At 46.5% G+C, this 144,179-nt stretch overlaps 1 protein-coding gene across 1 annotated transcript; it reads right to left on the minus strand.

Annotated features, from left to right (window-relative positions):
* Positions 1-61,460: 61,460 nt before the first annotated feature.
* VGLL1 (vestigial like family member 1) lies at positions 61,461-116,099 on the minus strand. The gene is made up of 4 exons (XM_069612800.1): positions 115,794-116,099; positions 78,669-78,904; positions 71,148-71,558; positions 61,461-62,277 (listed from the first exon to the last, which is right to left on the minus strand). Exons 2-4 carry the CDS (start codon positions 78,880-78,882, stop codon positions 62,204-62,206), a joined length of 699 nt encoding a protein of 232 aa, XP_069468901.1. The 5' UTR covers positions 78,883-78,904; positions 115,794-116,099; the 3' UTR covers positions 61,461-62,203.
* Positions 116,100-144,179: the final 28,080 nt, after the last annotated feature.

Consider the following 144,179-nt stretch of genomic DNA (forward strand, 5'->3'; position numbering starts at 1 on the left):
CTTTTGCGCCCCCGGTAGGTGCACCCACACAGGTGAGATACCGTTTTTGTCGGGACACCTGTGGGAACGCGAGAAGGTATGACATCTATTGTTGGCGACGTGTTTCGATGAGTGGACACAGGGAAATGTCTCTCAATTGGCTAGAAATTAAGACAATTCTCAGACATTTCACTCTGGCCACCCACCGAAACACACCGCCAACAACACATTGCCTACCTTGTCGCGTCCCCACACGTGTCCCACTGAAAACAGTACCTCACATGTGTGGGTGCACCTGCCAGGGCGCAAAAGGAAAAGGGTAAACCACTGGTAACCCCAAGCGTTTCGGCACAGCCCATTTTGTTCATGTGGGCAACCTACAGATTTGGGCCTAGGGTGTCGAAGCCAGCAAGGAAAACAGGGAACCCCATGCATTTCCCAAAAGAGGATACACGTGGGAATCCACAGAGGTCTGACTTGCGCAAAGCGGCCCAGAAGGGGGAAGGTAGGCCATGTGTTGTTGGCGGTGTGTTTCGGTGGGTGGTCAGAGCGAAATGTCTGAGAATTGTCTTCATTTCCAGCCAATGTCAGAGACATTTCCCTGTGTCCACTCACCGAAACACATCGCCAACAACAGATGTCATACCTTCCAATGTTCCCACAGGTGTCCTGACAAAAACGGTGGAGTGGGTGCCATGTCCTGCACTCCTCCCTGGGCTCAGGCGTCCCTTCCTAGGAGCAGATATCTGGTCCCACGGAGAGCTGCATGACATGGCACCCACTCCATTGCGAGTGGGGGGTGTGGAGGGCAACGCCCCATCCCATTAGAAAATTCCCTGTCCCTTTGGGGTGCCCCACAGCCCCCCTAAAATGCGTTACACCATTTTCTCTTTTTTCCGTTGGTAACCCAACTCCCCTTGGCGCAGAGGGGCACATTGGTGTGCCAATCTGGCCCCAGGGTGCCCAAACCTTACTGCCCCACCCACTGGGGGGGCCTATCCCATAGTTTTTGGGGGCCCTCTCCCCCCTCACCCCAAATGGGTGGCGTGGGCACCTCATGCAGGCCTCCCTGGGCCTCCTACAAACGGCTGCGTGAGGTACAGCCCCCCTCCATCTGGGGTGGGAGGGAGCGGGCCCCCAAAAAGGGTGGGACAGGCCCCCCAGTGGGTGGGGCAGTAAGGTTTGGGCACCCCGGGGTCAGATTGGCACACTAATGTGCCCCTATGCACCAAGGCAAGTTTAGTAAACAAAGAAAAGAATTAAAAATGGCAGGCTGACCTTTAGCGGGGGCTGAGGGGCCCCCTACACCGCTGGGGAATTTTCTAATGTGAAGGGGGGTTCACCTCTCTACCCCCACTCCAATTGGAGGGGCGGCGCATCTCATGTAGCCCTCCCCGGGGGCAGATAAGGGGGGCTGTCCTGCACTCCTCCCTCGGCTCAGGTGTCCCTTCTAGGAGCAGATATCTGGTCCCAGGGAGGGCTGCATGACATGGCATCCACTCCATTGCGGGTGGGTGGTGGGGGGGTCAACGCCCCATCCCATTAGAAAATTCCCTGTCCCTTTGGGTTGCCCCACAGCCCCCCTTAAAATGCGTTCCACCATTTTCACTTTTTTCCTTTGGTAGCCCAACTCCCCTTGGCGCAGAGGGGCACATTGGTGTGCCAATCTGGCCCTGGGGTGCCCAAACCTTACAGCCCCACCCACTGGAGGGCCTGCCCCACAATTTTTGGGGGCCCTCTCCCCCCTCACCACAAACGGGTGGTAAGGGCACCTCATGCAGGCCTCCCTGGGCCTCCTACAAGCGGCTGCGTGATGTACACCTCCCCTCCATTTGGGGTGGGGGGAGAGGGCCCCCATAAATGGTGGGACAGGCTCCCCAGTGGGTAGGGCAGTAAGGGTTGGGCACCTCGGGGCCAGATTTGCACACCAATGGGCCCCTCTGCGCCAAGGCAAGTGTAGTAAACAAAGAAAATAATTCAAAATGGCAGGCTGCCCTTTAGCAGGGGCTAAGGGGCCCCCTACACCGCTGGGGAATTTTCTAATGTGAAGGGAGGTGCACCTCTCCACCGTCCCCCCAATTGGCGGGGCAGCGCATGATATGTAGCCCTTCCCGGGGGAAGATAAGGGGGGGCTGTCCTGCACTCCTCCCTGGGCTCAGGCGTCCCTTCCTAGGAGCAGATATCTGGTCCCAGGGAGGGCTGCATGATATGGCACCCACTCCATTGCGGGTGGGGATTGGGGGGGTCAATGCCCCATCCCATTAGAAAATTCCCTGTCCCTTTGGGGTGCCCCACTGCCCCCCTTAAAATGCGTTCCACCATTTTCACTTTTTTACTTTGGTAACCCAACTCCCCTTGGCGCAGAGGGGCACATTGGTGTGCCAATCTGGCCCCTGGGTGCCCAAACCTTACAGCCCCACCCACTGGGGGGCCTGTCCCACAATTTTTGAGGGCCCTCCCCCCTCACCCCAAATGGGTGGCGGGGGCACCTCATGCAGGCCTCCCTGGGCCTCCTACAAACGGCTGCGTGAGTTACACCCCCCTCCATTTGAGGTGGGGGGGAGAGGGCCCCCAAAAATGGTGGGACAGGTCCCCCAGTGGGTGGGGCAGTAAGGTTTGGGCACACCGGGGCCGGATTGGCACACCAATGTCCCCCTATGTGCCAAGGCAAGTTTAGTAAACAAAGGACATAATTCAAAATGGCAGGCAGCCCTTTAGCGGGGGCTAAGGGGCCCCCTACACCGCTGGGAAATTTTCTAATGTGAAGGGGGGTGCACCTCTCCACCCCCACCCCAATAGGAGGGGCAGCGCATCTCATGAGATGTAGCCCTCCCCGGGGTGATAAGAGGGGCTGTCCTGCACTCCTCCCTGGGCTCAGGCGTTCCTTCCTAGGAGCAGATATCTGGTCCCAGGGAGAGCTGCATGACATGGCACCCACTCCATTGCGGGTGGGGGATGTGGGCGGTCAACACCCCATCCCATTAGAAAATTCCCTGTCCCTTTGGGGTGCCCCACAGCCCCCCTAAAATGAGTTCCAGCATTTTCACTTTTTTCCTTTGTTAACCCATCTCCCCTTGGCGCATGTAGTATCGGGGATGGTAAGTAGACATCTGGATTCAGGTAAGGCACAGGAGACCAGTATATATATAAAAGAATACGTTTATTTATAAGTTACAGAGTTACAGGGCTAGTTATATAGAAAGGTGCAGGGAGCTAAACAGATGGCATCCTTTCAGTAAGGTTCTCCCATCCTGTGTCCCCAACTGTAGCTCTTGGAACATTCAGGTCCCATCACATTTCAAATGACATAGCTGTATTCTACCATCAGCAGCACTGTGTGCACCCAGTGCAAATAGATAAGTACAACACTACACATCTCCCTCTCTTCAATTGAACACCAAACAAAGTATCACAAACCAAGCATTAAAAGAGGCTCTCAAAATTACACACTCCTGCAAATCCGTAAAACCTATACAACATTCACAACCAAGAAAGCGTATCCACATTCACGTAACTAACAATCAAAACAATCAAGTACACAAATCACCACCTGCCCGGGACTGCCACTCCTGGGCCTCACAACTGCCACTTGCAAGCACATACGTTCCTTGCCACACTCTCAATCATCACAGCGTATCTCCTCCCACTCCACCTGCCACATGGAGACAAGGGTCTGCCACACCCAGCACAAACGTGTACTCACGCAACCATCAGGAACTATCTAACATTCATATGGACCATATTTTTATCCTTATCAACATTTGCCTCACAACCATAACTGCATAACTACATACACCACCATTCCTCTCCGAAACACCTGTGGTTTGCGCCATCACATATTCACATACACACCCTGCCATAAGAAACAATGAAAAGTGGGAAAATGCAGGAAAGAAAACTCACAAAACAAAGATCACATTAAAACAACGCAGCTGGAAAAGACCAGCGCGAGAAGAGAATACATCGCGACAGAGACTGATCAGATCTGAGTCCAAGTGCAAATGATCTTTGAAAACAAAATTGTTTTGAATGCAGGCAAAAAATGAAAGCATCCAAGGTTTAAAAAACATGATAGGCCAAGGAATCTAAACCGGTAAAATATTCATATGCATGCCATAAGTAATATGCCCAAAAAATGGTATACATACCACGCAACATCTGTGTCACATTTAACCATAGGGCTCACTCATTTAACATGAAAATCACTCAATATTTTCACTCATGTATTACATGACATCAGAACGATGCTGTGCCAAAATATTATACTATAACATGGCATCAGAACGATGCTGTGCCACTTAAATTATACTTATTATAATCCACATCATGGATAAGATATCATTAATGAACATATTTCCCCTTTGGATTGATAACACGTTTGAAATATCAATATGCATTGCAAATATATGTGAAATGCAGCATTTAGAGACCTGAAAATCCTATAATATTGTTAAACACTACACGTAGGAAAAAAAACATTTTTTCTTTGTGTTGTTTGTTGGTTAGGTTGTTGGTGTGATATAATGTTATGCATAAACACACCCACTCATCCTCATATAGTAAGTGCAATCACACCCAGTCACCCTTCAAAATATTGGCATATGCATCAATACAAAGTAACATATATTACCGTGGCACATACCCTAAACATTCAGATTATGGCAACACTGACTGGTTCCTATTAGTTGCAAGCATTAAAAAATTGCATTACTATTAAACATTTAAATAGATTGAAGTGCATAAATTACACATGAAAAATCAGCCAGAAATATTTCTGTACTTAAAAGTAAAATGTCCATGAAATACACATGGAATAAAATACTTGTTATGAAAGAAAAACAAGAAGCAGTAAAAATGTCCATGAATTGCACGACGAAATCTAATGGAAGCATTTCTGGTGTAAATAATACAGAAACTAGACTAATAGCAGTCAATACATTTGACGTAGGCAGTAAACATAAAATGTGATGCTTTCTTTTATTTAACGATGCAGGAAAGATTTGCCAGTACTCCCACAATGTATTAAAGATTTGGCTGCTCACCGCAACATAAAAAGAAACTGTACCTTATTATGTTTATCAAAGTACAGGAACCAACTAAAATCCACTTGCATTCTATCAAATAATGCGGGAATGTTCCTCCAGCGGCCAGTGCCCAGATATATCCTGTCAGCTTGCATCATCAGTAATTTGCACAAACTTCCTCATCCGCCAAGTGACAATAAGACTACGATCATATTGCAGCGCCGGGAATACATCCATTCATATTGTCAAAACGAAAGTACTTTCATGGAGAAAGGACTTCTTCCTGTAGACATCATCACGTCAGGCCACGTAGCTAAGGCCTTTCATCTAATGATTTTCTTTCCTCCACGCAAAGAAGAGAAACTGAGCCACACAACGGAAGAAGAACAAGAAGGCATCCAAACGTTCCACCGCTTCGCCATACCCCCGCATCATTCCAACACGTCATCACTTGGTCGGATCCACGGCCCAGTGCAGATCTCGACAGCCACATCCAGGGTAACATTGGGGCCGCCCTTGCACACTAGAGAGACACGACAGACCCAAGTTCTCGATAGGTGGGCAGCGCGCAGACCAGGAAAACATTAGCCTTTCAATAATTTCTATCAGAGCCGTCGTACAGTGCTGAGCTCCGCAGCTACAGTTTGTTTACGACCATTCATAGGTCGCTGGAATGCATCGCACTTTACTGTGGCCCACTTCTATAATAATTGAACGGCGCGCAGACATACTTCTGCTGACCAATATCTTATATTGTGAACAACACTCCCACGCAGGGCCACATTACCCATATACTGTAAAACTCCAGCAAACACAAACGTATCATGACACAGTACCTCATGTTTGGAGAAATCAGCCTCCTTATCAGGAGTTGTGTGTTTGTTGCCCACAAAGAATTCACAGGATTTATACCCTGCGCAGAATATCATGGAAACCACTCCATGGCAGCTAGCTGGCTCTTGATGCAGGACTTATTGACTGCTGGGCTCATCATGGACCTCTGCCATAAGCATTTTCATCATGTCAGAAGTCGGCAGAATTTCTTCAGTGGGTCCTTTTATCTTGGGATCAACAGGTAAACATATAACAGTCCAACTGGAACCAGCAACACCTGTTGATCCCATCCTCGTCGCCATTTGTAATATCGGGGATGGTAAGGAGACATCTGGATTCAGGTAAGGCACAGGAGACCAGTATATATATAAAAGAATACGTTTATTTATAAGTTACAGAGTTACAGGGCTAGTTATATAGAAAGGGGCAGGGAGCTAAACAGATGACACCCTTTCAGTAAGGTTCTCCCATCCTGTGTCCCCAACTGTAGCTCTTGGAACCTTCAGGTCCCATCACATTCCATATGACATAGCTGTATTCTACCATCAGCAGCACTGTGTGCACCCAGTGCAAATAGATAAGTACAACACTACAGCGCTGAGGGGCACATTGGTGTGCCAATCTGGCCCTGGGGTGCCCAAACCTTACAGCCCCACCCACAGGGGGGCCTGTCCCACAATTTCTGGGGGCGCTCTCCCCCCTCACCACAAATGGGTGGCGGGGGCACCTCATTGTAACACTCACCTGGTATCCATAGGGACGTCACTCAGCCTGTTCTGACCTCTTACGACCTCGAACCCTTCCCTGGAGTCTACTTGACTGGAGACTGGGCCTGAAACACAGGATTGGTAGAGTTTAACTCCCTATTGTCTCTGTGTGCTTGAACCCCTTCTTCCCCGGGGTCCAACCCTTCCCTTTGATCCACAGCTCTCCTTGTTTTCTTGGAAAGTGTGCTCTCCGTCCTGCTTTCAGCGCAGGGGCGTGTTGATTGATGCAGGCTCGTTGCTGCCTAGTTACTTCACTGGCAAGAGTCCGACAGGTAAGTATAATGAGTCTTTTGAACAATTCTCTAACTTCGTTCCTTTCCTTCCTTAGATGATGGCCGGCGTCTGGGGATGGCGACGTGCTGCTGAGATGAGTAGCGCTGAAGGTGAGTGAGAGCGCGATGCGCAATGCAACCCTTTCGTATTTGTATTGAACTGAGTTCTTTTTCTGTGTCTTTTAGGTGCCGCGACGTTTTCAGCGTGGATGCCGGTTATGAAGAAGAAATGCAGTGAGTAAGCGCAGTATGCGGCGCCTCTAGATGTTTCCACGCTAACCTGGAGTGTCTTTTCCCTCTTGCAGATGGATGAGAAGTTCCGGAGACAGAGTTCCCCCAGAGCGGCTGGGATTCAGGTAAGCGTTTGAAGCTCGCACAGTCTTTAAAAATAAGCGAAGATTTGCTGAATGCTTACTAATGCCTTTTTTCTGTTCTTTTCCCTAGGAAGCGGCGTGCCGGGATGGGAATGACATCGCCGAAGATGCCCGCAGAACAGAAGGAGCGATGAATGATGGGCAGAAGTGCCGCAAGGTAAGGCTGTTCCTAATGGTGTTCTTGTTCTTGCAGGAGCTGAGCGCAGAAGAAAGATGCAGGCCTACTGGAGACCGATCCGAACACGGCGAGTGTCACGCTGCACATGCAGAAAACACAAAGCATGTTTCTCAGCCTGGGCGTGGCTTAAATAGTCTCTGGGTATCCCAGGTGTCTCTGGGCTGAACCACACCCAAAAGACTAGACTGCACATGCAGTTCTGGGAACCGAAATATGTGGGGGCATCCATCTTGTCCCCATCAATGCACTACAAGTCCAATCACCAATGTTATCCTATGGGAGCGAGTGAGTTTGGTGCCACAAGCGCCAAGTCTGACTCCAAGTGGGTCTTTGAAGGGATGGAGAGGCCCTTGAGTACCATGTAGGTGATCGTGGCATGGCTCCAGCCTGACATCTTGGAGGGCTGGGGACATGAGGGGCAGGAATCATGACACTCATGCAGGCCTCCCTGGGCCTCCTACAAACGGCTGTGTGAGGTACACCCCCCCTCCATTTGGGGTGGGGGGGAGATGGCCCCCAGAAATGGTGGGACAGGCCGCCCAGTGGGTGGGGCAGTAAGGTTTGGGCACCCCGGGGCCAGATTGGCACACCAATGTGCCCCCCTGTGCCAAGGCAAGTTTAGTAAACAGAAAATAATTCAAAATGGCAGGCTGCCCTTTAGTCGGGGCTAAGGTGCCCCCTACACCGCTGGGGAATTTTCCAATGTGAAGGGGGGTGCACCTCTCCACCCCCACCCAAATTGGAGGGGCAGCGCATCTCATGTAGCCCTCCCAGGGGACAGATAAGGGGGGGCTGTCCTGCACTCCTCCCAGGGCTCAGGTGTCCCTTCCTAGGAGCAGATATCTGGTCCCAGGGAGGGCTGCATGACATGGCACCCATTCCATTGCGGGTGGGAGGTCAATGCCCCATCCCATTATAAAATTCCCCGTCCCTTTGGGGTGCCGCACAGCCCCTCCTAAAATGCATTCCACCATTTTCACTTTTTTCCTTTGGTAACCCAACTCCCCTTGGTGCAGAGGGGCACATTAGTGTGCCAATCTGGCCCGGCGTGCATAAACCTTACGGCCCCACCCATTGGGGGGGCCTGTCCCACAATTTTTGGGGGCCCTCTCCCTCCTCACCCCAAGATGGTTGAGCAATAGGCAGAATACTGGCCCCACTACCTAGACACAGTTCTGTGTGGAGATCCCCCCACATGGGCAACCTGTAGAAGAAAGATACAAGCCCAGTCCATATTTTGTTCACACTAGACTTTGCAATAGTTCTGCAACCCCAAAGTACCTTGGCGTTGAAGCTTTCCTCATCGGGCAAATCGACAACCCTTCTTGAGTGTCCTCCCTTTCAGGCAGGAGTCACGGGTTGTCCAACATCCGACGGAGAACAGGTCGAGCTACGGCGGTGAGGTGGACGCATCGTTCCTAGCGGTGCTCGTTTCGGGAGAAGCGTAAACGTCCTGCCAGGAAGAGGCGTGCGGGGCACCTTGGTGTCGATAGTTCTGGACCACGAAGAGTTGAAGAACTGTGGCCCAGCAAGGGCGTCGAGTCGTCGGCGTCTCTGTGGTCTTTGGGTGGCGGGAAACCCACCAGTGGATGCTCCTCGGCGCGTCGACGGTCAGGCCTTCTCCAGCAGGATACAGCAGCGACGATGCGGACGATAGCGTCCTTGGATCAATGAAGTTCTTAGGCAACGGGAGGATGGTGGCTCCAGTCGGTGACAGCAGTCGTCGACAGTGGTGGACAACAGTCCAGACGCTTCTCTTTGGAGTTCCACAGCAATCTCCTTATCGGGTCGGCAGCCTGTTCAAGGTCTGTCTACCAGGGAGCTTAGCCAAATATCGGCTGTCCACGATGGTCCCTCGTAGCTTGGGAAGAGGGCGCCTTACCAGGTCCTCCCTGGGTCAGTTCTTGAGGCACAGCAGCTTTCAGATTGTGAAGGAGAGCAACAGCAATTCCTCTTGTCCAGCAGGGCTCAAGGTTAAGCTTCAGTTACTCCAGTTACTCGTCGCAGTGGACTTCAGCTTCCAAACATGATTCCTAGCAGTGAGAGGTCCCCCGATATACTGTTGATCTCCCATTCATTCCGCTGGGTCACACTCAAGCATCCAATCACGACTATGGGCATTCATGCAGGCAGGCAGCCAATCAGGCACACGAGGTATTCAGGCCATTCACTTCCCTCCAGACACTCACAACAAGTTATGTGTATTGGGACAAGTACCAAGCCATTCAACACTCCAAGCTGCATTCATACCGGTTTTGGGCAGGGCTGTCTCAACCATTGTGTCAAACACCAGATACTAGACAGCCACAACATAGAATGCATATCACCACACACTCCATTCACCCAGGTCCCACCCACAGGCGTACCCACAACATACGGTCGTTGAGAAGGCTCCAGCCAGTCTGGTCGGCACTTCCCCACACTACCATATATGGAACTTCCACCCAACAGCCAGTCAGGGGGAAGGGCAGGGCTTCCCGGGACTTCGGGAAGATCAAGGTAACAGGTGATGGAAGGAAAGAGGCCATGGGGGCCATTTTGTCTTCATCAGGAATCTACCGATTCCAATGACAGGGCCTGGGCATCCCAAAATGGAGGACGCTCAGGGCACCAGTCATTTCAGCACAGAGCTGCCACCAGCCCGTACCCTGCTCTGTGGGTCACACACAGGTGCCCAAAAACATACACTACGGGCACAGGGTTGTACCCCTACCCATGGGTGCCATAAGGGTATCCCACAGGTCTGTTCACCAAACCAAAAGAGAGAGAGCTGCACTGCCAGGAGTCCCACATGAACTCCTGCGTGGAAAACATGACAGAACACACGATAAAAAGCAGTAAAGGACAAGGACATGGAGGCCCTGTCCCTCTGATGCATTTCCAGCATCACAATACCTCACCCTTGGCACTTAAGGGGTTAAGGCACAAACCAATAACTTACTACAGTGGGTGATTAGACCCGGTAATGAGAGGACACTATTTGCACGAACAAGCATTGGCTGCTGCTGCATTTTCAGTACAGAAGTCAGCAAGCGTCACAATGGGCTGCAGTACCATGCTTTACGTGGAGCATGCTCTTTTTTCCATTCTCAAAAAGCCCAAGAGCACACTGACCACACAGACGGTGTCAGGATACAAGGTGATTATCCTGAATCCAGAGATATGATAGTGAGAGGCAGAATTTTAAATTCAGCGACATTCATAGCAGAACCAGTATAATAGGGAGATTATGTACATGACTGTGCTATGTATATAGTATCTTATGACGACGTCCGTAGGGTATGATAAAATGCACTCAAAGGAGGAGAGGTATTTTTTATTGATGGGACATCAATCATAGACCAGACGATGGTGGAAAGACGTACGGGGACGGCAGCGGTAAAAGTAAAACCAAGTGGAACAGGTGAAGTAGTAACAAGCACAAGATTGCCTTCACATTTGTCATCGCAAGCAGCAGAACTAGTGGCTCTCATCATGGCATTAGAAGCGCATAGTATGCCAGAAGTATAATGCAGCTCACACATTGCACTTAGTGCGAGGAGCAATACCGCACCCTATTGGGCCATTCCAACATCTCCACGTAGATTATGAAGACATGCTCCAAGTCTGCCAAGGATACTACTACATGATCATGGGCGTATGCCCTTTACCCACTGGATTGAAGTTGATTCATGCTCCCACCCCGATGCCCTGACTGCAGTGAAATTCCTCATTAGAAAGGTGTTCCCATGATGGGGGATATGCGAGGTGCTGCATTCAGACAATGGACCTCAATTTGTAAATAAAATCTTTGAGTACCTCACAGCCCTGCTGGGGATTACACACATGTTTTCCTGCGCTTATCACCCACAAGCAAACAGACTTTGTGAATGCCTTAATGGCTTGCTCAAGGAGAAAATAGCTCAAATAAAAGTAACATTGAAGAAGGGATGGCTCCTTTGCCTCCCCTTAGCTTAGTTCACATTGCTCATACAGCCTGGATCTGACCACCATTTACCCCACATGAGGTGGTGACAGGATGACACATGCGACTCCTGCTTGCTCCTCCCACTAGAGCGCTGAAAGATGCCCAAGGTACATCCACTGTCTTAGGTGATGAAACGCATGACTACGTTGCTTCAATGATGGCTAGTGCTTCTTTTATCTCTCAACAGTTTCAATCGTCCCGACGGGGAGGTCGAAAAAGGATGAGGAAGATAATGCCCAAGTAACAGACTCTGAACTGCTCAAGAAACCACTAGTTTATCCTGGTGACCAGGTCTACTTACGAAACTTTGTCTGCTTCTGGTATAAGCCCAGATTTGAGGGCCCCTACTCGGTAGAGCAAGTAATGACAAAGCTGTGAATCTTGCTGGTAAAAAAGCCTGTAACTATATTGGAGACATCAAGCCCTGCACAGGTAAGACCTCCTTGGCCCAACCCGTGGATGATCGAATGCAAGAATAAGAACAAAAAGAGGAAGAAACACTGCAACATAGGCAAACGAGGCCGCAGACTAGAGTGAGGCAAGAGCAAAATTAAAAGTTAGGATAGGTACACTGTCATGTTCTTACACTAGATGTTTGTTGTGAAAGCTTGGACTGATTTATTGCAAATAATTGTACACCTGCACAGATTTGAAGACACATTTTTCCAAACTATGTCACAGCATTTGAACCAATGATACCGCCTAAGGTGTTCTTTTATGCGTTCCTTCCCAGCATTAACACAAGGTGATACACCTGTCATTGCACTGCTTAATAGTGCAAAATTCCATTTTATTTGGGAGTGATTGTTTCTTTCAGCATTGGCTAAGTACTACTGCAGGAGAGTTTGATTAACATAACACAGCAATAATAATGTATATCAAAAACATTTCCAAATGGTTTAATGGACTATATGTACTATTTAAAAGAAGTACAGCAGTACAAAACACAGAAGCTGCTGCAAGGTTTATTGTGCTGATATTTTTTGCCTTCTGCTGTCTCTATCTCTTTATCCTCACAGCACTACAAAAGATGATGTTATCTGATGCATATGCTTTGATACCTGCTACCTGCTAACACAATCCCTATCCCTGTTCTCATAGGAAACCATATTGGTCAAAAGACAAGTGCTACCAGAGAAGTAAAAAGACGCAGGCGAAGCGCAGATACAGATTTTGAACACGTAAAAGTATACCTTGCTGATTCAGCCCATGTATCTAACAATGTGTGGTATCAACACATGACCAAAGTGTAGAGAGAGACAACGAAGGAGAGCTGTTATGTGTGCTCTCTCATCCCCCATTCCATGGGTGCTTCCAGAACATTCATAGCCGCAGAAGCCAGAGCACAATGCCTTATGCACTTAGCTCGCTGCACCACAAGGGGCAAATTTAAAGGAAGATCGGCCACACTGTGATGAATGTTGCAGCTGACATTCCCGTATGAAGACAGCTACATCAAGACTCAAGAAATGATAGACTACTGGAGCACTGACAACAATAGAATACATTCCTGATGGACCAAACAATGGGGAAGCTATAATAGTGACACAAAAGGAGTTACAATGCCCAAAGAGAGGACAAAGAGGGTTGGGGGGATGCCAGGATGCTGGGAGAGACCTCAACTGTTGGTATATGGACAAATAGTAACAGGGGAAGGATGCAGAGAGGGGATGGTAGGGAGCAAAGCGCACACACTCCTGGCCATTCCATTTGATTGGTACAGAAGAAAAATGACAATGGCCTCAAAGAATGGGCAGCAAGTGGAAAACTGCTCACCTGGGTTGAGAATGAAGCAGGCCCTATGCCAATCACACCACTCAAGAGTGCTTCCTTATGTTTCCAGAATGATGGTCCAGTGAAGGCTGGGGAAAACAAAGGATGCACATGAATATCGAAGATACCAGGCATGAAGGTTGGTACTGAAGCTAATGGATCATTATTGGGCCAGTGGATTCAATGCATACATACAACTACTGCTAAACTGGGGAGGGATGTGCTCTCTAGTACAACTGAACACACCAGCATTAGTAGTGCCTCCGAAAGACATACAAATGGACTAATTGCCAAAATGGAAGCACACCAGAGGCAGAAAAGGCCTACAGAGCTGACGAGAATGTAGAGAGGAAACTACATCTCAATAAAGATGGAAGAAGCGTTGGATGCGACACCAGCAGAACACAGACTGTTCAGCAGAACCAAAATGTTCTTTGCATCAATTATCCCAGGAATTCAGGCCAGCTAGAATGCAGAATGGCTCCAGATCACCAGGTGGGAATTGTTGCTGACAATAAAGCCAACCATCAAGAAGTTCAACACTATCAAAGAAGAGTTGAGAGTTTACAGAACAGATATGTTCTGGACTTTCTCACTGTAATGGAAGCAGGCGTTTGCAACATTATCGGGCCTTCCTGTTGTCCAAACGTGCTGTCCCATGATGGAGAGAATGGAACACTTAATGAGGTGTGTGAAGAAGTACTGTTGGGGGGTGCCTGTACTTCCGCTCTCTATATGGTAGAGGAGAGGCTCAGAGGACCCCAGCCAAGGTTCTCAATTGGTAGCAATGGAAGAGCAATCAAGGCTTAGATTCTCGGGAGGTGATGCAGGCTGGTTCTTAAGTACAGTGTAGTCCCCGAACCCCCACAAAGGAATGTCCAAACACTGTATTACTGAAAACACAGTCTTTATATAATTAATATTCAAAGGTATTTACACGATCACAATAACGCACTTTGTACGCGGAAATCGACAATGATAAATGTATACAATTCTAAAGTGGTACCACCAATGTTATCAAATCTCCTTAAAGTGCATCAACTGTACGGTTCAAATGTCACACAGATCAATAACGAGGTAACCAGCAATAGAGATTGGAAGGAACGCAAGATGGTTGAAACAATAGGCAGATGTCTGGCCCCTACCGATAGACACAGTTCTGTGTGGAGATCCCCCCACCTGGGCAACCTGTAAAATAAAGATATATAGCACAAGCCCAGACCATATATTGTTCAATAGTCTTATTTCCTCCTATTAAGGTTTTACCCCCCAATGTCCCTGGTGGAGTTAAGTTCTTCGAAGACGCGTGGGAGGATCCTTCTTGAGTGACTCTATTTAAAGCAGGAGCCACGGATCGTCGAGAGGCGTCGAAGATGGTGAACTTGTTGTCGACGGTGGCGATGAAATGTTCAAGGGTGCCGAGAACCCGATGTCGATCTAGGCGGTGCTCGTCAGCGACGTCCTGCGAGGAGGAGGTGTGCAGGGCACCTCGGCGATAGATTGTTCAGGACCGCAAAGAGTTTCGGAAAAACTGTGGCCCAACGAGGGCGTCGAGTCGTCAAAGTCTTTGAGGTTGTGAGGTGGCGGGAAACCCACCGGCGGACTCTCCTCGGCGCATTGGTCGTCCTCGACTTTCTCCGGCGGGACAAAGCGGTCGACGCTGCGGACAAGGGAGTCCTTGGATTCAAATGTTCTTAGGCAAAGGAGCGGGCTGCTCCGGTTGTCGGCGGCACAGCGTCAAGTGGTCCCCACGGCTGGGCAACCCAACTTCGATGGGCCTCCAGTGGTTACACAAACCTGAGAACCCTGGTTGACGGTAATGGACTTCGACAGTGGCAAAATCCGGGTGCTTTGCTTCGTTCTCCTCAGCGGTCCCGTCTCGGGTCGGCAGCCTTTCAATGGTCTGACTTCCAGGGAGCTTCGGCGAAGGTTAGCGGTGCTCGATGGTCCCTCGGAGCATGGGAAGAGGGCACCTTACCAGGTCCTCTCTCGGATCAGTCTTCGACGGATTCGGCAGCTTTCAGATCGGTCGAAGCAATTGCAACAGCAAGTCTTCTTCTTCCAGCTGGGCGTCGAGGATCAGCAGTTCCAGTTACTCTTAATGTGAAGACACAGCTTCTGAACGCTTCTGAACAATTTCCAGTGGTGAGAGGTCCCCAGATATACTATCTTGTCTCTCATCCACAGTGCTTGGTCACTCTCAGCAGCCAATCATACAGAAGGGCATTCATGCAGTCAGTCAGCCAATCAGGCACACAGTGCATTCAGGCCATCCTCCTCCCTCTCAGACACTCACAACAAGGAATGTGGATTCGGACAAGTACCCAGCCATTCAACACTACACACTGCATTCAGGCCAGTTTCGGGCAGGGCTGTCTCAGTCTTTGTCTCTCATGCCAGAAACCAGACAACCACAACAAGAAGTGCATATTGGTCACACACTCCATTCACCCAGGTCCCACCCACAGGAGGTACCCACAACACACAATCACGGGAAGGCTCCAGCTAGTCTGGCCGGGCCTTGACAACTGGTACTTCCACCCAACAGCCAGTCAGGGGGAAGGGACAGAGTCAGGGCTTCCCAGGACTTTGGGAAAACAAGGTGATAGGTAATAGAAAGCAAGAAGCCACAGGGGCCATCTTGTTTTCCATCAGGAATCATCTGATTCCAATGACAGGGCCGGGGTATCCCAAAATGGAGGATACTCAGCGCACCTGTCAAATTCAGCATGGAGCTGCCACCAGCCCATACCCTGCTCTGCAGGCCACCCACAGGTGCCCAAAAACATACACTAGGGGCACAGGGTTGTACCCCCACCCATGGGTGCCATAAGGGTATCCCACGGGTCCGTTCACCAGACCAAAAGAGAGAGAGCTGCACCGCCAGGAGACCCACATGAACTCCTGCGCGGAAAATACGACAGAACACACGATAAAAGGCAGTAAAGGACAAGGAAACAGAGGCCCTGTCCCTCCGATAGATTTCCAGCATCACAGTCGCCCCCCCCCCAGACTGAGGTGGAGGGTGCCTAATCTCCCACGGGATAGACACCCTCATCCAGACAGTCAACATACCTTCTGGAAAGGCCATCTGCATTATCGTGACTCTTCCCTGGTCTGTGCTCTATGGTGAAGTCTAGCCCTTGCAGGCTATGGACCACCTGAGCAGTTTCGGGTTCTCACCCTTCATCTGCATAAGCCACTTCAGGGGCTTATGATCTGTTTGGACCTTGAAGGTAGACCCCGAAAGGTAGGGCCTAAAACGCCTAAGGCTCCAAACTATACTGAAACACTCCTTCTCAACAGTAGCCCACCTACATTCTCTACTCTTGAGTTGTCTACTGATGAAGATGATAGGATGTTCCCTCCCTTTGTCATCTAACTGGGACAAGACAGCTCCAATTCCGGTGTCGCAGGCATCCGTCTGGACGATAAAGGGTCAGCTGTAGTCAGGCGCACACAACACAGGTGCCCTGCACAGACTTTCTTTCAAGCCATCAAAGGCCCTCTGGCAGTCTTCAGTCCAATTAACCTTCCTAGGCTGTTTGGGTGAAGTACGTCAGGGGTGCAGCTATGGTTCCATAGTCTGCCATGAAATTGCGATAATACCCAATGAGGCCCAAAAAGGTAGTGGGAGTCTCCCAGTCCTGTACATCCTGTACCTTACTGGGGAGAGGTTGGATTTGAACCCCTCCTACCTCATGACCAAGATATGTGACTTTCCCCTGAGCTATCTGGCACTTGGTGGCCTTGATAGTGAGGTTAGCCCTTTTCAAGGCCTGCAACACCTTATCCAGATGTGTCAAATGCTCTTCCCAAGTGGAACTGTAGACGGCAATGTCATCTAAATAAGACACACAAAAGGCTTCCAGCCCACTGAGAGCATGATTGACCAATCTCTGGAAGGTTGCAGGGGCATTCTTCAACCCAAAAGGCATGACCCTAAACTGGTAGAGTCCCTCTGGTGTTGAGAACGCCGTCTTTTCCTTGGCATGGTCCATCAGAGCTATTTGCCAATAGCCTGAGGTGAGGTCAAAGGTGCTCACAAATTTGGCAGCACCTATGGTGCCCACGAGCTCATCAGCCCGGGGCAATGGGTGCGTGTCATTTTTAGTGACGGCATTGACTCCTCGGTAGTCCACACAGAACCTCCAATCCTTGGTACCTGCCTGGGAACTTGTCTTGGGGACAAGGACCACGGGACTGGACCAGGGACTGGTTGAGGGTTCAATAACACCCAGATCCAACATCTTGGTGACCTCAGCCTGGATGTGGTTCTTAACCGTGTCTGACATACGGTAGCTCCTGCTTTTGACAGGCACGCTGTCACCAGTGTCAATGTCGTGCTTACGCCACGGTGTAAGGCCTGGCATCAGCGAAAACAGAGAGGCATACTGCTGGAGCAAAGTCCTGCAGGACCTCTGCTGCTCTGTTGTCAAATCTGGAGAGAGATACACTCCCTCCACTGAGCCATCCTGAGGGTTGCTATACAGCAAATCAGGAAGGGGCTCACTCTCATCCTCTTCTTGCTCTGAAGCTAGCAAGAGACATGAGACTTCTGCTCGCCTGTGGAAAGGCTTGAGCCGATAAACATGGAATACCTGAGGGACTACCTCTGGGATTCCCATGTCAACCAGATAATTGACCTCGCCCATCTTGGAGATTATCCGGAAGGGTCCAGTCCATTTATCTGCCAATGCCCGAGGCTTGGTAGGTTCCATCACGAGGACCTCCTGTCCCGGAGTCCAATCCACTTGCGATGCTTTAAGGTCATGCCAGTATTTGTCCAATTCCTGGCTGGCTTTGAGATTCGCTGTTGCCTGTCCCATCATCTGTGTCATCCTCCGTCTGAGGCCTAACACATAGTCCCCCACTTGCTTGGCGGGACCTGGAGGGGTGGCTTCCAAACCTTCTCTGATCAAGGCAAGGGGCCCCCTCACGGGATGTCCAAATAGTAACTCAAAGGGGCTGAAACCAACACCCTCGTGAGGTACCTCTCTGTAGGCAAACAGCAGGCATGGCAGGAGGAGATCCCATGTCCTCCTTAGGGGCTCTTCCAAAGCACCTATCATGCCCTTGAGAGTTTTATTAAATCTCTCAACCAGACCATTGGTCTGGGGGTGGTAAGAGGTGGAGAACTTATAGGTTACTCCGCACTCTTTCCACATGGTCTTCATGCAACTAGACATGAAGTTGGATCCTCTGTCAGAGACAACCTCCTTAGGGAATCCAATACGAGTGAAAATGCCCAGGAGAGCCCTGGCAACCACCTTGGCAGTTACAGTCCTAAGGGGTATAGCCTCAGGGTACCTGGTGGCATGATCTACCAAAACCAGGATGAACCAATGTCCACCTGAAGTGGGAAGGCCCAGGGGGCCGACAATGTCGATGCCCACACTCTCAAATGGTGTGCCAACCACTGGCAATGGCTGCAGTGGGGCATTGACACTGCCTCCAGTCTTGCCAGACAACTGGCAAGTTGGGCAGGTCCTGCAGTGGCACTCCACTTCTACTCCCATCCGAGGCCAGTAGAAATGGGCAGAGAGCCTCTGTTTAGTCTTCTTGGTACCAAGATGACCAGCCAAGGGCACCTCATGCGCTAACTGCAGTAGGAAGGGCCTGTAAACCTGGGGTACCACCAACCTCTTGAGGGCACCAGGTTCAGGCTTAGTGGGCTCACTAACAAGGAGCTCACCCTCCCAATAAATCCGGAATGTCCTATGCACTTCTCCTTGGGCCTGGGACAGGGCCTGTTTCCTCAGACCCTCGAGAGAGTGGCACTCTCTCTGTCCTTTACAGAAGTCTGCCCGGGAGGGTCCCCCTTCAGCTAACAAGCATTGAAGATCGGGATGATCCTCTGGGTTGAGAACCTCTCCCACAGGAGAGTCTTCTGGCTCTTCTCCCACAGGAGTTGAAACAGGGTTTACCACTGGACCTAGCCCGTCCGGAGCATGGATCCCAATGGGTGCTGTAGGAACAGCAGGAAGAGAAGGAGCTCCCTCCACAGAGATGACCTTCTTGTTCTTCCTTCGTCTTGCCTTAGGCCGTGCCTTTGGCTCGGGTACCTGACTCACAGCCAGACCCAGGGTCACCTGTGACCTAGTGACCGCAGCAGCAGTCATGGGAAGACCATCCGAGATCAATCCCAACTCGACTAGATCATTACCTAACAGAATGTTAGCAGGGACATTGTCATGAACCAGGACAGGAAGCTTTGCGGTCTTGTCTCCAATTACGAGTGTGACTAAGGCTACAGGTGATAATTTGGGAGGCCCACCAACTAACCTGGTGGTTCTCAGAGGAGCACATACATAGTCCTCTGGCTTGAGCAGGGTCCTGTCCACCACTGTCATGCTTGCCCCAATGTCTCTCAAACCAGTAGAAGGCTGGCCGTTCAGGAGGACACTTCTCAAAATTCTACGGGTGTTCTGTGGGATAGTCGCCAGTACTTCCACGTACTGGTCCCAGGCCCCAAGGGACACTAAGGAAATATCTACAGGAGCACCAAAGGTGATCCCTGTAGAGGAGGGCAGGACAGTGGCCTCCACCTCAGACATGGGGTAAGGGTAGGTCAGGCTGACAGCCTGTACTCCAAGTGCCTTAGCTTTACACTTGGAGTCACCCCTCTTGTGATCCAGAGCCCCACAATCCCAACAAGTGCCGGAAGTGCGGGGTACGGTACTGGAACCACTGGGAGCCTGCTTTGCAGCAGGTGGACCACTAATCTTATTCCCACCCACAGATGACTTATCCCCACTAGATTTTTGGGTCTTAGGAGAGGAGGGTTTAGGTTTACCCAACGGTGACTGCTTTTGGGACTCCTCAGCTTTCTGAGAGGCCCCCTTTTCTTTGTCCTTGTCCTTCCCACTGGAGTCCTTAGGCGACACCCGGTGGGAGACCCACTTGTCAGCCAGCCTAGCCAGCTTAAAGGGATCCAAAATGTTCTGGTCAGCAACATACTGATGCAGCTCCAGTGAACAGGCTTCAGAAAAATGCACAAAAAACAACAGGTGGGTCAATTCAACAAAAGTTTTCACCTTGTAACCATCAATCGACCCCATCATGTTCATGTGGGCAGCACTCACCCAGTCAACCCAAGACACATTCTCTCGTTTCTTAAAATCCCTGAAACTTTTAAGGTATTGGGTAGGTGTGTTGCCAAACTTGGCAATCAAAGCAGATTTCATACACTCATACTGACCCCTTTCTTCCATACTCAGCTTCAGAATACAGTCATACCCAGTCTGAGGCACTCTGCTTAACAAACACTTAGCCCAATCTCTTTTGTCAACATCATGAATTGCACAAGCCATTTCAAACGCTCAATCCATTGGAGGATATCAGAACCCTCCACAAACACACCAACCAAATCTTTCATAAACTTAGTTGCTGGGGACCTGACACTCTCACTGGGTTTTGCTGAAGTCTCCACTCTAGCTTTCTCTAGCTGGATTCTCTGACATTCAGTGTCCTTGTCTTTGAGTTCAAGATCCCTATTCTTGAGTTCCACTTGTTGAGCTAACTCCTCCTTCTTAAACTCAGCATATATTTCCAACTTGCAATATTCAAAGGCCAATTTCATCCTTAATAACTCAAGCTCCAAGGAATTGCTGGGGTTCAGAACAGAGGCAGCAAGAATGGTGGCATTCCCAGAAACAGATTCAGTAGAAACCCCAGGGGCAGAGTCCTCACTGGTTGCATTCCCCCCCTCATCAAGAGTTTCAACATCAGTCTGGTAGTCCACCAGGGCAGCTATCAGCTCAGCCCTAGACTTATCCACAAAGTCTAACTCCCTTTCTTCACAAGCACTCTGGAGAGCCTCTAAGCTCATCCTAGTCAATTTACCATTTGCAATAGACTCCATTGCTTCTAATGCAGTTATTTTGTACACAACCAAACATTAATTTAATAAAGTGCAGATATTTTTTAAGTGGCCCGGTTATACACTGATTCTTAAAACCATAAGCATCCCACCGCTGCCACCAGTGTGAAGAAGTACTGGTGGGGGGTGCCTTTACTTCTGCTCTCCATATGGTAGAGGAGAGGCACAGAGGACCCCAGCCAAGATTCTCAATTGGTAGCAATGGACGAGCAATCAAGGCCTAGCTTCTCGGGAGGTGATGCAGGCTGGTTCAGTGTAGTCCCCAAACCCCCACAAAGGAATGTCCACACACTGTATTACTGAAAACACAGTCTTTATATAATTAATATTCAAAGGTATGTACACGATCACAATAACGCACTTTGTACTTGGAAATCAACAATGATAAATATATACAATTCTAAAGTGGTACCACCAATGTTATCAAATCTCATTAAAGTGCATCAACTGTACGGTTCAAATATCACACAGATCAATAACGAGGAAACCAGCAATAGAGATAGGAAGGAACGCAAGATGGTTGAAACAATAGGCAGATGTCTGGCCCCTACCAATAGACACCGTTCTGTGTGGAGATCCCCCCACCTGGGCAACCTGTAAAATAAAGATATATAGCACAAGCCCAGTCCATATATTGTTCAATGGTCTTATTTCCTCCTATTAAGGTTTTACCCCCCCAATGTACCCGGTGGAGTAGAGTTCTTCGAAGACGCGTCGGAGGATCCTTCTTGAGTGACTCCCTTTAAAGCAGGAGTCACGGATCGTCGAGAGGCGTCGAAGATGGTGAACTTGTCGTCGACGGCGGCGATGAAAATTTCAAGGGTGCCGAGACCCCGATGTCGATCCAGGCGGTGCTCGTCAGCGGCGTCCTGCGAGGATGAGGTGTGCGGGGCACCTCGGCGATAGATTGTTCAGGACCGCAAAGAGTTTCGGAAAAACTGTGGCCCAACGATGGCATCGAGTCGTCGAAGTGTTTGAGGTCGTGAGGTGGCGGGAAATCCACCGTCGGATTCTCCTCGGCACGTTGGTCGTCATCGACTTTCTCCGGCGGGACAAAGCAGTCGACGCTGCGGACAAGGGAGTCCTTGGATTCAAATGTTCTTAGGCAAAGGAGCGGGCTGCTCCGGTCGTCGGCGGCACAGCGTCAAGTGGTCCCCAAGGCTGGGCAACACAACTTCGATGGGCCTCCAGCGGTTACACAAACCTGCGAACCCTGGTCGACGGCAATGGACTTAGACAGCAGCGAAGGCCGGGTGCTTTGCTTCGTTCTCCTCAGCGGTCCCGTCTCGGGTCGCCAGCCTTTCGATGGTCTGACTTCCAGGAAGCTTTCGCAAAGGTTAGCGGTGCTCGATGGTCCCTCAGAGCACGGGAAGAGGGCGCCTTACCAGGTCCTCTCTCGGATCAGTCTTCGACGGATTCGGCAGCTTTCAGATCGGTCGAAGCAAATGAAACAGCAAGTCTTCTTCTTCCAGCTGGGCATCGAGGATCAGCAGTTCCAGTTACTCTTAATGTGAAGGCACAGCTTCTGAACGCTTCTGAACAATTTCCAGTGGTGAGAGGTCCCCAGATATACTATCTTGTCTCTCATCCACACTGCTGGGTCACTCTCAGCAGCTAATTATACAGAAGGGCATTCATGCAGTCAGTCAGCCAATCAGGCACACAGTGCATTCAGGCCATCCTCCTCCCTCTCAGACACTCACAACAAGGAATATGGATTGGGACAAGTACCCAGCCATTCAACACTACACACTGCATTCAGGCCAGTTTCGGGCAAGGCTGTCTCAGTCTTTGTCTCTCATGCCAGAAACCAGACAACCACAACATGAAGTGCATATTGGTCACGCACTGCATTCACCCAGGTCCCACCCACAGGAGGTACCCACAACATACAATCATGGGGAAGGCTCCAGCTAGTCTGGCCGGGCCTTCACAACAACACCATATATGGTACTTCCACCCAACAGCCAGTCAGGGGGAAGGGACAGAGTCAGGGCTTCCCAGGACTTTGGGAACACAAGGTAATAGGTAATAGAAAGCAGGAGGCCACAGGGCCATCTTGTTTTGCATCAGGAATCAACTGATTCCAATGGCAGGGCCGGGGTATCCCAAAATGGAGGCTACTCAGCGCACCTGTCAAATTCAGCATGGAGCTGCCACCAGCCCATACCCTGCTCTGCGGGCCACCCACAGGTGCCCAATAACATACACTAGGGGCACAGGGTTGTTCCCCCACCCATGGGTGCCATAAGGGTATACCATGGGTCCGTTCACCAAACCAAAAGAGAGTGAGCTGCACTGCCAGGAGTCCCACATGAACTCCTGCGTGGAAAATACGACAGAACACACGATAAAAAGCAATAAAGGACAAGGATACGGAGGCCCTGTCCCTTTGATGCATTTCCAGCATCACAAGGTGATCTTGCAATTATCAGACCTGCACACTAAGATGGAGGCAGTGACAAACCCGATAGAAGAAGCTGGAGACTGGCTATCATACAATTTTTCCTGGATACCATCATCGATGTCTATTGGACTGAAAGTGCTGATAGCAGATTTACTATTAGTTTTATTCCCATTCTGTGTTATCAGAGTAGCAATAGCACAATGCAAAAAGACCACTGAAAAGACAATAGGGATGGAAATCTTATTGGACGTAGAAACGAAATCGGACAGAGGAACACAGACCCTTGGTGTATTGCAATCACACTTGAAACAGTGTCCTCCGTTCCCGCAGGTACAAGATTCGCCTTTCCCCCAGATCCATGCAACTATTGGGGAAAATGGGTCTGGTGTAAACCTGATGGAGATTGCGGCTATATGACGCTGAGCTTAGACGAACAAGTACGGTGTGCTGGACACGTAGGAGGAGTAGCGAAGGTGTAGATTCCAAAGCCATACTTAACCAGAGTGAATGATTTGGGTAGTGTGGTCGACCTGCCGACCAGAGCGGGGATTGAAGAGAGGGACCGAAACAGCCCTCATTGCACCCATCCCACCCTCAGCCCGTCGACAGAGAAAGAAAAGATGCACATCACTTGTGACCCCCTCCTCTCCTTCATCATTGATGTATCACGGTGTAAGAGATGTTACTCACCCAGACAGCCATTCAGACCATACCCAGATGACATCACAGAAGAGACGAGCCTGCAATCGATAGAGTAAGTCGACTGAGTGCAGTTACAGAGAGAAGATGACAGGCAAGAGTTGCTCAGTGAAACATCCACTGAGCATGGAGACGCCTATTTTGTAGTGAGTACTACTTCCAATTTCTGGTTATTGATGATTCAGGTTTTAATGTTTGTTGTACAGTCAATCACAGAAAGGGGATTGACTCAAATTCTTCAATCAAATCTTATTCAATTTCTTATTTTTTCAGATTGTCTTTATTTATTCTTTATAATAACAGAGGCCCTTGCCGATGCATTTCGGACTGCGCCCTTCCTAAGGAGAGTCTCTTTTTCTACTGTATCCTAGCATGGTACCTAGAATCAGAGGTTTTCTTGAATAAGGAAAGAAGAGCACTTGTTACTATACACAAGTTCCTCGCATTTCCGATTAGAAGTTCTCGTCAGGAAATATAAGTGTTGTTTAACTGAACACTAATATCAGGCCAGTCTAAATACCTGAATAAATACCTGTAGAAGGGTTTGGGAACTATAACAAGCACAGGAAAGCCATGAGTCAGAGAGCAGATGACGTCATGTCCGACATCATGACATAGATATGTTAGACATGAAGCTCATATCTATCCCTGCATGAAGCTACGCAGAGATTTTAGTTTATTGCCGATAGACACAAAGGATATGCTTATGACTCATATAGTTAGAGGACTCACACACGTTTACCTTTTGCTGAGCACAAAACCGCAAGATGCAAAAGAATACATATGAACAGCTTGCTGACATTTAATGCAACTAACAGGGACAGTCTTGTAAATAAAGATGGATGCCACAGGTACACTGGAGTGGATGGGAGAAGCTTTGAGAGTTCGAGATACAGAGAAAGCCGACAGGCTGATCCAGTTGGAGGTGGCAGAACAGGCTTTCAACGCAGTTACCGTGCAGGGATAGCCAAGAACACAGAGAGAAGGAACGTTTCCAGATAAATTTAAGGGACAGGGCACCTGCAAGAAACCCAAGCTAAATATTCTCACAATTACAGGCAAGAGAGATCCATTTTGTGGCCCCTACACATGTGACTTGCACCTGCCAGACAGTGCCTATTCATTTAAGTCAGAGAGAGATGGCTGTTCCCATCGAACTAAAGGCAGAGGGATACAAATGTAACACCGGTTCAAATACAAATGTTCTGTCTCACGGATGTTAGATCGGAGAAGGTAATTTATTGGGAACATGCAGCACCTTCTGGGTCGTTCCCACTACCTTGAGTTGTTGTACTTGGCATGGTATCTATCCAAGGCTCCAAGGCTGAGAAGACCCTTTCTGTCCAATCCCGGTTTACCATTCAAGCTAAGCGTACACTATGTTGCATTGGCCAAGCACCTTTCACTAACCTCTAACTTCGTATTTGATACATTTGGAGGTGGTTTTAGGAGGAACCACCAGATATGGTTTACCCAATGAACATACTCATCCCTTATAGAAAATATATGCAGTTCACCTCACAATCCCTTCCCCTTTTAGGTTTTTGGAATGTAACCACATTTGTGATGTCATGTGCTAACAAAACCGGCTGACAATTGCCTATACATTGAGAGGAAGCGTGGAGAATGGTACATTGTTCATACTGTACTCCCGGTCATTTGAATGCACAATAAAGACAGGAGCACTTATGGCTGGGTCTTCCATTCTTGGTGCAGGCGATATCCAGGGCACAGTTCCTCTTGCATGTAGATCGGGAGACTGTCAATAGTCCCCTGGCCACTATTACAGTGATGTGGCATCTCAGGGGGTACACCAAACACAACTGGTTGTTCCACAAAGTCATAGGCAAGCTGTGTTAGAATTAGCGCACTCCCATCTAACAGAAGCTCACTAAGGAGTAGGGAAGACTCAGAACCAAATAATACACGGGTTCTGTTGGCCAGGCGTCTTTGCAGATGTCAAGAATTTGATAGCAACCTGTGAGATTTGTCAGAAGATTGCCAACACTCCCGTACCACTGCCCCTTTAAAACCTTTTCCCATAATTAAAGTCCCATTTTCCATGATAGCGATGGGTCTAGTGGGACCCCTAGAAACCTCAAAACTAGGGAATCACTTCATCCCAGACATCCTTGACTATGCCACTCGATATTGTGAGAAACCAAACAGCGTCTCACCTACTAGTACACGGGGATCTCTCTCTCAAGTGGCCAGGGGATGGCCATCGCCTTTGGATCCAGACTGGGGGTGGGCCAGTGTGGGAGGATCACCTGGCTGAGGGGCCTTTGGGGAGTGAGGGTAAGGCAGCCGATGGTGAGACACGATATTCCCCCCTTTTTTTACACCTAACCCATCCTATTCTTTAGGATTCTCCGATATCCCAATTCCCCCCCCCTTTCTACATAAACACTGGGCCGAGGAAGAAGGTGACTGAGAGTAAAATGACTAACTCTTATACATTGCACTGGACATGTCCCGCTAATTGGGTCAAGTAAAGTCACGCACTTGACTTTAAGTGCATACACCTGATACCAATTAGCTCTCCTCACACGGATAAAAGGTGGAACATAGAGACACACTCTGAGCAAGGTGGAACAATAGTAAGAGCAGAACTAACGCAAAGGCAAACCTACTGGAGCATAGCAACGGACCAAGGGATGAAAGCAGCGGTTCGAGAACCCCAGGAGTTCCCTACAGGTGGTCCTTGCATCCAAAAGGACGCAAAAGACACGTGGAGAAGGCCAAATCCCAAAGCAGAAGGCTGTATTGTCTTTCAAGGACGCCAGCGATCCCCCTGGGTGAACAGCAGAGTTGGGGAGGTGAGGCAAAGCCTGTGGTACTAACCTTAACTCGTGAATTAAAAAACTGTAAAGACGAGAAAGAAACACACACAGCCGGTGAGTTGACAAGCGACCTGAGAGACAGGTGTGTGCTGCGGAAAGATCATATCTCGAGTGTAGGCAGCACGTGTGTGGTTGAGAGGTGAAAAAAGGCAGACCTGTGAATGAACTTTGAAGTAAATATGGGTGTGAAACCAGCGATACTGGGTAACAGAGTGATCTGGCAAAAGGAAGTAGCCCACTCGAAAGTCTCCATGAAAGGTGAATTGTTTGTAGCGATAAAGTGAATGAATTGTAAAAGCAAAGTCATCAAAATTAACCCAGAGAGAAGGGGAGAGTAAAAAGCTGAATGTTGATCTTTGAGTCAAAATGGTCCTGCGGAGGTCTGTAGAGAAAGCCACGCACATTTGAAAGTATTCGACATCCGAAAACGTTCTGAGCCCGACTGAGGGAGACTCGAAGTGTAATAAGTTTGGGGAAGGGAGCCCCTTGCAAGTATTGTTGAACTTTTCGTTTGAAGAGGTCTGAGCCCAACAGCGGGGGACCGGCATGAACTTTGTGTTGAATGTTGTTTGGTAGACTGGAAAGAGAGACTTTAATGTTTAAGGCCAGGTGGGCCTCGATCCAAGTTTTGAACTGTTTGTGTTAAAAACCCAAGCCAGAGTATGTCGTCCTGTCTACCGGTACCACCTTACTGTGTGCTGTCTAACGTAGGGAGGAGAGCACACAGTAAGCGACATTCAGCGACATTTATTCTTTATATTTGAACACTGATTTTCCTTTACATGCATATCTCCTTTATACTCTTTTTGTACAAGAGATAGGGCAGGCATTGGGTTTTGTTAGCATAGGCCATTTTGATTTGACAGACTCAACGAGGACTGTTTTATTTATTATTTGATGGTCGAGACTACTCCCATCCGAGTTTTTCCAAACCCAGAAACTTTAATAAAGGTTTTACAAATTGTACCTTTTGTGTCAGTGTCATACTTGTGATACCATTCCTCCCCTACACTATCCAGAAGCTTTTTCCCTGTGTATTAATAATCTGTAACACATATTAAAACACCTATTACCTTTCTTCTCCAGAGCAGGGTTTCCAAAATAAATCCTTATGGCTCAGGGCACCACCTTTATGTCCCACCTAATGCAAGAGGTAAGAGAGATACTGAATATATAAACCTTAAAGATATACTGACAGTTTCGTAGAACGCTTCAACCAAACAGTAAAAAAGCATATTGCATAAGTTGGTAGAGACCGACTGAAAGAACTGGTACATGATGATACCCTGAGCCCTCTTTGCGGCCAGGGAACATGCCCAACCACCCAGGCCTCTCTGGGATATTCTCCCTTTGAGCTTCTGTATGGGAGAGGAACCAGAGATGTCTTAGACATGCTGACGGAAACCTGGGAGGAAAGAGAAGAAGCCCTAGTCCCAATTTCTCAAACCACACAAAAATTAAAATCTCATATGATGTCAGTGCGAGAAATTTTAAAGAAACATCTGGGACAAGCCCAAGAACAACAACAGATTATCTATCATAAACGTGCAGTTCCCCCGTAACTTTTCGTTTAAATAGTCGGTCTTGGTTCTATTACCTACTTCGGAAAATAAAAGGACTTCCCGGTCATATGGTCCCTATAAGGCCCTTGAACAAAAAGGCCTGTTAAATGACCTCCTCTCTCAACCAGATAGATGCCAGGAAATGCAGGTCTATCATGTAAACTTATTTAAGGAGTAGAAAATAGACCATAGATAGAATACCACCGTTACTATGGTGGCCCTCCTTAACGATTCCCCTAATGAAAACACCTTTGTCTCATCCGATCCGTCGTCTTCCCAACAGAAAGATGTTAGAGATGTATTGTACCAATTTCCCATGGTATTCTCAGAGCAACTTGGAGAGTTGCAAATTTCTTTCATTTTATCAGAACACCGACAGGAAAAAAACATAATTCTTAAACCATATCAAATCCCTGAGGCCCGAAATAAAGTAATCAAGCAGGAGATAGAGGACATGCTTAAGGCAGATATAATCTAGCCTTTGATAGAGCCCCCGGCCCTCCCCTACAGTCTTAGTTGCCAAACCTGATCAGTCCTGGTGCCCCTGCATCGAATTCGGGAAGCTAAACTCACTCTCGTTATTTGACAATTACTCAGTGCCGAGAACTGATGAACTGATCGAAAACGTTGGGACTCGGCCAAGAATATATCATCCCTTTATTTTACAAAGGGATATTGGCAGGCCCCTTTTAATCCAGCCGACCGAGAAAAAACTGCCTTTTCAACACAATAGGCCCTGCTTCAATTCAAGGTCTTACATTTCGGCCTTCAGGGAGCTCAGCCACCTTTCAGCAGTCGATGGGCAGAATCCTAAAACTTTATTCAGCATTTTGTGGAGCTTACCTGGATGATATTGTTTTATGATAGGTTAAATGAATTTTTAAAGTGCACGTTCACCAGAGGCATCTTGGCGCTAAGAGATAAAACAGAGCAGGCCAAAGCCTAGAACAGAAGTGTTTTCAGGGAAAGTGTGAGTGTAAAGTGGTCCTCCGTAGCCCAGAGAGCGAGTGGAAGTGAGTTCCAGAGTTCTGCCAGCATCCTGGTGAGTCGAAACCGAGGAGCAGAAAGCAGACGGGCGTCTTGCGAATGTAGTGTACGCCCTGGACGGTAAGGTGGAAACTTATCCTATAAGTACTCTGCGTCTCGGCCATAAAAGTCCTGGTTAACTATGCAGAGGGACATAAATATAGCATGTTTTTGGACACTCAGACAGTTCAAGGAGCGAAGTATCGGAGAGATATGAATGCCCTAAGAGGTGCCACTACCGATCCGCACAGAAAGATTTTGAAGAAGCTGCAATTGATGAAAGGGATGCAGAGGAACAAAGAATTACAGTAATCTATTTGGCTCAGGATAAGGGAAGCAACAACTGAGGCTCGCAGGTGGGAAGGGAGGACAGGCACGACCTTACGGAGGACCCGTAGTTGAAAATAGCCCATTTTGCAAACTGAACTGACCTGCGCTTCGGTGGACAGAGAGGCAGATATTTTAAAATCAAGACTATTTACCACACAGGCTGGTATAGGAAAGGGGCTGATCTCAGTGGGCCAACATGATGGAGACCAGAAAGCAGAGGAAGTGGAAGGGCCAGAGCAGGGACGCGAGGAGGGGCCAACCACTAGTACTTTTGTCTTGTCTCCATTCAGCTTGAGGCAGTTTTTGCTCATCCAACAACCCACTGTTGCCAAGCTACCTCTAAGCTGAGACGCCAAGTCCGGCTGGGCCAAATGAAGCCGGATGATGATTTACATTTCGACAACATAGGGGTAGCATCGGAAGCCGTGGGAGTGGATGACCAAGACAAGAGGTTGGATGAAGATGTTGAATAAGGCTGCAGACAAGGCGGAGCCCTGGGCCACCCCACAAGATAAAATATTAGATTGGGAGTAGAATAAAGACAAGGCCAAGGTTTGACCCCTGTCCACCAGAAAAGATGCAAACCAAGATAGAACATGCCCAGAGAGACCAGCTACAGACAGGCGGCTCAGGAGCAAGAAGTGGTCAACTGTATCGAAGGCCACTGAAAGATCTAAAATGATCAGCGCACTCACTCCTCTCTGATCAACCAACCGAATTAGATCATCCATTACTGAGACAAGAACACTCTCTGTGTCATGGCCAGGCTAGAATCCTGACTGAAAAGGATCAAGAATATGAGAGCTTTCCAAGAAGGAACTAATGAGAGGTGAGATCAAAGACTCAAGCATTTCATAAAGAAGGGGAGAAGGGAGATGGGATGAAAGTTGGAATAGCAGAATAGCAGGATCCAGGGAGGGCTTCTTCAGAAGGGGAATAATAAGAGATTGTTTTAGTTCCACTGGAATAGGGTCAGATGTACAGGAAGAATTCACTGCCAGAAACATCCAAGAGGGGATCTCTGGCAGGATCTCCTGAAGAATGCCCAGAGGAATATGATCAAAGGGGGAAGCCGATTTAAGGCACTTAGTAGCACCTACAATGTCATGCGATGAGAACGACGTGAAGGTAGACCATGCTTAAGGGGTGAACACAGATGGAGCATCTGCGCCATAATTGCTCATTCTTAGCCAAGATTGTCCCGAATGTCATGAATCTTTTTTATAAAGAAGTTAGACAGGGAATCGCATAGTGATTGCGTGGGAATCACACCTGCCATAGAAGTTTTGAAGAGAGTGACCGAACAAGAGAAAATAACTCTCTAGTTTGGTTCAGAGCGCTTCCCAACATATTAATGTAAAAAGCACTGTTTCCTGAGCTTTCTATCTAGAGAGTAGGTGGACCGCCATTTATACTCAGCTTCTCATTTTTTTAAGGCAAAGAGATTTCAGCTCTTCAATGAACTATGGTTCGGGAGGCCGATGGCAGGCCTTCCGGAGCTTTAGCAGAGCAAGGGAATCGGATAAAGGGATAAATGTCTGTGTTAAAAAGGAAAAATCCATCGACTGATCATTTGTCTTGAATTGCTGTTATATTATCCTACCTTAGCTATGTTTAAGAACCTCTTTAGCACCTGAAGCCAGTCAAGGGTTCTGAGTGTGAACTAGAAAAGGAACAATGAGATGGTCAAAGCACGTAATCGGAAATGGAGGGAAAGCAGTGGCTAACGCTTTGGCTGAGAAAACAAGAATTGTGGTTCATAGTGAGAGTTGGTCTGAACATGTTCAGCATCTGTATAAGATCACCCGGGCCCTGGGAAAAGCCGTCCTCAGAGCCAATCTATGAAAATATCACCTTGTCCAGTCCGCATTAATATATCTAAGGTTTTTCATTGGAAACGGTGTGATTCAACCCCAAACTGAAAAGGTAAAGGCACTCCTAAAAACACCTACACCCAAGACCAAGAGAGAACTCGGCGCCTTCTTGGATTTGACAGGCTACTACAGAAGATGTATCCCTAATGACACAAGTATCGCCGCCACCTAACAGACAAGTTGAAAAACACACAACTAAAGAAGCTGCTCTGGATTAAGGACGATCACAAAATGTTCTTATCAGCCTGCAAAGTATCATTTGGAGCAAATCCAAGAATATGATGGAATTGAACACCCATCACAGGCCGCCCGGATGATGAAGATCTAATAATATCCCTCATGTTTACCATCCTAAATGAATTTGGCATTGTGAGACACTCCATTAAACTGTTCGAGCTGTTATACCATCGCAAAACGTTGATGGTAGTCACAAATGGGCACATGTCACATACATTCTCATTGTATATAGGTGCACACAAGGGCTGTCCACTGTAGCCACTTTTTTATGACTCAGCTAGGAGGATAACACTAGATGGCGGCTAACTGATCTGGCTCTAATGCAGCCGTTTACCCCCAGGAGATACACTTGATACCGCCCACAAAGTTTCCAAAATGTATTAAGAAGCATCCCATTGTAGGGCCCATACTAAGACACTGATATGATACGATAAGTCATTTATAATGCGCCTGTACACAAGTGTTTCTAGGCGCGACAAGGGAGGGAAGACAGAGTTGGCACAAGACAAACGATCTTACTAGGCCTTGTGTCATTCAGATCGTGCAAGTGCGAGAATGAGAAATGCAAGGGGAAAGGGGGCGGGAAGTGCCAGGGAGAGGGAAGGGGAAAACAGGGCAGCAATGTTCTGAGTAAGTGCAGCCAGGTCAGCTCGGCTCTAGTTAAGTGCAAGGGGGCAAGGGACTGTAGAGGTTACAGTTACAGCCCCTAAGTGTGTGGTAGGGCCGGAGGCAGTGCAGGGGTGAATGATCAGGAATGCGCCTAGTACCCAGGAAGGGTCTGGGGGTAGCCAGTCAACCAGCTGGTACAGCAGACAGGTAGGTCAGGTAGGTCAGCAGGGGACGGAGGAAGAGAGAAAGCAGAGGAGAAGAGGAACGTTTTTAGCTACTTCTGGAACTTCAGGTGGTCCGGCTCCTGTTTGAGAGGGTCAGGGAGGCCATTCCAGAGGGAGGCACCTGCAGAGGAGAGAGATCTACCTCCCCCAACCCCCCCAACCCCACCCCCCACTCTCTGTCTGGAGTAGCGTCACAGGCACCAAATGCTCAAAATGACAGATTATGACGGGAACTGCATCCCGCCCTCGCTCGGCATAAGGGCTTTGTTCTCATTTTGCATGGACGAACGGACGAAATATAGACAAGAAACGGACTGGCGTAATGTTCGGATCATGGACATCAGACCACACCCGTATCATTCTCAGAGGTCAGGGAAATGCTGGGCGTCACATCTAATTAATGGCTACAACACGGGCCACTGGCATCGTCACACCTCTCAGAAGCCACATATCAAGGAACTGTCGACCCGAGAATCTGAGCTGGCCAGGGATGTCACAGATGTTCCCATGATCACGGCCTTCTATGTATTATGTATACCGAATATTCTGTGTAGAAATACTGTGCTCACCGCCAAATGTGCTGTGGACTTGGAGATTTCCCTGGAGACTGAAGACATATACGTATGATACACACTGATTAATGCGATCTCGTACACTCTCAAAAATAGAGAAATTCACTTTAAACTGATACAGCACGTCTCTTACACCACAGTCAGACTCTATGCAATGAAACTAGTGAAAGCACCTGCCTGCTGGAGGGGATGTGGGCAACTGGGCACCGTGGCACACATATTCTGGCCCTGCTCCAGGATTAGACCATTCTGAGAATTGTCTTGTCAAACATCTCCCAAATACAGGGCTCCTCAACGACAAATTCACCTACAGCAACGTTCTTTGGGTTGGAAGTAGATTATTGGCATGAAGATGCTTTAGTGAGAACGCGTATACATATAATGTCGTTCGCGCCCCGTCAAGCCATCCGGATCAAGTGGAAGGCTGAAAAATCCATCGATCGTGATCTATAGCTATGGGCGCCTCCTTTCACAAGAGCATGCACCTATTTTTCCAAGTTCACAATGGAAAACAAAACCAATTTATACTTCCTGATTTCGCCACTAGATGGCAACAGAAACCTGCCGCCAGAATGATTTCAGGCTCAATCAGTAATGCGGCACCAAACCTGAAAAACTGTTTTTGAACACTGCTGGGCTCTGCCCTGACAAGCTCCAGCACATTTAAAGCCTCGCCTTCGCCCCAAAGCACGCACATTTGAATATCTTGGGATTGGTTGATTACTGTCCAACTTGGTCGCTGGAGAGTTGGTCGCAATTATTTTTGTGCATTTTGCCACATATATATGTGGGGGGTGGGTATAGGAATATAATTAATGTAAAGGAGTTAAGAGGGGGTTGTAGGAGTCTCCCGCTCCCCGCCAACCCCCCGCATACTTGTGCCGCAAAATGTACCTGTACAAAAAAATTGCGACCAAATCTTCAACGACCCAAAGGATTTGCAGTAACCAACCCAAAATCTCTGTACTTCACAGTGAAGTTCCCTTTCAGAAATGGTCTGTGGCGCCATTTCTCACGGTGCAAGTGGGTTACTCTACAAAGACCACTGGGGGGAGTTTTCAGGAATACCTGGCTCCAACCAACCTTGAGGTGTCACTTAGATTTTCATCACCCTCCGGTCCAGTGCGGTCTTGTAGCTGATCAGCATCCTGTTGAGTGGGGTCCTCTCACCCAGAGTGTGTGTGTGTGTGTGTGTGTGTGTGTGTGTGTATGTGTGTCTTAATAGGCTTTTCTGGTTATGGGTGCTATTGTGTGCATTGTCTCCAGTGCTCGTGGAACTCTTCTTACTTGTTCATTCCTGCTGTACAGTTCTACTCTTTCCATGCTTCAAACTTGGCTCTCTTGAAAAAATAGTTGCTTCCACATTTTATCACTTTTATGGGAGTAATGCATTTGGAGAGTGTGATGCTGTCTTCGTGTGTAATCTTTCTATAATAATGAAGTCTACCTCCTGGCTGTCAGTGTTTCCTACTGCTTTGCGACTGTCTTGTCCTGCTCTTTGATCCTCCAAAGCAGGTCTTGCCTTGAAGCAGATGCGCATTCTTTGATATTAGCAAGCCAAGCAGCTATGACGATAGACAAGGCACTGCAAACTCTCATGGGGTGAAAGAGGAGACTCACCTGATCGAGTTGGGAGGGAGACAATGTGCAGCAACCATGGTAGAAGTGCACCGAAAAAAGTAGTGGAACTGTGGTCTTGGCAGGGGAGAGGGTTGGTGGAAGCATAGTGCAACATGTCACAATGTGTTGCGGCCGGGGAATTGCAATAGTCAAAGTGACTAGAAACTAAGGCTCCTATTACAACTTTACACTTGCACAAGGACATCAATGGACACATCCTCTGAATAGAATGGTGAATATGGCAGTAAAAAGTAGAGGAATGGTAAACGGAAAAAATAAAAGTAGTGGAACACCGCTCACGACCGTTCCCCCTCACTTCGATCACTGTAAACTGCCGTGCATACACTTGTTAATGCTCTCCAGATGACCATTTACTTGGGGGATGTGCGGGGTTGCTGTGTGGTGTATTATCCTATCGAGTTGTAGGTAGGTTTACATTTGACCTGTGACTACTTGGACACCATTGTCGATGACCATTTCCTTGGGTAAGCCTTCCCCCTGAACAAGTCTTTGAGTATCGAAAAGACAGTGGAAGTGGCGATGTTCGGCAGGAAGTGATGCTCGATCGATCTAGACAGTTGGCCAGCCCTATCTCATATCAGTGTTGTTTTTTTTAACAATTTTTTATTAATTCCAACAAACAACCAAACAGAACAAAACCAAACAGTAAACAATTATTATACATTGCTACAATCATATATAGTCTCATTATGTGTCTACTGTCTACCCGTTACCCCTCTCCCCTACCTCGAGCCTACCCCACATCATCACCTTCTCCCCTTTGTTCTGGGGCCACCCCTTCTTCTACTTCCTCTGAGGAGTCATCTTCTTCCGGGCCAGTCTAAGCCGGCCCTGACAATGTAGCTACTAAGTGCTGCCACGCTGTCACTGTCTCAGTTTCTTCCTCTCCCCCTCTATGAACTGCCCCCCCCCCAGGCCACTGTTTCCACATCAGCACATTTCAGGATGTCGTGCCACCAGACTTCCACCCTGGGTCCACTACTTGCGTTCCAACTCATGGCAATTCTGCGCTTTGCCAGTATATAAGCCAAGTCCTTGAGTTTGCTCACATGTTTCAGCTTACGCGGCCTGGGGCACCCCCCACCATACATGCCCACAAGACTCCACATCCAAATTAATTTCCTTCTCGGTCAATCGGCGTGCCACCTCCCTCCAGAACCTCTGTATTTCCGGGCACGCTCAGAACATGTGTACCAGTCCCGCATTCTCCTCACCACAATTGGGACATGTTTGTGTTCCTGCATTCTTAAACCTTGCTACCATCTGGGGGGTCATGTACGCTCTGTGGGTGATATATAGCTGAATTTGTTGCAACCTCGCATTCCTGGACACTTTTTTGTGGTATCCTTGAGCCCTCACCCACAACCCATCACTCATGGATTCCCCCGCTTTCTCTTCCCAATCTTGTCTTAGTTGGACCACCTCCTTTCTCACTCTTGACATCAGCAGTTTGTAGATCCGGGAGAACTCTTGGCCCCCCTCTGACACATCATAAAATGTCTCCACGGCAATGTCGGGCTGGTTTCCCAGCTCTATTTCCGAAAAGGTGTCTTTTATCATCCGCAACAGTCTAATGTAGGTGATGTACTGTCCCATGTGTAATCCAGTGTCTTCCACCAGTGTGTCAAACTCCACCGCCTTCCCATCCTGCCATACATCTCGCAGTGTTGCTATACCACTCGGTTCTCAGTGCTTCCGGACTATCTTCCTCATTTGCTCATCCACTCTATTCAGTGACGTTAGTGGCGTCTGTGGGGTACACGGGTGCAGGTTTTCCATAGCCTAGCACGCCCGTTGCCATGCCATATTTTCCATCCCAAGTCCAACATTCTTGTCCCTCTGTCACGCTGAGATTTAGGCAACAATATTCATTCTTTCAAGCAGTGCAGCTCTCCTCATAATGGTCAAGGGGAGCTTAGTCCAAAACCTCATGCTGTTTTCAATGCTGGCCACCGCCTTCTCTGTGTTTTGTTTATGTTCGCCCTCTACACTGTGATGTACATCGATCCCCAGATATCTAAAGGTCTTAGTCTCCCATTGTATTTGTAATACTGGGATTTCCTCCGGTGGTAACCCTTTATATCTACGCAGGGGAAATATGCATGATTTCTTGGGGTTCACTGTGATACCAGACAGCACTGCATATCACCCCATTACTTCTAGAATGTATTGTAGGTTCTCTTCGGGGTATCTGAAGTACAGCAGCATGTCATCCGCTTACATTGATATCAAATGTGGCCCTCCCTTTTTTCGGATCCCAACCTCCCTGTATTGTTGCCTCAAGTATATTGCTAGGGGCTCTAATGCTAAAATGAACAGTATCAGGGACCTTGAACACCCCTGTCTGGTGCCCCTGCCTAGTTGCCATCAGTCTGAGATGGTCGCTCCCGTCCGCACTCTAGCTAGTGGTTTACTATACAACAGTTGGACCCATCTCAAGTATATCGGTCCCATCCCGTATTCTTTTAGGGCCGCCATTAGCCAAGTCTATTTAACAGAGTCGAAGGCCTTCACCGCATCTAGCGAAATTATAGCGACCTCCTGGGGTCCTTTTCAGTTTGTTCGACTACGTGGTGGAGCCTTCTGAGATTGTCGGTTATTTTCCTGGCTGGAACATACCCCGTTTGGTCAGGGTGTATGAGTTTTTTGATAACCGGTTTCAACCTATTTGCCAGCACTGCCGTAAGTATTTTGCTATCTTGGTTCAGCATGGATAGCGGCCTATATGATCCGCAGTCCGTGCATGGTTTGTTAGGTTTCAGAAGTGGGATGATAATTGCCTCCCTCAGAGACTCTGGCAGTGCCCCCCTTTCCAGTGCCTCGTTAAGCATTGCTAGTAGCAGGGGGAGCAACATTGTACGTTTTGTAAAATTCACTTGGGAGTCCATCCGCCCCTGGAGCCTTACTAGTGGGTAGAAGCTTAATCACTGCTTCCAGTTCCTCTAATTTGATGGGGTCCTCCAAGTTCTCCCTCTCTTCTACCTCCAGTTTGGGAAGACCAATGTCTTGTAATGTTTCTACCAAATCAATCTCCTCTCCATCATTGACATCTGCATACAATCGCTGGTAGAACTCTAAGAAGCAATTATTCACACCTTCCTGGGTATCTAACAATTGTCCGTCCTCCCCCCTTACAGCTCTGATTACTTGTCTGGGTGACTCGTTCTTATACGACCAGGCCAGCAACCTGCCCGGCTTGCCCCCTCCGCGTGATGTCTTTCAACGTACCTTTTATAATTCAGGTTGCATAATGTCTCCCAATGCTCCCCGCACTCCTGCTGCAGTTGTCGTAAGGTTGCAGCCTCCTCTGGGGAGTGCCCTTCCTTGCGCATCACTATCTCTAGTTTCTCTTCCGCCTCGTGATTCTTTTTATGTAGAACTTCAGGACTCACGCAATATCTAGAGAGTGTAGCCCGCTTTCTGCCTTTGAAGTGTAGTTACTGAAGAATGGAGGAAGTACAATACGCTTTGAGAGTGTCATTTCAGAGACTACCTTAGGAAAGAAATGGGGATGTGTTCTGAGAATGACTCAGTCCGTCTGGAATGTGGTGAAAGGAGGTTCTGTTGAGAGAGCCTGGAGTTTGCTGATTCTTATAGCCGACGTGATGGCTATTAAAAAAGAAACCTTCCAGGTTAGGAACTTTAGGTCACATCGATGGATGGGTTCATAAATTGTCTGCATGAGTGCAGACAAAACTGTATTTAAGCTCCAAGCGGGTACTGGTTCTGGCATTGGCGGGAACGTACATAGTAATCCCTTGAGGAAGACTTTGACCGCTGGATTAGTAACTAATGAAGCTTGACTAGGGTTTGTTGTATATGCTGATATGGCTGACAGGTGTACTTTAATGGAGGACAAGGAGAGTCCTGTTTTTGCTAATGTAACAAATATGGTAACACTTGCTCCACTTATGTTGTAAGCGGATCTAGCTGTGAAGCTTCACATCATCTAGTGAAGCAGTTCCACTTTTTGATGTATGTGGTCTGGGTGAATTGTGCCCTAGATGCTCTAATAATGTCCCAACATTCCGAAGTTAATGTAAGGTTTGCTAACTTTCGCTGTTCAGGAACCATGCTTTGAGTGACAGGCTCGCTGGATCACGGTGGAGAACCTTGTAGTTATGCTGTGTCAATGATCATCGATGCGCTCTGAGGTGAATGGGTGACTCTTGGGGGAGGAGCAGGAGGGTCGGGTACCAAACCTGCCAAGCCCACTCTGGACAATGAGTATAATGTGGCAAGGTTGCTCTTTCATCCCGCGCAGCACTCATGCTATCAACAGGGTTGGTGGGAATGCGTACAGGAACTGCCCCATCCAAATTATTGAGAATCCGTCCCCCAGTGATTGGGCCTCCGGGTATTCTGAGGCGAACAGGGGGCATTTTATGTTGCAGCTGGAGGCAAAACGATCGATCTCCAGGTGTCCCCAATTTTTGGAATATTTGCTGAGTTTCTTCTTTGTCTAACTCCCACTCGTGGGATGTCAAGTAAACCCTGCTTAATTTGTCCGCTAGGACATTGTCTATTCCTGGCAGGTGTTCTGCTTTCAACTGGACCTTGTGTTGCAACACCCATGTCCAGAGTTTCTGTGCTTCACTGGATAGGATCTCTGATCTTGTACCTCCCTGTTTGTTGGTGTAGTGCATGGAGGTTGTATTGTCCGTCTGTATTGTGAATATCTGTCCTGCTAGTATGGCTAAAAAGGCTTTCAGTGCCCTGCGGATTGCTTTGCGCTCCAGGGTGTTGATGTGGAGTTGAGACTCTTGGGATGACCATGTGCCCTTTGTTTGGAGATCTGCTAGGTGTGCTCCCCAGCCGGATAGAGATGTGTCTGTCCTGAGGAGAATTGTAGATGTGGGTGCCTGAAATGGCATCCCTTGTGTTAGATGTTGTGGAGTTCCACACCAGTGAAGTGCTTTGTGAAATGCTGGTGGAAGTTGAACGACATCTTCCCACGATCCGCAGGCTTGAGCCCATTGGTGGTCCAGGGTCTCCTGTATTGGTCTCATCCTTAGTTTGCAGTTGTGTATGAGGTGTATACACGAGGACCTCATGCCCAGGACCGACTTGAAGGAACGTACTGTGGCTGTGGTATTGTTGAGAAACTATAAGATTAGTTTTAGCATTGTTGATATTCTGTCTGCAGAGGGTCGAATTCTGGGGATGCAAGTGTTTAGTTCTGCTCCTAGGAAGAGTGCTGTTTTGGCTGGTACTGGCCAGGACTTGGTCTTGTTGATGGAAAAACCTAGAGTTTTTAGTAAATTTGTTGTCTTTGCGACCGCTATTGTTGCAAGGTTGTATGAGCGTGCCTTTATTAACCAGTATCTAGGTATGGAAAGACCTCCGTTCCTGTGCGACTGAGATTTGTTGCTACTGATGCTAGGCATTTGGTGAAGACCCTTGGTGCTGATTTAAGGCTGAAGGGGAGGACGTGGAATTGAAAATGCACATTTCCCACTGCAAACCTGAGGAATCTTCTGTGTGCTAGGTGGATGGGGATATGGAAGTACACGTCTTCCAAATCCAGGGTTTCTAGAAAGTCGTTCTTATTTAGCCATGGTAGCACATTTTTAAGGGACGTCATTTTGAATTTGATGCACTTGACAAACTTGTTTAGTGCCCTTAAGTCCAATATTGGTCGCCACTGCCCGTTCTTTTTCTTGATTAGGAAAAAAACAAGAGTAGAAACCTATTTCTCTTTGGTTTACTGGTACTGGTTCTATGGCTGCTTTTTGCAACAGCTTGCAAATTAACATTTTTAGATGTTTCATCAAAGAGATTTTGCATGGTAGAGGTGGAAGAGAGGGAGGTCGGTGTAAGAATTCGATCGTGTGTCCCTCGCGTATGACTTGTAACACCCACTTGTCTGATGTAATGTCTTGCCAACAGTGGAAGTGTTGGCTTATCCTTCCTCCCATGGGGCTGAGGTGTGGAAGAGGTGCACATGGCTTGTCAGTTTTGTTTAATCTGGGTTTTCGAGTGGCCCGAACCGCGTCTACCTCTTTGAGAGTTGTATCTGGTGGTGTATTGTTGATATTAATTGTCCAGATACGCACTGTTTTGTGTTCTTTGGCTGTATAACAGGCTGTTGTATCCTTTATAGCTTGCGTATGAGCCACAAAAAGACCGAAAGGGGCAGGTATCTTCATCTTTGTCCTTTAGTGAGTGAATAGCTCTGGCTGTGTCTAATTTAATACCTTATAAATGGTTGTCAACTTTTTTGCCAAATAGATCCTGTCCGTCGAAGGGCATGGCCAAGATTTGTGTCTGTACTTCTGGCATAAAATTGGTTGCCTTCATCCAGGCCTTCCTTCTAAGAACTGTTCCATGGGCCATTTGTCGTAAACCTGATTCAGTGACATCTACAGCTGTGTCGATTATGTGTTCCGAGGTGGCTTCCCCATCAGTTATTATTGATTTTGCCTCCTCCTGAAATTCTGCCGGCAGATGTTTGGCTAGTTCTGACATACGTAGCCAGAGTTCACTGTCAAGTCGAGTTGTGATAGCTAAGGCATTAGCTGCCCTGATAGTTACAGATGCCCATGGTCTCGAGTTTTCGGCCTTCTTTGTCTGGTGGTGCTGTTAGTGGTGGCGAGGGGTTTTTCAACTTCTTTCGCACCAGGTCGGGTTTGGTGTGTCCCCTTAGGCATAGAGGAGCCGTATCAGGAGCCTTATATTTATTTTCTGGTCGTGATACGAAGGCGGGTGTCAATAGAGGGGTAGAGAGAATCCTTACCCTGCATCCCAAATTGTGTCCAACAGTGGGATAGTTGTGACAGTGCTCCTTCGTTTATCTATGCACTCGTAGAGCACCAATTTCTTTTCCTCTGAAATCACTTGTATTCGGAAAAGGTTTGCTGCCTCAGCAATTATAGTATGGAAGGATACTAAGTCATCAGGAGGCGATGTTTCCCCTGGGGTATCTCGCTTTTGTGGTTTTTCTATCACATAGTCATCCCATTCGCTATGCTGTTCTAGGTCCTGTGTGATCTCTCCTTCATCTGGTTCTTCTGTGCCCGTGAATTCCCTGAATGGGTCCTCCTGCCAATCTGAAACCGAGACAGTGGAGGGTACCGTTGTTGGATCCCTTGATGGTGAAGTTCTCCTTGGTATAGGTGAGAACCTTGAAGGTGAGACGCTTGTCGGTGAAGCACTGCGTGATAGTGGTCTGTCCCTGGGCCTGTATCGGGAGATAGTGTACGTTTATGGGGTCTACTGTTAGTGGGAGAGCCCCTAGGCATAGTATGGTGAGGTGACCTGCCTCTTTGTGGAGACCTTGTGCCCACTGAACTTGTGGATGCATCCCTATGTCTGGAAGCAGAGAGCCCTAACAGTTGAGCTTGTTGGTGTCTGTTGAACTCCTTTATGATTTGCTGCATGGATTCCATCAGTGTAGGATCAAAAGGGTCAGTCATGTCCTCAGTGGTAGCATGCCATGGCAGACTACTTTCTTTCGGAGTATGAGTGAGTTGTTCACCCATATATTCAATGTCAGAGTATTCTTCTTGTAGAATAATATCTGGTAACTCCAAAATCTCCTCAATTGGTAATAATTGGATTGTTACAGGCTCTTTGTGTCCTCCTGTAATGGAGGGGATTGTGTCAAACAGGCCCTTAGACTTATTTGTGCTTTCCTCCATGGACGGTGGGTTTACTGTCAATGGGATGCACGTGGATGGCTTTTCTGGTCTAATCTTTTCCGTAGACGCTGGTGTTGGTGGCTTCGTCGATGAGGGTTTGTGGACAAGTGATGCATTGTTTGTTCATCGACGATGGTTTAGTGGAAGAATAATGCGTTGTTGGCTACGTCAACGAGAGTTACGTGGATGAGTGATGTTTTTCCTTTGCCTTCGATGAAGATTCTTTCGTCGTCGACGATTTGGGTGAAGAGTATTTGCTCATCAATGAGGACGTTTTTAATGTTGTTTTGGATGGGTTTAACTTTTGCTACCACTGCTGCTCGTCGGCGGCGGTCCCGTAGATGGCTGTTCCCCCGATGAAGGTTTAGATGCCGTTTCCCCTACCATTTGATGTTGTTTTCCTTCATTATGATGGCTTTTCTGATCCAGAGAGCTTAAGGAAGGCATAAGGGAGCTTTTCCCAACCTTTTTCCTGCTCTTGTGAGGTGAGGAGATTCCTCTTTCCACTGAAGAGGCCCTTCTCTTAGAGGTTTGTCTCTCAGTTACCTTGTGAGATGTTACAGGGGCTGTTTTAACAGATTCTTCATCAGAAGATTGGCACCTGGGCTTCAGATGTAACAGCAGCCTTCTGTGCCTGTCGTGCAGTGTCTTGTTGATGACTGTTTTGCAGATCTCACATTGATGAATATCATGAGGATATGAACAGTAAATGCACTGTTCATGGGGATCCCTCATGTACACAAACTTCTTCCTGCATCTGCTGCAATCCTTAAACAAGGAGGGCTCTTTGATGGTTCCTGTCTCCTCAGCCATGGTGCCATGGTGGTCTTCACTCAACATAAAAAGGTGGAAAAATTGTGTCCTTTCTGAGCCCAGAAAGTCACAGATAGTAGTCTTTGACTAGATGAAATCGGAAAACTGGAATTAAAGTTGTAGCTTGAAAAGCTAAATATGAAAAAATCAATGAAAGCTCGGAGAGCTGAGAGGATTCTCCCTGTCTGCTAGACTGCAATGAAAAATCTGAAGATGGCTGCCTGGGGTGGAGCTTAAGCCCTGCCACCTCATTGGTTAGGGCCATAAAGGACCAAAGTGAGGTGGAGGGACTACACAAGTTAATGTCTTATTAGACATAATGGGCAATCCTTATTGCCCTTTCCTACATAGAATTATTTTTTAAATCCCTGAGGATTCCTGGTCTGATGACAGGGAATATATTTCAATCATGTGAATCTATGAAAGATCCAGTGCTGGGGAAATAGCTGGTTAGATAGCACAGTGAGTTTCCCACTCGTTCTGATAACTATGCGCAGCCTGCAGAAGCAGGATCGAGTCCCGGCAAGGCCAACTCAGCCTTCCATCCTTCCGAGGTCAGTAAATTGAATACCGTGCTGTGGGATAATGACATCAGCTGTTATTTCAGCACTTAGACACCTACGGGTTTGTAGTACTATATAAAAACTAGTCATTGTTAATAACAACAGACTGCATTAGTTCCTCAGTAAATAAAAAGGAAAATGAATTAAGACCTGCAGCAGAAAATGTCTACTTCTTTACTGTGCACTTGTACCGTGGCTCTGCAGACACGTAGCAAAACCACAAATACTGTAGAATGATAGGGCAAAAAAAGCACAAGGTGTAGAGATAAATCGTACCCACAAAGGGAAGCAAATCTTCCCAGAAGCCGCTGCCTGGAAAGTGCAAGGCTTTGTGAACCAAACCTGGAAATATAAACAGCCAACCTTCAGTGGATGCTGTGGGTCATTACTCCTACAGACAGTCACCTTTGTACATACTAGTCAGGCTTGTTGTTGGCGTATCACCCATCGGCCTTAGGCCGGTGGAGCCCCCCTGTCACAGAGGACATGTACGCAGTGTTATGCTCTCGGGCTCCACGTGGGCACTCTTTGGCGAGCACGGAAACAGCTCTTTTATTCACACGCGGCGGAGTTACATCAATATGTCGCGTGTTATCATGTGACTCACACCATTCCGCCTTTTCCATAAGGGTGAAACGGCTTGCTGACGCGTGCGACCATCGTTTAGAACTAAACAGATTGTAACTGGGGATCATACCCCGTTATTACTACATGGACATTAGTCCTACGAATTGGTTACATCTAATTTCGGCCCGGATTTGAAAAAGGCTCAGCAGAGCCGAAACATGTTATCGCATATGGGCTCAACGTTTGATGTTTAACAAAGGAATAAGATATAAATTATATATCTTGATGGCGCCGAGTCCTGTATTCTTTTCGACTATATACTGTTTTTGGTGACGGTTAGGCTTTTGTTACCGTCCACATACAGTTGACCCGCGACATCCTGGATCGTATCTTTGATGGCTACAAAAAAGTTTAACCTAAGATTCAACAGTTGTGCATTACCAATTTAAGGGATTGGAAGGTGTCGCCCTGCAGAGCAACTTTTTCTAAAGCCACAAATTTTGGTGAAACATAATTCAACTGTTTAACATGTGACATTAATGCTCTAACCATGAAGAACATTTGCCAACACAGAACACAAGAGTATTGGCATTAACTGACACCCCTTACTAAGATATAACATGGTCAACAACATAGTCATCAAATCGAGGGGGGATCCTCCTTCCCTCATGGTGGGGATACCTCCGTGGTCTTCCCCCTTCTAGTCGCCCTCCACTTAATAGGTCTGGGCCCACCGGGTCGGGGGAACCCATCGCCCATCGTTAACAGCACTGCCCCAGGTGCCAGCCTCCTCATCTGTGCTCAGAGCCATCCCCACCCTCCTGAAGAAACTTGAGTTCTGAGTCAGTGCTCCGTGCTCATACGCAGCAGTGATCATCGATCCCTTCAACCTAATCACCTCCATTGGGTGTGGCTTATGAGGGAGAGACAGCTTGCCCTCCAGATGTCTGCTTCTCACCAGTGCTTCATTCCCTACTACCAGGTCGTTGGGTTACAGGTTTCTCCTCATGTTTGTTCCTCGATCTTCTTTCTTTGAACACCTTGGCATCATCAGTTTCAACGGGACTTCTCCCTTCCTTTTCTCGGAGGAGGTCTCTTGGGCACATTCTAAATGATGCTTGCACTGGTGCTACTCCCGTAGAGCTATGAGGTGTTGACATGTACTCCCGTAGGAACTGATAGAGAGCTCGCTTGAGGCACAGTCCTTGCCCCAGGGTAATCCTGAACACCTTATTGAGAGTGCGCATGAAGAGCTTGGCTCCTCTGTTGGCCCTTGGCCATATTAGGGATATGTTCTGATGTGAGATGCCACACTCACGTAGAAATTCTGCAAAGCTCGTCCCCAGGAATGGGGCCCCATTTTCTGAGCATATCTCTCTCAGGAATCCATGAGTCGCGAAGACCTTCTCCATCACTGGTAGTATGTGGTCGATCGAAGGTGGAGACCACTAGCTCCACCTCTGGTTACCTGGACCACTGGTCGATAAGCACCAAGAAATGGGATCCTCGTCCTGTAGAACCAAAATCTATGTGTAGTATGTCCCAGGGTTGGCCACTCCTCAGCATAGACTCGATGTACTAGTGTACTAGTGCAGCAGCCTTGCACCACACACACCCTCGCACAAACTCATCTATGTTGTCCTGGGAACCATACTTTGAGCCTCAGCCTGGCCTTGGTCTTGGCGGAGCCATGGTGCCTGTGATGAGGCAAACCTATGACTCTCTGGATCAGTGCCATTGAGACTAATATCCTGTCACCTCTCAGCAGGAGCCCTTCATCCGTGAATGAGAGCTCATGATGCACCCGCCACAATTGCTCGAGTTCCAACCTTGCTCCTTGCATTTTTCTGTTCAGGCTCTCCAGGACATTTTTCCACTTCCTGCTTTGCATTGCTGCTCTGATGAGGCCAAAGCATTCATCCTGATTGGAGGCTACTGACATCTCCTGCACCGATAGCGAGATGGGCATGGACGTCTCTGCCACCAGGCTTATATGTTCATCCGCTTTAGCGGCTTCCTGGTGCCCCTTTTTCTTGTTGGGATGCCTTGATAGGTAGTACGCTGCATTGCTGGCCCCTGGGGGGTACACCAGCTTCACCACGTACTCTAGCAGTGCCAACATACATTTTTCAATACATGGCAGAGGCTTCGACAATGATCCGGATAGAATTGGTAACAATAGCTTGTGGTCAGTTATCACAGTGACCGGCTTTCCCAATATGTACAGTCGAAAATGGCAGCATCCCACCAGGATTGCCAGCGTCTCCCTCTCAATCTGGGAGTATCGCTGTTCGGTGTCGGAGAGGGCTTTGCTCGCATATGCCACCGGTTTCAAATTCCCAGAAGAGTCATGCTGCGTCAGGACTGCTCCCAGGCCAAAGGGGCTAGCGTTAATTATTATTCTGTTCTCTTGACCGGGGTCGGAAAATTTGTATTTGTATTTGTATTTATTGATTTATTAAGCACCTTACGCCAAAGCGCTGTACAATTGAACAACATGATACATAAACAAACAATATAACAGCTGAAGCAAATACATTATGAATCATTCAATAAAAACAGTGAAAAGAGCAATTAACTGAGGGGGTAGGGAAGGGGAGAGGAAGAGGATGGGAGTGGAGTGGTGAAGAATGGTAGGAGGGGGGAAGGGGGGAGGGTGAGAGGGGGAGGTAGGAGAGGGCGGAGGTAGTTAGGGGAAAAATAAGGAGGGGGAATTAGGAGGGGGAGGAGCTTCAGGGAGGGGAATGGAGGAGGAGAGATTTAAGGGAAGTGCGGAATGAGGTAAGGGTGGGGGAAGAGCAGATAGCAAGAGGGAGGGAGTTCCAGTGTAGAGGTGCTAGGAGATGAAAGGAGCGGAAACGGGAGCAGGCACAAGGGGAGAGAGGTACAGTGAGAAGGAAATGGTCAGTGGACCACAGGGGATGGGAGGGAGAGTAGAAGGAGAGAAGGGAGGAGAGATAAGGGGGAGCGAGGCCATGGAGGGATTTGAAGACAAGGCAGAGAAATTAAAATTTAAGCTGGGAGTGAAAAGGAAGCCAGCCAAGGGAAGAGAGAGAGGAAGAGATGGAGTCACGGGTGGTAAGTAGACAGGGGGTACAGACAGCAGAGTGGTAGATAGATTTAAGAGGGGCAAGATGAGAAGTAGGAAGTCCAAAGAGTATGGAGGAGCAGTAGAAGAGGCGGGAGAAGATGAGGGAGGAGATTAAGACTTTAGTAGCGTGGAAAGTGAGAGAAGGGCGAATTTTGCGAATATTGAAGAGGTGGTAGCGACAGGTGCGGGAAGTGAGGGAAATATGTTGGGAGAAGGAGAGAGAGGAGTCAAAGAGAACCCCTAAGTTACGAGCCTGAAGAGAGATAGGAAGATTGGAGGGAGGAAAGTGAATGAATGGGGGAGGAGAAGAAGGGGAAAGAGAGTTAGAGGGAAAGAATATAACTTCGGTTTTGTCAGTGTTGAGAGAGAGGAATCGGAAGGACATCCAGTTCTTAATGGCAGTAAGGCAGGAGGAGAGTTTTTGGTGAAGGTCAGATGAGAAGGAGGAGAAAGAGAGGAAGAGTTGAGTGTCGTCGGCATAGAAGTGGTGGGAGATGCCAAACGAGGAGATTACAGGGGCAATGAGGGAGGTGTAAAGAGAGAAGAGGAAAGGACCAAGTACCGACCCTTGGGGTATGCCGTACTCAAGAGGATAGGTAGGAGAGGACCGGCCACCCCAGGAGACAGTAAAGGTAAAATGCCATGGTACCTTCCTCTGTGAGCACCTTCTTGATGTTCTCAAAGACTTCCTGCTCCAGCGGGCTTCATCTCCACACAGTGTCTTTTCTGGTATGGTTTCTCAGACAATGTGGCTAGATTGGGAATGAAACGCCTGCAGTAAGTAACATCCCGCGGAAACTATGTATTTTTGGCACGTTTCCTGGGGGTTTGGCGTCCTGTATATTTTGAATCTTCCGGGGGTCTTGTGACAGTTCTCATTCATGGAACACGAAACCAAAGAATTGGATTCTGTTGCGCAAGAACTCGAATTTCTCCCGGTGCAGTGTGAGTCCTAGTTGCTTGATCCTCTCCAGCGTGTTTTCCAACCTGGCCATGTGTTCCGCCTCAGACCCTGCGAAGACCAGAATATCATCGCTTACGTTGTTGACTCCTTCCAGGTTCTCTAGTGCTCCCCTGATGACATTCTGGAACACTTTGGCCGTGGACAACACCCCGAAGATGAGCCGTTTGTACTGGTACAGGGCTTTGTGCGTCGTGATGGTGGTCATGTATCCAGATTTGGGATGGAGGGCCACCTAGTGGTACCCAGCCCTCAAATCTAACTTGGAAAACACTTGGGCCCCTTCAAGTTCCCCCACCACATCATCCACCGTGGGGGTCTGATGCCTTTCCCACTTGATCGCCTGGTTTGGGAGCCTCATGTCCACGCATATGCGTACTGATCCTGGCAGCTTGGTTTTCGTGCCACCACTATTGTGGACACCCACGGAGTGGGGCCCACAACCTTTTCAATTATGTCCAGTTTCACTAGCTGGTCCAGTTTTTTGTCCACCTGTTCTCGCAAATGGAAAGGTATCCGTCTATGCTTCAGTGCCACTGGGCAGACATACCCACCAATATGAAGTTTCACTGGCTCGCCTGTCATCTTCCCAATGCCTTTGAAGACCTCCTTGATCCTTACGAGCATCTTGTTGATGTCCTCCACGTACACCCCATATGCAAAACTTACAATGCCCAGCGCTTCCGCTGCTGCGCAGCTGAGAAAGGTGTCCCTGCTGATGTTAGTGACAAAGAACCTGGCCTTTATTGAACGTCCGGCGTTCTGAACTTTGCATACAAAGACCCCTTTTAGAGGTAAGTGAAGATCCTTGCTTTGGCTGCAGCTATTGTCAGTAGGTCTGGTAGCGCCTCGTAGTGCCCTTGCACCATCACATTCACTGAGGCCCCAGTGTCCACGAGTACTGGAGTGTCTGCCCCTTCACGCTGACCGTGCATCTTGGTTGTCTTCTTTTCCTTCCTTGTATGGCACTTATGCTGGAGATGAAGAATATTTCGTCTTCATCCTCTTCTTCAGCCATGTCAAGGACCACTAGACCTCTATATCTATCTATCTATCTATCTATCTATCTATCTATCTATCTATCTATCTATCTATCTATCTATCTATCTGTCTGTCTATCTATCTATCTTATTTTTTTTATAGCGCTGATAACCCAAAGGCCTCAGGGCACTCACACAGACAGAAAACATCAAGGTAACAGAACAAATAACCAAATAAAATGCAGAAAGAAGATGAGCTAAGGAAAGAACATATTAGCCAAGCTCTTTGTCAAAGAGAAAGGTCTTCAGTTGTTTCTTGAAGAGGGTAGTCAAATCCCTTTCCATGAGACCCAAAGGAAGAGTGTTACACAGAGCTGGGGCCCAGAAATGAAACCCTGCAGCATCAATCCTCTTGAGGTCAACTTGTGGTTGACTGAGTCTTATGGTGTTTTTGGAGCATAGGGTACGTCTAAGGGGGATCTTCTTTATTCTCATGGTCAGATAGGATGGTGCCTCATCATAGGGGCATTTAAAGACCATAAGAAGGCCCTTGAACTGAATCCTTTGTTGGACCGGGAGCCAATGCAATCTCGTCCGGGCCTAAGTGATGAGGGCTTGGCATTTAAGCCCACAGACCATGCGTACAGCGCTATTCTTAATTACTTGCAGTTTTCTGATGTTAGTCTGGGAGGTCAGTACCAATAGGCTATTAAAGTATCCAGTTTTGTATTTATGATTACAGCAGCAATCATTGATCGGTTTGCCTCAGATAGGAAAGGACAAATCTGCCATAACAAGTGAACATAATAAGAGCAGGACGTTTTAAGATAACTGACCTGCTTCTTAAATGATAGCTGGGAGTCGAAAAAGAATCCCTGTGTCTTAACAGAATTGGAGACTGAAATAACATGGGCCCTCATTACAACCCCGGCGCTAAACCATGGCGCTATTAGCACCATGGTTGGTGCCGGTGTTGTAACGAGTCCGCCATGGTGGAATGGGGAAATACCGCCCCATTCCACAGGTATTTCCCCATTTCACCATGGCCCTTCCCCATTCGCATTTTCGCCCCATAGGGCTCAATGGGACTGGGGAAGGCGCTAAGTACGGTACCGCAAATTGCGGTACCGTAATTAGCACCGAGGTCCTTTTGCGGCACCCTACTTTAACGGCTGGTAAAACCAGCTGTTAAGGTTGGGTCCCGCAAAGGGACCTCGTAATCAGGTGTTAAGGATTTAACGGCGCCGACACCTTTTACGGCGCCGTTAAACCCTTAACGCCAGGGTCGTGGTCTGCAATGGTAAAACTCTTGTAGCTGGGGTCAAGTTTTTTCAGTTTTTGTTGGGTGCCCAGGATGAGGAGCTCAGTTTTAGCATTGTTCAGAGCCAATTAGTTCAAAGTCATCCATGATTGTATGGCTAAAAAGATTTTGTTGATTTTCTCAGTCATTAGCATAGGAGCCAGATAGCTTCAACACAATCTGGGTATCGTCCTCATAGTTTGCGAATTGCACCCCCAGAGCAGACAGAAGATCACAGAGATTTCTCGAGAAAATGTTGAAGAGCAAAGGCGACTGACAAGATCCCTGAGCGCTATTTTTAACCAAGTTCATGGTTCTTGGGTCAAGAAATGATTTTAACCAAGAGGTGGCAAGAGAGGTGCACTTACCAACTTCAGTCAGTCTGTATGCCAGAAGGCGATGGTTCTGCTCAACCTGCGCTGCGCCTTGTGGCTGTCTCTGTGAGCTCCTTCCCGGTCATCCAGGGTCTCTGGGGACAATGACCGGCGTGGGAGCTTTGCGCATTCTAGTGAAATGACCTGGCATTCCACATTAACTGCACGATCTTCCTTTGGCTGGGCAATCCCCTTGGTGCAGGAGGTCATATCCACACTTTGGGATTGGCGTGTGTGACTCTTGCCCCCTCTCTCTTTAGGTGAACCATGTTTTCCTGGCTGGCGTGTTCCTCCTACTGGTGGCCTACAGCACACACCTCATCCATCTTAAGGGTGCGAAACGCCATGTCCATCTTCAAAGCTCTGACTTCCGCGAATTCATAAGACCACCCCATCTTCAGAATGTGGGCCAGGGTTAGACCCTGCTCTCTCAGCACCCGTCTCCTTAGTTTACCGTACGTGAACCCTTGGATCAGCTGCTGCCAAAGCATGCTGTCCTCATTGTCCCAGGCCATGTCACGGCCAGGTGTCGGAGGTGTTCATGAAAATTGTCCAATGATTTGTCCTCTTTTTGCCTCACCACGCATATTACGAACCGTTCGTAGTCCAGGTTGGCTAGCAGCATGAAATGCTCCTTTAGACGCTCTTTCGCCTCCTGGTATGTGTTGTCAACCAGCACAAGGGTCTTAAATATTCAGTGTACATCCAGACCTGCTGTGTAAATTTGCGTTGACAGCTTGGCAGCATCATGTGTCTCCCCCGTATCCCAGAAATACATTTCTAGTTTTTTGAACCATAGACTCCATCTGGATCCTAGACTGGATGGTGTCTCCAATGTGTCAAATTCTGGCCTGGGGGCCAATGTAATGTGTGTTCTGCCACTGCGTTGTCCTGGTTCTCCTCCATCCCAGTCCTCTAAACCTTGGGCTGGATCACCCACCTCTGAGCGCACAGGCACCTCTGCCCCGTTAGAGGCCGCAACTTCTTTGTCGGCAATGTTGTCGGCGTATCATCCACCGCCTCAGGCCTGTGGAGCACCCCTGTCACAGAGGACACCTACACAGTGTTATGCTCTTGGGTTCCGGGCACGCACTCTTCGGCGAGTGCGGGAACACCCCTTTTAATCACATGCGGTAGAGTTACATCATTCCATCACGTGTTATCACGTGACTCACAACAAATCTGACCGAGCACTGATCTACTATATTTTCTGACAATTAAAAAAATTCATACCTTAATGATACTTTTGCCTTCAAATGCTTACAGAAGAGCACTGCAGGCTTGCGTTGCGATAGCAACACTGACAAATGGAACCTGTTAAACCTACCCAAGGATGTCAACCTACTTGGTCCCATATGTCTTGTGTGGGATGTATTGACCCACTCCGCTATGCTATTCGGCATTACCCTGCTAGTTATGGTGAGAGAAACGGCAACAATGGTGGCAAAACCTTTATGTGTGCCAAAAACCTATAAAAACCTACAGAAACTGTGCGCTTCCGCACACAAAAAGAGGGATGCACAACCTGCACCCATGGTGCATGTGTGGTGGAATTGAGCACATCCGGCAGAAAATGTACCAGTGGGCTCCATGACCAGCAAACAGAGTGCAGAGAGAGAAGCAGCACTTTGCAAGTGAAACCCCAAAATGTGCCTACAAATTATATGCTTTGGTGCAAAAAACTCCAAATTGCATACAATACAACACTTCTCAACATTCAAAATCTTGCCTGGTGCTAAAATGTATGTATCCAATGAAGTATTGTGAACTTACAAAGTACTAATGCGAAGAGCAAAACATTCTTCAGACAAACTGGATTGTCTGTAAACTGACAGCCCATGCCAAAATCTGGGTGCAGTACCCTTGGCTACCTGAATGACAGCTGTCAGATGAGTGACTGATGAAACTTTAAAGTGACCTAAAACTAAAAAGCAATTTTTGCTAAAAGGAATACAGATTTTAGTTGTGTTTTGATCCCACAGATTTTAAGGCTAAGAAAGTAATGTATTTATGTTTGATGCAACAAATTTGGTGTTTGCTGGATTTAGGAAGTTAATTAACCTGGCTGAGCTGCAAGAACTGGAAAAGCAGGTTTTTCCCAGGGGGTAGGCCTTCCTCTCAGCAGAAACTCACGGGGAGATTATAATTGTGGGTTAGAACAGACTCTTGTCTACAGAAAGAGAATGAACAATAGCAAGTTTTTCAGCACAGGAAACGGAGTTGTGAAGGTGGTCGTAAATCGCTCCTGGAAGTCACTTCCCCAAGGAGGGGGATGCACTGGACTCTCAGGAGAGACAAAGGGGTGGATCCAAGTGACTATCTGCTGTTAAGAATGAACAATGAACACTCATAACTGGTGATTCAAAGTGGGGAAAATATAAAAAGGACAAAGTCGTTAATCTAATTTTTGGCTGCACGTGTGAAGAGGTGGTAGAACTGTGTGACATGTTCTGGACAGGAATGGCAATATATGCGGTTTTATGCCAAATGTATTAATGTTAGAATTGTGAAAATGTACACGCACATCCCTATGTTAAACACATGCAGTTGTGGAAATTTGCATACAATTTGGAAATTGTGTTCATAGCGAAAAGGACAAAATTCTGTAGAAAGTTGAGACAAGATCCCACCGCTGAGGGGTTTTGAGAAATAGAGGCTACATAAAATATGGCATCTTTGTGTGTGATTTGTATAAAGGTGACCATTGTAGAAATGTACATTTAGTATAAAATCCGATTTTGAGACCAGTGGCTAAAGGGAGGTCTCTGAGGACTGTAAAGCAAACCATAAAATGTGACATCATTCAGCCTTGATCCAATCACTCAAATTGCAAGGCGGAGATGATGTTTTGGTCCAATCGCAGCTGACAGGGGCTGGCTTAGTTAAGTCGGCCCATACACCCATTTTGTGATTTCATTTTAAAGCATAAATAGAGACAGCTGACAACACATAGGGACTCACAGATCCACTCACTTTCCTGATTCCCGCGAAGCACTCTGATCCAGCATTCTACATCCAGCTTTAATATTCTTCCAGATCCAGATGCCAAAACTCTTGCCAGCAATAGAGAACTATTGATTTCAGCAAGGCCCAAATCCTCCAAATTATTCTCTCCACCCAGTGAAGCGCTGTCTGGTGTGAGAAGGCCTTTTGAACCAGTATCCTGAAATTCTCTGGCTTGCCGCCACTAGGCTTGCCTGAGGAACTCGCTATCCAGCTGATTAAAATACCCACAGACTAGGAGGGCAGATCCTGTGCCAATCCGGCGACTGTCCTAGCTGATCCAGTAGCGTGCCTGTTGTGCTGTCTTTCCTAGACTAGACCCAATCCAATAACCAGAGCTGACGGTCCAATTTAATAACGTATCCTGTGAGTATTAAGGAAGAACTGTGGCCCATAGTATATTTGCATTGTCTTATCCCTATCTCAAACCCATTCTATCTTTCATTCAGAACCAGTACTGTTAGAACTATCTTTGCGCTGACTCTTTTCTCATCTGAAGAAGTAGAGTTTCCTCAGCAGGCGGGTTACGCTGATCACGTGACTGTAAGATTCCTCTGTGGTATTCGCTTTTTCATAGTCATCATCTAGTGTAAGCAAACCCATCTGACATTTTCAAAAGTGCATTTCTGTTTTCCATTTTCGCGCCTATCTCGCAAAAATGCCTCTCACTAAAACCTCTATAACTCCCTCAGTTTTTGTGATAGAAACGAAGTTTCAACTCCTACTTGTCGCAAAACAGTGTGATTCCTTTGTTATATCGAAAATCGTGCAAGGAAACGTTTGCCGCAATTTTAAAAGTTTTAAAGGTTTTACACATGTGAATTAGCTTTAAATTGTTTCTTACTTGGACTTTGAGATTTCAAATGCTTTCTTTGGACTATATCATTGTTTGTGACTGTAAGCAACTATTCAAAGCGGCTCCCATAGGAATCTTCAACAATTTAAGTATATTTTGACCATATTTGGTGTTTTTGCCCAGTCAATTCTAAAGACAATTTGAAAGCCATCTGACAGCTGAAAAGTCAATTCCGTTTTTCTCCTGTGTTTTATGGGGGAAGGTGGTACTGATATTCTGTTTGATTCATGCTATTCCTGAATACCAGCTCTCTACTCCCATCTCTTTACATTGCCTATTGGGGTTGAGGGGTGTTGCCGGGGGAACCTCTAACCATAGTGCTATCTGATCTGAACCAGCACAAAAACATTATTTTCTGTGCTGCATTTGTTTTGCTCATTACTTCATCCTAGTGTATTAAATATATTATTCAGTGTTCTGTCACCCCATTGGTGAGTGTTGTTTACCTATTAAAATATATTGTGATTAAATTCTAAATACATAAATAAATATTTACCTTTGCAAACTAGCCTGATTCCTGGTTCAGTGTGACCGGGGGGTCTCAGGAGAAGGGTGTTGTTATGAGTGGTATATCGTTCAAAATATTGAACTTGTAGATAAAAATAAACAAGGATTTCAGTTGTGCACTACATGCTGGGCTTGACTTGAGTGTATGCCGGATCGTAATCACTTACACTTGTTTGAAAAAGCCCGTAGAAGCTTTTCTTCACGGGTAGTTTAGCTCGGTGGCAACGGGCTCATCTTGTAAGCAAAACAAGCAAATTAACACAGGTTCAAATCCCGGGCCCACGCTTTGAAATCTCTTGGTATTAAGTGCCTTATAAATAACCAATTATAATTCTCTTTATCAATGCAACAAGAAACTAGACAGGACACAGTGCCCCTCTACTCCTCAATCTGTGGCCCAGTACTCTAATGTGCGTGCTTCTCCCTCTGCCTCAGTGTATGATGGGCTCAAATTGATCCTCCAGTGGTTGGTATCCCTCTGTCAGATCATTTAGCAGTGGAGGAGACCAACAAATGCATTTGACCCAGACTCCAACTCAAAACCACTATCCCATTCATCTCTCAAGCTGGCAAACTGAGCACAGATAAGTGCCATTGGATACAGACCAACTATAGAAAGAAGCAATGAATGTCAGGACCCAACACTATTCACATGTATGTACAACCCTTCTGCTCTCCAAGGAAACCTAAAAAAGGCAAATCATATCATTTTTTTTCTAAAAGTATTGTCTTTATTTTTCGCTCCTCCAATTATTTCCCCTGCACACAGTCAAACCTGTGCACGACTTCATTCACAGATGTCATAATTATTTTGCATACAGTAGTAGTTCAGTCCTACAACCATTCTTACCGTTTCGTATGCCAGATAAGTAAAATCACTCAAAAATATATTCAGAATTCTGACACATATGCAGACAAAAGTACAAAAATATATATAATTACAAGTCATGGAAACATGTATAACAGTTAGGAAGATATAATTTTCGTATTTCCAACTTTGATAAAGACGTCTAGATATAAATATAGTTATTCCTTCACATGAGGGGCCTTTTATTGGCGAGTTCCGGTGCCAACCTTTGTGTTGTCACAAGTCTTCTGTGCACCCACACTCCCCAAGAACTGAGAGGTTCGATAACTTCTGTTCACTGGCTAATGGCCCCCACAGAAGGTGGGCATGTACTTGAGGGAAAGGATACATTGCCTGCCGTGTTTTCCCCAGTGTTTCAGAGTATCCCGTGTTTCTCTTGGAGCCCGACAATGAGTGTCCATTTTAGCTCAACTGAGCCACTGTTGACAGGGTCTTTATGGTCCAAGAAACTAATGCACTACCCCAGCGCAACTTCCAGATCATTTAGAGTGCAATGTATGGTGTTCCTATCGATGGTAATGGCACCACTAAATACAAGATTATGACATTGTAATAACACTATAACACACACGGTTGTTAATAAAGGGCATTTAAGAATTTTAAAGTATAGTAGTTCAATGGGTGCATGTCATATGGCCCCTACTATGAACAGATGATTGTCATAACACAATGTTGTACAATATCCCCGCCACATACAAGGAGGTAGAGACCTGGGTTCATGATCCGCCTTCAATCTTTTCTTTGAATTTTTCATTGTGTCTTTAGAGTTTTGAATATACCACAATATTTTGACATTACTAATTGACACAAAGGACCACCAGTGGATTAGGACCCTACTCATTGCTAGTAAACGTTCTTATGAATAGCCCACATTACAAGGGCAATCAATTATCAATGTTGATGTAATGACCAGGGGTGGACTGGGAACTGTTTTTCAGAGTGGCCCCATATTACACAGTGTGAGCAAGCCCAACCCCTTACGCATAAGAAAAATCTGAAAAAATAAGTTGCCACACAGAAGAGGGCAGGATGTAGAGGCCCACTGGAAAATCTCCAGAGTTCCCTGTAGGCCAGTCAGCCCCTGGTAATGACTCCTACTGAGAAGGACGATAAAAATATCTGTGGTTTCCACCTAAGGACAATTCATTTTGTAGATTGCCCAAGAAAGTTAACCAATTACTATTTTTCATTGTTACAGCAATGGTCACATACCACAGAACACATGCATGCACCTCAAAATGGGAATTACCCCTTTGATCACAGGCCTGTTTCATTGCATCCCGTTTCACTGCATTTTACTGCAATTATGTACATGAGGGTGGTTTAAGTAATTTAGAAAGGTGGGGCGTGGAGGTGGAAGCAGGAGGTCTCTTCCATGGTAAAATGTGGTTAAAAAAAGGCCTGAACTTTAAAAACATTAAAATAATTATCACCAAAATGCAATAGGTTAATAAAAGCACACTAAGACGCTCCCTGATGGATGGTGTGAATTGCCTAGAAATTGTATTTTACTTTACAATTAATGGAAGTTTTCCTTTCATAAAACTGCAGAAATGTTACCTTGGTTATTTTATAACGTCACTACCTCTATATTTCAGACATTTATTCCATGTCTGAACATGGCAGAAATATACATAGTTTTAAAAGTGAAAAATGCCTTTTTCATGTCTATTCATTTTCTCGTAAGCAACAGTGGAACAAATATGGCAACGCAAATATAAAACGTATTCTTTTTATCTCCAATAATCATTCAATTACTTTCTGGGTCTGAACCTTTGTAATAGTCCTGCCTTTTAGGTTGTGCCTATGTTATCAATGCAGGTTCAGGTTTGGTGTTGATGTGTTTTGCATTGGAAATGTTGCACATGTCCACATTTGGAATTCAATATTTTCTGAGAACAGATGACCAAACAAACCCTTGGCAGGAACTAAGAACCCAAACGACAGGCTATTCCATGGTTAAAAGAGTGAGAATTTCGGAGTTAATAAGCCTGAACAAGGGCCTTTAATGCAGCGACTGGGTGATTACACCTGATCATTCCAAGCATTTCATTTATATGTTGTGGCTCCTCCTCTGTACCTGTAGCCCTGTCCCTTATGTTGTATATACTTCTCATCTTTTCGTTTAATTTGTGACCTTTTGTTTCCTCTGTGAGGGCTATGAAACAAGTTTTGTAATGACTACTGTTATCCCTGTTAAAAATTCAATGCAACTTTTTGGACCTGAAAAAAGGGGCATTATTGCTATTAGCACCCTGAACCCAAACCTGGGTGCTAAAGGCCTCTAAAATGTTAGAAAAAATTTGGAGTCGGAATTTGAAAACAAAAAACATGGCCTCCATGGAAATTGAATTTAGAGCTGTAAGCAGAGGCCCTCTTTCATTTCCATGGTCTTGGAGGGGGAGTGCTGCAGAAAAGGAAGGGTGAGAATGAAGGGGCCAGAAGGGTGAGGTGTTGGGAAGAGGTAGGACGTACGAGGAGAGAGGGTGCAGCAGACATGAACTTGCGAGACACCAGAGCACCAGAGGAAAGGGTCGTCCCCTTAAACTAGCCCTGCTTGCAGTGTGAGGACCTATGCAGCAGCGTGAGCAGTTCACTGCCTTGGAGGGTCAATAAATGAAGCTTTGATTATGAGAAAAACATTAACCGCCTGATTCATGGAATTATCTGCGCCGAAAACGCAGATTTGTGCGCCTTTCTGCCCAAAAATCCCTGTTTGAAGTATGGGGATTTTCGGGTAGAAAGGCGCGCAAATCTGCGTTTTTCGGCGCAGATAATTCCATGAATCAGTCAATAAGTATTTCTAAAGTCCAAAGTGACGTCTCAACGGTTATCATGGGAGTGGTTATATTCTTTGTCTTTGCGTTCCTCAATAGTAGCCGCCTAATTCAACCCCATTAAAATATTTACTTTCAAGTCGAGGAATAGAATAGTCATGTGTAAAAGACTATACTAGTTTCAGAAAGAAGACCCAGTGGTGTCCGTAGCTTGTGTTCTCTGCAGTCCCTCACAAACTCCTTCAAATCTAAATGTTTAGAGACCTGATTATTTTTACGCAAGCAGGGTCATTTTTGAAAGCCCAGTTACTTTGAAATAGGATCGCAAAAGTGTTCTTGTGGTTGCTAGGAGGTACCGCAGTTTCAGTGCACATTGCGGGTAGAGTACACATAATAACAGTGGCCTTTATGCAGTCTGCACATTTTGCATGCTTTTAGATTTTGTCCTACGCTTAAATACTAGGGCCAGGAAAGTCACTATAACAATATGTTGGGGCCTAAAAGCGCTCGTTTGGGGGTTTTTCTTGGCTATTTTCAAATGTCTTGTGACAAGATGTTTAGCAATTATATAACCAGAATCAGCTGAATAATAATGAGCAAGGAACCTTACATTTCTAATTATAAATAGCAAAATGTAGTCGCCAGACTTATTTCAATGAATGCCATAAATTCAGATCATTTTACATATAGAAGAGCCTGTCGCATGACTAGAAAATGTAATCATACACAAGTTAGTCCATCATTTCCCTGTGCTCAGTCCATGCACTCTAATGCTCTGTCTAAAAGAAGGCTCATGGCACCCCACCCTTCCTGCTTCTGAACCTGTGGGTCCATGGTTCTGGGCACAGTGATGGGGTCTTCAGCATGGTGGGCAGACCTGTAAGAGGATTAATGTTCCCCCATTCTAATCTTATAGCAATAAAAAGACATGACATACCCTTTTCTCACTACAACCCTATTTAAAATAGATTGTTATGGACGCCACACATTCACTCAAACGCCATGGCATTTTAGATTAAACTCAAGCTGTCAGACTAACTAGCTGTGCCCTAGCCTCTCTTATCCACAGAAAAGCAATCTCACTCTGCCAGCAGGGTGGGAAAAGGCCAATTGTTTTGCCCATTCACCTGTTTACAACAGGTGGTCTTCAGGCCCACTCGGGGGAAATGACATGACAGCACCAGGTGGAGCGGGATTATCTATTTATCCTCGCTCACAATGGGATGGGGCTTATTTACCCCATTTCCAGTGATGAAAGGTCCCCTGGGAAGCCCTCCCCCCCACACACACACATGCACCCTGCAGATCTCAGTGACAACCACAGAGTACACACAAAATGATCAACAATCAGAAGTAGACCATCAGATGACTGTGCTAAAACTGGGTGACGTTCGCTTGCTCAACGCCGGCACCATAATACCATGTAGGCATTCTCAGGTAGTGGGGTGAGTTTGCAGGTGGTACATGACCATGTAGAATGCCCACCACTGACTGGTGTTGTTGGGTGTAGGTTCTCATCTGCAATGCCGCTCTTTCCTAATATGTTTCACTAACACCTTGCAGTAGGGAACAGACTATTCCAGTTGCTTGTACTCATTTTATCCAGCTCAGAAGGATGAGTATCCTTGGTGGGATTTAACATGTAACCTGTAGGTCATAAAAATGCCTCTGACACAAGAACGCAGGCAAGCTAGCTATTTTATGGTGCGTTCATTGCTACTTCTCATGGGATGTCGTTAAGGTTGTACTAGAGTACACCATGGTATGGCAAGTAACTTGTTGTTATCAAACCATACCGTCACTCCTTGGAGTATCTTCACCCCGACATTGCACAAGTTGAGTCTATAAGGCAGCCTGTTTGTGTACCTCATTTTAAAATAAAGAGGTAGACATACACCCTGCAAGTCCCTTAAATTCCGCCCCAACTCTCTTCTAGCGGCAAAGAGAATATTGATTTGGGAATTCTGAGCCCCAGAAGATCCACCTGCAGCTAAAACTGGCATCAGCAGCAGTGTACTGCAGGGCTGGAGGAGGGGGCGGGGGGGACACAGAGGGGTTCAGACAGAGTAAGACTGTCCCTCAGCGGTTAAACCTAAAATCATTTTAATTCAGAGGGTGGAGGCACCTCTCACCTGCTTATTATCACTGAAAAGAAACACATAAACAAATCACATAATGAAAACATTCACCTTGAGAAGTCCATGCCCCTGTGCCCAACGCAATCACAGAAAACCTCTGCATTTTTCAAAAAGACCCACACTCCCTGTATTGCTTGTGTTGTCTTTTTGCTATTTTAAATGACATGGGGCAAAGACTCCCACCTGTAAATGGAAATGAAATAAAAAATAGCAGACATGGTACAAAAGGCTCGAAAAACATAGAGTCCATTACAATGAAGTCCAATGGAAACAGGAAACACACTGGCACTGATTGACTTGTACCCTATGGGGTCAGTGATGTACCTAATACACATGATGGGAGCGAGAAACGATTTAGTAGTCTTACTGGTCCCTTATGGAGGTAGAGGCTGCATTACTGCTTGATCAGCACTATCGTGGCTTGTGCGTTCATTCCCCATGTGTGGCCCGTGGAAGCCTGGCTAGATGCACAAATGGTGCATTTGGATTAAGGACAGACATAAAAAGATTAAGAGGATAGGCACTTGTAAAGGATTGGGGAGTATGGCTCAGCTCCACATTGACTCTCAGGGTGCTGCTATGCTACGGGCAAGACCTTCTCCAGCAGGTTCAGCTGCATTCACAGTTACAGGAGATGGCCTGGTGTCCACTCCAGTATCCAGCTCCAACAAAGGGATCCGAGAAAGGAGCTTCAGTAAAAGTACAAGTCCGCTCTTCTGTCCTGTTGATGGTATAAATCCTTCCGTCTTTCCTGGGAATGAATGTCTGGAACAACACAAGAAAGGTGCAACAATTGTCAGACTACAATACATAGAACATTTGTTTGTAAAACATTATGAGTCGAGGCAGAAAATATTGCATACTGTGCATTAAATTCTACACTAACAACACAAGCCTTGCTCGTGGGTGGATGGAGTCTTATGGGTTATTTAATATATTCACAACACAGAGACAAGTATTATCCCACCTCTCTGCTTTTCCCTTCCTAAAGAGTATGTTGTCCTTCCCCTTAGCAGTCAGTGGGTGGAGCTGAGATCCACACTTCTAGGCCCGATCTAGTGATGATCCATGGCACGTTGCTTCTGGTGAGATAGCCTTTGAGGGTTATTCCATTGCTGATGCTTTTGCCCCAGTCAAATCACTTCAACTTGAATGATGACAATCTTAAAAGAGGACTATGATTGGAGAAGGAGTGAATTTGCACAAATTGACTATTTCTGCAAACAAGAGTCCTCTAATGGTGTTTTATGGGGGGAGGGGGCGGGGCCGGGATAGGCACATTCATGTTATATTTGCTGGTTCTTGGAGATGTGTTTTCAATTTCTTGCTGCTATAAGAAATAAAGTAAGGAGAAGGGTGTATACTAGGAAGCCTCTTTGCCATTCCTTTAAATCCTAATGGTTAATGTAGATGTATAAAGTGCACAGTCAACAATAATGGTCTCTTGATGCTGAGCTGACCAGTTACAGGAAGCATTACATTAATATATTACTGTCGAAATTAAATGTTTTTGGCATGCAAGGCAAGACCCCTTGAAATGTATTCTAGATGGAAGGTGCTTGAATGGCGATCTGTCTTTCCCCCCTTGACTCTAGTAGTGGAATGGCATTTCCACTAAAAAAAAGTTGTTAGAGCAGAGGGCCCAGACCATCAAAGAGATTCCCCAAACAGGTTTGCAGAGCCGTCAAACACATGCTCAAATGCTACAGCATCAGTAGTCCCAGATAGGCTTAAGTCGTACATCTCTTTAGGAGTCAAATAGGCTACCAACCAGGTGCACAGGGAGTCATATTAAAGTATCATCATTAGGGTTATATGCAGTGGAAGTATTTATTTTAATAGGGCTTGTTGACCAACAGTTGATGCAACCATTCAATGAGTAATAGCAGTTAATCCTTACAACATTTTGTCATAGGTTTCTGAGAAATCCACAGATTTATTTAACTATTGAGGGCCTGCCAGAGTTTTCAGATAGTTTGGCCAAAGCTCATGAGGAGTCTGGTGGCAGCATTCCGTAAAACCTGGAGGCACTGAAGTGACTGCTGTGAGGTTCCTAAAAGGGCATTGCAGACAGAAATGTACATCGGCTCCAATTATTGCTCTTGCCATAGTGACACAGGAGATTTTAATAAAAAAAGCCTCACTTTTCTGAGCCGTATGTGGTAGTGGCCTGTGGTACTACAAATTGTCTTTTTCTGTGTTTCCATAGAGAAATGAGACTCCAGAGGTACACCGCAGGCCTCTGCCTCATTTTGAGTGTGTGCCGGAAATCCAAATATGGAAATTCAGGACAGAACTCATTGTGTCGAGATGTAATATGCCTGGAGAAGATAAGTTACAACAACTCAGTGTTTCACTGATTGAGATGAGGCCAACTAGCCTCCATCCACAAATTCCCATAAATTAAAAGATTGTGTTTTCTCATAGACCCTCTTCAGATGAGATAACACAATAGTAGACCTCTTCTATGGGGTATGCATAGCTGATGCTTCTGGTCTGAACATGTCAGGCATAAACAAGGGCCAAACACCTGCACATATTTTATCTGCTCCATGTTTCCTACCACTGGGGGCATTTGCCTAATTCGAGAGTGTAACACAGACAGGTAATCCAATTATGTGAAGGTGTCCTCTTAACTAATCCTGACTGGCTACGGAAACTAAGAACTTCAATATGTAGAACTAAAGAAGCAAAAAGAAGAAAATACAAATATAAGAAATTAGCAGATATAATAAAAGGCAGGATGCATCTCCATTGTGTTTAGTGAACTCTGGTTTAAGCTCTTGAAACATCAAATTGCACCACGGACACACAATTCTAATACGCCTCTACAAATGTGAGATTCCCCCATAGAAGCTGTCCAATTTGCTGCAGGTTGGCTGGCATCCGGTACTCAATGGCTTGACTGCATCACCTTTGTGGTAATCCTGCCAGACTGGAACTCACAGTGTGGCCCACTGTAGCTTTAGAAGTGAGAAGAATATGAGGGGGAAGAGAGGGGGGAATAAATTGTTTAACGGTTATACTCAAGAACCTACTTAAGAAGATAACAAAAACTGTTTGTAAGAGGAATGCTCAGAATATTGCACTTGTTTTCTTATGCAAGTATGTAAATAAAGCCCTTGAGATGAAAACACAAAATAAAGTTTGTAAAAAAAAAAAAGAAGTGAGAATATGACATTCAAAGCCATCAACCTCAATTGTACAAGAAGCAATCTTCAACTAAACAAAGAAGTATGATGAATGGGAATCTAGAATATTAAGAAATACTCAATAATGCATTTCTCTGTATCTGGGCTCTTCTCCTTAATTTTAGCGTGATTTCGTCGATTACAAATCGACTTGCTTCTGTGTCTGCCCAGAAGTGAGATTAGGTTCTGAGTATTTGTAGTATTTGTAGTTTCTTTACAAAGCGCCTGAGGAATACATTATTCTATGAGACCCAATGAGTGAAAATAAATAGGTTTTAATTATGTACAGGAAACACACGGGTATTCAGTTTGTTCCTGATTTGATTCTTGGTGTGTCCGTCCTTGTATCCTCAACGGAAAAACACACAGGTGTTGACATTTTTCAATCTTAATCTGTAACTTTGTTTCTTCCTTTTAGTATGTCCTTGTCCCCCCCTTTAATATATACTTTTGTCCTCAAGATTTTATATTTATTTAATTCTTGATGTGACTTTTTGTCCTTCTCTTAATATATCATTATGCCTCTTCTCTTAATATGTGCTTGTGTCCTCGTGACTTTTTGTCCTCCTCTTTATGTCCTTATTTCCCTCCTCTTAATATGTCCTTGTGTCCTCAACACGTGTTTCACACCCCAAATGTGGTTCATCAGGAGGAAATATCCCATTGGATATGTTATCTGATGGTAACCAGAATTATTGGTAAGTCAGCTTTGCAAAAGGTTCTTTGTGCACATTTTCTGTTACGAATTGCAATAGTTTTTCATCTGAAAGAATGGAAAATGAAATGTTGTCATGATAGTTAGTTCTCATTGGGATTTATTTGCAACAAGGTTTCCTTATTGGAAATAGACGTGAACTCTGGTGATTAATTAATAGTCAGAAAATGCCCTTTCCCTAACCTGTCTAAGTAGTTAAATAGAGTGATAAATTGAAATGTTCACAATACGTTGCTAATTCCACATACTTTTATAGATTTCTAGAGAGAAAAATATGAAATATTGTGTGCAGGTATGATCACTTGTCTAGATTGAGAAGTACAGATATGGTAATTCTTGGTGTGACAGATGCTAAAAAAAATTGGTGCCTCTGTTTTATTCACCCAACTGTGTTACCTTCATCATTTAAGGCGCTAGCTTACCTGAGAATGAGTTTTCTCTAGTTATTTCCTGAAGCAGTAGGATACGATGGTCCACGCTTCTTTGGCCGTGCGCAGTGTTTCAAAATGGTGCCCGCTATTTATAAACAGACATGTGATGCCATTGCGTTTGCAATTGATGCGATGACATCATCACACCTGTTTTTGCTTACTTTATAGAAATTGGATTTACCACCACTGGGATTTGTGCGTATGACACCACCATGCTCAAAATACAGCGTGCCGGTCTCACCACATTCCCTGTTTTCTCTAACTGGGTAGAAATGAAAGAAATATATTGAATGAAAAAATATGAATGATTTTTGTAAAACTACAGTTGAAAATTGGTGTTGAAAATAGATTTCGATTTGTGTGCCATGTTATTCATAAACCTGATAAATGTTATAAAAAGATGCTAGTGGGTATGATATAACCAATGGTGTGTAAGAGGCCATAGTTACATATTTTTTGTGATAGATGGACATGATATCCTACATAAAGGACCAACATTCGTTGTCTTGATTTAGGCTGCTATGGCAACTGTCCATTAGTGTAATCCATCTTGATTCTGCTTGAATTTGGTTTCCTCCTCGTAGAGTTTTTTTTTTCTTCAATGGCAGGCCCAAAGATTTCAGATCCTCAATTTTCTGATCCTGGTGTTCTGAATTGTGATGAATGGCTAGTGGATATCTTGTGTCCTTATTTTTGATTGCTCAGAAATGTTGCATGATTCATACTTTAAGTTTCCTGATCGTGCACCCAATGTACCATTTTCGAAAGTGAAATTTTATTCCATACACTGCACATTATATGTTGCAGTTGATGTGCTCATTTGTGTGGAGCCATTTGGTAGTTGAATATATTCTGTCCTTTCCAATATTTGTGGGCATAATTTGCAACTTCCACATTTGTGGTTTTCAACGATGCTGGCAATGTCCCATATTGAGTGTATGGTTTCTGAAGGTTTTGATTTGTTTGGTTTCATGTAACTTGGACTGATTAATGTCTTCATGGTTGCCACTCTTCGATATGTGAGTGCTGTTTTTTGTCTAAATATCAAATATCTTGACAGAGTGGCATTGAGAAGAAGAATATTCCAATGTTTGTTCAATATTTTTCTTATTTTGATATGGTCAGAGCTGTATGTTGTTACTAGTCTGATTTTTCTTTCTTGTATTGGTTTGCTTGAGATATTGGCTTTGTCTACTAGCTGTTCCGCCCTATCTTTCTTCAAAGCCCTGGATTTTGCTGTTTTTAGTGTTTTTAGTGTTGTCATCTTACACCCTCTTTCTTTGAATTTCTGTTCACTCTTATCAATATGTTTATTGAATTTTGTCTCCTCACTACAATACCCTTTGATATGAAGAAATTCTCCATAGGGAATGTTTTGTATTGTGTGAGCTGGATGGTTGCTGGAGTCATGAAGAATGATGTTGCCAGCTGTTGGCTTGATGAAAAGTGTTGTATGTATTTCGTGGTCCCGAACATAGAAGTCTAGATCTAGAAAATTGATTCTCTTGGTGCTTTCATGCATGGTCAGTTTGATGTTATAATCATTGAGATTCAAATATTTGATGCATTCCATCTTCATTTCAGATCATCAGTATGTCGTTATATATCGACCCCAAAACACAATGTTTTCTGTTTCTGTGAATGCCGTGTGAACCCATGCATACGCCAGCTCAAAATAGCCCATGAACAGATTTGCATAAGAAGGTGCAAATTTAGCTCCCATGGCGGTACCTTGTACTTGACGGTACATTTGGTTATCAAAAAAGAAAATGTTTTTCATGAGTGTGAACCTAAGCATTTCAATGATCATTTTATTTTGTTCAAAGAAAGAGACAGATCTTGAGAAAGTATTCTATTGCTGTGATGCCTTTTTCATGTTTGATACAGGTGTATAATGAAGTCACGTCCATGGTTACCAATATGTATGTTTCTTGCAACATGATTGATTTAATTTGTTGAATTACGTGTTTGGTGTCCTTGATATAAGAAGCTATGCTCTGAACCGAGGTATTCAAATATTTGTATATATATATTCAGATATTTTCTCTGTAATTGATCCAATCCCGTTGATGATGCGTTTCAAAGGGGGGAATCTGAGAAACGTTTTATGAATTTTAGGCAAAAAATATTGTTGCCATGGTTGGAAAAGATTCACTGCGGTAGTCATATTCTTCATCACTTAGCAGGCCAAGCCGATGGCACTTTTTGCTCAGTTCTTGCCATGTTTCTTTAATGTTTGTCAAGGACGTACCTGATAAAGGCACCACGTGTAAGTTGTGGCTGCTAACCTTTAATTTGGAACAGCACTGGACCAGGCAGTCCCATTCATTCAATTGAGTGAAGAACCCTATAAACTGCCTTCAGTGCCCTACTAGTGGGGCCTCTACCCAGTTCTCATTTACTGGTGTTTTGCTAACATACACTGAAAAGTAGGTTTTCATACAGCTACCTCACTGCCCCTTCATACACAGCTTAATGAAAAACGTACTGCATTTCTGATTAAGCACAGATTCCCGTTATTGCCTAGATTATGCTTAGCAAAACAGCAAGAATTAACTAAAAAAATAAAATGGCCTCTGTCCAGATTGCATCTTCTAGTTCGCCCAAAGAGCAAGCTATGCCAAAGAAAGCAGAGTCTGGTTTTGGCTAGCCAAAAAGAGAATAGCAACACAGGAGGCTTCTCCCCACCACACAGGTCTCCACAAAAGCAGAGGAGAGCAGGCGAATGGTCATTTTACAAGGATACCACACGGCTGTTCGCATGGAGGTAGAAACACATAGGGCCTGATTCAGGGAAGTGTTTTATAATGGTGCAATCCCATAGGAAAACATTCCATGAATCAGGCCCATAGAGTGTTGCCCCAGTTATGGCAGCAAACACGAGGGAGATTACAGTTGCCGCCATGGATGCATTGCCAAAAGAGTCAAATAAGCTTAATATTGACGGGCACTAACATGACCCCACCAAACCACTGCATATAAAATGTGGAATACCCGGGAAGGTGGATCAAGGAGGGTGGGCGACGTTCAAGAGGGGGGATTTGGGATGACAAGAGAATCTCTCCATACACTTCATGTGCCCTAGTCAGAACTACTACACCACCCACAGGCCTCGGAGTGTTCTCTTTCTGTTCGAGCCATTCTCTCTTCTGAATGCCCTGTACCTGACCTAAGAGCCGCCTGTCTGCATCAACCCCATTAAATCTGTCATCAAGTAATAGCTCCTTCATTCTATTCCCATCCATTTCTTAGAGCAGGACTCTTCAGGGAAAACCACTCACGTTTGTGTTCTTATGTGTTTTAGACTCCCCATTCACCACCTTTACCACATGCTAGTTGCATTAATTTAATTTTGATCCACTGTGTTCTGTTGGAAATATACACACACACAAACAAGTGTACTTCCATCGATGGTTACTAGGTGGCATTGTGGCAAGTAGGACTTCGCTCAAATAGAATATTGCATTTTCCCATTTCAGATGGAAGGCTTTTCTAAAGCCTCTTTAAATCACCCATACTTTAGCTGCTGTTTGTTTAACTTGCCCCAGCGCTCCAGACACAAGGCTGTCTGACTATACTACACTTATGATCCCTGGTAAGGGTGAAACTAGGTATGTAGTTGTCTGCATTTTTGAGAAATGTCTGTCTTGAATTTATTTTGCAATGTATAAGCACTACCCTGTAAAACAAAGGCAATTTCCTAGAAGAAATGGCTTGCATTTGAGAGAATTTGCATATCCACAATGTGTTGTGGATGTATTTCTGAAATGGAGGTGTATTTCCAGCGATGGTTACTAGGAGGAATGTGTGACTTGGCTCAAATGGAATATTGCACTTTCACATTTCAGGTGAAGGTTTTTTTTCAAGCCTTTTAAAACCCGACATAATTTAGCTGTTGTTTGTTAAACATGCCCCAACACTCCAACCACAAAACTGTCTGCATATACTACACTGATGATCCCTAATAAAGGTGAAACCAGGTATGTATGTGTCTGCAGTCTTGAAAAATGGCTGTAAGAAATGTTCTGGATCAAACGGCTTGCACTTGAGCAAATTCGCATGTCCACAATGCCTTGCTGATGTGGCGCTGACCTCACTGGAGGTGTCCTTCCAGTGATGGTTACTAGGTGGCGTTGTGGCATGTGTGACTTACCTCAAATGGAAGCCGTTTATATATATACATGTAGATTGTGAGTAAGAAAAAGTACTTAGGGGTTCCAATGTGATGTTTGCCAACATTTTGAAATACATACAACTTCAAACACTTTGTTACTGTGTGGAAATGCCATAACCTTTCTCTTCAGGTTCAGTAAATATGATTAACAAATGGATTCTAAAAAGATATTCTGGTGGGAGGTAGAGGTCTTGGTTTTCAGTGATCGCCACGTAAAATCTAACTGGATGAAGAGCTTGATCCAAACGTATGTTGGTATAGGCAATTCTGGGACACGCCTATTTGCACCAGCAGGACCGATAATTGTATTGCAAACGTAAAACCCATATTGTGTAAACAGAAGAAGAGTAACCTGTTTTAAGAAATGTGGGGAGGATTTGGGGATTTAATGTAAGAAATTGTTGTTTTGTATGTCTGTCACTGGCCTCTAAATTGTATTCTGTTGCAACTGGCGGGGTGGCTGGCTTTTTTAATCCGTTGGTATAATTTGCTTTGATTAGTTTATGTGAATACAAAAAAAAAACGGTTGCAAACTTGGTCGTTTTTATCATATGTGTTAATCTCTATTCTGTCCTCCACAACATAGTGCTTAGTTGGTAAAAGTGACATGCTTTTTAAAATATATTTTTCTCTGCCAACTACTGTGATCCTAGTTAGAGGAAATTTGTAACTAATGTTTACCCTTCTTAGAAGAGGGACTAAAGGTCCTAGGTTTTCATGATTTCTGCCACAAAGACGGACTCAATCCTGACGCTTGCTGGAATCATGTATTTCCCGCCATGGACCCTTCATAGTATGTGTACTTTGGTGATTCCCAAGGTGCCTTTTCCTCTTTTGGGCCGTGTTGATGGCATTGCATAAATTACTGGAAATAGAGATCCCACAATCGCTTCGTGGGAAGGAAACATCCACAATATGGCTCAATATTTTTTGAGATATATAATTTTGGATGAACTCCCTTTCGACTGATAGGTTAGAAAATATGAACTCATTGTGAACCTAGCTTGAATCCAGGCTTATTTTGGCGCACAAAGCCTGTGCCATGTGTAAGAGAGAAACATTATATATATATTAATACATTATTATCAAACAGATGAATGAAATGTGCATAAACATTGCCTTACCTCCCTGAGGACTGATGCTCTGGATCATGTTTTGGGATCCTGCTGGTCCGCCCGCACATGGGGAGCTTTGCTCATGCTTCATTACAGGCTCTAGCATTGAGGGCGGGCACCTCTCGTGCTGAAGGAGGCTGAGAAGAGACCCATATTTTCCATCAGGAGATGGTCCCTGGGCCATGTGCAGCTCGGCTGGCATGGAATGAGGATGATACCCCTGACCAGCAGGGCTGGTGGCACCCATGGGCGGGTAATGCCACAGGTCTGGGGACTGAGAATGATGGCTTTGCAAAACTGATGCTGGGTAGTGGTCAGCAGGCGAGTTGAGGCCAGGAGACATGTTCATAGCAGGAGCTGCTTGTTGGTGCTTTGTCCATTGTGGTGAATAATTTATATGACCTTGAGAAATATGGTTAGCTGGAGAAAAAGAGAAATATATTATAAACTTGCACGTTTACATTCACATTTTTTGCACCAGGATTAGCAGACGGATTCGGAGGTAAATTACACATCTAGCTAGCCAAGTGTTATGTATACTGTAGATAGGATACAGCTCCCCAGCGCCAAGAAGCAGCAGATCCTCTGATATGCGCTTTTCATCTGATCGTATTTGCTCTTTGTTCGCTCTCTCTAAATCCAGTCTTAGTTATTGAAATAGCCAAATACGCTGCAAAGAGGGTATCCCAGAACAATAATGTTGAAAGAAGAAGCAGAATATTAGCTCCAACCCCTGGCTCTGGAACACGGTCCTTCATTGTTTTTCAATGAGTAGAACTTCACTCTTCATTTTAACCTGATTTTCAATCTAATCACAAACAAAATGTGCGTTATGATTATTATATTACTTTAGTAAGTCAACGTGGTTTTGTTGCCCTTCCCCCACTCCACCTGCGCATATTCATCTAGAGCACTTGTATTCGGCCAGCTTCCTTTTTAAAGACAGCCTATGCTGAACAGGTTCAGGCATTCTTCATACTTTGCTTTTTTGACCTTATTTGAATGTTGTTATATATGCTGTGTTATGTTTAAAGTTGTTATACTGCGCCTGCCACCATTTTACTTGTTTTACAGTGTAGGGCTTGTCTGGAGAGCAGCCAATTGTGTCTCTTCTATGGACAACCAGACCGTGGTTTACCGGGGAAGGGAGATGGAAGAGTAGGAAGAGAACACTATGGGCCTCATTGCAAGTTTGCCGGTCCGGACCTGGCGGGCGTACCGGCACCCGCGAGCAGAGCATGTGGGATGCACCGGCACCATTTTTAATGGTGCCGGTGCATCCGGCCTCCCCATTCCAATTGAACCCTGTGGGGCTCAAATGGGAATGGGGAGTAAATGTTTCCGGCCCCTGGCAATGGGGAAATACAGTGTCCGCCAGGGTTGTAATGGCCCTGTATTTCCCCATTGCCAGGGGCCGGAAAAATTCGCAAGTTTGGCGGCAGCCTACCGGTTTTACTGGCAAGGCTACCGCCAAACTTGTAATGAGGCCCATAGTAACAATTGAGTCTTTTTATTTTTTTTTTAGATTTGCCTTAAAAGAGCTTTGTTTATAATGTGACGACAAAATTTAACATGGGCCCTCAATAAGAGTTGGCCGGTACATGGCAAAAGTTTAATAACGTTTACCAGCACTTTTACCAGACTGGCCAACTACAACTTTTCTGGTATGAGTGACGGATTACCTACTGGTAATTGTGGCAAAATCTCCCCGTAGAGTCCTATGGGACTCCATGGAAATGCGGACTTACCATGAATACCGGCACTTGTAATCTGCCGGTATAACCGGTAGACAAGTGCTGCTAACGGTATAACCGATTGCCGGTATTCCAGCAGTATTACCGCTGAGATACCGGCAAACCCGTAATGAGTCCCATAGTATTAAACTCTGTCTTGCCGATATACTCTGCAGTGGAATTATGACCCCAAGCTCTCATTTTCACGTACCCATCAGGTGAACACCATCACCCCAAGATCCTTCCCAGACTAGAATTCAATCACATGATATGTTTTTTATGTACTAGGTTATCACATGAGTTTGCATTTTGCAAGGGCAATTTTTTGCCATTTTCACACATACAGCTTTTGTGTTTGACTATATGTGTAGTCTTACGCAGTCTTCTCTAATATTCTATGTGTACTCCAAATTGGGCCAATGTATTACTATCAGTTATACTATTAAGCGTAGCATGTGATATGTAGCACTGCATGCTGGACTTCTCAAAGTTTTAAGTGCGGTTATAATAATTGCTGGAATTTCAATTAAATGGTTCACAATTTCTTAATCCCAGAACAATTAAGGGCTGAGTTGGCACTGCCGTTTTCAAGCCTGTTTCTGTAGGTTGCATACAAATCTCTGAAGCAAGTGCTTAACCCAGTGAGCTATTTTACCAGCTACATGGAAAAGGCAAAACATGAATACATTGGGATCATTTGTAAGTATGCTGCTATGGATGATCCACAAAAAAAACATAGGAACTTTACCCGAGTCTGGAGTGGGCCATTTTCCATTTCAACATCGGAATGTTGGGGGTGCCGTCAAATATGATCGAGTGTCCAGGGGCTTACCATAGTACATTACCTCCTGCCTATGGCCAATTCTTGAATAAAACCACAAGCTCAATGTCAATCTAGGTTAGCACTTGTGTAGTTAAAGTATTAGTTTATGTGGAAAAACGGCAGATACTTTATTGGGCAAGTAAGCCATATTCAGTAGTGTGAGGTCTTCTCTAAGAAATTAAGCATATGAGCATAGTTTAGTTTAGTTTAGTTTGTTTATTTATAAAGCGCGTCCGAACCCTCAGGTAGCTGGGCGCATAATCATGTGCACAGCAGAGTTACATATCGTTACACAAACACCTTAATACACCAGTCAGAGCTTCCATTAGTCCAGGCTCTGAGTAGTTACATACAAGAATAAAGTATACAGAGAACAGGGTACAAGATAGTTACAGTGGAGAGTGAGGACTGGGTTACAGGGTGGTCCTGAATCGGATAAAGCCAGGGTGAACATTACTACATGGTGGCGAACGGCGGCTGGCCGAACGTGTAATTGAGAGATTGGATGTTTAGGCTAGTAAGCATGATTTCACCATGGCTCTGAATGGCCAGAATGCGGCTTCCGATCTAATTGCAAGAGGGAGGGTATTCCAGCATTGTGCTGCGAGCACTGGGAAGCTTGAACCTCCTGCTGTTTTTAGGTTATAGTTGGGGATCTTTAGTTGGTGCAGGTAAGGGGTTCTGGTGGGTCTAGTGGAGCAATGTCTAGCGAATTTGTCTGAGAGGTAGCGAGGGGCGGTGCTTGACAGGCACTTTTGGGTGATGACCAGGGTTCTTAGCTTGATTCTGTCGCGGATCGGGACTTTCTTTACTTGTCCCAAGCCTTTGCTGGCTCATGCTTGATAGGCTACCCCGCATCTAGGTGGTTGAGCACCAGTAACCTACTATCCTGTCTAATATTCTACACCTGTCTCCAGTCCCCTGGCGGGCCGCATGCATCCAACACCATGTATGAATGTAGGGGATTTATAAAGCGCAAACCTAGGTGGGAAGCAACAGAGCACAACATCTCAAAAAACCTCTACGACTGACTTTGGTAACATTCCAAAACAATCCATGGGAACCATAGTTTGGTTACTGGAGTCGACTGATTAAATTATGCACAAACTTTCTAGATATGCTTTGTTTTCTTGCTAGATTTTTCCTTTGACATTGTTTCTGAGTCCCCAAATGAAAAGGTCTCAGAGGTAGACACTGAAGTGCAGTGCTCAATATTCTGGATCCTTCACTGGTTGCCACTCTCACAAAAGGTAGAATTTCAGATGACAGCAATCGCCTGAAAGGGCCTTGCAAACAATGGTCCTGCATGTGCTAGTGTGTTGCCTTTCTTACAGAGTACATTGCTATACAGAGATAAAACATATATAAAGTCGTAGCTGGTCATTTCATGACCATCTCTTCTGGACCAAACTCTGCAACCCCGGGGTATGATCATCATTCAGTGAGTATTCTCCACTCATTTCTCCCTCACACTCTCGCCTCTATTTGAATCTCAGGCCGGCAGCATCACCGTGTTGCTTATATTTTGTGCCGCACTTTGCAAAATAAAGCAATCATTATTTATGTATGTGGTGTTTTCTATCGCACTGGCAGGGGTGAACTGGGAACCAAAAGAGACCTTGGAAACAATGTTCAACGTGGCCCCATATTGCACATTTTCAACAAGCCCAACCCTTTTGTTATGAGAACATTTGGAAATAAAATAGGTCACCAAACAAAAGAGGGCCAGAGTGCAAAGGCCTACCAGGAAATCTCCAGATTCCCTGTAGGCCAGCCCACCCTGCGCACCAATTGCAACCAAAGGATGCTTCAGAGTGCCAAGACACAAACAAGGGTAGAGAGAGTAGAGCAGGGGAAGGGAGAAGAAAAGGGTGCTTTGCGAGAAGACACAGTTGGTGCAGTTAGCAGTTACGTTAGAAGGGTGAGATTCCCATACCTGTTCTGAAAGTTACTTTAAGCACATGTGAAAACATATAGTTCTACAGTGGAAAATAATGCATGGTACATTACAACAGACAAGATACAACTGGCCTACAGGAGGTTTTGTGGGCCATAAACTGTGTGGTTAGGGCACTGTTATTCACTCTGTAAGAATTAGCCAAAAACTGGATGCGCCCTTGGTTGATCTGTTTGGAGGCTCTTTGGAAGAGGTACGCTTGGAGGCCTTTCAGACCTTCAAGTGGTCGGGTTCCAGTTCTAAGACAAGTGGGAGGATTCCCCACCCTTTAGGACTCTTGAAGGCTAGACTTGTGTTGTCCATACTGGCTTATATAACAAGGACAATGTGAGACTAGCTAATAACAAGGACCACTCAGAGGTAAAGGACTCTGAATCTTGCTTTACTTCTCTTAGTGTTATACTTCATCATCTAACTAATACCACTAATTGATTAACGTGCAAACCCCCGTATTGATACTATCATTTGTGTTGCTGTGATTAGACCACAATCGGCTTCCTGTTTTGGAGTAACCTGTCAACATTTTGACAGTAGAGAGCACATTCTGTTGCAGGTTGTCCCAGACGATAGAAAGGATAAATGTTGCCACGAACTACTGACTGCTTTGGATTGTTATGATGTATCTATAAACATATCATCATTATCTACTTAACCAGTTTATTATTGTGCACGAAAACTCAGTGGGTACTAGAGCACTTTTCAGAAGAGGACGGTTTTAAATTGCAGTAAGTCTGTTGCATGTGGCATGGTACACAACTCCAAATATATTAAAACATAAATGCATTCTGGGTAAAGGTGAGAAGAGTTGGATGACTTCTCCAATTTAGTTGGAGTTTGATTGATCTAGATGGCAGAGAGTTTGTGTGGTGGGCCCTGGGTCTTCTGCAGGCTGAGCATGAGAAAGTTGCCTTCAATTCAGGATTATATTTTTGATAGACAGGCTTTTAGATGAAGAATTGCGCGAACAAGAGGCACATACAAGGAAAGCAACATACGATTGTTTTTCAAAGATGCTGTTGTTCCTTTTTTAAATGTATGTCAAACTCTGCTAACAATTATAGGGTCTGAAGGGATAAAAAAAAGTACACAATGAAATGCATAGGGACGGTTATAGAATGTTGTGGTACACCAGAGGACATTTTGACGGATTTGGAGGTTGCGTTTCTCATTCAGCCAGCTAAGTGATTTTTCCCAGTAGCCAGTCTTGTCTCTAAGGCTCCATGCAAGTCTTCAGGTTTAGGACTCATTTGGCTTCATTGATCATCAAAAGTTGGAAAAAGGGCATGCAGGTGAGAAGACAAGCCCCACCATCACACTCAATCCCGTGGGTATACTCTATCACCCTAACAGTAGAGGTTTAAATGTTAAAGCCTGGGCAGACGCCTGATTAACAATAGCAAATAGGGGCTAGGCGTCTTTTCATCAGTGGCCTCTATTGCTGTTTTTAACAGGGGAGACAGACGATACCCACCAATTTCACCTTTCTTGCTTCTGCTACCATGTGTTCTATCTGTTTTATGTATGCATGTATGAAGGGATATGGATGTATAGAGTAACCGCCTGTCTAGCAAGCAGCAGATCACAGTACAACAGCGAAGATACATGTTGTATGTTGGGATGCTCCGAAGGGTGCTCAGTGGTTTCTGCTCTTTCGTGGGTTTACCCTGATGCCGATGGGCAGGTTATTCTCTATTATGAGCATGTAGCAGGAGGGGACCACTTTTCTTTTTTTTCACAGCAATTCCTGCTTTAGAGTCTGGTGACGTCTGATTACAGATGGTGTAATGGCCTCCTTGCATCTTAACTTTTTGGACTAGGTAGAGTGGTATCCTGGATGCGCGCTTGGTGTGGGGAGCCAGTGTAGCTCGCTCAGGATCGGGTGATAAGGTCAAGTTTCTCTCTTCCAGCTGGGGGGCATGCAGATGCATGGTTGCCAGATTTTAGAGGGGCCAGGGTGGTCATTGTCATGTCTCTTCAAGGCATTTTTTGCATTAAAGTCGGTGAAAAGAATGAAACATGGTGCAGTACGAAAAGGTTTATGTGTAGCTGCTTGTTTTTTCGGTTCTTGTGTAATTGGACACGACAGTTCATGAGTGCATTGTCAATGAGAACAGAACAGGCCTTATTTCGAAATACACTCTTAATGGAGTAAATCGGCTCGGCAGGAAATGCAGACGAAAAGATGCATGTATCATTTAAAAAAATAGACCCAGGACAAAAGTTTGAACAGTGATATATAATGACTGTTTTTAATGTCTCCGGAACTGCCCATGGGGAAAGGAGCAGGGTTGGTAAGCAGGGGGGGCATAGGAGGTCAGGGCCTTGCAGCAGGGAAGGGGGTGCGAGATGTAATCGCCGCGAAAATTAGCAGAGAAAGAGGGGAGGAGAAAGGAAGACCTTGCAGGGACCGACCTTTTGCAGGTGGCCTTCTGCAACATCGCTCTCATCAGTGCCATTTAGACCTAGGTCTAATTAACTATATAGATAAACAATGCGGGCTTGAGCACTTTTTTGGGAAGAATGGTTTAAGGCAGGTAGCTGTTGTAGAGTGTGGTGATGTGCATGCCAGTTTGCCATGATTGGAGGCAGCATAGGGACATACACATGGTCACACGAGACGAGCGCATGAATTAAACGAGGAACATTTTTGGATTACTAGGATGGCAAAAAGGGGGGGGGTTAAGTGGGCTTTAAGGGGACAGCAGGGATGAACGAGTTAGATTTAGAGAACAAGCCAGCAAAATGAGATGGCAGAAATAATAAGAAAAAAGGACAGCGTGAGAGGGTTTACACAAAGAATACTACTCATTTGTCAAAGATGTTTCACAAAAATACATTCGCACATAGCAACATATAACCCAGTAGCCTAAACACACCATTACTTACTTCAGGCTTGTCAAATATTTGTACCGCCAAAGGTGGTAATGGTGGGAAAATGCATTTGCATGCTTGAATCTAGAAGGGGCTAGGCAAAGTAATTAAAGAAAGCATTCTATAAATGTTTCTGATCTGCTCACCATTCTTCAAGATCACTCCTTCATTTTTGTTTTTTATGCTAAGATCCTGTGGATTTTTCACATTGCGTAAAGCTCTAGAAAAGTGTTCGTCTACCACAGTGTTAATGTCGCCTTGAAAGTACGTGAACACCACACATCGAGAACTCCATTCCGCTTTGATGGGTTGATCTTTGCCTTTGCTTACACCTGAAAGGTTTCTCCTATGCTCTTCCATTGTGTCGGTGCCTCCAAAATTCCTGCCAACAGAAAAATATGATATTATTAGCTATTAATGAATTGTACGAAAAAAGGCTCTTTACAAACATAAACTTAGTTGTCACTCGAGGTCTGTTCAAAAGCCCACATTTATACGGCTTACACGATCGCGCTTTTGCCTTAGCCTGCTACTTATCGTTCACACAACAATTGTACCCTGGATCGCAACACCACACATACATAGACAAAGACACACAGACACACACACACAAACATGTTTGGCTTCCTCCACTCCCCCATAGTGAACCTATGATGGATGGTGGATATGAGCTACAAACCAGGGTGCACTTCCCTGCAGGAAAAAAACTTCCTCTAGTCTCCTATAAAAGTTGAGCAACATAAGATCCTTGACTTTCTTTCACATAACTAAGGTATGCATCAATGTCGCTGACTTAAAATGAAGTGTAAGAAGTACAGGGTAACTAAATGGAAGAATGTGACTGCACTGAAGAAAAATAACCTTTGCCTGGCCCTGTCGATCCTTGATCTCTAAAGCAGGGTGGTGAACATTTTGGCTCGCCAGATATCTTGAACTACAACTTCCATTGGCCGTAGCCAGCAAAGTCAATTTTTAGTGATCATTTGAGTTGTAGTCTAGAACATATGCAGACCATGGGCCTCATTACGAGGTTGGAGGTAGCCATGGTGCTATTAGAACCATGGCTACCCCATACCGCATACCGGGTCCGGGTTCTCGGAATGGGTACTTACCGGGTCATTCCGACCTTGGAGGACCCGTTAAATCCTGATTCTGAAAACTATTCCCCATTCCCATTCGAGCCCCCATAGGGCTCAATGGGAATGGGGAAGGAGCTAATAACGGGCCCACTATTTGCTCCCTAGTCCTTTAGCGGCTCCCGCTAAGGGCGCCTGGTAAAACCCCTTACCACTGACATCGTAATGAGGCCCCATGTCTAGAGGAACAAATGCAAATCTGAAAATTAGAGGCAAGGATTCAAATTCACTTACTCATGGTTGTTATCGACATACACAAAATAATTATATGTTTCTGGAATAGACGTAGCGTTTTGCTCATGAGTAGCCGGATCCATGTTTCCATCGGGATTGTGACATCAATCATGTCCACAGCCACACACAGATGAAAAAAGATCATCGTGATTCCACATTGTCAATCAGACAAACTTTTCACTGGATGAAAGTTCATGGGTTATGAGAAGACAGATTCGCATTTTGGAGATGGGATTGTAGTTGGGAAAAGTCGGCAATATTGCACTCTTTACAATAAGAGTGTGGGGAGCCATGCTTCTTTTAGCTGTGGGAGAGGGCTTTAGTTTTGCGGGCCTTCATAAATTCTGTTAAGAGGACCTTTGGAAGATGGATAGGTCGATTATGAATGATTAACCTGTGCTTCACGGAAGGAGGGGGTCAATCTGACGTGGCCCCCTTCCATGCTGATATGTTTCCCCTCTCTGCAACATGTTTCGCCAGATGAGATATTAACCTCTATTGAAGTGGTGCGACTTTTTTATGCTGAAATAGATTAGACATGCCACCCTACAGCAGGGCAGTAAATGATGTGCAACTATCAAGAGCCTCTGGCGGCACAACATTCTAAATATTATAAATGCTCATTTATTTGCTGTTTGGATCTCTCTGATGCGTTTCATATTGTTTGTCCCCTATTCTGCTTCAAACACACTGAACCTGCTGTGTTAGGATTGGGTCTTTCCAGGTTTTTCAATCAGTCACATGGTGCTATAAATGCCAAAAATCACATGGACAGTGGGACTAAAGGATTGGGTATGGATGGGAGAAAATAGTAAGTTGTCATCCAAGAGGGGGTGGTGGGGGTGGACCCTAAGGAAAACAATGGTACAGAATACTTTAAAAGAATTGACTCGTAATCACATAGAGCCAGCCTCCGATTCTGTTCAGTTAATGCAACTACGGTCAAGGCCTTATTCTTCCCTGCTCCCCATCCTTATACTTCTATCCCTCCAGCCACAATTTGTTCACACCATGACTCTGACCTGTTCCTCTTCAGCTCGTAATTGCATTTATTTGAAGAAAAGGGATGTGAACTTTGAACAGAAATGACTTACAATAAATAACACATTTACAGATAGTGGAGGCATACCCATGAAGGCTGTCTCTACAATAGCACAAATTTTAGAAAAAGTGATGAGCCAGTTTATGAGGGTGTAAAAATGTGGGACATAAATCAGGACGAAACAAAAGAAACAGAAAAGAATATATACATATGAAAACAGGTGACTTACAAAAGTAACATTAACCTAAAGGCAAGGGTTTCAAACTAAACAGGAGTACTATTTAAATATAAAAAATGACATTAAGTGTCACTGGAGGCAGTGGTGGGGTGAGGATGAGAGGATGAGGGAGAGGGCAGCGGTAGCTCCTACTCTAGCAAGCAAGTCGAGTTTAAGCCAAACTTTGAAGAGATCCACAGTTGGCCTGGCTTTGATATGTGCAGTGGCTCCAGTGCAGCATGGCAAGTAGGGAGAAAGAGCGGAAGCGAGAGGAGGCACAGGGAGGGTATGGGACGGTGAGGTTGAGCGCAGAGGAGGATCGGAGGAAAGGAGATGGTGAGTAAACTGAGATACAATCAGACAGGTATTGAGGAGCAAAACCATTGATTGCTTTGTAGACCAGGGGAAGGAACTTGAAAAGAGAGCAGTTGTGTATGTAGAGTCAACCAGCATAATATTAGTATTTATTTATTTTTATTTTATTTATCCGTTTGTATTGCGCTGGAGCCCGCAGGCATCAAGGCACGGAAGGGAAAGAAGAAATAAAAGAAGAGGAGGAAAGCCACGGTCGAATCAGAAGTCCATAGTGGGCGGACCTCTCCTCTTCCCTCCTGGCCTCAACCACTCAATTCCTCCTTCTTAGAGACTTTAACATCCACCTGGATGCTCCCTGTCCTTTCTCTGGACTTTTTCGTGACCTCTGCGATTCTCTCTCACTCTCTATTCTCCCCTCTGGCCCGACTCACTCTGCAGGGCACACCCTGGATGTTCTGATCTCTTCAGACCTTCCCCTTTCAATCCCTTTCACCGGTCCTCTCTCCTGGAGTGATCGCTTTCTCCTTTCCTCCTAGCTCACCCTCTCCACCCCTCAGGCCAAGCCAACTCCAGCACTGCCACCTACCATCTCGGTTATCCGACCCATGAAGCGTGTGTCAGTTGAGGCTTCTGCCGCCACTTTCTCCCCGCCTAGGCCCCCCTTGGCTGACTCACACCCTGACACAGTCCTCTCTATGCTCCACTCTGCTGTATCTGATACTCTTGATGTTCTTACCCCTGTCATGAGGATCCGCTTAAAGCCCAAAGCCAAATGCAAAACTTGGTATGACTCTGATCTCGTCACCCTTAAATGCAAGTGCAGGGTGGCTGAGAGGAAATGGCGGACTTCCGGTACATCCTCTGACAAACTGGCCTGCCGCCTGCTCCAAAGGCAATACCGGCTCTCTGTCCGCACCAAGAAGAGAGCCCACATCTAAGCCTGTGTCTCTGCGGCATCTAACAACTCAGCCGAACTCTTTAAAATCTGCAAGGAGCTGACCAATCCTGCTGCAGTATCTACCTCTCCTCTCCCCTTCCAGGCCCTCTGCACGGCCCTGACTTCTCATTTCATCTCTAAAACTCAGGACATCCTGTCCTCTCTCTCTTCCTCTCCCCCTCTACTCCATGCTCTTCCTCTGGCCCTTCTTCGGCCACCTCTCCTCCCTCCTTCCCTGCCTTTCCCCTGCTCTCCCCAGACAAGGTTTCCAGACAGGTCTGATCTATGAAAGTCTCGTCAAAACAGGTTCACCCCTGTTCCTCTACAACTATCAAGGACCACATCGACACCCTGGCTCCTGCTCTGGCTGACTTCTACAACCACTCCTTCGCCACTGGAGTCTTCCCTTCCCCCCTGAAGCACTCCCCTGTGTATCCTCTTCTTAAGAAACCCTTGACCGACCTTTCCTGGCTGGCCAACTATCGTCCAATCTCCATCACTCCTTTCCTGGGCAAACTCCCAGCTTAATCTTCACACTGAATCTGTTAGTTGTCTCCATGACCATCAGTCTGGCTTCAGAGCTGCCAGAAGCACAGAAACTGCACGGAAACTGCTCTCCTGAACATCTGTGAAGACCTGCTCTCCAACCTTGATTTCAACACCCCCTGTGTCCTCATCTTACTTGATCTCTCTTCTGCCTTTGACATGGTCAATCATGCCATCCTGCTCAACCGTCTCAGTGATAACCTGGGTATCACTGATCAGGCCATGGCTTGGCTGACTTTATTCCTCTCCGATCGAACCTCCCAAGTTCAACTTGGGCCCTTCTTCTCCTCTATCTCTATCTCCACCTGTGGTGTTCCCCAGGGGTCTTACCTCTCTACCTGGCTGTTCAACCAATACGTGGCACTTCTTGCCCACCACATTGCCGCTCTCTGCCCCAACTATCAGTGCTATGCGGATGACACTCAACTCATTTTCAGGCTCCCTTCCGCCACCTCGTCTCCTTCTCTCATATCTGACTATCTGTCTGCTATTCAGGAGTGGTGTGCCACCAATGATCTCTGCCTTAATGCCAGTAAGACCAAGATTCTCCTCATCAGCACACCTGCTCCCTTCTTTCCTGTCACTCTCTGGCCGGCCTCTCTTGGCCCTCTTCCTGCTCCCACCTGTGAGGCTAAAAACCTCGGGGTCATCTTCGACTCCACACTCTCCTTCTCTCCTCACATCTCCGACGTCTCTAAGAAGTCCCACTACCAGCTGCACCTCCTCAGAGGTATTCTTCCTTTCCTCTCCTTCCCCCAGAAGCTCACTGTCTCCAGAGCTCTGGTTCGCTCTAGGCTGGACTACTGCAACAGCCTCTTTCTAAATCTGCCTGCCTCTACTCTACACCCTCTGTAACACATCCAAAACAGGACTGCAAGACTTGTCCTTGGCCTCAAGCCCAGGGATTGTATCTCTCCAGGACTAAAATCTCTGCACTGGCTCCCAGTGGCGGCGAGGATTAAGTTCAAAACCCTCTGCATTGTCAATAAGGCCTTCTGGGGCCTGGGGCCTCATTACCTTCAAATCTCTCTTCCTAAATATCTTCCTTCTCGAGCTCTTCGCTCATCCACCTCCAACTCTCTCAGGGTCAGTCGCTTCTCCAAGCAACGAGTTACTGGTAGATCTCTTTCTTCTGCTGGGGCCTCCCTCTGGAACAGCCTCCCTGCATCTCATAATTTGAGGAGAAACATCTCTGGTTCTGGAAGCACTTCAAGACCTTCCTCTTTGCTTCTGCTTTCTCTACTCTCCTCCCCTGCTGATCTCCTTGTTGAAACTGACACTGCACTGGTTTACCTGGCTACCCTCAGATCTCTGGCCCAGGTCCCGTCTGCCAGGTGCACACCTGCGTGCCCCCCTGGCAACCCTTGCAGTTGGGGACTGTTTCTGTATCCCTACAGACCTCTACCAGCACTTGACACCTGATGTCTGCCCTTACCCTTGCACTTGCCGCCAGCTGGCTTTCACTTCTTATTTATTGTCTGTATTTATTTATCTTTATTATTTATTTTTTTCACAGTTATCTTATGTACTTCACTGCTCCCTCCCCCTCTTTGGCATTTATAACGTGCCTATACACAAGTGTTTCAAGGCGCGACGAGGCAAGGGAGGGGAACAGAGGGAAGATAGACAATGATCCTACTAGGCCAATTGTCAATCAGATCGCGCAAGTGCATGGGAAGGGGAGGGTGGAGAGTGCGGAGGGGCAGGGGAGGAGGACAGTGCAGTACATGGAATAAGAACATAAATAACAACAAGTAAAAGTATGGCCAACAGGTGGCAAGTGCAAGGGCCTCTGACTCGTTTGTGTCTAGGGACCATTATACGCATTTCATTGCTGGATCTAGTGGCTCTTTTAGGGACCAGCACCTTCATGCGATTATCTAAGTATCCTGGGGCTTGCCCATAGCAGCATTTATTTACCATGGTGAGTACCATAAACCGGGTCCTGGCCACCACCAGAAGCCAATGAAGATTTCCCCTGTGTTCAGAGATTAGCTCATGTTGGCACACATTTTTTACTAGGCGCACGCCATCATTCTGCAAGACATGTAGGCGGCCAAGACTGTTCTTATTGGCACCAATGTGTAGGGCATTACAACAGTCAATCCTCGGATAGATCAATGCTCGGGCAAAGGCCGTGCAACTGGAATCTGACATGTAGGGTTTCCCTGGTCTTAGTAGTCTAAGGTGATATTGGGTTTTATTAACCACATTAAGGATGAGAGCTTCTGAGCTAAGGGACACTTCAAGAATAACTCCCAGATTCTTCACCTTGGTAACTATAGGGATGAGATGTTTATCGATAGTAAATCCCATATATTCATTTTCCAATTTCCCTCTGGCCTGGGATGAACATTGCATGCCATCCAGTTCTGTATTACGTTATGAACCAATGCAACTATTTCAGCGTCTTTCTTATAAATTCCACATAACTCAATAATGAGCTGTGTGTCGTCAGCATAGTTAGTAAATCAAACCCCTAACTCCTCCAAGAGAGAACACAGTGGTTGACAAAAAACATTAAACAAAGACGGTGAAAGGCATGTCCCATGTGGGATGCCGCATATCAATACCTCAGGGGGCAAACAAGCGTCACCACAAACAATCCTGGAAGATCTATTATCTAAGAATGATGTGATCCAGGCGGCCACTTCATCGGAGCAGCCTCCTACCGTCTTCATCCTACTCACCAGCTTCATCCACAAGGTCAAAGGCTGCTGACAGATCTAATAGCATCAGTAGCCCCGCCTTGCTTTTACCATGAGCAGGAGCATTTCTGTTTGAAGTCCACCAACGCACTTTCAGTGCCATGGTGAGCTCTAAAACCGTCTCCGGTGCAAAATCTGTGCATTTTCCAAATGTTCCTGTAATTGGACTGTAGCTAATTTATCAATTATTTTTAGAAGGCGCATTAGAAATACGTCTGTAATTCAAGTAGTCCACAGGGTCCAAGCCGGATCTTTTTATCATTGGCATCACTACTATATTTCTGAGGGCAGTCAGAACCTTGCTTTCTCTAAAGGAGGCATTAGTTAGGCGAGTCAGGAATGATATGAAAAGTTCACTGTTTGGGAGAAAGATTTTGGATGGGAGAGTTTCACCAGCACAGGTTGAAGGTCTCATAGATTTCAGCATCTTCCGCAACTCCTCCTCCTGAATACATTTAAAGGAGAATTAAGGTTGCTCTAATTGGTTGGTTTTCTTTGTAGGTAGAAGTGGTGGAGCATCTGGATATGTTGTAGAGAGTGTGGGTAGCAAAGTTGAGGACTTTGTCGAGAGGGAGCAAAGGGGTAGATAGGATGGCATTAGAGAGAAAGTTGGAGACATGTAGGAGTGCAGTCTCAGCAGAGGGTTTACTACAGAAGTCAGATTGAAGTGGGTCTCCAAGGTATTATCTTGAAGGTTCTGAGTGATCCGGTCGAAGACTACCAGTTCAAGAACTTTTAAATAATGTGAAAGTAGAGAAACTGGCTGATAGCTAGCTTGCTGGGACGTTTGGGTCAGCAGAGGGTTTCTTCAATAGAGGTAAGACAAAGGAGACAGCGAAGAGTCCAGCGGAGAGAGAGAGAGGGGTTAAAGAGGTCAGAGAGATAAGTGCAAGTGAATGAGAAAATCTTTGATCATTTGGGGCGCAAAAGGGTCAATAGGAGCGCATGATAGGCCGGCACTACAAAGGATGGGTGCTAATTCAATAGGAGAGGTAGAGGAGAAGTAGTCAAGCATAGAAGAGGTATCGGGGAGAGGTGGTGAACAGGAAGGTTGGAGGGAGAGCGAGGAGGACTGTGAGAGTGTCAAGAATTTTAGAGATTTTAGAGGACAGTAGTGAGCAAAGTCATTAGCAGCAAAGGAGGAGGCAATGGATAGTGTGAGCAAAGATAGGAGGGCAGATCAAAATGTGCGGGGTTGATTGTGAAGGGAGATTTGGTATATGATGTTAAAGGATTTGGCCGAGTCCAGTGGTTTGGGTAGCAATGGAATTTGTGGAGGCTAGGAGTAGGGTAGGTCTGGATAATTTGTGCCAGCGTCACAGGTCATGGCGTATGTTTGTTTTGAGGGTCTGAATTTCAGAGGCGATCCAATGCAGAGGACGGGAAGGTGTGAATATGCAAACAGCACAGTGTTGGTCGGATGGAGCCATAAGTGCATAGTCAAAGCCAGAGAAAGCATGGGCATTGGAATAGACGTAAATAGGGGAAAGAGAAAGGAGAGAGGTTCACAGATCATCTTTCCTCTTAGTCATTGAAGAGAGGAGATGAGGAGTAGAAGATGGAGGGACCAAGATGTTAAAGTGAACAATGGACAGAGAGAGAGCGAGATCAGGGGAGAGGGCAGAGGAGGAGAGTGAATTATTGAAGAAGACAAAATCAAGAGAGTCTCCTCGTAATGTTGGGGTCAGTTTTGATCATGCATCTCTGTATGTTTCGCCTATTGTTCCCATTTGTCAGTTCCAACTACATAATATCTACCAATACAATATACAATAGCACCAAAATCCACTGTTTTCCCACTCCACAAGAAAAGAACATTTGTATTCTTACTCTAATTTTTTTCAAGACTTGATTACTGCTTTTACCTCTTGGTTGGTCTCCCATCTTATTAACTCTCCCCCTTCCAACTTTTTTTAAATCTCCTATCCGCTTACTTATAAAATGCCCTTCTGCTTATATTGCAACCATGCTTATCTCTCTTTTTTAGATCCCTGCCTCTTCAGCCTCCATTTCCACTTTTGCTGCATTTATTTTGAATATGTAAATTTCTAGTCCCTCACTCTGTCTCTTATTTCAAAACCTCTCAACTATCGCCTTTGCTCTGCCTCTCAGTATCATTTTACTGGTCCATATTCCCATTTGTGCTGATTCACCTTACCACTCTTTTGCTCTGGATACTCCTAAATACCCTTCACTGTCTTTTCTGAACCCTCTCTTATGATGTTTTGGCCGTCTCTTAATCCCTCCTTACATTTGTCTTTATGTCTAATAATTAGTTGAAACATATTTATTTTTTGTAATTTTTCATTATAATGTCTGAACCGTAATTTAGAGATCAATAGCAATGAAAATATATGGTAAAATGTGCATATGGTAGGACGATCAAGGAGTGCAAGGCTTTGCCTGGGAGAAGTTCTATTCTTCTCATGGTCATTCTCTATTTGCGTTTGAATGATACTCAACATTCAATAGCGAAACTCAGACATGCATGTACCTATGTATGTACGTATGTATTGATCATACAGTGCTCATCACTCTTCCGAGGTTATTGCAAAGCGCTGAACATAAAGAATGGTCGGGGGAGAATTATTGCTAGATGACCCCCGTGCCAACCAAGTGCTCTTTCTGTTTCTGTATCTTCACAGAGGTAGACCTGCATGACGCTGATCAGCCGGTCTGGCTAATGTATGCCGCCTTGTGGGTTCCACACAGGATAACTGTGCAGTTGCTGACCAGCTGGAGATCTTGGTTGTCCTCTTTCCCTTAGGGAGTAGTTATGATTTTCAGCGCAGCATCTATCACTAAGGATTGCATGAATAATGTTTCCAGTTTTCCACTGTTTTTACTGTTATCAATGCCATGTGTTGCTTTCAATGTCGTGGGGTCTGGCTCTGAATGTGGGTAACGTGCTTTGCACTATATGTTCTTGTCTGTATCACTCTTGCAGTTGGTTTTGATCATCATTTGATGTAGTGTTACATGTCATGTTGCTGAGGAAAAGTTTGGAGACTGTGTAGGTTTTCCTAATCTCATTCATTGTAATTTCTTTCTCGGTTGCAGTGTTTGCACACACTTGATTGTTTCCTGCCAGGTGTGTACATATTTACTTCTGTGGCAGTTCCGCTTTGCACAAAGACGCTTTTTGCACCATTGCGTGTGTGTGATATTTGTTATGGTGAACGTCACGCTGCACAGGGGGCATAACCTCACATTTTACCACTCAGGTGTCAAATGTGTCAATTCTGCTCCTGTAGATGACATATACAACTCGCTGGGATTGTGTATTTGTTGTATTACAGCGCACATTATGGAGCATTTATCTGCAAAATATTCATCCGCAATAATAGACTAGTCCTCTTAAATTGCTGTCAAGAGTCAACACTGTCTCTGTAGGCGCCTCTACCCTTGTTATTGGTCAAATCTGATCATGCAATTGAATTCCTGGGCTGCTGTAGTACTGAATAGTCCCCGTGAGTCATTACTGTTATCATTTCTTTGGTTCCTAAAGGGACATACAAAAAAATATAAATATCTACAAACGTATGAGCCTTTGCGTTTAGAAGGAAAATAAAATCTCCCATTCCCTAAAAATCAATTTGTCACAAATCATCGATTTGCATGGCAATAATCACCACTTTCGAATTTCTATAAATAATGTATGGTTAACCTTAGTCAATGAGGCCTTGCACCAAAACCGTCGTATGTTTCGTCTGTACGGTGTAAAGAGCAGTTGGTTGCAAAACGCTCCTGTAAGACGTCCTTCCAAATTATTTCAATACAGCTTTAAGAAAAGCACAACACATTCGGGTGTTTGGGGGAGAAACAAGTTCGCAAAGGCAGCATCATTTCAAACTAAAGTTGCATGCTTGCCAAAGGGCACTTCTTCCAGGTGCATAAGCGCCTCTTAGACAGATTTTTATTTTAACACTACACATTAGATGTAGTTATGACACTTCCCCAACGCTTACAGGGGCTCTTCTTTGCAGGATTAAGATAAATGTGTACGTAATAACAACGACAAAATCTTTATTCTTGGCCATAGCGACAGACACACACAGGCAGGACTTTATAGACCCCTGGTCACATACACCTGAGGTAACAGGTCTCTCAACACCTTTTACAGAAACGTGTTCTCTGCTGTAACCAAATACGTTCCTCCTAACTGGACCCCAGAGTTGGCCCCTTTTGAATGATCTGACAACCGTCCACATTAAGAACCGGCATAATACGCGAAGGTCCTCCATATTTTCTATTAAAAAAGCCTTCCTCTTCCCGAATGAAGTATTTTCAATTCCATGTATTTCTTTGCAAGATACTACAGGCCTAAATAGTTAAAAGTTCAAACCATTTCCATCTTCTTTCAGTCACTGATGGAGGAATCTACAGGATCCTTCCAGGCTCACAGTTATAATATTTGATCTGTTGGCCTTCGGCATATGTTCCCTAAAGAGACATCACTTTTCAGAAAGAGAAGAAAGCCTACCCAGATTATCCGTGTGTAGATAATACTGTGCCATTTTGAAACTGAAAGACTGGCATTAATTAGCTTCATCTGGGAACAGTGGGCACCCTAGAATGAACCGAGCAGTGCCTGTAAATTTCAGATTCACTATAACAACACAATCAAATCAGAGCAAGTAGGCAACCAGGCTGGATCAATGGAACTGAGAAGGGAGTGGGCAGCAGCCAAAAACCTGAAGATTTCCATTCAAAACGCATTTGGAATAAGACCTCTTAAGGCAGCTCTGATTGCCCGAGTTCACCCTTACTTTTCAAAGTTAAGTGCAACGTTTCTCTCTATTGATTATGTTGGTTGCAATGTTCGGATCCATGATTCCTGGAGACAATTTTCCTTTGATATGATATGATAGGTTATTTATAACCCCTTAGCGCAGACCCGGGAATGGAACCTGTGTTGCTCCGTGTCATCTTGCTTCCAAGACAAGCACGTTGCTGGTGAGCTATCCTCCCGAGACAAATCCAACCTTCATTGGCTACTGGATAAGGTCATTCAGACTTACACACCGTTCGATTGTCAATCATTCCTCATTTCTGCCGCTCCAGATGAAGGACAAGTTTCAGCGAGTGACCAGAGGCCATATAGCTTAGCAAATGTATCACTCGGAAAGCTTAGCAGACAGGATCACCCAGTAGACATATATCCCGTAAATCTATATTGTATTTGTTTCAAGACAAGTGGGATACAGTTGCTGTTAGCAGGCACATTCATGATATGATTTTTAGCTGCTATCAGCGTCCAGTAAACAACATCCACTTTGAAAAGATTCAGTGGAAACGTGTTAGGCCCTGCAGCCTGACTCTTCTCCTGTGATTGTACATCTGAGCTGGGTTCCTGAAGCATGAATGCATTACACATTAGGCTATCCTGAGGCACCGTGGTACACCTGATTTCATGTTGTGATGAATCAGAAGACCGTCAATTAGAATATGTTTATTCGCAGGGTGAGGCAGCATTAGTGTTACATTCTGGAATGAATAAAGGTATTTACTTCCCTTTGATACTGTTCCCCAATTCAAATGGACATCTTTGTCTGGATTATGACAGCAGTAATTTACAACTGGGGCTGTGCCTGAAAAGTCTTCTTTGGAGTAATTTAGGCCATTATTTAAAACACAGTATGGCTATCCCATGCATGCAGGCTCTGCTCCAAAAGAAGAAACAATCTCTCAGCCAATCTTGCGCTTGTTGGGCCTTGAGAACAGAACACACACACACTTGAATCTCGACTATCCCTTCCCTCACTCTGTTCTCAACGGTTTATGTCACTATTTCGAATAACATTTGGTCGAAAGTCAAAATGTCGAAAAAGAAATGTCGAATTTTTTTTTCAAGTGTCTTTTTTAGTTTGTTTTTGTTCGAAATGGGGGGGTTCCCCCAACCCCACTTTTAAAAAACATGTTTTTCTGTTTTAACCCTTTTTTTACTTGCAGAACCAAAAAAAAAAACATGTAAATAAAAAAAGAAAGCATTCGAAAATAAATTTTAGACATCATTTTTTTGACATTTTTGTCATTCGACCAAATGTTTTCGACATTTTGACTGGACACCGTTCTCAGCAGCACTTAGAAGCATCCTTTTTAGGAAATTCTACAAGATTACACCATAACCACAACTATATCCCCCTGAAGTAGACTATTGTTATTGCATTAGTGCATCTCACTGTGTCATTTAGCGATTCTTCAGCTGAACTCATCAACCCACTACAGAGCATCTACTATGCTTATTTGAATACTTATCTGTGGACTCTTCTTTACCTCTCCCTTGTCCGAGTCAACTAGCTTTGCCATAGGATGTTCCCAATGCTGTGCCCTCGGGTAGCTCTTGCTTTACGACCATGAAATTGCTTTGTCGTATTCTTCCTGAGTTCTTTTAACCACAGAATCATTTTTTGTACTACTTCCCTTTGCGACTCCCTGCTGTTTTACAGCTCTGTGACATCCACTGGGCCATGGTTCACACTTTGAGAATCCATATAATACATATATAAACATTCATTTAAAGAAGGTTTTGAATGTATAGCTCTGTTCCTTTTGAATAGCAATGTCTCTTAAAGTATGAAAAGCTTTTCTAACTCTATTATTTAATAGAAAGTCATGCTAGGGGAGCAAAAAGAGAGGAAAAGCCCACATGCACTTTGTAAACCAGCAGTAATAGAAGATTCACAGAGCGCAAACCGTTCTGTAATGATGTGATGCACTGGGAAAAGTTGCACAAATAAGAAAATATGGTTGGGACACGCCATTGCTTCAAGCTAATTTCCCAAAAATGAATGTGTCTCACATGAATTTAAGAACAACACAAGTGACTGAACGGGGGACTCATAGGCTATTATACTGGCCCGATCATTTGGTAGAAAGAAAGAGAATGTCAATTACCTGTTACAATGGATCTACCCGCCCTACAGACCTTCCTGGGCCAAGGATTGCAAAGAGACAATCCTTAAAGAATAGTTTGTTCAGAAATATTATTGGCCAAAATGATGACCAATAATAAAACAAATACCTAAAATATTTTTTTTAAGTCCCTATGCAAAGTTTCGAGCAAATGAAGCTCAAACTTTAGAATTGCAAGCACTAGGGGGCATCCATTTTGTGAAATGGATGCCACCTGTGCTTGCATTTGCGGCACTAATGAAGCAAAAGCCAGCCAGCTGTAGTAAACAAGAGCTACCACTTGGTGGCTTTTGCTTCATTTATGCCGGATTCGGAGGATGGGGACCAGAGACTACAGGCAGGAAAGCTGCAGCTGCATCTCGGTAAGTGCTATTTTATTTTTTAAAATAAGCACTAGCTGCGTTTTTTTTTCTAAGTTTTACGGGCTGGAGGAGCCCGGAAAACGTAGAAATAAAACCGCAGCTTTTAAAACGTTGTATTTATGTTTGCGGAGCTTCAGCTTGGACATAAATACAACGTTGTTGTGGTTCAGAAACGCTGCGGTTTTTATTTCTAAGTTTCTCGCGCTCCTCCAAGCTGGAGGAGCCTGAGAAACTTAGAAAGAAAAACCACAGCATTTTTGAAACACAACCGCGTTGTGTTTCCACCTGCCATGGCTATCACTTTGGGTCTCCAGTGCTCCCCTGGCAGAGCACCGGAGACCCAAAGTGAAAGCCAAGGCAGGCAGAAACACAACGCAGTTGTGTTTTCATGCCGCGGTGTTTCTGCCTACATCAGCTTTCACTTTGAAGCTCTCGGGCTGGGCAGCCCGACAGCCCCAAAGTGAAAGCTGCTGTAGGCAGAAACACAACGGGGTTGTGTTTCCGTGCTGCGGTGTTTAGAAATGCAATGTTTTTGTATTTGTAAATGCCACAGTATTTAAAAATCCAAAAACGTTGTTATTCTGAATGCTGCAGCTTTCGCTGAGAGTCTCCTGGACTCCCTCAGGGTTGGGGGAGCCCAGGAGACTCCCAGCGAAAGCTGCAGCATTCAGAAGAACAACATTGTTGTATTTGTGATTGCCGTGGTTTTCCAGCCACAGCAATCACAAATACAACAACGTTATATTTTTAATTGGTGCGCCTCGGCTTTTTGCATTCATTTTACGTTTTCTGTGCTTCCCTGGGCTTGGGGAGCACAGAAAACGTAAAATGAAAGTGAAGGCAGCCTCCTCAGCTCTGCTTAGGCTGCAGTAAGCAAAAGCTCCCAGTAGGGGGCTTTTGTTGCTTGTTTAGTGCCGCAAAGGCAGAGCCGAGGAGGCTGCCTGAAATCACAAAATGGATGCCCTCAAGTGCTTGCAATTTTAAAGTGTGAGCTTCAGTTACTCGAAACTTTGCATAGGGACTTTTGTGGTGGCGCTACTACTTAGAATCAACTGAAAAATCAAAGTTCAACTAGGATCTTTGATTATCAAGTAGGAAGGATCCGTACCCCAGAGGGCACCTTTGGATTTATATAGGCTCATCTGTGATTCAGTCTCTCGAAGCAAATAGTGAAAGAGACGGAAGGTTTTTGATTGGCTGAATTGCATACAGGTCCTGAAGCTGTGCAGTAACCAATGTAGGACCCAATATTAAAGGCAGGATCAACGTTAGGAATAGGACTTCACTCTGTGGTCACTCCGGTGCGGTCCCAAAGGTGATGCAAGTATAAAGAAACACATATTTGGGTATCTTCAGAAATGGTCAAACAATGGCACTCAACGCTCGCTCAGGTGAGAGGTCAACAGGGGACGATCCTGTATTCTGGTTGTCAAGTGGCAATTACGCTGGCAACAAACAAGAACTTCAAGCAACCAGGACTGCTGTGGAGCTGTTGAAGATGCTGCTGTGATGAAGAAAAGAATACTTCCAAGAGATGGCATATGGTGCTGCTGCCTGGACTCTTGAAAGGGCAGGTCTTTTACTGAGAAAAAGTGCAGATGGTTTGGGCAGGAGATAGACTCCTCGAAGTTACTTCAGGGTTTCGCCTTAGTCGGTGCTCTGTCCTTTTCTTTAGGTTTTAGGCACAAGCCTTGGGCTGTCAGATATCAATGAACTCATTGTCCTGGTTTTTCTGCCTCTAAGTGTTGGGTCCATGCAGGAAATGGGCAACACTTTTCTTTGAGCAGCTGAGTGCCTTGAAGCCTCGAACCAGACACTGTTCAAGAGAATGCCATTTCTGGGACCCCTCGTCCCCTGAGACAAGTAGCTGGCATGATGATTTATGACATCATCTGTAACCCGCTCACTCTCTAGTAGGAAACATGTCTGTCCATTGGACACTGTACTAGATTTAAATAGGATTTCCCTGTAGTGAAGCCTCATGGATGTAGGGAGCTGTACCCCCAATTGAAACAAACAGAAGTTACCACCTACTAGTGAAGCCCACTGTCGGCAGTGCGGTTAGCACCTCACAATGAAACAGGAAGCCTTGAGGCTAATGACCCTGTGGGACCCATCATCTCTCAGGGGCCCTATTAGTGTCCATCATAATGCTTCCGCTGAGGACTCATCAGCAAAAAGTCAGGACAACTGGGTCAGGGAAAATCAAAAATGTGCAATGCAAGATGTGTACGATGGAAATGTACATAAGCGTGTGAATATAAGTTCAGTGTGAAATGCTGGAAATTGAATCCCCTCCTTGTGCCTTCAGGCTGAATATAGAATGTCACGACACACAAGTACTTCTACCCCTCTCAGGATCATACCACGAAGACACCAAGGCACTCGACATGATCTACTCTATCATCCAGGCCTGGATGGCAGTTAATGGCCTCTGCCTCAATGGAGACAAGACTGAAATCATGATATTAGGTCAACAGAGCACCCTAGACAAACTGGACAAACTGTACGCTAACTTCTCCATTATCCCCATATCCACAGCTGTAAAGACACTGGGAGTATACCTAGACTCCTCATTATCTATGACCAGACAAGTCAGCGCATACCACCAAACTCATAAACGCCATCAAGCCATACCTCTCTAAACCCAACTGCCTCTCTATAGCTAGAGCAACCATTGGAGCCAAACTGGACTACTGCAATACCCTCCTAGCAAGCACTTCAGCAAAAAACCTAAACAGACTTCAAGTCACGCAGAACAATGCTCTCCAGGCCGCGCTTAGCATCCCAAGAAGAGAGCATATCTCCCATGCCAGACACTCAGCCAAGTGGCTCCCGGTCAAAGAGCAGATCACACTCAAAATCCTCACCCTCACACACAAATGCCTCTCTCTCTCCGCCCTGTCCTATCTATCAGAGACCATCTCCAAACCCTCCACCTCCCGTCCCACCAGGACGCAATACACCAAATTACTCTACATCCCACGCATCAAAAAAGCCAAAGCCGGTGGCCTAAGCTTCCCCTACATTGCCGCCAAGACCTGGAACGCTCTTCCTGCAGACATTAGAGCGGAGAACTCACTCCCGATTTTTCGTAGGAAACTGAAGACCTCTTTCCTTGCACAATAATATGTGACACTTGCGAATCTATGTAAATATACTGCATTGCAAATTTGTACAAATGTCATATTTGCCACTGTAAATAATGTATTTTATGTAAATAATGTATTCTATGTAACTAAGATATGTCTGTAACTAGCGTCACAATGCCCCCGGGCTGACGTGCGCTCTACAAATCTGAATAAATAAATAACATGCCAGTGAATGGTCTGCTTGTAAGTGGGTGTGATGCTGGAAATGCATCAGAGGGACAGGGCCTCTGAATCCTTGTCCTTTACTGCTTTTTATCGTGTGTTCTGTCATGTTTTCTGCCCAGGAGTCCATGTGGGACTCCTGGCAGTGCAGTTCTCTCTTTTGGTTTGGTGAACAGACCGATGGGATACCCTTATGGCACCCATGGGTAGGGGTACAACCCTGTACCCCTAGTGTATGTTTTTGGGCACCTGTGGGTGGCCCACAGAGCAGGGTATGGGCTGGTGGCAGCTCCATGCTGAATTTGACAGGTGCTCTGGGTGTCCTCCATTTTGGGATACCCAGGCCCTGCCATTGGGATCAGTTGATTCCTGATAGGAAACAAGATGGCCCCTGTGGCCTCTTGCTTTCTATTGCCTGTTGTCTTGTTTTCCCAAAGTCCTGGGAAGCCCTGACTCTGTCCCTTCCCCCTGACTGGCTGTTGGGTGGAAGTTCCATATATGGTGTTGTTGTGAAGGCCCAGCTAGACTGACTGGAGCCTTCCCAGTGACTGTATGTTGTGGGTACCTCCTGTGGGTGGGACCTGGGTGAATGGAGTGTGTGACCAATATACACTCCTTGTTGTGGTTGTCTGGTTTCTGGCATGAGAGACAAAGACTGAGACTGCCCTGCCCGAAACTGGCCTGAATGCAGTGTGTAGTGTTGAATGGCTGGGTACTTGTCCCAATCCACATTCCTTGTTGTGAGTGTCTGAAAGGGAGGAGGGTGGCCTGAATGCACTGTGTGCCTGATTGGCTGACTGACTGCATGAATGCCCTTCTGTATGATTGGCTGCTGAGTGTGTGCCAGCAGTGTGGATGAGAGACAGAATAGTATATCTGGGGACCTCTCACCACTGGTAATTGTTCAGAAGCGTTCTGGAGTTGAGTCTCCGCTCTAAGAGTAACTGGAACTGCTGATCCTCGACGTCCAGCTGGAAGAAGAAGACTTGCTGTGGCATTTGCTTCGACCGATCCGAAGGCTGCCGAAATCATCGAAGACTGACCCGAGAGAGGACCTGGTAAGGCGCCCTCTTCCCGTGCTCCGGGGGACCATCGAGCACCGCTCCATCTTCGCCGAAGCGCCCTGGAAGACAGACCCTCGAAAGGCTGCCGACCCGAGACGGGACCGCCGAGGAGATCGAAGTGAAGCACCCGGACATCGACGCCGTCGAAGTCCATTGCCGTCGACCAGGGTTCGCAGGTTTGTGTAACCGCTGGAGGCCCGTCGAAGTTGTGTTGCCCAGCCGTGGGAACCACTTGACGCCGTGCCGCCGACGACCGGAGCCGTCCGCTCCTTGCCTAAGAACATTTGAATCGAAGGACTCCCTCGACCGCACCGTCGACCGTTTTATCCTGCCAGAGAAAGTCGAGGACGACCAACGCGCCGAGAAGAAACCTGCCGGTGGGTTTCCCGCCACCCGAAGACCACAAAGACTAGAACGACTCGACGCCCTTGCTGGGCCTCTGTCTCTACAATCTTTGCGGTCCAGAACTATTGTCACCGAGGTGCCCCGCACGCCTCTGCCTTGCAGGACGCCGACGCTCCGATGCCGACGAGCACCGCTCGGACGAAGCTGCCGCCTCATCAATGCCGTTCTACCCTGTTTGTCGACGGACGTTCGACGCCCCGTGTCTCCCGCTTGAAAGGGAAGGCATTCAAGAAGGGCCGTCGATTCCCCGTCGCCGAACGCCGAGTTCCTCGACGCTTCTCGACGCCTCTTCGAAGAACTCGACTCCACCAGGTACATTGGGGGGGTAAAAACATTATAGGAGGGAATAAGACTTACAGAACAATATATGGACTGGGCTTGTGCTATACCTTTATTTTACAGGTTGCCCAGGTGGGGGGATCTCCACACAGAACGGTGTCTAGTGATAGGGGCCAGTATTCTGCCTGTTGCTCAACCATCTTATTTTCTCTCCTCTCTCTATTGCTGGTTTCACTCTATTGATCTGTGTGACATTGTTACAGTATTGTTGATGCACTTAAATGAGATCTAATACAAAGGGTGGTACCACTTTAGAATTGTATATATTTGCCATTGTTGATTTTCCTAAGTACAAAGTGAGTTATTATGATAAGTGTACATAACCTTGAATATTGATTATATAAAGACTGTGTTCTAACCAATACAGTGTGTGGACATTCCTTTGTGGGGGCTTGGGGACTACACTGTACTTAAGAACCAGCCTGCATCACCTCCTGAGAAGCTAGGCCTTGATTGCTCGTCCATTGCTACCGTAATAGAGAATCTTGGCTGAGGTCTTCTGTGCCTCTCTTCTACCATATAGAGAGCAGAAGTACAGACACCCCCTACCGGTCCTTTACACTGGTGGCAGCGGTGGGATGCTTATGGTTTTAAGAATCAGTGTATAACCGTGCCACTTACAAACTATCTGCACTTTATTAAATTAAGGTTTAGTTGTGTACAAGATAACTGCATTACAAACAATGGAGTCTATTGCAAATGGCAAATTGACTCGGATGAGCTTGGAAGCTCTCCAGAGTGCTTGTGAAGCCAGGGAGTTAGACTTTGTGGATAAGTCTAGGGCTGAGCTGATAGCTGCCCTGGTGGACTACCAGACTGATGGTGAAACTCTTGAAGAGGGGGGGAATGCAACCAATGAGGACTCTGCCCCTGGGGTTTCTGCTGAATCTGTTTCTGGGAATGCCGCCATTCCTGCTGCCTCTGTTCCAAACCCCAGCAATTCCTTGGAGCTTGAGTTATTAAGGATGAAATTGGCCTTTGAATACCGCAAGTTGGAAATAGATGCTGAACTTAAGAAAGAGGAGTTGGCTCAACAAGTGGAACTCAGAAATAAGGACCTTGAACTCAAGAGCCAGGACACTGAATGTCAGAGAATCCAGCTAGAGAAAGCTAGAGTGGAGACTTCAGCTAAGACCAGTGAGAGTGTCAGGTCCCCAGCCACCAAGTTTATGAAATATTTGGTTGGTGTATTTGTGGAGGGTTCAGATATCCTCCAATGGATTGAAGCGTTTGAAATGGGTTGTGCGATTCATGATGTTGATACAAGAGATTGGGCTAAGTGTTTGTTAAGCAGAGTGCCTCAAACTGGATATGACTGTATTCTGAAGCTGAGTGTGGAAGAAAGGGGTCAGTATGTGTGTATGAAGTTTGCTTTGATTGCCAAGTTTGGCAAGACACCTACCCAATACCTTAGAAGGTTCAGGGATTTTAAGAAGAGAGAGAATGTGTCTTGGGTTGACTGGGTGAGTGCTGCGCACATGAACATGATGGGGTGGATCGATGGATACAAGGTTAAGACTTTTGTTGAATTGTCCCACCTCTTGTTTTTTGAGCATTTTTCTGAAGCCTGTTCACCAGAGCTGCGTCAGTATGTGGCTGACCAGAACATTTTGGACCCCTTTAAGCTGGCTAGGTTGGCTGACAAGTGGGTCTCCCACCGGGTGTCCCCTAAGGACTCCAGTGGGAAGGACAAGGACAAAGAAAAGGGGGCCTCTCAGAAAGCTGAGGAGTCCCACAAGCAGTCACAGTCGGGTAAACCTAAACCTTCCTCTCCCAAGACCCAAAAATCTAGTGGGGATAAGTCATCAGTGGGTGGGAATAAGAGTAGTGGTCCACCTGCTGCAAAGCAGGCTCCCAGGGGTTCCAGTACCGTACCCCGCACTCCTGGCGCTTGTTGGGACTGTGGGGCTCTGGATCACAAAAGGGGTGACTCCAAGTGTAAAGGTAAGGCACTTGGAGTACAGGCTGTCAGCCTGACCTACCCTTACCCCGTGTCTGAGGTGGAGGCCACTGTCCTCCCCTCCTCTACCGGGATCACATTTGGTGCTCCGGTAGAGATTTCCTTAGTGTCCCTTGGGGCCTGGGACCAGTATGCAGAAGTACTGGTGACTATCCCACAGAACACCCGTAGGTTTTTGAGAAGTGCCCTCTTGAATGGCCAGCCTTCTACTGGTTTGAGAGACACTGGGGCAAGCATGACAGTGGTGGACAGGACCCTGCTCAAGCCAGAGGACTATGTAGGTGCTCCTCTAAGAACCACCAGGTTAGCTGGTGGGCCTCCCAAATTATCGCCTGTAGCCTTAGTCACACTCATGATTGGAGACAAGACAGCAAAGCTTCCTGTCCTGGTTCAGGACAATGTCCCTGCCAACATTCTGTTAGGAAATGATCTAGTAGAGTTGGGGTTGATCTCGGATGGTCTTCCCATGACTGCTGCTGCAGTCACTAGGTCACAGGTGACACCGGGTCTGGCTGTGAGTCAGGTACCCGAGCCAAAGGCGAGGCCTAAGGCAAGAAGAAGGAAGACCAAGAAGGCCACCTCTGTGGAGGGAATACCTTCTCTTCCTGCTGTTCCGACAGCACCCATTGGGATCCATGCTCCGGACGGGCTGGGTCCAGTGGACAACCCAAACTCAACTCCTGTGGGAGGAGACAGAAGACTCTCCTGTGGGAGAGGTTCTCAACCCGGAGGATCATCCCGACCTTCAATGCTTGTTAGCTGAAGGGGGACCCTCCCGGGCAGACTTCTGTAAGGGACAGAGAGAGTGCCACTCTCTCGAGGGACTGAGGAAACAGGCCCTGTCCCAGGCACAAGGAGAAGTGCCTAGGACGCTCCGGATTTATTGGGAGGGTGAGCTCCTTGTTAGTGAGCCCACTAAACCTGAACCTGGTGCCCTCAAGAGGTTGGTGGTACCCCGGGTTTACAGGCCCTTCCTACTGCAGTTGGCGCATGAGGTGCCCTTGGCTGGTCATCTTGGGACCAAGAAGACTAAGCAGAGGCTCTCTGCCCATTTCTACTGGCCACGGATGGAAGTAGAGGTGGAGTCCCACTGCAGGACCTGCCCAACTTGTCAGTTGTCTGGCAAGACCGGAGGTAGTGTCATTGCCCCACTGCAGCCATTGCCAGTGGTTGGCACACCATTTGAGAGGGTGGGCATCGACATCGTCGGTCCCCTTGACCCTCCCACTTCAGGTGGACATCGGTTCATCCTGGTCTTGGTAGATCATGCCACCAGGTACCCTGAGGCAATACCCCTTCGGACTGTTACTGCCAAAGTGGTTGCCAGGGCTCTCCTGGGCATTTTCACCCGTGTTGGATTCCCCAAGGCGGTTGTCTCTGACAGAGGATCCAACTTCATGTCTAGTTACATGAAAACCATGTGGAAAGAGTGCGGGGTAACCTACAAGTTCTCCACCTCTTACCACCCCCAGACCAATGGTCTGGTTGAGAGGTTTAATAAAACTCTCAAGGGCATGCTAGGGGCTTTGGAAGAACCCCTAAGGAGGAAATGGGATCTCCTCCTGCCATGCCTGCTGTTTGCTTACAGAGAGGTACCTCAAGAGGGTGTTGGTTTCAGCCCCTTTGAGTTACTCTTTGGACATCCCGTGAGGGGGCCCCTCGCCTTGATCAGAGAAGGCTTGGAAGCCACCCCTCCAGGTCCTGCCAAGCAAGTGGGGGACTATGTGTTAGGCCTCAGACGGAGGATGACACAGATGATGGGCCAGGCAACAGCAAATCTCAAGGCCAGCCAGGAATTGAATAAGTACTGGCATGACCTTAAAGCCTCGCAAGTGGATTGGACTCCGGGACAGGAAATCCTTGTGATGGAGCCTACCAAGCCTAGAGCTTTGGCAGACAAGTGGACTGGACCCTTCAGGATCATCTCCAAGATGGGCGAAGTCAATTATCTGGTTGACATGGGAACCTCTGGGGTAGCCCCTCAGATATTCCATGTCAACAGGCTCAAGCCTTTCCACCGGCGAGCAGAAGTCTCATGTCTCTTGCTAGCTTCAAGGCAAGAAGAGGATGAGAGTGAGCCCCTTCCTGATTTGCTGCATAGCAACCCTCAGGATGGCTCAGTGGAGGGAGTACAGCTCTCTCCGGATTTGACAACAGAGCAACAGAGGGCCTGCAGGGCTTTGCTCCAACAGTATGCTTCTCTGTTTTCGCTGACGCCAGGCCTTGCACCGTGGTGTAGGCATGAAATTGACACTGGTGACAGTGTGCCTGTCAAAAGCAGGTGCTACCGTATGTCAGATACCGTCAAGAACCACATCCAGGCTGAGGTCGCCAAGATGTTGGATCTGGGTGTTATTGAACCCTCAACCAGTCCCTGGTCCAGTCCAGTGGTCCTTGTCCCCAAGGCAAGTTCCCAGGCGGGTACCAAGGATTGGAGGTTCTGTGTGGACTACCGAGGAGTCAATGCCGTCACCAAAACTGACGCGCACCCATTGCCCAGGGCTGATGAGCTCGTGGACACCATAGGTGCTGTCAAATTTGTGTGCACCTTTGACCTTACCTCAGGCTATTGGCAAATAGCTCTGACGGACCATGCCAAGGAAAAGACGGCCTTCTCAACACCTGAGGGACTCTACCAGTTTAGGGTCATGCCTTTTGGGTTGAAGAATGCCCCTGCCACCTTCCAGAGATTGGTCAACCATGCGCTCAGTGGGCTGGAAGCCTTTTGTGTGGCTTACTTAGACGACATTGCCGTCTACAGTTCCACCTGGGAAGAGCATTTGACACATCTGGATAAGGTGTTGCAGGCCTTGAAAAGGGCTAACCTCACTATCAAGGCCACCAAGTGCCAGATAGCTCAGGGGAAAGTTACCTATCTTGGTCATGAGGTAGGAGGGGGTCAAATCCAACCTCTCTCCAGTAAAGTACAGGATGTACAGAACTGGGAGACTCCCACTACTCAAACCCAGGTGAGAGCCTTTTTGGGCCTCACTGGGTACTATCGCAATTTTATGGCAGACTATGGAACCATAGCTGCACCCCTGACAGCTCTAACTTCTCCCAAACAGCCTAGGAAGGTTAATTGGACCGAAGACTGTCAGAGGGCCTTTGATGGCTTGAAAGAAAGGCTGTGTAGGGCACCTGTGTTGTGTGCGCCTGACTACAGCCGACCCTTTATCGTCCAGACGGATGCCTGCGACACCGGAATTGGAACTGTCTTGTCCCAGTTAGATGACAAAGGGAGAGAACATCCTATCATATTCATCAGTAGACAACTCAAGGGTAGAGAACTTAGGTGGGCTACTGTTGAAAAGTAGTGTTTTAGCATAGTTTGGAGCCTTAGGCGTTTTAGGCCCTACCTTACGGGGTCTACCTTCAAGGTCCAAACAGATCATAAGCCCCTGAAGTGGCTTATGCAGATGAAGGGTGAGAATCCGAAATTGCTCAGGTGGTCCATTAGCCTGCAAGGGCTAGACTTCACCATAGAGCACAGACCAGGGAAGAGTCACGATAATGCAGATGGCCTTTCCAGAAGGTATGTTGACCGTCTGGATGAGGGTGTCTATCCCGTGGGAGATTAGACACCCTCCACCTCAGTCTGGGGGGGGCGACTGTGATGCTGGAAATGCATCAGAGGGACAGGGCCTCTGAATCCTTGTCCTTTACTGCTTTTTATTGTGTGTTCTGTCATGTTTTCTGCCCAGGAGTCCATGTGGGACTCCTGGCAGTGCAGTTCTCTCTTTTGGTTTGGTGAACAGACCCATGGGATACCCTTATGGCACCCATGGGTAGGGGTACAACCCTGTACCCCTAGTGTATGTTTTTGGGCACCTCTGGGTGGCCCACAGAGCAGGGTATGGGCTGGTGGCAGCTCCATGCTGAATTTGACAGGTGCTCTGGGTGTCCTCAATTTTGGGATACCCAGGCCCTGCCATTGGGATCAGTTGATTCCTGATAGGAAACAAGATGGCCCCTGTGGCCTCTTGCTTTCTATTGCCTGTTGTCTTGTTTTCCCAAAGTCCTGGGAAGCCCTGACTCTGTCCCTTCCCCCTGACTGGCTGTTGGGTGGAAGTTCCATATATGGTGTTGTTGTGAAGGCCCAGCTAGACTGACTGGAGCCTTCCCAGTGACTGTATGTTGTGGGTACCTCCTGTGGGTGGGACCTGGGTGAATGGAGTGTGTGACCAATATACACTCCTTGTTGTGGTTGTCTGGTTTCTGGCATGAGAGACAAAGACTGAGACTGCCCTGCCCGAAACTGGCCTGAATGCAGTGTGTAGTGTTGGATGGCTGGGTACTTGTCCCAATCCACATTCCTTGTTGTGAGTGTCTGAAAGGGAGGAGGGTGGCCTGAATGCACTGTGTGCCTGATTGGCTGACTGACTGCATGAATGCCCTTCTGTATGATTGGCTGCTGAGTGTGTGCCAGCAGTGTGGATGAGAGACAGAATAGTATATCTGGGGACCTCTCACCACTGGTAATTGTTCAGAAGCGTTCTGGAGTTGAGTCTCCGCTCTAAGAGTAACTGGAACTGCTGATCCTCGACGTCCAGCTGGAAGAAGAAGACTTGCTGTGGCATTTGCTTCGACCGATCCGAAGGCTGCCGAAATCGTCGAAGACTGACCCGAGAGAGGACCTGGTAAGGCGCCCTCTTCCCGTGCTCCGAGGGACCATCGAGCACCGCTCCATCTTCGCCGAAGCGCCCTGGAAGACAGACCCTCGAAAGGCTGCCGACCCGAGACGGGACCGCCGAGGAGATCGAAGTGAAGCACCCGGACATCGACGCTGTCGAAGTCCATTGCCGTCGACCAGGGTTCGCAGGTTTGTGTAACCGCTGGAGGCCCGTCGAAGTTGTGTTGCCCAGCCGTGGGAACCACTTGACGCCGTGCCGCCGACGACCGGAGCCGTCCGCTCCTTGCCTAAGAACATTTGAATCGAAGGACTCCCTCGACCGCACCGTCGACCGCTTTATCCTGCCGGAGAAAGTCGAGGACGACCAACGCGCCGAGGAGAAACCTGCCGGTGGGTTTCCCGCCACCCAAAGACCACAAAGACTCGAACGACTCGACGCCCCTGCTGGGCCTCTGTCTCTACAATCTTTGCGGTCCAGAACTATTGTCACCGAGGTGCCCCGCACGCCTCTGCCTTGCAGGACGCCGACGCTCCGACGCCGACGAGCACCGCTCGGACGAAGCTGCCGCCTCATCGACGCCGTTCTACCCTGTTTGTCGATGGACGTTCGACGCCCCGTGTCTCCCGCTTGAAAGGGAAGGCATTCAAGAAGGGCCGTCGATTCCCCATCGCTTACCCCCGGGGGGGGTAAAAACATTATAGGAGGGAATAAGACTTGCAGAACAATATATGGACTGGGCTTGTGCTATACCTTTATTTTACAGGTTGCCCAGGTGGGGGGATCTCCACACAGAACTGTGTCTAGTGATAGGGGCCAGTATTCTGCCTATTGCTCAACCATCTTATTTTCTCTCCTCTCTCTATTGCTGGTTTCACTCTATTGATCTGTGTGACATTGTTACAGTATTGTTGATGCACTTAAATGAGATCTAATACAAAGGGTGGTACCACTTTAGAATTGTATATATTTGCCATTGTTGATTTTCCTAAGTACAAAGTGAGTTATTATGATAAGTGTACATAACCTTGAATATTGATTATATAAAGACTGTGTTCTAACCAATACAGTGTGTGGACATTCCTTTGTGGGGGCTTGGGGACTACACTGTACTTAAGAACCAGCCTGCATCACCTCCTGAGAAGCTAGCCCTTGATTGCTCGTCCATTGCTACCGTAATAGAGAATCTTGGCTGGGGTCTTCTGTGCCTCTCTTCTACCATATAGAGAGCAGAAGTACAGACACCCCCTACGGGTCCTTTACAGTGGGTATAATTTTGCCAGCTAGAGGAAGCGAGGCACAGGGAAATACAATGATGTCCCCAACATTGTACATTTTGATCAAGTGGCAGAGTTTGGGTTAATTCCCATATCACCTCGTTTTGCATTCTTCTCCCCTCACGCCCTACTCATAATTTTCTGCTATTTTAGCAATTTTATGTAAAGTGCAATGTTCACCATTGCTATGGCCTCTGGGTGCTGCAGGGTATCGGGTGTGGTGTCTGGGTGGGGTGGATGGTATGCTTTGGAAGATGGGGTGGAGGGATAGTGAGGCGTTGGCCCGTGTGACCGGGTGCATGTGCCACAGATAAGGCAAAGATAGAAGGAGCCTGAGGAGGGGAACGCCAGGGCCGGTCTCAGGCGGCAAGCATGGTGGGTACACAGGCTCCGGGACCTCTCGTGTGGTACAAGCAGCAAGATCTTCAACTGGTCTTAAGTGGATTGAGTTGGACTAGCCAGGTGTTAATGCTATCCTGAAGACCAATTAGTCTTCGATGACGTGGATGTTTGTAAGTGGCAGAGGCAGATGAGGACTGAAGCTACAGAGGGTCCTTAAACTAATTATGCTTTAGTGAAATGGGGAGCACAGGGCAGGAGAAAGGCGGTGGGGCAAACTAATTATGCTTTAGTGAAATGAGGAGCACAGGGCAGAAGAAAGGCGGTGGGGCGCAGAAGTCGACTGGAAGGGATGATTTCTTCTGAAGAATTCTACTGCGAGTCCCTGAAAAGCTGTGTGGGTGGTGCACAGAGCTTTGAAGCCTCCCTTTTGGATCCTGGAAGCTGGGGCGGGGAGAATGGGGCTTGGGAGATGTGGTCACTAGATTGACGGTAGAACAGTGCTGAAGGTGGCCGAGAAGGAAAGATGTGAGGTATAGGGTATAGCAATTGCAGAAGCCCAGGCAGGTGAGGCCCACGCCTAGAAGGGCTGGCACTGCCAACCTTCAGTTGGTAGTATGCGTGAGTGGTTTGGTGAGAGAAGAAGACGTGAATGATCTTCCGTGCCTTACATTCCTGCTAGGAAAATATGTGCCTTACATTCCTGCTAGGAAAATATGACACGTCACCTTCCCAGACCAAATAGCCCAGTCCGCTCTTTGGTAAAGTTAATTAGGCTCATTTTACAGATGTAATTAGCCAAATGTTTTAAGCGTTGATGTAGCAGGTGGGTGCATGCTTTGTGGGTGAGAGGACAGTGAGCTGGCAGTGTTTTCTTCCAAGGTGAGTGGCATCATGGCCTTGTCATGGGAGCTACTCAGGGTAATGTCCCTGATGATGCACCCGCCCCTGCATTCCATACGAGGCCACTAGGAACGAGGCGTCATTAGCCCTTAACACAATCGACGAATGACGGACTCCGTACTCAACGCAGTAATTGCAAACTGTATGTGTGTGTGTGAGGGGTGGGGGCGGAAAGAACTACGCCCCCGGGAGCGCGATCCAAGCGGCCTGTGCCGGGAATCGGAAGGAGAGCGGGGAATGCAGAGGAACAGCTGGGAATGCGGAGGGGGGGGGGGAAGAGGCGGGAATGTGTGCAGGAAGAGCTGGGAAGCGTGGAGGGTGACAGATGCGAGAGATCACCTAGCCACTCCCAAAACCTTTTTTCTTAGATTTATATCAAAACATGTTATGATGTGATGTCATTTATAACACCTGTACACACGTGTTTCTTGTGTACATGCGTGTTTAAAAAGGAGCGCGAATTGTACTTCTATCCATCAGGCTATGGTTTAAGGCCCTTCACCCTGCTTTTGCGAGTCATGTATAGTGGAAATGTCAGTGTCTGCAGTAGCGTAGCGTGCCTCGTATTGGAGTTTCTCTGAGTAGCCCCAGAACTGGAAATGTGCTAGAACGGACTGACCAGCTCTGCCGTAAACACTGTGTGGGGTGGCGTGGGGGAGTTGGGTTTGCAGGAATGTGGCACCCTGGTGGTAGGCCGGCAGCAGCACCCGGCATGTCACACACTGAGCTCCTTTCAGCCCATGGACAGCCCTGCATTGGACTCATGCACTGCGATGGGCTCACATGAGAAATGCACGGGGCCCACGTACACCACAGAAAAGGGGACCTAGTTCCCCAGAAGGTCTATGGGCATGCGGCGCCGCGTGTATCCTAGACATTTGTTGTTGCGACAGAATGCGTGTTCTTTTTTTTATTACTCATTTCCGACATTAAAATCTGTAATGATAGCATCGATAGAAGGGCGTGTATATTCAATGAAGCTCACATAACATTTCTAATGTGATTTAGCTAGAAAAGCTGCGTTTTGTATGTTTTCTTGACGATTTATTTATTGATTGATTGATTCATTCACTCTTTCATCTGTTTATTCACTAACGACCCACCCAACTATCAAGTTAATGAACCACATAATAATACAGATTCTACCTCTTCCTGGACTCTCCCATTTCCCTCTGCCCATTTTCACACTTGCAAAATATAAACACCGAAAATGATTACAGTCCCCAAGTGCAAGGCAGTAGCAATCCCATCTCCATCCTGGCAGTGCGATTGCCCCTCCTACATGTTTGACGTACAGTCTCCCCCTAAGCGATAACACCGGGCAATGCCTTGGTAACGTGGACGGAGTGGCAGGCTTATCTCTGCAAGGTCGTGGATCGTTGGTTAGTTTCAACACTGCGAAAATACAATTATTACTCAAAGATAAAAGGGACTGTCCAGCCAAGGTTGTATACACATATCTACTTTATTATTATTACAACAGACAGTTCTAGCACACTCAAAAATACAACCCATTCTGTAAAGGAACACAGAGGACAGCCATTTTCACGAAGGAAAGGGATGCACTCTGCTTTAAAGACTATCTTACTGTCAGTATCCAATCAGTCATAACTGTTCAAGGTTATTAGGTTTCAGCACCAAGGGAACAAGGGATTGTAAATGTCACTATGGGCCTTTGGAGAAGGACCAGGGGGACAGAACCACAATGTACCTGGTGCTCCAGATGATCTTGATGCTTAACAGCGTTGAGTCGGTTCCAGGATGCTTTGCTGCTCCTGCGACAGATTTCAAGATGGGAGACAACTGCAGGTATATGGGGCCAGGCAGTTCGGCAAGCGAGGCTGGACGGATGGCTGCAGGCTGGCCTACCCAGCGGCACAGGGTCAAGAATCGTTGTCTCTGTGCTAGTTGGCATATCTGGAACGCTGGTCAAGGTGCCTTGCATGGCTTTAAGGACTGCAGCATGACAACAGTCAGCGGTGCAGCTGGTCGTGGTTCAAGGGCTTGACTGCCTCGAAAATATCCTTAAAAGATGGATGCTTGTTGTGGCACTCCTCCTAGCTTCTTTGCAGGGCTTGTGTCATCCTTTAAGGTGGACAGGCCAAAGCTCAGGAGAGTGCAGGCAATGGTCTTGTCCTTTGTTCAGAGACTCTCTGGCACTTCCCACCTAGGAAGCTTGCTGGCAGAACCTAGCAGGGCACGCTGTGTGCTGGCTGGGTACCGGATCTGGAGCTGCTGGACGGGTCCTCTGACTCTGGTATCTCCCTCTTGGAAATCCTGGCCTTCCTTCACTGGCGGAAGCTGTAAGGCAGACTGTACCTTCAGCCAGGGTCCAAATGAGTCCTCCTTCTTACTCCTTTCAAAGTCGTCGGATGATCTGCTAAGTGAGGGGCTCAGCCCTCTTTTAGAGCCAAATGGGCACGAGTGATTGGTGCAGGCTAAGACTACCTTAATGAACCAATCCTGGGTCCCTACCAACAATCTTTTGTTAATGCGTGAGGTCATAACCAGAGTGCTTTGCAACAGGAAAGGTAAGGGGTGACAACATGTACTACTAAGTCCCACCCATCTTCCTGTCTGTTGTGGATCAAAGTGTCTCTCTGGTTAATTGAACTCTCTGTGTGACTCTTGATCAAAGAGCAGGTCTTCCTTGAAGTTTGTGGTGAGAACATACTTTCTGTCTCCATCAAATCACATACTTCTTCCCTCTGAAAGGGGGTTCCCTGCAGGGGTTGCCTACTGTAAACAGTTGTCCCAAACATGACATTCACTGCCCTTCATACAGAGGGGTCGGAGCTAGCTTCAAGTTGATACATTGCATATCAAAGAGGTGTTCGTTTCCTGTCCCTTGTGTTAGTTCTGTGACCAAGCCTTTTTTCAGGCCTGCTTTCCTTTAACTCTCATCAGTATGCACTGCCACCACACAGAACTTTGACAATAGAACAGAGCAGATCCATGGAGCATTTGATATTTAATTAGGCTGGCCATGGCAGTAGGAAGGTGTTGCCTTCCCCCTTCCTGAGATGCTTTGATGTACCCATGGCTGTCACATTCCAGCTAAATGTGACAGGGAGGACTGCACCTGTAGGTTGTATCCCCCCGGAGTACACTTAACTATGTGTTTGTTGTGCAGCGAGCATTGGAAAATGTGTGTGTGGATTAGCCCCACACATTTTCTGAGGTTGATCTCCCATCATTCTATTTCTTACAAAATTTTTAAAAAAGCCCAGGTGAGCGCACACTCCCTGTGTGGATTTTTGAATTCCTCACAGCCTGACTGTAAATGGTTGAATGGTGAATAAGACAGACAGGTCTGTATAGGTGTTGTGTACAGCGGTGGGAGCTTTGAGGGATCCTCTCCCCCGACTCTTCTCCAGGCCTCTCTCTCGCTAACATACATTCAGCTCTAACCCGGCCCACCCCGGCTGCACTGTGTGTCGTGTATGTCCTGTGCTGGCTGCTGCTCTTTCACTACTTGTGTTAAGTAAGTAAGTGTGTCTATAAATAAAATGTTCAGTTGCTGGATCCATACAGTGACTGAGATCTCCACCCGAGCTTCCTATGCCAAACCTGACATGTGAGAACACAGCCTGCCCAGTGATAGTGCAGTTTGTGTGAAAAGTGAAGTTTGTCCCAGAGAATCTGGCCAGAAATGGTATAGCCTCAACTGAGATGTTATAAATCAGCCTGAGCAGTGGGAACCCAGTTTAATCAGTGGCAGCCAATCCTTAGCTGGAAGAACCCATCCCGAGTTAGAAAAGTCTAACCTGATCAGTGAGAAATCACTCTGATGTGCGAGGCCACTGACAAGGGATTTAAGAACCTGGCTTGTGCTAGGCTACCCTGGGCAGAGTTGCAAGAAGTTCTGAAAACACTTTCATACTTGTTACAACACACAGAGCATTGAAGACAGAGTTCAGCTGTGTGAACTGCACCTAAACTGTGATACGATGGTCTGAGCTGAAAGAGCTCAGCCTTAACATGATGAGTGGCCATCTTCGGTTGCAAGAACCGTGCTTGGTCTTTGGTAACTTGGCCTGAACTGGTAGAAACTGGTGTGAGCTGTGATAAGTGAGCCTGATCTGCAAGAACATCCCGAGATTTGTTATGGTCTAGCTTGTCCATTTTGCTGTCCAGGTGTATTGACATGCCATCTTGAGTGCAAAACCTCTGTGTGATCTCATTGCGAGGTGTGGCATCTGTAGTTGAAGGGCAAGACCCTGAAATGCAGTGACCTTGGATGTTTTGCTCTAGGGCTTATGATCCACTCCTGAGGATGCCATTCAATGCAATGAGGGAGAGCTATGTATGAAGCCTGTGACCCAGGACTGGGGAGGAGATCAAGCGTTTTGATGCAAGATCCTGGCTATAGGGTGGGGGATTCCAGTCCTGTAGTTCGAGATCCATTGCTCATACATTATATTCTGTGAAGAGAATGGAGATGCAATGTTCAGATGTAAGATCCTGGGTTGTGCAGAAGAAACAGTCCTTTGTGAAGACCCCTGGCTGGCCCAGCATGCCGATTGTTATCAGTTGCAATATTCTGGTAATTGTCCACCGTCTTCATCTATTTGACATAGAAACCTGACCATATCACACCCACACTGGTAAAAAGGCCCTTCTGCCCATGCAACACCCCTTCGTATTTGTAGCACACACCAATCACACAACCATACAACCCACTAGGCCAGATCTGCTGGTTTTACAGCAGATCACTCTATCTTCTATGGGAACCTTACAAAAAGGGATTTACCTCTTTCCCGTGCCCACACCTGATCTATTTTTAAGCATGTCTTGCCAATAGCCACCTTTCCACTCTCCACAACACTAAAATCTTTTTAGCACAATACTTTCTATATCGTGCCTAAAAAACTCTTCCCTAGCATGTCCCATTTTTATCTTCACAAGCACCTTTTGCCAAAGTCCCCTTTCTCCCCAAATCGCCCATCATTGCCCTTTCCTTTATTTCCTCTGACTTTACCAGAACAGCTTTACCTCTAAGACACACTCATTTCTTCGCTCCTGTTCCAAACAGCCCACTGTGTTTCAGGGCTCAAGCCGAGGCTACATGTGGGTGGACTTTTTGCAGCAGGCAGACATCGTACCCCAGGATATTTTACAGGCTCTGTGTAAAACAATACACTTTGACTGTCTATTTCGAATTAATTATTTTAAGTGTGACCTGGGATTCAAACTGTAGTCGCCAGGTTCACCGGCCAGGCATTTCACCACTGCTCCATATAGCCTGTTAAATAATAACAAACAACTAAAGGTGAAATGTCACATTTTGGGACTGCACTCTCAAGGGAAAGCATTGGCATTGATTCTTGGGGTTTAAAACGTGGCCACTTTTTTAAAATGTTCAAACACCATTAGAAGAAAATCGTTTATAGTTAATAGTTGTTAGGTAAGAATTGGTGCAGTCCAACCGGTGAGAACTATACAAGACTTATCTGCTTGGTATTAGGTAACCCACCTTTTAATATAGGCCTGTACTACACAAGTTGGTAGTGTGACTGAGCAGCCAGGCTTATCCTAAGAGGGGTAATGTGAGCTGTAGAGTTGTACAATTGAAATCAGTAAGTACAAGAAGCCAAGTAACACTAACAGACGAAGTTATATATAAATATTTATTTATAATATACACAAGGTTTAAATAAGCATTCTTTAAAACGTTGTATCTACTGGTAACATTCAATCAAAGTTTGGATTCAGTTTGTAAAGGACAATACAAGTTGCTACATACTTTATGCTAACACATTTTCCAGTACACGGATGTGACTTCAGTTAAGGTCAGTATTGCACTTATTTTCAGTTACCAATTTGGTTACTGAGTTTGTAAAGGAAGGGAAGGTTAGAATAAGACCCACAACCTACTTTCAACAGTTTGTAAAACAATTACAATCTCCTAAAGTGAGGCAGGTAAACTTTTATCCCAGCAATAATAGTAATCACAATTATAACCTATGAGGGAACAAGTATTGCCAAAGTCAGTAGGTTCAGAGGAGTGCCTTTAGGGAGCTAGGACAGCCAAAGTCAATAGTTCTGATGCACTTCTTCTTAGATAAAGTCTTGACAAAGTTAGTAAGTTCAGAAGAAATCACAGTAACTCAAGTGAGCTACTTTGTAGAGAGCACACGCTGTCAAGCCAGTGCAGTGGAGTTGGTATCAACTCTAAAGTGGAACAAAAGTACTTAGCAAGACAGGAAGCACAATTTATGGCTGAAAGGTGAACACCCCAAACCCCACAGTGCCTGTGATTCGAAGAACATTTTTCCAGCCAGATTCCTCCTTGCTAGAGCTCGGCAGAGCCTTGTTCCTGGACCTGGGTCGTGGTGACGAAAGGAAGGACGTCTGGCGGCCTCGTGCGGCAGCACTCAGGGAGGGACTCCTCAGCTACGGATTTCCTTTGTTTCAGCTGCACTTCTGTGTTTTGGCACCTTTTCTTCGGTGTCAATGAAGAATTAATATCTCAGGGTGGAAGAAGCTTGCTCCCTCATTCCTGGACTCTGGTGAGGGGACTCTGTATCAAGGTTTCCTGCTCTGTAGGGTCCTCAGGAGGCCTGCGAAATTTGACCGGATTCGGACTTCGCAAGATGATGCATTCGTCAATGGTCACAGGACCCCTGGCACTGGGCTTCTGCAGATCACAGCAAGTCAGGGGTTGCGCCAAATGGAAACTTGTTTTGAGGCTAGTTGGTCCCACCAGCCCAAGGGAGGAAGTTGTACCGTACGGGTCTTCCCAGTCCATATGAAAACAGGGTCAGCAGAGCTGCAGGGCTTCCCAGGGCACTTTGCGGTCCAGGACTGTTCTGCTGGTGTGTCGTCACGTCTTCTTCTTCATGTTCCTCGCCAGTGATCGACTCAGCCTCTATTCCCAAAAACATCGCTTTTTATGCAATTTCCTATTCATTCACACCCTATGCTGTCAGTCACACATCAGGGTGAGTAGCCAATTAGGACTGATTTCATTCAGGCACACCTAGAGACAAAGGACAGGGACGTTTCGAGACCCTCCCTCACTTCCTGCCTTTCCAGACACACTGGAGCCTGGCCGGGCTCCAGGGCTTAAACCCGCCAAAGGCAAAACACACAAAGGGCTCAAACCAGTTTCAACTAACAGAGTAAAATCCCAGAAGAAACTAACAAACCAAAAATGGCAAAAAGAGAAGACAGGGGCCATTTTGAGAAAATTGACACCCATGAGTGCTGTACTGCAGCTGAGAGTTCAGCCTGCGGTAACAATGCACACTGGTAGTAAAATTAAACCACTGCCACCAGCCATTTAAAGTAAGTTAGTGTAAAAATAATGTTACATGAGAGTGGGATAGGCATTACTAAGTAACCCCCCAGCACTCCACATAGGGTGGTATGTGCTGGTCGCACAAACAGAAAAGTAAGACAGGGGTCATCTTACTATTCTTGGGAATGGTAGTTCACCCAAGAAAATGTATTTAAACATTTAGAAAAGTCCAGGGGACTTTTTAGTGGCACTGCACCTAAGGTGCTTTGTGTCACTATACAAAAAGCAGATGCCCGTGGAGTTTGTCAGACTCCATAAAACAGTCAAACACAAAAATCCCAGTCAGGAAAAACATATGAGGGAGTGAGAAAAAGGTCACACTCATGCAGGAGGAAAAAATCTTAAACCCTAAATCCAGCAAAAGAGCTGGCGGTCTCTAAGGTTGAAGGGAAATAGCACAGAAATGAACATTCTCCCAACACTAGTTCTCAACATTTATTTGTGTGGATTTTATGAAAGGGAAATGCCCATTAGTCCTCTGCAATTTGTATGGTTATGCAAAGCCAATTGAATTACATTTTCATGTTTCACCTTGATAGGCTACTTTCTGGTGACGCCACATCACATCGCGTATGCTAATGAGCCCCTCACTTTTTTTTAGGACTTGACCCTTGACTGTTGGTAATCCTATGTCATAGCCAGTGTCAAAGCAGGTGTTACCAACTGCTTCAGAGCCCATTCAACACCGCCACCTACGTGCCTGCATTACCAACCCTCCAGAGCGCTGCCAGATTCACCTCAGAGTATGTCTTACCAACTACCACAAAGCCAGTCTACCAAACTGCCCCAGGGTTTGACTATGGCCTAAAACCTGCCACAGTGCGCACTCTACCAAATCACCTCAGTAGACACTTTACCAATTCCGACAGAGCCTGCACAATTAACTTCGGAACACAACCCCCCTCAGGGCCCAAGCTACCAAATTACCTCATGATTTGTTTTGGAAACGGCTTCTTGTCCGAATCTGCAGTTTAAATCACCTTACAGTTTTCCCTAGCGACTTCCTCAGAGACGACCCTAATCACTTCAGGGACTTTCCCACAACTTCCCCCAGACCCCACTCTGCCAAATGCCCTCACAGCCCACCGGGTATCCCTCCCTGCAATCTCCCCAAGAAATCACTTAACAAAATCACACCGAAGCCAAAGTTCTGCAGATGTTACTTTGCCAACACCCCCAGAAACCCCCACCCCTACCACTGCATATACTTTGGTCTAGGGTTAAGAAAGCGAAACAGGCATTAAAAAAGTCGCACCACATGTCTTCTTGTGTTACGAGAGAAAGCTCATAAGACACCCCCTTAAGCTGTCCTAGAAAAGCCAACCTGTCTTGAGAGCGGACTGTGCGCAGAGCTCCTCCACTGGCCAGCCCTGCTCTGGAGCGGAATCCCCCACTGCAGTCAGAGGGGGAGCATCCGTCAGCCCAGGGCGCGCGGCGTACTGCGGCTCCCCCGGTGTGTGGAGCAAGTGGACCGTTCCGTGTCGGCGGCCGTTGGTGTCCCGGTTCCCGTAGAGAGGAGCCCTTAGCCGTGTCCGCTGCGCAGTAATGTCTCCTCGGATCATGTGGCGCACGCTGCCTGACCTGTGTGCTTCTCCTCGGGGAGCTTTTACCCGCACAGAGCTGAGGTGGAAGGCGTCCCCGCCCTGTAGGCTAGGAATGTCTGCAATGCTCTCAAACGGGTAGACCAGGTTCGAGGTTTCACCAGTGAGGAAGGGTGCCCTGTGCTCTGTAACGAAGCGGGCCAGCAACGCTCGCATTCCGAGACTCTTGTAAACAAATCAGCACACACCAATAATTATCCACACTAACAGGCATACATATTTCATTCGACTGCCCATGGCATCCCGCGGTTTCCTTATCGCCCCATGGGCAGGGATACATATTATAGTGCGCTCACTTCTCAGGCGTTATCCTTACTTGTGATGCTCGGAAACAGTCCCGACTGTCGAATTGGCTGTTGCGCTCCATTGTCTTGTGAGCTATACAACCCCCTCATTTTTACCTACGCTACAAATGCACGTCTTCAAGCGTGTGCCGCACATACAGACGAAGCAAAATAGCAACATTTCACGTTTCAGTCGCCAAATGGGAGTTTTCGCATGTCAAATTCAGAGTCGGACTGTGACCAAAAAAAAAACTAGCAGCCAAATGAAAAATCGGAAAGAAAATCAGAAAAACAAAGATTAGCAAAGGCTATGATTGGATAAATGGATGAGCGGGTGACTATGGTTGTGGTGGTTAGAGTGGATAGTGTTGATGGTATGGATGGTTGTATACAGGGCAGTTTCTAGCCAACTTGGTGCCCAGGGCGAAACAATAGAATGTGCCCCACGCGCACAGGTCACCCCCAAACTATGCCTTTGTGTCGTGTGACAAAACCCCTCCTCAATATCAATAAATAATTGCTATATTAATGAAGCTGGTTTAATTACAATGTTAGTGCGTGGTATAAATGTCCTTTAACATTATCACCACCGGAGTGGTCCCCTGGCGGATCTGAAAGGTAAGAGGGTAAGGTAGGGTGTAGTGGGATAAAGGTCGAGTGAGATTGGTGATGTCCTGTTGGCAGCTTCAGTTCGGTTAACACTGTTCGCAGAGCATGGGTGTGTTTTACAGATCGGTAGGTAGGCTCTCCAGACGATGTATCTGGTTGTTCTGTTGTTGAAGTGTGTGCAGTTTGCTGTGCAGGAGAGTGGTTGTGTTTGTTTTAGGGTATGAAAGGTGTGAGCGGAGAGTTGAGTTTTTTTAGCGTTTTTAATTCAAGTACTTAACAGAAGAAATCTAATGTGAAAACACAGCTGTTGCTGCCCAAGTAAATGTTTTTTCTGTCACACGCTCTTATGGAAGGCTTTGCCTGAATGCAGTTTCAAACTGTCCGTACTAGCTCACTGCGGTGTGACCAACATCCTGGGGTCTGAGGGACCACTGGCTGAGTGTTGCAGGCATTCTGTTTGTACCACCTCACTTGTATTTCACAAGGGGCAATACTAGACTAACCATATGAATTATTTTCTGATAGAAGGTTATCATTCCAAAATGGGCAGTCTGGTATACTCTTATTGTACTCTTTCAAAATACCTTTATGCGAGTGGGAAAGAGGACAAGTAGCACAAATGGGGATTCCTGTATGCTTTGCATTAAGTACCAGAGTATTTCAAGAATATAACAGTGATCAGAGATCTCTATATTTGAAAAACAAGTCTGTGATAAAAGGATTGTATGTGTGAATCGCTAAATTTGTAACAGTAACAGACACATATCTTGGTGCTAACATCACAGTTCACAACACTAACCCTAACATTACAATTTACAATTTTGTAACCATGAACTATACATACTCATTCGGGCTTAATAAATCTAGGAAGGGCGTTAGGGGTTTCATAACACAAGTGACACCACTGTGAAACAATCTTCTGCTACATTTGAAAATAACTCACTATCTTGTTTTTGGAAAATATTATTAAAGGCACACTTCTTTTCAGCTTACAATGTATCCACCCAATTTTAGTCTCATGTCATTGATCTGAGTACTAGCACCGAGAAGCCGCCCAGCAGGTGTTGTGCAGTTGAAAATGTCATATAACTTAACACTTCAGGGTCTGGTTGACAAGGCCACAAGCCAAATAAGTCAATGTGCTGTCCTCAATGCTAAAGGTGCGTTTAAGGTATTTTAAAGTGGCAAATATCTTCTTGCTTGGAAATCTCACAATGTCAGCATTACCATTGCCCCAATGCCCAGTCTCTGTGCTTGTATCCACTTTCCTCCATCTCCTTTTATTTAGGATGGCCTTTCTGCCAGGCCTGGGAAAAGAAACAGTTTTTTGGGCTGAGGGTTTCTGCCTGAAGAATGAGGAAGCAGTGGCACTACGGTGTGAAAGATTCATATGCAAGCTGTGAGAAACCTGAAGGTGTCTTCCGGACTAGTGCCCAGGGATCTGTCATCCAGGTGGCCAGGACACGGCCATCGCTATTGAATCCAGTTCCTGGGGGTGGACCAGTGAGGTCGGATCACATGGATGGGGGGTCCTCTGCGAGTGGAAGCGGGACACCGACGGGTGAGACGTGGTATCCCCCTTCTTATAATACCTTTTCCCCAGCCTACCATGTAGGATACTCAAACACTGTACACCCCCCTTTTTCCAACATGAACACTTTCTTGCACCACGAAAGACAACGGACTAACACTAGAGCCATTTACCTGACATGTCCCAACACAAGGGTTAGGCAGAGTCAGGCAATTGACCAGAACCACACACACCTGACGGCCCTTTCCCTTCCCCACAGGGATAAAAGATGGAGCACGAGAGCACAATATGAGCAAGGCAGACCGCACAACGAGACAGCTATTCAAGCACAGCAGTCCAGAGGAGTAGAAAGGTGGCGAGAATCGAGAGGGTGACAAGGAGAGAAGCAACCTTGCCCTTTCCAACACAGATCTGCAAAGCCTCCCTGAAAGAAATCATAAAACCGCGAACATAGCTGACGTGTGTTGCAGCAGATGTGAACGTTACACAGAGAATGCCTAAGCTGATAAGCAGGAAGGAGAGAGAGAGAGAGACGCCTGCTACCGTGGTGCCATCCTTGACTCCAGACACAAGAAAAGCCAAGCGGTTCATTATAGCCGATGAGTCAAGGGTAGGATCACCTGGATGGGGGGTCCTCTGCGAGTGGAAGCGGGACACCGACGGGTGAGACGTGGTATCCCCCTTCTTATAATACCTTTTCCCCAGCCTACCACGTAGGATACTCAAACACTGTACACCCCTCTTTTTCCAACATGAACACTTTCTTGCACCACGAAAGACAACGGACTAACACTAGAGCCGTTTACCTGACATGTCCCAACACTAGGGTCAGGCAATTGACCAGAACCACACATGTGACGGCCCTTTCCCTTCCCAATGGGATAAAAGGTGGAGCACGAGAGCGCAATACGAGCAAGGCAGACCGCACAACGAGACAGCTATCCAAGCACAGCAGTTCAAGAGGAGGAGAAAGGCGGCGAGAATCGAGAGGGTGACAAGGAGAGAAGCAACCTTGCCCTTTCCAACACAGATCTGCAAAGCCTCCCTGAAAGGAATCATAAGGCCGCGAACAATAGCCAACGTGTGTTGCAGCAGATGTCAACGTTACACGGAGAATGCCTACGCTGATAAGCAGGAAGGAGAGAGACGCCTGCTACCGTGGTACCATCCTTGACTCCAGATACAAGAAAAGCCAAGCGGTTCATTACAACCGATGAGTCGAGGGGAGAGCGGATAAGAAACCGAACTGTGTTGAAAGAAAGTCGCAAAGTGGCAAATTGAGAGAAGTTCAAAGAACTGTAAAACCATAAGGGAAAACCAGCTGCAGAGGGGTCTGGCACCATGTGGGTGCTCACTCAAGAGACTCTGGTTGATCCAGCGTTGAATGAAACTACTTATACCAGAAGGCCCTAGGAGAGCCGCTAGGAAAAGGTCAAGGTGGTCATACAGGGGTCTAGCAAAACCCCTGTACACTCGAAAGTCTTTGACCTGCATGTAATTGGGAAGCTGACCAAAATGAATACTGCATAGTGAGTTCAAGAGAAAGACTGTGTGATTGGCAAGAGTGAACCCAACGGAGGGATGATGATGGAAAGGGGCAAAGTCTAAAGTCCCGATGAACAGTGTGTTGACAGCAGTGAACCCGACAGAGGGATGTCCACAGTGAACTGTTTAAAAAGACATTAAGGCATCACCGAATGTACATTTGGAAAGGAACTTTTTGTTTGTTATTTTGACCACAACAGGTCCATGGGGCTAAGAGACTTTTTAGGTCCTGATAGCTGAAAATGGAACTGTCGTCTCGTGCTGGAAAAGCTGGCCCCTGGCTACTTATACTTTTGTGAACACTTCTTTCCTTCTTGTGAGCCCTATCCCACACACTTATTGTATTTAGTTCTAAGGATTGGCAATAGTTTTTTTTTAGTATAGGCCCGTTTTTTGACAAGACGCCACTAGGACGTCCTTATTATTTGATGGTCGCAGCTTGCTCCCACCTTAGATTTAGGTTTAGATAAGGCGTTTTTCCAATTAACCTATACAGTTTAATAAACACCCTTGAACTGTGATCACTTGTGTCTGGCTTTACTGTTGCCACCATGGGTTCCTTACAAAGCAGAAGCAAATTAAATGCTAAACAGCTCAGCTTCCCACTGCCACCCAACTTTCGCCAGTGGTCAGTTTTAGTCATGACTGCACAAAAAGGACTAGGTTGTTGAGCGCAAACCTGGTGCCACAACTACTTGTCATTTACATAGTGCGCGGTAAGTGCCCTGCTGCACGATAACCAAACTTAGGTGTGCTGCAAGACGTATTCATTTATTGTTATTATTATTTATTTGGTACTTCAGTTTTTTTTTAAATCAGTGAATAGCATGACTTCAGGGCAAATATTGGCTATGTATACACCTTCAGTAAATCACTGGTCACTGCAGGTGAGAATTACCTTACAGGCTAAAATTAATAGGAGAGCAGAATCCATTACCGGAAATATGTAATTTAGATCACTAATGCCTTGCAAATGATATAATTGTGCAGCAGTATTGCAGCCTGAATAACAAATAGTACATTTTATGAAACAAATATGTTGGCGCAGTTATGCTTTAAAGTGGACTCTTTTAACCACTAAAAGATTTGTCTAGGTCTGCAGAACACAGGTAACTGAACGGGTTATCTAACGTTTTATTTGCAATATCTAGCAAAAAAACCACTACAAGGAAATGCCAGAGGCAAAAGCAGGAACTGAACGAGGTGGAAGGAAAGCCGTATGAAAACTGACAGATGTTGACTCTACCAAAGGCCAGACGGATTTATTTTGCAACCGTTTTTTCTGCCTAATCTGTACACGAAGGATGTTAAATGCATTCATACATTTTACTCAGTGCAGCCACACTTGAAAGAGTACCTTCCATCGCTAAGGATTTGATATAGCGTGCCTTCAGGCAACAGTGTATCGTTATTCTTTTCATTTCTACTGGGCATGCTGCACTGCCCACCCCCTATACATTCTTGAGAGGACATCCCCCATTAGCACTGGGATGACCGCTACCCGCGGCCCATCACGGCGAAGACCCTGTGAAACCAGCCCTTCTGTGACAAGTCCACACAGACCATGAAGAATCCAAACCCACGACTACATAAACAACCCAAGAAGATGGAGTAATGAGACTCAAGCCTCGATGTCCAATATTCACAGCTGATGGATAAAAACTATCAACAAAAAGAAAAAAAACAGCCCAATTAGCATGTCCTGGCGGCATACCTTTCATGCCCCTGTGGATGGGGGATGCGGGGGCCGGTGTCCCTTGTGCTGGTGAAGAGGTGCTAACAGCCCTTTTATCCATCCCTCAGTGCAAGCGCCTACCGGGCGCTGAAGTTACCCTGCTTGTCTCCCTTGTTTATCGGCCTTGGACCTCGACCTTCATTGCAGCTTTCTGGGTGGGCCCGTTCCTGCGCCCACCGGCACCTTCCTGCACCCACCCACTGAGCTATTTATCTCTGCGCCCCAGGCCGTCGCCCAGTCCAAGAAATGGGGCTGGTTGAATACATGCATGAGTGGGTAAAGTTGTTGGATGAAGACATAAAATCTATTGTATGGTTGAATGTTAAGGCACATTTTTGGGAAGTTAGGGACAAAGGTTGCCTGGTTCTTTTGGAGATTAAGGATCTTTTGATCTCTGCAGAACAGATTTAAGGATCTGCAAACTTTGCCTTTCTGTGAGGAAGTTCAGATGCAAGATAGCTATCTCATCAGCAAGCACATGAACCCACTGAGCTATCTCATCAGGAACTATGCCTGGGCCCTCCATGTTACAGTGTTCTCTGTGGCAGTTGCATACATCTACTGAAAACTCTTAGCAACGTGGTGGAGGCTGCTTGGAGAATTCACTGTGGCTATTTGGGCAGAGAAATAATGATAGTTTATATGGCACACACTGCAAACTAAATTGTGTCTTGAAATGTAAATAATTTAGTATTATAGACAGGTACCAGTATATGCATCAAGTGCACTTCCTTTGCTATGTAGACATGAAATAACTTGCTGGAAACCACTACAAATTGTCCTGAAACCACTACAAATTGTCCTGCCCCCACCCCCAAATACTTTTGTTTCAATGAGAGTGGCAATTCCATATTTTTACACTTGTGCCGTGGGGTTTTGGAGGAGGTTGAAATGATACACAGGGCAGAGGGGTGGTGCAAGAAAGAGTACAGGTGCTCGTGCTGAAGGGAAATGCTCAGACATAGAGAGTAGAGGTGTAGAAATAACATCTGTTTATAGGAGATCCTAGAAGCACAGTAATGTGACTATGTGGGCAGAATGGTGGAGATGACAATAAAAAAAAAATACCAAAATGAATCCAGGAGAACTCTCCTGCCGTATAAAGTTTTTGCTAGCTCACATAGCTTTTCTACGTTACTCTTGGACCATCGATTAAGGAGTACTTTTCATGGCACCCACTCTGCGCCATCTAAGGAGTTCATCATACCAGAGTCTCACCCTACCAGACCCAAAATATAACAGCAGCCTCTATCATTTATACTGTACCTGAACTATCCCAGGAGGCCAGCAAGGTGTAGAGAATTCTTTTCACGCAAGTCCTGGAGCATCTTAGGTTGCAGGATAACACATGTATTTATTTTAAAATCTTATATTCTGCTGCTCTCAGCCTGGGGCAGTAGGATCCTGTACAACCATCAAAACAATTTACAATAGAGAACCGATTACAATTTAAAAAGTAAAACAATGTTCATTTTAGCCAGCTTAAAAATAAAGAGAGACAAACATAGAATTAAGCATATGTACAGTTAAATAAATTAGTTTTGAGGGCACACCCTGAACTCTGTAAGAGTGAAGAGCAAACAGATGGAGAGAGGCAATGCATTCCGGGCACAGCGGACAGCCACCGAAGAATCCTGTGCAGAGAAGTGCATGCACTTAAAGCAGGAAATCACAAGACACAGGCGGTCAGCACTCCTGGTGGTCAGAGATCCTCCAGAATATTCAATTTGGCAGCAAGCAATGCTCCCAACGTATAGGTGATGCAGCCATTCCGGAAGAGTGAGTTTAGGTGATTTGGGAGCCATTGGAGAGGTTAAAGTGTGAGTAATGTGTTCGAAACTAGGCAAATCAGAAATCAACTGTGATGCCAAATGCAATCTTCAGAGGTGCCCAGGTTGAAGAAGGAAGCTGGTGAAGATGGTATTGCTGCCGTTCATGCAAGAAATAAGTGAAGCTTGGAATGCAGGGGGGAAGTCTGACGGAGGAATAGAACGTGTAATCTTACTTAGAAGGGATAATGAAAAAAAACAGGATTATGACAAGCGAGAAATATGTGACCTAGAGTTAAGATTAGAATGCAGAGTAGGGCAGGATGGGAGTGATACCAAGGGAAGTGAATGGAGCAAACCACTCTTGACATTTTGAAAGGGGGAACGAAGAAGTGGAAACCAGAAGAGATTCAGTTTTAGGAGTGTGCAGTTTCAAAGGCAGATGCTACAAAGTCATTCAGAAATGCCACCCTCATATAGAATACCTATCAATCATCACATGCTGCCCGAACCACAGTAGGATACCACTAGGATACCAGCATATCATGGAGTGCTTTTAATCTTTTCCTACCTGAACCATCCCAGGATTGTAACAGAGCACTTTGCACTGTAAGCTAAATTTGCCTTCCTAGGGTAGAAACAGATTCCACTCCATCTAAACCATTCATAGGCCAACAAGGTACTGTACTTGTCATTACCTCATGGCGGAGCAAAACACCCTATCATGACATCAGCACAGCGTACTTCCCATAATTCCATATCTGAATTCCCACAGGTCAACACCAGGGGTTGAAACAAAGATTTAATTGTAATGTATTGTATTCTAGTAGTCATTTATATAGCGCCTTTTCCCATTTGTATAACCTAAAGCGCTTTGTGGTAGGAATGCCCTCAGGGACCAGAGTCCAGGTATGGGAAAGTTCTAAGAGGAGGCTTAAAATGCGTTTGTGCATTTGGCCAAGATTAGGACCTAAGAGGGCTGGCTAGGCTGCAATAAGCAACCCAAGAGGCTAGGCATGTGGATGGGTTCTGAGGGAGGTCACAACAGAGCACTAGTGCAGGAGACTCAATATTTACCCAGCTAGACAGCCATTTGTCGTAGGTTGCTGCTGTCTTCTAATGGCATAGGTGTTGAGGTAAGACTGGTGTTTCAGTGCGAAGCAGTTATGTGACTGGTTAGACCGATTTTGTCCTAGTCGTAGCTGCATTCTAAAAGCGTGGCTGGATAGCAGTGCTTGCGGCAGATGTCCACTGTAGTGGTGCGTTTATACATACCTTAAGCTCAGATGGAGCTCATCTTAGACTTTTCTATGCACTATGGACAGGCTGCCCTTAAGTCTACCAAGTGCAATAGACTGGATGTCATAGAGCTCTTCTAGGCCAGACAGACAGGCTGCCATGGAAACTAGGATAATGGGATTCTCTAAGCACAATCGACAGGTTACCTTTATAGTCTTAGTATATATCTTCCAAATTCTACAGACACTAGCGAAATGAGTGTACTAAGTGTGCTATCAAGGATCCTTCCATACAACCACTGTGCATTACAAAGGCTAATCTCAGCAGTTATAAGTTCAATGGAGGGTTACCAACAAGTATCTTAGAGCATCATGGGCGGGCTAAACATTATAAGGTATACATGCTCTAAGTGTGAGACATATATTAACCTGTTTTTGTTTTCTTGTAGTTGTAATGCCCGGTTACCCGCATATCTAGGTACAACCCCATGGCTGTCCTTACAGGTATTGTAAGCGTATACGCGGGCTAGTATTAAGAAACTGACAGGTCCAGTACCAAGGCCCAGAGCAGTGGCAAGCTATCCTGACAGGTCTTTTAAGAAAATGTTGCTGCGTGCCTGGCTCTGAATGCTCCGAGCTGGTCCTCCGCCTCGCTGTTGCTGACCAAACTCCACTGGCTTCCTGTCAAAAGCCGGATAAAGTTCAAGGCACTATGTATCACACATTGTGCCTTTCTCCACATTGGACCCTCTTTTTTCAATCTAAACTGTTTCGCTATCTCTCTACACGTTCTTTGCAGCCATCTTTTGCTAAATTGCTGGAAGTGCCTTGTTTTTGTAAAGCCCGAGATGGAGGGCGTTACTTTTTGCTACTAGCTACGACGTTATGGAACTCCCTTCCAGTTTTTCGGAGAGATCTTGGATCACTTGCATCAGAGAGCACTTAAGACGTTCTTGTTCTGAGACTGGGGAGAGTTTTCTTTGCCTTTGCTCACTTGTTGGTCAGCGCCCAGATGCCTTTTTGGCCTTGGCTTGCGCTCAATAAATTACAGTGCAATTAGCAGTCTGACCTCAAAGGAATTCAGGCGCATTGGGCCTGTTCTCCCTGTGGTCATCAGAGTGCTGGGGATATCCTAATAAAACATTTGCGTAGGCTTGCAAGAGAGTGATACACCAGTCCTACCCCACCTAAAATCCATCGACTGTGTCACATTTCCTACCCTCAGCGTCAATTTAAGTGTACCACATTTCCTGCCCCCAACAATACATCTAAGTGCGTCACATTTCCTATCACCAAAGTCCATCTCTGTGCATCACATTTTCTACACCCAAAATCCATCTATGTGCATCACGATTCCTACCCCCAAAATCCAACTAATTGCGTTGAATTTCCTACCCCCAAAAATCCAACTGGGTGCACCCCATTACCTACCCCAGCAATTCATCTAATCGAACATTCTGAGTGCTTTCGGCAATCCCCTCGGATATTTGATATGAGAAGGGCTACCAGTACGGGTCCTCTGTGTGCAGCTGAGGCTGGTGCAAGGATGGGACCCCAGTGCATATTTCAAGTTCTGACCGGCTGTCCTCAAACTTTTCAATTGTAAAAGACTTCTGAGAGAAAAGACCAGAGATTCTGGCCCTTCTCCGATCAACCAATGAACACCTGGGAAACGCTGTTTTTTTAAAAGCTTTTTTTTTCGCTGATGGACGCATTACAGTAACATCAATTTGCAAACTGTATCATATATTGCATATAACAACAAGTTAAGCCATAGTTCTGCTATCGGGCTGAGAATTATGAGTTTATTCAGGGGTTTTCTGGTCAGGCTTCTGTCTCTGAGTCTAAAGGACCTGTGTTCAGGTTTCACCTGAGCAGTGTCCAAATGTCTTTAGGGCAGCTCGCTGGTGTTATTCCTTTTGCATAGCTTTCTTCACATCCGTACAACTCAATCAAGTCGTGAAGCCATTCGTGAATGGTGGTTGCCGACTTTGACTTCCAGTCTCTGAGGATGTTACATTGGCCACAGCTGTTGCAACTGAGAAAAGTCTACGTGTCATGATGGGAGCTTTTCCTATGTCTCCCAGGAGGTATTTCAAGGGTGTGGCCAGTATTTGAATTGCAAGGATGTTGCTGAGGTTTGTGGCCACATCATCCCTGTATTGTCTCGTAGGTGGGCATTCCCAGTGCGTATGGAACGAGTTGGCTTCTGGAAGTTAGCATTTAGGGCAGAAAGATGGTTTACAGTGGTCGAATCTGGTGATTTTCCCAGGGGTGATGTGCAAATGATTCCGAATTTTGGATTGGACTAGACTAAAGTTCGCATTCAGGGATATCGTTTTGGTGTGTTGGCAATACCTGGCCCACTGCGTGTCTTCAATTATTACACCCATGAATGGGTATGGGGCGGGGGTGGGTTCTAGTGGGAACGATGGCCTTTTGTGTTTGAAAGCCACCTTTAGGCAATGGTATTGTAAAGATACTGTGAGCCCCAGGCCGAACCTACTTTGGCGGTCATCCAGTTTTAAGAATTCCCTGTCAGTAAACAGCTCTCTGAGTGTCAGGAGTTTCCCGGGATCCCATTTCCTTTGCAAGGTAGAGGCGATGTCCGGGTAGTGCCATAATGGGGAGGGGCCCAGTAAGGATTTATGCAGCCCACCCTGCGAAAGAGTGCCGCCCATGCCCTAGTCATACAGGCCACCGGTTCTATCCCACCCAGATTGCCATGTTTCTCGGTAAATACCATGGACTGTATGTCCGCGGGTACCGCAGATAACTTCTCTGCCTGTATGTGGCGTATGCCTCGGTGTCTTGAAACCAGTATCTGGCAAAGTGGGCTTGTGCCACATAGTAGTACAACATGAAGTCTGGTGTGGCCAGACCCCCAGTGTTGTATCCCTCGCTTAATTTGTCCCAGTTCTGTCTAACTGTCCCCACATCCCATACAAAGTTGGAGGCTAATCTTTGCAATTTCTCAAAGAGCGCTTTACCTGGCCAAATAGGGATATTAGTAAAAAAGGATTAGTAATTTAGGGACCACCACCGGCCAAATAGGGATATTAGTAAAATGGTATAGTAATTTAGGGACCACCACCATGTTAAGTAGGGCAATACGGCCATATAAAGATATTGGAAGTTTGTTGTAAAGGGTAAACCTGGTCTCTAGCTGAGTAACATAGGGCTCATAATTGGATCCATAGGGCGAATTACTATCGGTAGCTATCACTAGGCCTAGATAACGAGCAGATTTTGGAGACCAGCCGAATTGTGCTGTGGCTCTTGATCTTGTGAGGTTTGGTGTCAGGGGGATGATTTTGGACTCTGTTTGGTTGATTTTGTAGCCCGAGAATTTGGCAAACTCTGTTATTTCTTGCATAACCGGTGTCAATTTCTTTTCCGGGTCCTGTAGGTACAATAAGGTGTCATCTGCGTATAACGAGATGAGCTGGGGAGGGCAGCGAATCTGAATACCCCGGTCTGAGCGTTTGTGGCGTAGATGTGCTGCCATACCTTCTATCATGAAGGCAAAGTTTAGGGGCTCTAGGGGACATCCCTGACGTGTACCTCTCTGCAGCATAAAGGCAGGGAACAAAGTGTGGTTAGTCCTTATTTTAGCTATGGGCTCATTATATAATAGACGGATGAAGCTTTGGAAGCCTGGACCAAAACCCATGCGGTTCAGTATGGCATACATATATATCCCCAGGAAACTGAATCAAATGCTTTTTCAACGTCGAGTGATACCGCCACTGCTGTAACGTTAGGGTTTATTTGTGATATTATCGCGAAGAGTCGCCGTAGGTTACGGGAAGTGGATCTTTTAGGTATGAACCCTGATTGATCAGGGTTTATCAATTTGTTCATATGTGGGAGCAGCCTATTCGCTATAGCTTTCGCAAATACTTTGGTGTCCGTGTTGATTAATGAAAGGGGGCAATAGGATTTGAGGTCTTGTGCAAGTTTGTGTGGTTTAAGCAGGACAGTTATGATGGTCTCCTGCATAGTTTCGGGGAGGGAACCAGTCGCTAAGACTTCCTCCCATAGCTCTAATAGTTTAGGGGATAGTACAGCAGAGTCGGTCTTGTAAAAGTCAGCTTGCTGGAAGACCGCCAGGGCCAGGGGCTTTCCCAGCTGACAGGTCTTTAATAGCCCGATCCATTTCTTCCAAGGTGAAGGGGGTTTCAAGTGCTTCCCTCTCGGCGTGCTCCAATCTGGGGAGTGGGACTGAGGAGATGCATTGTTCTAGTTCTCGTGTCGATACGTGGTTAACATTCTTATATAATTTGACGTAAAAGTCCAAGAAGACTTTGTTTACCTTATCGGGCTCTGTGTGGACTGTCCCATCTGTCCCCATGATGGACGTGATTGGCCTGATCCCGTGTTCAGCCTTAATTAAATTTGCCAGTGTCTTTCCGGCTTTGTTTCCCTCCCCGTATCGTCTGACCCTGGCCGGTTGAGCAGTGTATTTTATTTCCCGGTCAGCCAGTTCTCTATATTTCTCCACTTGTTCCTGCAGTGGTTTAAGGGTGTCATTGCCCGGCATGTGTGCATGTGCATTTTCCAAGGATCGGAGAGTGATCTCCGATTGTTTAAGTTCATTTCTGATCATTTTTAGTGTTCCCAGTGTTCTTGAGAGGAGGTGTCCTCGTGTCCAGACCTTGAACGTTTCCCATATTGTGGCCATCGAGGCAACTGTGCCCATGATGTTTTCAAAGAATTCGATGATATCAGCTCTCAAGGGCTCTATGATTGTTCCAACCTGAAGTAGGGCCAGTGGCATTTGCCGTATACGCAGTGACAGTTCTGTGTCGACCATATTTATTTTGACCAAAACCGGAGAATGGTCGGACAAAGTATGCGGGAGGATGGAGCATCTGCACACCCGTGGAATCAATTCCTGTGAGATTAACCAATAATCTATACGTGAACTGGAGGAATGAACAGATGAGTGGAATGTGAATTCCTCCAGAGTCGGGTGAAACTCTCTCCACACATCTGACAGTGGTATCTCCGCCATGCCCTTTAGTATCGACCTGGCAGCCTTGGTCTGGGGTCTTGGGGGTCTGGATGATCTGTCCTTCTGGAGATCTAGGATTGTATTAAAATCACCTCCCCATAAAACTTTGGCATCGCCCAGGGGCGATATTTGTGACATGATTTGTAGGTAGAATTCAGGGTTGTCGATGTTTGGGCCGTATATATTGTATAAGAATTACCTCCTGCTTCTACAGCATGCCCCCTATGATCACGTACCTCCCTTCGTTGTCTATAGCTGATCTAGTTCATTGGAACCCCGTGTGGTTATGCATGATAGTTAACACTCCCCTGGACTGCAGGGAGGATTCCGTTCCTATTCTCAGGGCGCCCCAATCCCGGGCGAAAGAGTCCATGACCCTTCCTGTGGCGTGTGTTTCCTGCAAGCATAGTATGTCAATCTTGTGTCTCCTTTACTTTACTTTACTTTAATACATTTATATAGCGTGGCCATGAACCAGAGGGCATGAGGGCACTACAAGACACAAACAATGAATAACAAGTAAAAGAGTCCGGGATGCAAAGCCATTGCGGAGAAGAAAATTTATAACTGTCTCAGAGTCATTTAGTGAACAAATATGTCTTTAGGCTCTTCTTAAACAATTCTAGGGAGTCAATGGATTTCATCTTTAAAGGAAGAGCATTCCAAGCCCTAGGTCCATTGAAGACAAAGGCTGAGTTAGCTGCTCTGACAGTGTGGCATATTGGTTCAGACAGAAAGTGCTGATTGTTCGACCTTAATGTTCGCACATTGTTTTTTGTGTATAGCAGCTGCTGTAGGTATCCAGCCATGTTTCCGGATCTGCACTTATGTATAATAGTCAGAGTTCGGAATAGAAATCTAGAGGTCACTGGCAGCCAATGTAGCTCACGTCTTGCCGATGTGGCATGGTCTCTATATTTAAGATTCATAACAGTTCTGATAGCCCCATTTTGGCATACCTGCAGCCTATTACAGTCAGACTTACTGATACCCATGAGTAGGCTAGAGCAGTAGTCTATTTTAGAACCTACTATTGCTCTCGCAATAGTCTCCGTGTTCTCCTGTGAGATCAATGGCCTTAGGTGTGCTAACAATTTGATGTAGTATGCACATGAGGATACAAGACTGCTGACATGCTTTTTCATGGTCATATGTTGATCGAAAGTTACTCCAAGGGTTTTCACCTTTTTTAGGGGTTTAATAGATTCTCCTCCCAACTGGAGATTCTCATACTTTGGCCCCATTCAGTTAACGGTATATGGTGAGCCTATAACAAGTAGTTCCGTTTTTGATTTGTTCAATGCTAGTTTGTTATGGACCATCCAGGCCTCAATGAGAGTAAAAACTCTATTAATGGCTAATTCATCTTCCATGTGACAGCCAGTAAGCGGGATGACACATTGCGTGTCATCCGCATAATTGGTAAAGATTATATTCTCGGTATCGAGCATTGCAAACAAGGGGGCCATGAATATATTGTAGAAACAAGGAGAAGTACAGCCACCCTGTGGGATGCCACAAGTTGTTACAATAGGTTCTGATTCCGTATTGCCGCAGAAGACTCTTCTGTCTCGGTTATTAAGAAAAGACAGTACCCATTTGCAGGCCAGAGGTGATAAATTAGCCACTTCGCACAACCTGGTGGCCATGATGTCATGGTCCACCAGGTCGAAGGCCGCAGAAAGGTCAAGCAGCATAAGCAGGGATGCTTCCCTTTTATCCATACGGGCCATTAATTTAGGTTTGAGTTCAAGTAGTGCAGTCTCAGTGCCATACCCAACCCGAAATCCAGACTGATGGTCATTTAAGATAGGATGTGCCTTTAGATGTTCTGCAATTTGAATGTAGGCCACACGGTCAAGAATCTTGAGTAGGAACGCTGTATTTGTAATGGGTCGATAATTATTTGGCATATCAACTGAAAGCCCTGGTCTTTTCAGGATTGGCATAGGCCTGAATTTTCCTGGCTTTGATGGGGTTTGCCAGGCCTCTAACGTTCCAGGATTGGAGATTTATCCTATTTTTCAGTCCCGATGTCGCAATACGTGGATACGAGGTTTCTAGTTGCAGCACCCATTGTGGGTTATATATGTGGTATACCTTGTGAAGCCATCAGTTTTTTTGGATTCTTCACTGTTTCCCCGCCCACCTCCCGCCCCACCCACCTCCCGCCACACCCTCACCATCCCTCCAACTGGACGGTGTACCCCCTTGACCAACATAACAGTCTGTGACAGTGGGTGGCTTTGTGTGGCCATTCCAGGTAACATAAGAAGATGCCACTTCTGGGGGTCGTAACCTCTGGTTGATGCAGAGTCGGCGTATTGCCCAGGTGATTTGGCTGTGATTGGTTTTCCAGATGTTTGGGTAGCAGCCTTTGCATGCCAGTGTTTATCGATCATCCGTTGTTCATTGCGTCAGGGACGTGTTGCTCAATATAGGACATGGCCTCTTCGGGTGTTTCGAAGAAGTGGGCTTTGCCCACATGTTGCAGGCGAAGTTTTGCTGGGAACAGCATAGCGTATGGTATCTTCTTTTCTTTAAGTGTTTTTTTGACGTGATCGAATGTGCGTCTGGCTGCTTGGACTCTGTTGGAGAAATCGGGGTAAATATGGATTCGGTTGGAGTTGTAGGACAGGGATCCTTTTTCCTGTGACAGGTGGAGGATCAGGTCCCTATGAGGGTAGTTGGGCGGGCGGACAATTATCGTGTGTGGAGGAGCGCCTGGTTTGGGCGGTGGGGCAAGCGATCTGTGTACTCTTTCTACTAGGAATTTCTGAGAGAACTGTGCCTCTGGGAACATTGAGCGGAGGGCCCCCTCCAGGAACGACTCCATTGGTATATTCATGGTTCTTTCCACCATATCGACCACTCTAATGTTATTTCAACACGATCTGGATTCGAGATCCTCGCATTTATCATTGACTGCCTTGAGGTTCTTCTGGATCTCTTCTATAGCTTTGCTTTGCGTTGTCGAAATATCTTCCAGGGTGCTCACCCGGTCTTCAGCCTCCGAGACCCTGGTGTTCACTTTTCAGATGTCTGCGCTGATGGAGGGAATACTGCCGCTGATGTCATCCAGTCTACTATTAACAGCTGTGAACCCCGCCTCGAGCGATGTAATGTACGGATCCATGTTTGTATCGGTTTGTGGTTGGGACTGTGCCTGGGCTGGCTGGCTTGGACGCTGGGTATCCTCCCCGTTGGCAGCGCTAGTGTATATGTCCATCGGGCCCCTCTTGTTGCTCTTGTTCCCCCTTGTCATGACCCTGCTAGTCGGCCAATGTACTTCGCGTGCGTCTGGGGAATGTTGCTATCTTGAGTGCTTTGGGCGGGTTTCTCAGGTTGGGGTTGGATGCGTACCTTTGTTGCCAGTATATTGTCGAGTTGTTTGTTGAGTGTTTTCCCCCTATTTCTCCAGTTAGTTGAAGGTAGTGTCCACTCGCCGCACTCTACTAAGATCCCTGCCTCAAGGGATTCTGGTCGGATTCGCTGACTGTCCGTGTAGTGCTGCCACTTGTTTTGTTTAGTCGCTTATTTCACTAGCACTGGGACATCTTCCTCGCTTTGTGTGTTCAGGCTAACTCTTAAGTGGGGAGGGATAGTGTGATGCTGGAAATGCATCGGAGGGACAGGGCCTCCGTATCCTTGTCCTTTACTGCCTTTTTATTGTGTGTTCTATCGTGTTTTCCACGCAGGAGTTCATGTGGGACTCCTGGCGGTGCAGCTCTCTCTCTTTTGGTTTGGTGAACAGACCTGTGGGATACCCTTACGGCACCCATGGGTGGGGACAACCCTGTGCCCCTAGTGCATGTTTGTGGGCACCTGTGGGTGGCCCGCAGAGCAGGGTATGGGCTGGTGGCAGCTCCATGCTGAATTTGACAGGTGCGCTGAGTATCCTCCATTTTGGGATGCCCAGGCCCTGCCACTAGAATCAGTTGATTCCTGATAGAAAACAAGATGGCCCCTGTGGCCTCTTGCTTTCTATTGCTGGTTACCTTGTTTTCCCAAAGTCCTGGGAAGCCCTGACTCTGTCCCTTCCCCCTAACTAGCTGTTGGGTGGAAGTTCCATATATGGTTTTGTTGTGAAGTCCAGTGCAGACTGGCTGGAGCCTTCCCAGTGACTGTATATTGTGGGTACACCCTGTGGGTGGGACCTGGGTGAATGGAGTGTGTGACCAATATGCACTTCTTGTTGTGGCTGTCTGGGTTCTGGTATGAGAGACAAAGACTGAGACAGCCCTGCCCAAAACTGGCCAGAATGCAGTGTGTACTGTTGAATGGCTGGGTGCTTGTCCCAATCCACATTCCTTGTTGTGAGTGTCTGAGAGGGAGGAGGATGGCCTGAAGGCACTGTGTGCCTCATTGGCTGACTGACTGCATGCATGCCCTTCTGTATGATTGGCTGCTGAGAGTGACCGAGCAGTGTGGATGAGAGACAATATAGTATATCTGGGGACCTCTCACCACTGGAAATTCTTCAGAAGCTGTGTCTACACTTGAAGAGTAACTGGAACTGCTGATCCTCGACGCCCAGCTGGAAGAAGAAGACTTGCTGTTGCATTTGCTTCGACCTGATCTGAAAGCTGCCGAATTCGTTGAAGACTGATCCGAGAGAGGACCTGGTAAGGCACCATCTTCCCATGCTCCGAGGGTCCATCGAGCACCGCTAACCTTCGCCAAAGCTCCCTGGAAGTCAGACCCTCAAAAGGCTGCCGACACGAGACGGGACTGCCGAGGAGAACGAAGCAAAGCACCCGGACTTCGCCGCTGTCGAGGTCTATTGCCGTCGACCAGAGTTCGCAGGGTTGTGTAACCGCTGGAGGCCCGTCGAAGTTGTGTTGCCCAGCCGTGGGGACCACTTGAAGCCGTGCCACCGACGACCGGAGCCGCCCGCTCCTTTGCCTATGAACATTTGAATCCAAGGACTCCCTTGCCCACAACGTCGACCGCTTTGTCCCGCCGGAGAAAGTCGAGGACGACCAACGCGCCACGAGAATCAGCCGGTGGGTTTCCCGCCACCTGAACGCCACAAAGACTTCGACGACTCGACGCCCTTGTTGGGCCACAGTTCTTCTGAAACTCTTTGCGGTCCTGAACAATCAATCGCCGAGGTGCCCCGCACACCTCATCCTCGCAGGACGTCGCTGACGAGCACCGCCTGGATCGACGCCGTGGTCTCGGCACCCTCGAACTTCTCATCGCCGCCGTTGACGACAAGTTCACCATCTTCGCCGCCTCTCGACGATCCGTGGCTCCTGCTTTAAAGGGAGTCACTCGAGAAGGATCCTTCGACGCGTCTTCGAAGAACTCTACTCCACCAGGTACATTGGGCGGGTAAAACCTTAATAGGAGGAAATAAGACCAGTGAACAATATATGGTCTGGGCTTGTGTTATATATCTTTCTTTTACAGATTGCCCACGTGGGGGGATCTCCACACAGAACGGTGTCTATCGGTAGGGGCCAGTATTCTGCCTATTGTTTCAACCCTCTTGCTTTCCCTCCTATCTCTATTGCCGGTTTCCTCGTTATTGATCTGTGTGACATTTTAACCGTACAGTTGATGGACTTTAATGAGATTTGATAACATTGGTGGTACCACTTTAGAATTGTATATATTTATCATTGTTGATTTCCGAGTACAAAGTGCGTTATTGTGATCGTGTACATACCTTTAAATATTAATTATATAAAGACTGTGTTTTCAGTAATATAGTGTGTGGACATTCCTTTGTGGGGGTTCGGGGACTACAATGTACTTAAGAACCAGCCCGCATCACCTCCTGAGAAGCTAGGCCTTGATTGCTCGTCCATTGCTACCCTATAGAGAATCTTGGCTGGGGTCCGCTGTGCCTCTCCTCTACCATATAGAGAGCGGAAGTACAGACACCCCCCACCAGTATCTTTACAGATAGGCCATTGGCAGGGTCTAATTGAGCCTTGCTATTATTACCAGTGTCCTGATATGTCCCTGCCTCACAGGCCATGTATCTGCCCAGGTGTCCTCAGTGTCTGTGGTGCCAGTATCCCCTTTAGCAGCTACTGACCGCTACGCAGAGTCTGTATGTCCCGTTCAATGAGGGAGGACAGTTGTAGGATGTGCCCTTTCACCCTGGGCACACAGGAACTCAGACGGATTGTGCTGCCGATTCCGAAGGTGCCCAGTCGGATGCTGATCGCTTCCGTCCCTATTTGGAAGCCAGTGGTTCAATGGATCATTCAGGAAGGATTTAGCTGGTTACAGAGCTCTCGCGCTAAGCGGCCATCTCCTCTGGCGCATAACAGCCCCCTCCCCCCGGGTAACGCTGTTTATTGCAGTGTTGCACTGATGGTCAAAAGTCCCAGTTGACCATTGAGCACAGCACCAAAGTACAAAAGAATACATTTTGAAATGACTTTCAGCCTGTCCACCAACACACTCCTACTAATCAAGGTGAAATGGGTGACTGGGGTCCTCGTATCTCAAAAACCAAAGAACCAAAAGTGCTTTCCTCTCAATAGTATCTACTTTTATGGTAATGAGTGGAGTCTCCAGACTGCCACTCCCCTCACCTGCCAATCCCCAGATACTTGTTAAACATAGGGTACAATATATCTATTTGCGAGAGACAGAGACAGATATAGGGCAAAAAAATTAATATATAGTGACAGATTAACAAATTACTTATCTCTCAGTAATTGTCACGAATAAGAACAGCACAGACAGAGGAAAGGGTAAAAGGGAGTGGACTAGGTGAATGGAGTGCGGGGGACATTTTATTTTAACTGGATAGTACGGCAATAAAGGATGTGCACATTCAGACAAAGGAGGGTGAGCGTGGGTGAGCGAGCAGGGAGCACGGGATATGAGACAGTGAGGTCCAATTGAGAAACAGACAGAGAGTTGAGGGAAGAAGAATGGGATACAGTAGACGAGGTCGAGGATGATGAAGAGGAGGGACAATGGGCACCAGATATAACACTGCGGGTAGAGAGCTTGTGGGGGCCGCGATTGAGAAGTAGATATGGCCGAGTGGTAGTTGCAAGGAAAAAAGGAGGTGCTGGACGGAAGGAAGGGAAGGGGATGGGCACGCAGATGGCACTATTACACAAAGGTCCGGGGCGAGCACATTATGTGTCTTGGGCACAGATGAATACAAATAATTTGATCAAGGCGCTCCCGCCCTTTACTGTTGGGACTGGGAAATGAATTTATGCATTTGAAAAACAGACGGCAGGCGATCCCTTTGCTGTGGGGGATATGAAAAGCTTGCTAGTGGCAATTGTTGGTGATCAGGCCGGAGACATATGAGTCAAGGCAATGATGCACATGATGGGCACCTTTCAACAACATTAGGGCATAAGGGTGGGACGCGCTGCAGCAAACATATCCCCGCACCCCAGACTTACAGTCTATAATGCAATAAGCTATGGGAGAGGATGGGGACCACACACAGTACATTATCAAAATTCAAGCGATGTGGAGGGCAGAGATTGGGGACCAGTGGGACCGTTCAGTTCCTCTTTTTTATTTCGTTATTAAAAGGGGCTTATGCAATGAGGTGCAGAAGGCATTGGACAAAATAGTGAGCATTGAAGCGAAAGGGTGGGCGGAGATTCAGACAATAATAATACACCATTGTAAAAGGATTAAGGAGCGCAAAAAGGAAGCAAAGCAGTGGATACAGGCAGAAAAAACAAAACTAGTACAGAAAAAAATTGCTAAAATAGCTGTAGAAGGGACGGCGCCTACACAGGGCTGACAGATCTGCCAGGAGACACACAGCTGCCCGCAGATGCAAGGTTAGGTGCATTTTGGGCAGGAGGAGGAGGACAAGGACAGTGGGGAGGGGGGCATCAACACCCTGGGGGAGAGGTGGGTTCAGAGGAGAAAGGGGGGATTTGGAGGATTTGGAGGTATGGAACCTCGAGGTTGTTGTAGGGGGCCCTCACAATGTTGGAGCTACGGAAAATGGGGGCACTTTGCAAGAGAATGTAGGAGCAGGCCGGGAACGAGATATAACCCATGTAGCAACTGTTGTCCACAGCCCCAGCCACAAGGACAACTATAATACCAACTTCTATACCATATGAGATCCATCAGGCATATACCCAGTTGTCCCCTCGTCCCCCAGGTGCACAAATGCAAAACCCACAAGCTGCCCAGCCACATATGCCCCAACCCAATGCTTTACATGGGGGGACACATGCCAGCAAATGATGCTGTGCCTAATGGCACCATTGTACTTTACCAGCGCCATGGGAGGTAACCCTTTTTTGTTCCCAGAACAAACACCTACCCTGACTATGATAACCCACAGAAAGCTTTTGCATGCACAGTACTATCTGTGACAGTCCACCCTGACGAGGAACCCTTGGTGGGTGCTGAGATAGGAAACAAACACTTAATCTTTATGGTTGACACAGGTGCCCCTAAATCGTGCATAAGTGAGGGAAACCTCCCGCTATCAGGTGAAACTCTTGACACTCAGTGCTTCTCTGGAGCTGTCGCCATGGTTCCATACACTAAAGAGGTTGACATTAAAATAGGAAGGTGGTGCAGGCTCCCCTGCGGTATTCTATAAGTTCCCTGATAAACTTGTTGGGCCACGGCCTGCTTAGTACATTGAACATGACTATCTCCTTTATGATATAACATGAAAAGTCATCTATAACGTGCCTGTACACAAGTGTTGCTAGGCGCAACAAGACAAGGGAGGGAAGACAGAGGGAGGACAAGACAAGAAGTGCAAGGGGAAAGGGAGGGGGGCATGCAAGGGAGAGGGGAGAGGAAAACAGGGCAGCAATGCTCTGAGTAAGTGCAGCCAGGACAGCGTGGCTCTGGGTAGTGCAAGTAGAATAAGGGACTGTAGGGTTACAGTTAAAGCCTCTAAGTGTGTGGTAGGCCTGGAGGTAGTGCAAGGGTGACTGATCAAGAAAGAGCTTGGTACCCAGTGAGAGCCTGAATGTGGGACAGTATGTGCCAACCCAGGAATGTGTGCGCAATGAGAGCGATGATTATCATACATGCAAGAGGGGGAGAGGTAGTGCTTCGCGGGATTCCCGTGGACCCAGACATGTTCATGTACGGGATTACATTGCTTCTTGAGGCGCTGCCTCAAATTGGAAAAGGGTTGCTGGCGAATGCCGGCTTATTTCATGTTTTGCCCTGTGGTGACCCCCGAGTTAGTGGCAAGAACGATACTGTCCCTAGATCTTCAAGGTCTGGTGATTTCGGCATTGAGAATTGTTGTCATAGGGATTGACCCGGATGGGTGCGAGTGGCGCACAGTGCTCTGTATTGATCCTACGGTGCCTCTTAGGGAGGTAACTGATGCAGAGCTGTTTGAAGACAGACCAGACAATGGTGAAATGATATTGGCTATTTGTATCCCCTGTGAAATTATGGTACATTATCAGAGAGTTCAATGTCCCCTTATGGCCCTTGCAGCCCCGCCCCACTTGATTGAAGGAGACCTAGAACAGGTATCCGAAAGACTTTGAATCACAAATGCCTATGATGTAGTGCTGTTACAAGCAGTGACCCCGGTGCGAATAACACTGAAGCCAGGTGCCGTGCTGCCCCAAGTGAGACAGTACCCTTTATCAAGGGAGGCAGAGGAAGGGATTAGGGACACCATCACTGCCCTATGAAACCGGGGAATAATAGTGTCTTCCACCTCCCCATGCAACACGGCTATCTATCCTATAAAAAAGGCAAAGGGGGTAGTTGGAGGATGATCCAGGATTTACACCCCCTAAATGACATTGTAAAGGTCGAATTTTCTTTGGTTCCAAACCCCTGCGACAATACTTTGTAATATCCCCAAGGAAGCGACCCACTTTACTGTGGTGAATCTCAAAATCCAAATCTCTTCTCTATTCCACTGCACCCTGACTCACAATACCTCACTGTGTTTACACATGGGGGGATGAAATTTGAATACACAAGACTGCCTCAAGGGTACTGCAAGTCCCTGAGTATTTTTAACAGAATTCTTCATGCAGTACATGGAAGATCTGCTGGTGTGCAGTGACGGCTAACACTGGTGCAGGAAAGATTCGATAACACTCTTAGAGCTCCTGGTCTTCAAGGGGTACAAGGTTGACAAGGCCAAATTACAGTATTGCCTGCAGGAAGTTTTGTACTTGGGGCAACTGATATCTGTGAACGGAAAAAGGATAATACCTGATCATTCTGCATCTGTGCGTGCCACTCCACGGCCCACCACAGTGAAGGAGATGCAAAAGGTCCTAGGCTTGAGTAACTATTGTAGGGCCTGGATATTCAACTATTCAGCCTACACCAGGCCCTTTCTGCAGGGCCTGAAGGAGGCCCAAAAGGCTGATAACAAGATTGTATGGTCAGAAGACATATTCACCAACTTTGATGCCCTCAAAGAAGTAATATCTACTGCCCCAGTGCTAGCCACTCCAGATTACACACAAGAGTTTTACCTATTCTCTCATTCCAATGGCCAACGTATGTCTGCAGTATTAACACAAAAGAGCACGATGGGCCACAAACCATTGATCTACTTCAGTGGCCTGCTAGACTCAGTAATGCGGGGGCAATTTGCATGCGAACAGGCACTGGCTGCTGCAGCATTTGCAAATGAAAAGAGCTCCACTATAGTAATGGGGTGCTCTGTCACCTTATACGTAGAACACGCAGTGTTTGCTATTCTGGAAAGATCAAAGTCCACTCTAACCATGCAAAGAGGATCTGCCTATGAGATCATCCTACCCAGCGCAAATATCCACGTTGTAAGATGCAAAACAGTAAACTCTGCTATGTTTCTGACTGAAATGTGCACAGACGAAGACATGGCCTGACATGATTGTATATCTTATGGGTGGAGGAGGATGATATTCCTAAAGCAAAAGATAGACCGCTCGGGGGTCCTCTTTGTTGATGCGACAGCAACATTTAACCAAAGCACAGGCTTGAGACTCACTGTGGTGTGCCCAGTGGATGCTGAATATGAAGCATTAGTGCAAAAGAGATTGCCAATGCACTTTTCAGCTCAGGTGACAGAGCTCATAGCACTCTTAGAAGAACTACAAACGTCACAGAGGTGCCACGTGACTATCTATTCAGATTTGGCATGTGTCACTATGACAGTGCATGCTGGTCTCGCACGTTGGAAGGGGAGATGGTTCAGGAGGGCTGACGGGTCCCCAGTTCAACATGCAGCATTATTAGATAGGCTAATTTTTGCACTTTCACAACCATCCATAGTGGCCGTCATAAAATGCGCCCGCCCACACCAATATGAGGTCTCCCTCGGGAATGCTGCTGTGAATGCAGTGGCCAAAATAGCAGCATATCTTCCAGTGCCTCAAACAGCAGAATACCCTATGTTAACGGCCAACATCGAGCAACCACCTGTCCCCTATAATTCACTGCCAACTGCACAAATTATTGAGTTACAGGTATGAGCCCCCGACGAGGAAAGGGAACTGTGCATAAAAAGAGGGTGTAAACAATCCCCTACTGATTTATTATGGAGACAGGACGTAACAGGGAAAGCAGTTATGCCACATAAGTTACTAATAGTAGCATTGGACCAGCTTCATAATCCATCCCATGTTTCTAAGCAGCACATCGCAGCCGGACATCAAGGAAGACTGGTCTGTTCCAAATCTCGAGGCGCATGTAACAAATTTGGTTATACACTGTACCACATGTCCGAGCTACAGCACAGGAATGACACTGCGAACAACAAGAGGCACTCTGCCCTGCCCTACTGGGCCGTTCCGCGAGTTGCATATCTACTATGTAGATACGGGCGAGAGGTGCAACGGCTCTGGATACGTGATTGTTGTCGTCTGCCCCTTCTCCTGGTGGGTGGAGGTGTTTGTACAATCAGACCGGAAAAAAGGTCCGACCGTACAAAACGACCGAAAAATGCTATCACCAAAGAATCGAAAACCAAAAGTTTGCACCTTTGGTGGTAGCATTGCAGGTAAGTAAAAAACCTGTACTGTGTGGCATAGTGAGCGGGGTGTTGCAGGGGAAACCCCTGCAGCACACCCGCTAAAAAAATAATAATTAAAAAAACGGGCTGCAGGGGTAGCCCCCACAACACCCTGCTCACTATACTTTACAGTATAGTATAGTGAGCGGGGGTTGCGGGGGAAACCCCTGCAGCCCCCGTAGTATGTAAGTGTGTTCGCATGAGAAACTTTCACTAGTTCGCACCTTTCTCATGCGGTCGGATCACTTAGAATCGGGTGGAGGCGGGACCTTGTGCACATCCCGATGCCAAATGCACAGCTACATTTTTAGTGCGCAAGGTTTTTCCTCGATGGGGTGTGTGCGATATCTTGAGATCAGACAACGGCACACACTTTTTCAATGAATTGTTTAAACAAATTGCAACATTACTTGGCATTAAACATCAAATGTGAACCATTTACCACCCCCAGGTCAATGGAGAACTTTTTAAGTTCAATAAATACCCTTGAACCCTGGTCACTTGTGTCTGCTTTACTCTTGATACCATGCCTTCCTTACAGCACACTGTTGCACCCTCCAAGACTCTATCTCTCTCTTTCTCGCTCTCTCTCTCCTCTCTTTCTTTGTATGATATTATTGCTTTTCAGTAACAGCAGAAGATGGAACCAGCGCTCTCAAACGGCTCGTATATAAAGAAAAATGTTAGTTATAGGACTGTGTCTAGATTCTCATACTCATACCTTTGTGCCATGCATTATATTGCAGGGTGGTTTGCAATTTCTATGTTTGCATTAGGCATTTATTTAGGAGCTGTTTTTATATGGGGGGCACATATAAAGAGGGGGAGATGTCTATCAAAAGACCACTGTTAATAATGTATCCAATACTAATACAAATGCAACTATGTCTTTATTGTCCCTAACACACAACACCAGAGCTGTAAACTTAAATGCCAGAATTAACAGTCCTGTCCCTCTTACAGGCGCACTCACTGGTTCAGGGTTTCTAGAATTTACTGTCAGGCCCTTATTATTTCCCAATGTTTTTCACAATACAGATTTTTCTAAAGGCACTAGTAGTTGGAAAATTATTAATGATTATATACAAAGCTCTAGGCGCACGAAAGACAAACAAAAAAGGGCAAAGTACGATGCCTACAATGGACTTTGCTTAGATGCTGTAGAAGATGTGCGCCACCCAGAATTGTCCAATAGTTGGTACACAGACATGAGCACTGTGGGGAGAGAAAAAGTGAATGGGAGTTATTATGTTTGTTTGTTGATACTGCATGCATCAGGGGCCTCCAAGGTGTTAGTGTCGCAGGAAGTACCCATTCTAGAGGCTCAATGCCTGGTCCATCTAGCGCTATGCAGGATACGAGGCATGTTCCAAGCACATAGTGTGAGGCTCAAAGAATCGGATCAAGATCAACTGCAATGCAACAGCAATCCTAAAAGCATCCATTGTCTCCCGAGACCGCATTTGGTGTTACAAGGACTTAAATATGTGGCGAACAAGTGGCAAGAAATGACTCTGAGTTGTATGGCGGGAGGCTAAATTGGGTTTGAAGACAAGGTCCTGGCACGAGTGAATACAGCATGTGCACCATTCTGGACTGACTAAATCGCTAAACTAATGTGGATAGAGGTAATGGAAACACCAGTGAAAGTGCACAGAGAAGAAACATATGGGGCCTCGTTATGAGACTGGCGGTAGCCGTGCTGGTAAAAGCGTCACGGCTGCCGCCGGTATCATTTTTTTTTCGGTGCCTGGGAATGAGCAATTACTGGACCATTACGGCCCGCCGGACCTGGTAATTGCCCATTCCCGGGTGCCAGAAAAAAATGCTCCCCATTCCCATTCGAACCCCATAGGGCCCAATGGGAATGGGGAGGCTGGATGCACCGGCACCATTTAGGAGTAGTGCCGGTGCATACAACATGGTCTGCTCGCGGGTGGCAGTCCGCCCGCCAGGTCAGACCTGGCAGGCGAAAAGGCATTCGCGAGCAGAACTCGTAGTTTGCCGGTCCGGTACAATGGTCACAGCAAGCTTACCGGTACCGTTGTTACTGGACCGGCAAACTTATAATGAGGCCCATGGACTTTGTTTTTACAATGAAGGGACTGTTTCTGTAGGGGCCAATGAACATTGTAATAAGACTTTGCTCATGCCAGACCTCAAGAAAGTCACAGCAGCAGTTATGGACTATTACTGGGTGTGTGGTCAGCAGGCGTACTTGCACCTCCCACCATCATGGAGGGGCTACTGTTCGCAAGTTACCTTGCACTCTGCGCTGCTTTTAATGCCCGAATAATATCTCTAAGGGGGGCCAGCAAACTCATTTCCACCAATGGCAGTTCCCACCTCAGAAGAGCCAGCAGAAACCCATTACAGGCCCTGGAGTTCCACGTCTTTCCTGAAAATGAAAGTAAAGAAA

This window comes from Ambystoma mexicanum, chromosome 5p (assembly GCF_040938575.1).
Source record: "Ambystoma mexicanum isolate Mex_15411 chromosome 5p, UKY_AmexF1_1, whole genome shotgun sequence".
In the NCBI taxonomy this organism is placed as follows: Eukaryota; Metazoa; Chordata; class Amphibia; order Caudata; family Ambystomatidae; genus Ambystoma; species Ambystoma mexicanum.

Excerpts from the sequence above, each read along its gene's own strand:
- VGLL1 (XM_069612800.1), bottom strand. The coding sequence starts at position 78,882 with ATGGAAGAGCATAGGAGAAACCTTTCAGGTGTAAGCAAAGGCAAAGAT. Across the intron at positions 71,559-78,668 it reads AGGAGTGATCTTGAAGAATG|CTAACCATATTTCTCAAGGT; the intron begins GTGAGCAGATCA and ends CTTTTTCTCCAG. Across the intron at positions 62,278-71,147 it reads GAGCATCAGTCCTCAGGGAG|ACATTCATTCCCAGGAAAGA; the intron begins GTAAGGCAATGT and ends GTGTTGTTCCAG.